At 36.7% G+C, this 144,179-nt stretch overlaps 8 protein-coding genes across 15 annotated transcripts in view; 4 read left to right on the top strand and 4 right to left on the bottom strand.

The window, feature by feature from the left end:
* The window catches only part of pm20d1.1 (peptidase M20 domain containing 1, tandem duplicate 1), a 9,014-nt gene extending 4,730 nt beyond the window's left edge, over positions 1–4,284 (bottom strand). Inside the window, exons 1-6 of one of the 2 annotated variants that reach the window (XM_058764431.1) lie at positions 3,825–4,284; positions 1,415–1,501; positions 1,081–1,316; positions 913–999; positions 695–828; positions 495–614 (exon numbers count right to left, since the gene is read on the bottom strand). In XM_058764431.1, coding sequence (XP_058620414.1) covers positions 495–614; positions 695–828; positions 913–999; positions 1,081–1,316; positions 1,415–1,501; positions 3,825–4,038 — 878 coding nt within the window. In that variant the 5' untranslated portion in view covers positions 4,039–4,284. The remainder of the gene's footprint in view (positions 1–494; positions 615–694; positions 829–912; positions 1,000–1,080; positions 1,317–1,414; positions 1,502–3,824) is intronic. The other variant, XM_058764432.1, reaches the window with a different exon arrangement.
* A 264-nt stretch (positions 4,285–4,548) lies between these two features.
* lemd1 (LEM domain containing 1) lies at positions 4,549–12,314 on the bottom strand. Its single transcript, XM_058764433.1, has 10 exons — positions 11,870–12,314; positions 10,164–10,269; positions 9,908–10,063; positions 9,492–9,553; positions 8,131–8,199; positions 7,757–7,864; positions 7,533–7,628; positions 7,368–7,454; positions 5,399–5,463; positions 4,549–5,270 (listed from the first exon to the last, which is right to left on the bottom strand). Exons 1-10 carry the CDS (start codon positions 12,059–12,061, stop codon positions 5,000–5,002), a joined length of 1,212 nt encoding a protein of 403 aa, XP_058620416.1. The 5' UTR covers positions 12,062–12,314; the 3' UTR covers positions 4,549–4,999.
* A 20,866-nt stretch (positions 12,315–33,180) lies between these two features.
* Positions 33,181–40,296, top strand: mfsd4ab (major facilitator superfamily domain containing 4Ab). The gene is made up of 10 exons (XM_058764225.1): positions 33,181–33,498; positions 35,600–35,798; positions 36,374–36,607; positions 36,687–36,840; positions 37,573–37,703; positions 37,789–37,962; positions 38,158–38,305; positions 39,271–39,341; positions 39,421–39,538; positions 39,640–40,296. Exons 1-10 carry the CDS (start codon positions 33,269–33,271, stop codon positions 39,765–39,767), a joined length of 1,587 nt encoding a protein of 528 aa, XP_058620208.1. The 5' UTR covers positions 33,181–33,268; the 3' UTR covers positions 39,768–40,296.
* A 1,402-nt stretch (positions 40,297–41,698) lies between these two features.
* On the bottom strand, positions 41,699–48,506 carry nucks1b (nuclear casein kinase and cyclin-dependent kinase substrate 1b). Its single transcript, XM_058764226.1, has 8 exons — positions 48,043–48,506; positions 46,423–46,472; positions 46,074–46,128; positions 45,749–45,777; positions 45,481–45,612; positions 43,504–43,677; positions 43,279–43,419; positions 41,699–43,132 (listed from the first exon to the last, which is right to left on the bottom strand). The coding sequence occupies exons 1-8, from the start codon at positions 48,057–48,059 to the stop codon at positions 42,828–42,830; spliced, it is 903 nt and encodes a 300-aa protein (XP_058620209.1). The 5' UTR covers positions 48,060–48,506; the 3' UTR covers positions 41,699–42,827.
* A 1,872-nt stretch (positions 48,507–50,378) lies between these two features.
* Positions 50,379–56,563, top strand: LOC131532426 (NEDD8-activating enzyme E1 catalytic subunit-like). Of its 3 annotated transcripts, none has more exons than XM_058764072.1 (18): positions 50,379–50,457; positions 50,570–50,608; positions 51,370–51,484; positions 51,597–51,677; positions 51,769–51,851; positions 51,937–52,017; positions 52,133–52,176; positions 52,274–52,338; positions 52,928–53,083; positions 53,221–53,323; positions 53,428–53,541; positions 53,630–53,683; positions 54,427–54,463; positions 54,700–54,781; positions 54,909–55,009; positions 55,082–55,145; positions 55,248–55,302; positions 55,439–56,563. In XM_058764072.1, exons 1-18 carry the CDS (start codon positions 50,438–50,440, stop codon positions 55,555–55,557), a joined length of 1,413 nt encoding a protein of 470 aa, XP_058620055.1. In that variant the 5' UTR covers positions 50,379–50,437; the 3' UTR covers positions 55,558–56,563. The 3 variants fall into 3 exon arrangements, with proteins under 3 accessions (XP_058620055.1, XP_058620056.1, XP_058620057.1); XM_058764073.1 differs by having other exon boundaries at positions 50,391–50,457; positions 50,570–50,640; XM_058764074.1 differs by lacking the exon at positions 50,379–50,457 and having other exon boundaries at positions 50,468–50,640.
* A 150-nt stretch (positions 56,564–56,713) lies between these two features.
* On the top strand, positions 56,714–59,265 carry LOC131532427 (protein FAM13A-like). Its single transcript, XM_058764075.1, has 8 exons — positions 56,714–57,076; positions 57,395–57,512; positions 57,596–57,802; positions 57,908–58,085; positions 58,310–58,436; positions 58,635–58,693; positions 58,828–58,914; positions 59,131–59,265. The coding sequence occupies exons 1-8, from the start codon at positions 57,041–57,043 to the stop codon at positions 59,141–59,143; spliced, it is 825 nt and encodes a 274-aa protein (XP_058620058.1). The 5' UTR covers positions 56,714–57,040; the 3' UTR covers positions 59,144–59,265.
* A 1,530-nt stretch (positions 59,266–60,795) lies between these two features.
* LOC131532428 (chemokine-like protein TAFA-4) lies at positions 60,796–68,893 on the top strand. Of its 3 annotated transcripts, none has more exons than XM_058764076.1 (6): positions 60,796–60,890; positions 61,965–62,080; positions 62,319–62,475; positions 63,018–63,173; positions 67,304–67,428; positions 67,666–68,893. In XM_058764076.1, exons 3-6 carry the CDS (start codon positions 62,331–62,333, stop codon positions 67,675–67,677), a joined length of 438 nt encoding a protein of 145 aa, XP_058620059.1. In that variant the 5' UTR covers positions 60,796–60,890; positions 61,965–62,080; positions 62,319–62,330; the 3' UTR covers positions 67,678–68,893. The 3 variants fall into 3 exon arrangements, with proteins under 3 accessions (XP_058620059.1, XP_058620060.1, XP_058620061.1); XM_058764077.1 differs by having other exon boundaries at positions 62,305–62,475; XM_058764078.1 differs by lacking the exon at positions 60,796–60,890 and having other exon boundaries at positions 61,377–62,080.
* A 5,498-nt stretch (positions 68,894–74,391) lies between these two features.
* On the bottom strand, positions 74,392–123,989 carry tafa1a (TAFA chemokine like family member 1a). Of its 3 annotated transcripts, XM_058763857.1 has the most exons (6): positions 123,760–123,989; positions 122,713–122,842; positions 80,459–80,599; positions 76,388–76,512; positions 75,543–75,615; positions 74,392–75,292 (listed from the first exon to the last, which is right to left on the bottom strand). In XM_058763857.1, exons 1-5 carry the CDS (start codon positions 123,766–123,768, stop codon positions 75,589–75,591), a joined length of 432 nt encoding a protein of 143 aa, XP_058619840.1. In that variant the 5' UTR covers positions 123,769–123,989; the 3' UTR covers positions 74,392–75,292; positions 75,543–75,588. The 3 variants fall into 3 exon arrangements, with proteins under 3 accessions (XP_058619840.1, XP_058619839.1, XP_058619841.1); XM_058763856.1 differs by lacking the exon at positions 75,543–75,615; XM_058763858.1 differs by lacking the exon at positions 75,543–75,615 and having other exon boundaries at positions 80,459–80,596.
* Positions 123,990–144,179: the final 20,190 nt, after the last annotated feature.

Raw genomic sequence — 144,179 nt, 5'->3', positions numbered from 1 at the left:
GTTAAAAGTAGATCCCAGCTGCAGAGCATCGTTAATTTAGGGTCAAAGTTTACAGGCTCTGTACAGCTGGGTTTGTCTGCTCCGTGTGAGAGGAATGTTCTTAGGAAGTCTTTGACTATCTTGGATGATACATCTCACATTTTGTATTTAGAATTTGAACTGCTTCCCTCAGGCAGGCGATATAGAGCGCCCAAGTGGAGGATTGTTAAAGCTTCTAGGTCTTTTGTTTCAAATGCAGTTATGAGTGTAAATGCTTATTTGAAACAAAGGATAAAAGTGTACCGTGAATTTAAATAGTACATGAAGATTATTGTAGATGCCCGGGGTTTGTGATGTTTTTGTTTTTACGATGTTGTATGTTTTGTGAGGTTTTGAAGCTGCTTAAATTGCCCTGTAAAGGGACAAATAAAGATACTACTAAAAAAAATATTTAAAATTAAGATCAACATGTTCACTGTTTTCATATTACAGTAGATATAAAAAAATTGTCTTGCCTTGCAACTGCTGAAGCCAAGATGCCAATGCCGCTCTCTCTGGGAGGCATGGATGAATGTCCTGGAGGAGTGCTGACACTCAGCTTTACTGTGGCCTGACCTTTCTCACTGATACCTATTCTACAAAAGCACAAGACATAAATTACACACCATTTCAATATCTAAATGATCATATTAATGCAGGAAAACGAAGGTCTCACAGGGCACCAGGTCCGATCAGGCCATCTACCACTCCATCCATGATCGTGAGACCTTCATCTAAAACATACAGGAGCTTCACCCCACGACTCTTCAGGAGCTTCACGATATTCACAGCACCTTGTTGGCCATTGATCTGAGAAAACCAAATTAACAGCTGCATTAACAAGCTTTTTGCTGGGATTTTAGCAGATAAACTATGATTAGCATTGAGACGGACCTCCTCATCGTGACCCAAGCCAATGTAGAAGGTTCTGCGAGGAGTGTAACCTCGTTCCAGCAGGTACTCCAACGCCTGAAGGATCCCCTTTAAAACACAGATCATTACAGTGAGCATCAGGCTGGACTGAACAGATGTGAAAAACGATGCAGTGCTGATTCACTGTACCATCACAGACTGTTTATTGTCGATGGTTCCTCGTCCATAAATGAAGCCATTGATCTCTTGAGCAGAGAAAGGAGGAGCATCCCACCCATCCGCCTCATCGGCCGGCACTACATCAATGTGTGCCAGCAGCATGTACGGCTCCAGATCAGGATCGCTTCCTGGTACTGTGAACAGGTGGCTGTAGTTTCCCACCATCTCATGTTGGACCAGACTGGATGAGAAGATCTTTGGGAAGACTGAGAAAGGAACAATTCATCATTAACCTGATCTTTAATGACACTATATTTTACAAATATAGCATGCAAAAATAATCCTTAAATCATCACTTTCTCACCCCTCCTCAGTAGCAGGTCAAACTCTTGCAGGGCACTTGTGTTCTGTTCTGACTCTGAAAATGACACTGTGGGAATCTGAACTGACACTGTGGGAGATAAAATAAAATAAAAAAAGAATAAAAGAAATAAACCAAGAAAATCCGACCATGTTTATACGTACATCATTTTCTGATTAAGGTCAATATTCTGATTAAGCCTTTATTCTGAAATGAGATTTTTAGGCCCTGTATTCCCATTTATTTTATTCAGACAAAAGCACAATAATTAGCAGAAAACAGTATTTAACTTAGCCTGCTGTATCATTTGTTTACAATCTACTATAGTTTATACTTTATTAGCAAGTAAAAAATAATGTAAAAATGTCCACCTTCAGGTCATGCTGATTTTTTTATTATTTTATAGTAAACATAAAAATAACTTTTAAATTGTTAGTAATATTTCAAGATGAACACTTGCCGTACTGACACAATTTGGGTTGTGTCTATCAATCTCTCTCTATATACACAGAACAAAATTATAAACGCAACACTTTTGTTTTTGCCCCCATTTTTCATGAGTGGAACTCAAAGATCTAAGACTTTTTCTACATACACAAAAGGCCTGTTTCTCTCAAATATTGTTCACAAATCTGTCTAAATCTGTGTTAGTGAGCGCTTCTCCTTTGCCGAGATACTCCATCCACCTCACAGGTGTGGCATATCAAGATGCTGATTAGACAAAATGATTATTGCACAGGTGTGCGTTAGGCTGGCCACAATAAAAGGCCACTCTAAAATGTACAGGGGGGAGGTCCGAAAACCAGTCAGTATCTGGTGTGACCACCATTTGCCTCACGCAGTGCAACACATCTCCTTCACATAGAGTTGATCAGGTTGTTGATTGTGGCCTGTGGAATGTTGGTCCACTCCTCTTCAATGGCTGTGCGAAGTTGCTGGATATTGGCAGGAACTGGAACACGCTGTCGTATACGCCGATCCAGAGCATCCCAAACATGCTCAATGGGTGACATGTCCGGTGAGTATGCTGGCCATGCAAGAACTGGGATGTTTTCAGCTTCCAGGATTGTGTACAGATCTTACAACATGGGGCCGTGCATTATTATTATCATGCTGTAACATGTGGTGATGGTCGTGGATGAATGGCACCACAATGGGCCTCAGGATCTCGTCACGGTATCTCTGTGCGTTCAAAATGCCATCAATAAAATGCACCGGTGTTCGTTGTCCATAACATATGCCTGCCCATACCATAACCCCACCGTCACCATGGGCCTCTCGATTCACAACGTTGACATCAGCAAACCGCTCACCCACACGACGCCATACACGCTGTCTGCCATCTGCCCTGTACAGTGAAAACCGGGATTCATCCGTGAAGAGAACACCTCTCCAAAGTGCCAGACGCCATCGAATGTGAGCATTTGCCCACTCAAGTCGGTTACGACGACGAACTGCAGTCAGGTCGAGACCCCGATGAGGACGATGAACATGCAGATGAGCTTCCCTGAGACGGTTTCTGACAGTTTGTGCAGAAATTCTTTATGCAAACCGATTGTTGCAGCAGCTGTCCGGGTGGCTGGAGGTGAAGATGCTGGATGTGGAGGTCCTGGGCTGGTGTGGTTACACGTGGTCTGCGGTTGTGAGGCCGATTGGATGTACTGCCAAATTCTCTGAAACGCCTTTGGAGACGGCTTATGGTAGAGAAATGAACATTCAATTCATGGGCAACAGCTCTGGTGGACATTCCTGCAGTCAGCATGCCAATTGCACGCTCCCTCAAAACTTGTGACATCTGTGGCATTGTGTTGTGTGATAAAACTGCACATTTTAGAGTGGCCTTTTATTGTGGCCAGCCTAAGGCACACCTGTGCAATAATCATGCTGTCTAATCAGCATCTTGATATGCTACACCTGTGAGGTCGATGGATTTAGACAGATTTGTGAACAATATTTGAGAGAAATAGGCCTTTTGTGTACATAGAAAAAGTCTTGAATCTTTGAGTTCAGCTCATGAAAAATGGGGGCAAAAACAAAAGTGTTGCATTTATAATTTTGTATATTAGAAAAAAAATCATGTTAAAATGTATGAAATATGATAGTTCAGTGTTTTAAGGAACATTCATTTGATCCCTCAATTATCGTTCTATTGCATTATGTTCCTCCCCAACAATAAAAACCAGGCTGTACAGGGTTTATACAGGCATGCAAGCTGTTTTACTCTGATTTCTTATAATCTGAATATTGACCCAAATAAGTTATGTCAATCAGGGCATTTAATTTAATATTTTAATTTTGCATTGTCTGAAAATAACCAAATTCCAATTCTTTACCATTACTTTCTCCATCCAATTTATGAAGCATTTAAAATTTCTAAACAAGTATAATTTTGATATAATTAGGCTTTTCTTACCTTTAAAATTTTCCAGCAGCAGCTTTTTCTGTTCTGGACTTAAACTGGGATAAATTGTTGTTGCATTTTCCCATTGTCCAAGTTCTGTGTTCACTTTAAATGTAAATGTCCTACCGATCACAACAGCAAATAAAATTAAAACCGAAAGTACAAGGATTAACAGCAGTATTCCAGAAAACTTCAAAATTGTCTTCTTAGTGATTTTGGTCTTCATCTTTCAGAAGTTCAGGAGGAATGATCAGGGTTCACATTTTTTTTATTTCCTTATTGACAACTGGTGATGTAACATAAGGGGCCTGGGCTGGTGTGGTGTGGAGCCAATCACAAATGTAAAAAGCTGTTGAGATTTTTTTTTTTTTTTTAAACCACCTGCTGGGATTAGAGTAATCAGCAACACAGATATTGAACAATATTATCAATCATTAAATATTGAATAAATGAACAATCTGAAGTACTCTGCAGAATATTGAGCAGCATTACACCACATATTTGTAAGGCCATATTTCATAGAGAAAAAAAAAGCTGTAATTCAAACGAAACAAATCACCATTTTCTGATATTGATTCTTTTTAAACGTTCACAAAGTACAGCTATTAATAAGCTAATGTAATAATTTCCCCATTTTGGGTGTCTGAATTAAGGGCCATTGGTCCCATTTGCACAAATTTGGCATCTAGAGACCCTCCTGGTGTTAATATAAATTAATTTACATGTGTAACTTTATTAAGACACAGAGAACAATCTTAGGAGAACAAATTTATTTACTTTAAATAAAACAAACAAAAGGTACACATTAAAAACCGCAAGATATCATATGACTCATTAGTCCAGCTGTTTAAGACTGTAAGAGAAGAATGTGATTGTTTCTGTGGGAGTTCAAATCTCAAACTGTATAAAATACACATCTATGGTAAAAGATCAATCAGAGAAAGCACACCATTGCACAGGATTAGCCAACTACATCCTATATGGTCTTTGAAAGCAAGTGAATGCAGGTGTTCTGATGTAGCTCTCTTTGAGTTTCATTCAGTACAAATCACATGGTTTCAACTCTGATACCAGTTTAAAAAGATAATCATCTGAAGGACACTTGGCTGACTAGAGCCTGAGGTAAATTTGAATGAACCTTCTTTGGCATCCGTGTTGCACACCTATGCTGTAGCGTCAGTGGTGGATTAGTCCTCTGGGGTGTATATGAGAGCAGCGTCTTGCAGACCTTCAAGCAGAGCAGTGAAAGGATTGGAGAGCGGCTCCTCCATGGATGCATAGATGAGGTACAGCAGGCAGACCACCAGGAGGAAGACCACGATCTGAACCCACAGAGGAACCAGACGCTGCTGAATCTCCTGCCTCTCCAGTGTAGTGGGACTCAGTAGCGGCATTTCAGGGTATTTAAATTGCACAGGGCGGCCTGCAGCTCCCTTTATAGGCCGTCTCTTTGTAGCACTGCAGGCAGAACAAAAAGACCTTAGAACTAATTTACAATGGTGAATTGAAATATAGGCATGCAAGTCCATAGTTTGTGAACAATGGTAGTATTTTGTTATGAGAAAAGTATCACAGATGGTACTCACTAGATTCCAGTGGGGGTTTTGGCAGTGTCAGGAAACAGCTCTGAAAGAACATCCGTCACAGGTTCCTAATGGCCAGAAGAAACAAAACAAAACAGACTGAATAAGACTAAGCATTTAGAGTGAAACAGACATCACACACACAAAAAAAGCAAACACAAAACATGAGGGAGGATGGAGTGACAAAGAATAGAGAAATACCAGCCAAGACTCATGAAAAGCAGATCTGAAAGTCATGTGGAAAACACAAATCACAGTGCAAGAGTGAATTTCAAAGCTGAATTCTCAGCAGCTATTTGTAACGATTCATCGATATGGATCGATACATCAATACGATGTCTGACGATACAATGCATCGATGCCACGCATAAAATATAGAAATCTGTAGTATAAATAGGCACCTTTATTTTGGCACTGTCCACATTATGTCCGACTACGCATTACCACAAACTCATGCATTCTCATTCAAACTCACATATCAGGACTCGATATAAGGACTGCCCGAAGGCACAAATCGAGCATAAAAGACGCTCGGGATTGTTTGCAGAACAGTCGAGAGCTGTGTGAAGTTTTCTGCACACATCTGAAGCGCACGCACACAGACAGCCGCGTCTACACCGCTCAAGTACTAAATTGAGCCCTCTTCTTTTTTGTGCATGGATGAATAAATACAGACAAAATTACATCTAAATGCCCGTTTTGGCGAATATCCTAGTAAACACAGTCGGTTAGGCATGCATCTTAAAATAAACAGTTGAGAAAGAAAAGGCATGTGTATCAGTATATTAAATCCGTGCTTTCGTTCTTAAAGGGAAAGCAAACTAATAATAAATCTAATGGCGTCAAAGCATTTTTGTTGTGAATGTCCCAATTCAGATAAATGTTCATGTTATATATTTTGGTTGCCTTTGTGAGTTAATAAAAATGTAGATGGTTGTTTAAAATAGGTATATAATATCAATATATCGATCGATATACTCCTGAATCAAATCGTATCGTAGAATTTTTTGAGGTATCGTCAAATATCGTATTGCTGGGTATGAGAATCGATATCGTATCGTGACGAACCATCCGATTTACACCCCTACTATTTTTCCAGTCTGAAGTGTCACATGGTCCTTCTGAAATCATTTTAAATATTGAAACCATGATACTTTTAAGAATTTTTTGATTAGTTGAAAGTTCAAAATAACAGCTTTTATTTTAAATAGAAATCTTCTGTAAATGTCTTTACTGTCATTTCTGATCAATTTAATGTATCCTGAATAAAGGTTAATTTCTTCCAAAAACTAAGTCTTACTGACCCTAAACATTTGATTTGAATGATGTATACCAATAGAATGATTTTCATGACAAGTAAGACTATTTTCCTCAGATTCTCCAAAAATAAATTAATAAATGACAACAATTGGTACATTTGTTAAGTAACTTTTTCCTACTGCTTCTGGATTGAAATTAGTACAAGATGAAGAGTGTAACAGCGCACCTCAGCCGTACAGGGCTTAAGTATCATGTGATCTGCATTCATGTGCACAGCATTAACATCTAGACACGAGTCAGAAAGAAGCAATCCAGGCCTTTGACAGAACTTATAAGCTCTTTTCTCGGTCTCATCTACCAAACATCAATGCTGTGATTAAACTTTACCCTACCTTTCTACTTTTAAAATAAGGAAGAGGAATAAAAATACACCTTCTCTCTAAAATTAAAAAGATGCATTTTCCTGGCGTTTTCCTTAGTACATTTCACAGGGGTTAGAGCTCTCACATCTGGAAAGCCAGTGCAATAAAGGGAGAAACTAAAGAGAACTCAGAAGAATTTCCCAAAGGACAGAGGGAGTGTGAAAGCCCATTAGATGTCTGGCAATGCAGCATATCTGCTGAATTAAACATCCACTGAAAGAGTGAGGACAAACGAAGAGGCAGACCCTGAGGAGAGAAGTGGAAGGCTGAGGGGGGAAAAAAGCAGTTACTGTGACAGTTTGTTTCTGATGGGATGATGGAGATGTTAAACAAAGAGATCTGCCAGTCATGGTGTCTTTATCCAGTCTCATGAAGTACTGATGAGAAAACCAGAGCTTTTGTTAGATTTGTTGAGTGATGCTGTTAAAGCAAACATATTATCTGTAGCCACAAACCCGCAGGGCCCTGCTGTCCACCGTCTGCTCGTTTCTCTGACCAGATCGCCTCTCAATCTCTGTTTGTTTTGATTGAGGACTGAATCGGTTCTCAATCTGTTGACAAAAATACAATCCCACAGCAAAAATAAACCCCCAAGACTCCCATAACTACAGACCAAAACAAAACCACTGACAATCATCCCAAAATTATTGAGATTCTCAGTATAAACACACACACACACACTCCCCTCTTCCACCATCTGAGTGATGCTGAAGGATCTGTATGGGGACCCGCTTTGACTCAAAGACCCATTCTGGGTGGTGTCTGAAGACTTGTGCTGAATCTTTCCCTGCAAGAGAACTAAACTGCATAAGCAGAACTGAAAAGCACTATGACATCTGGAACGGTCAATCAGTTGCTGCACCAAAAGCCCACAATCCTTCAGTGCAATGGAATCCAATGTTTTCTAAAAACCAAAAAGTGCAAGGCGCAAATTTTTCAAAATTGTTCACACCACAAAACAATCTGTGGAAGAAACAGAATTATAGTGCTTTCAACTCATTTATCCCCTGCAGAAAAGCATCCCTGTGCCAAAAGGAAATGTTCATACTTTACATTTATGAATCCAGCTGAGGGCACAAAGCAGCGTGGGTAAAAATCTCTGCTCTGACTGAAAGTCCCTGTCTGTAGATGTAAAAATTGCAGTATGACATACATTGCAATTTAATGCCATACCAACTTTAACCACAGAGTGGTACCATTGTTCACACTACTGAAAACCATGAGACATTAAACTGCAAAGTCAATTTTTATGTGTTAAATACTTTCTCCTGCCCAGCTTAATAAGCAGAAACAACTTCTAGTAGGTTGTCTCTGTAGGTTGAAACAATGAGGCTCTGCGGTGCTAAACACTGTTCTGTTTGCCTCTCTTTGGAGTGTGGGTGCAATTAGTTTAGATGCAAGCTGCAGAAATTGAATAAAGCTCATTCAACATAGCTGCAAAGAGGAAATCGAAGGAAAAAGGCTCAAAATTGACATTTATTCAGCTAAAGCTACTTTCTTAACAATAAAGACAAAAATACCAATATATGCCTTTTCTACTTAGGTGGCTATAGATGCACAGCACCAACTGCTCAGTTTGATTAAAGGCTATCTGCAGGGTTTGTCAAATCAAGACAAACCTTTTGAGATCTGCACAAATAACAATACTACTGTCCATTCAGAACAAATTAATATAACCTCAAAACAAATCATTAAGAAACTGTTGGAATGTTAGAATCTTTTGCTTAATTAAACAGGCTGCGGCACACATTTTATAAGGACTTCATACTGCTAATCAGCAAAACAGGGTAACTTCAAATTTAAAATACTCAAGATATGTTTTATTCAATATGCATTGAAAATGGTTTATGTTAATATATTACCGTAATACATAAAATCACCAAAATGTGCATGGATGAGTTATCCACGACATGCATTTATAAAATAGATATTTTGATTTTCAACTTCATGCAACTAAGACTTATGACCTCACATTTTATAGAACGGAATTTAAGATTAGGAACCTTGATGTATCCTGAGCAGGCAAACACAGCAGCATTGGCTCTTTAGGGCAGGATTATCTTGTTTGTCATTATTTATCACAGCATTTTGTGATGCTAGAGGCACTGAAATTACACACTTCAGCTTTAAACTCATGCCACCAAATCAGCTTGAGTTACCATCAAATGCTTCTATGATGCATCAAAAGTGTCCGTCTCACATACATAATTTAAGACGTTACACAACAAAACTGACAGACAGCTGGTTGTTTGACCTCTTTACACAGCAAGATTCAAGCAACAACTCCTGCCCATGTTAATGATCAACATACACTCATAACAGAACATGAACAGGCAGTGGAGATAATGGATGAATCATGTTTAAGTCTCAGGGGGAAACAAAGGACGGACTGAGGTGCATGTAAAGCCACTTACTCTGCTTGCTGTTTTGCTGGTCTCTGTCCGGGCCATCGTTTCAGACCAAAGCTGCTCTGACTCTAAAAAAACATATAAAACACATGTATAACCAGCAAGAACAGTAATATAGACACAGCCTTTATATGAAATAGTCAATAAAATGACTATTACTTAGTGATGGGCCACAAGACATCCAGTCTTTAGAAGCTAGTTTAGATCGTTTTAGAGCCACTTCTTTAGTTAACACGCAAACAGCATTTTGTGCCCTTCCACTGTGCTGCTTTTGAACAAGTACACATCCTACATGAGGTTGTAAACACCTCTAATTGGGGTCAGGTGAACCCAAACAAGCCTAATCATTAATGCTTTTGTTATTAATCGCAGAGTCATTTAGGCAACCCAAAGACTATTCAAGAGTCAATGCTGCTCCTTACCGGAGTCCTTGTCCTCGTCTTTCTCCCTCCCATCCTCTTCCTCACTGTCCGAGTAGAGGCCTGCATCCCTTGTGTCATTGACCCTGTGCTGTGATGCCTGTGCTGAAGAATCTAGCAGCCTTTTCAGCTTCTTTTCATATAAAGCTCTAGTGGAAGCTGCTCAAAACATACACACAGACACCATAAGAGCATGCTGAATTTATTGCATTTTCAGTTTTGAAAGGAAAGGACTGGACTGTGACACAAACAGACTAACCTACAATGGGTCCAGCTTTGACTCCATACTGGAGCAGTTTGGCTTTTAGCTGATCATCAGTCAGTAAGCCTAGGTCTACCATTTCTCCTGCCTCTTCCTTCTCGGCCTGCACAGTGAAATACACACACAACAAACTATTTAATAAAAAAATCCTGTCGAGGCAGTGAAATTACAGCGATTCATCATGGTGGAATGAGGAATCAGCACATTTTAGCATAATCTAATAAACATACGCTGACACTAGCTTGCCAAAGGGTGAACCTCGGCTCACACAATCCTCAACAGACTCTTGTTTTGAGGCTTTCTCGCCTTTGCATCTTGCACTGACACGTTCTGAAAAGGGGTCACATCCAATATTAGCTGCTGTTGCAGTTTCCCGACCATCCTCAGGCTGAAGAAACAACTTCTTTTTAGCAGAATTGAGCAAAAATACTTTGCACAAAATAAAAAGACAGTGATTAAATAAAGTGTGAGTCCAGATGGAAAGTCAACACATTCCTGACAAATTGAGAAAAAGTATAGAACAACTGAACAAAAATGATGCTGGACAAATATTTGAGGTTTGCATTATGTAAAAATGCACAGCAGTGCTAATGGCTCAGAACAGATAGCATTTATCTGAGCCATTTCATTGAAGCATTTAGTCAAAAATCCCTTTAGCACTTTGTTCCTCAAACTTACAGGCAGCAGACCACTCCAGCCATAATTCAAATGTCATTTGCTAATAGACTAGAAGTTTTCATCTAATATTTATACTTTAATAAATGGAAATCCTGTTAACAGGTTTAGTTAGGCTATCAATACTAGATATATTCTCAAACAGCTTGGATTTAATTTCCTATAGCAATCAGTGTGTACATGCACTGTCAATCCACAAAATCATAATCACTTTAAACAATATGCATGTTGTGATAAATCTTCTCAAATCTTAAATACACCGACTGCTGGTTTTTCTACTATTGCTCACCCTTCAAAAAGTTCCTAACATTCACTTATAACCAACTACGGTAAATTTGCACCAGTAACAGACAGATTCAAAAGTACTATCTTTAATGCAAAATATAAAATAGAAATGGCCAACTCAAAAATCTGGAAAAGACATGCTACTTTCTAGGGCAACACCACTTCGGTCATCGCACATTAAACACTTCTAATCATAAACTGAGAATTTGACACCCAAGTCTAAGATGGCTCTGACCCAGATTCCCCAGCCCCCATTGAGGACCCCGACACACACACACACACCTGCAGTGGTCTTACACACTGCCAGAGAGTGTGTGTGAGACAGCTGGAGCTCTATTTTACAACTCTAAGGAATCATGTTTCACTCTCAAGGAAGAAGAAGAAAAAAAAAAAAAATCCCATTTTGGCAGAGCAGTCTTTGATGTTTTGAGAAGCATGCATGCTTTATCTGTATTTCACTGCAGTTGGGAGCTGACAGGCAATGACCTACAAACCTCTCAACAGCTTGAAAGCAAAGAACATATGGGTATGAATATTCACAGCACAAATCAAATCTTTTTCAATCACGCCACCTTGTGTCAAACTGTTGGACAGACAAGTGTGGACACGGAAAGAGTTTTGGAGAATCCTTCAAAATCATTCTGCAAAATGTAAAAAACCCTGTCAATCGCAGAAAGACCGTTTCCAGGACTGAAGTTTATAACGTGACCACCACAGCTGCTAAACCGGCGTCTTTAACTCACGCTGCCAGTGAGATGATCCTCCTCTTCATCGCTAGAGAAATCTGTGCTGTTCGTCCTCACATGTTTGAGATAAAGCTCCACATAAGCGTGTTTCTTGCTCTCCGGTGGGGGTAGATCCACATTATGCGCTATGAGCTCCGACTTTAGCCTCTCTTTGGAGAGGAGAGCAGGGTCTTCCACAAACACCGGCATGCCAGCTGTGGAAAGCTAATGCATTTGAAAACACAGGCCCTGAGGAAATGATTTCCGATGTTCGGTGAACGAAACGTCGGCTTTGTTTTCCAGAAAACTGTTTAAGTAGTAAGCTCACTAGGTTTTGAGTGTCCCACAGCCGTGTCACCAACAGCTGTTCACAGGGGTCTCCCTGCATGCTCACAGAAACGCCTTTCGATTCATTCATTAGGCCGTGAAAAATACCACAGACAGAGAAGACACGGTAAACTATATACACGGATATTAATTCATATTTAAGGTGAATATTAACGTAAGTTAGGCTCTATATGTTAAATAGAAATCTTGTGTGTTTGGTCATGTAATGTTTCAGCGTGCAAATAAGTGGCTTAATTCATGAATAAAGCCGATTATACTTACAAACTCACCTTGTTAGAAGCTGTTGTGCGATTTACATGGGACAGAGTACAAAATAGTGCTTTAAACAAGCCTTAATGAGGCCGCTTTACCTGAATAGTATTTCAATGTCCGCGCGCTTGACGCGACGTCCTACTGACAACGTCACAGGTTGGATGTTTTCCCGCCATTTCTTCAATGACATGTGAACTGCAAAATTATTAATTTTTTTTATCGTCAATGGTTATGTATTTTAACCATAAAAATGATTTAAATTTGATTTGTAAAGTGATAATGACCTGCTGAGTGCACATCATCTTTCTTTTCACTGGACTGCATAGCCTACTTACCCCAAAAAATAAACAGGCTACATGAAATTAAAATACTGATTTGAAATTATATATATATATATATATATATATATATATATATTAAAACTTTAAATTAGCCTAAGAGTACATTAGATTGGCATAAAGCTCAATAATAATAATAATAAAAAAGTCCATTGTCTAAGCTTGTGTTAATGAAATAAAATCTAACATTCTTATTTTTTATGGAATATTGCAGCGTTTTTCATTCATGTGCACTCATAATCTTTTAACATAAACAAAAACCTGTGGCTCACATGAGATCACAGAGTGCTGCAGGGATATTTTGAAGATAATTTATAGGCCAAAACCTGAAACAAGCATTTTAACACTTCGGGTTCCATCGCGCTGAAGCCAGGGTTTGAATGTTTTTTTTTGTTTACACAAGCTCACTATATTTTCACGGTTTATACTTTAGCATAAAATACATAAGTGATACCACTTTTTTTTAAAGCTTTTATTTGTCTTGTTGTCAATTGTCAGTTGTCAGAAGATTAATGATGGTGGCTTTGAAGTCATGTGACCTTAGTGTAGCTTGTTTGAAATCATAAAAGTATTGTTAATTTGGGAAGATTATCATGATGAACAAAACATGTAAGAATCATAAGCTTTTGTTCGTCACAGAGCTTATTTTCTGCAGTAATCCAAAAGCCAATGGAAAAATTCTGTTGCGTTTTTGTCACAGAAACCAGGGTGATGCTAACTTCTGGGTTGGCTGCCTCCAAACGACAATGATCCAATCATGAAAAATCAATGATCTGATGGACAAAATCAACTCACGTCCAACATTTGTGTTTGTTCAAGTAGCTGTTTCACTCAAATATATGTCATAGGGAAGAAAAAAAATGATCACAATCCATTTCATGTCAATTTAAATTTGAAAAGAACCTCTGGTATGTTGCCATGGTGAAATACCCAGTTTATCGGCCACAAAATTATATAACCATTCACTGCTACGATAAGAATTCCAGAGATCCACATAATAATAAAGTTCAAAAAGCACTATACATTCATGTAATGGCATCTTAGAGTTTCTCCTAATGGCAAGGCAAAATTTTGAATAATAGAATATGTATTTTACAGATAAAAGGCCAAGGCCTGCATCAAAACAGCCTCTCAACAAACTGCAAATAATTTTCTTATTCTTCACACACTGTCAGTTTTCAATTCCATGCTGGCTATAGACTGCATTTTGGTTATTCACCAGACTTATATCTGCCTGATACATTACTCCGTAGGGCTTCTAGCAAAAGGATTATCGTGTACTACAAGCCACTTTAATAAGCTTCAAGAGTCCAGAAGGATCTGCCAACAGTAAACGTGCCGTGCATCACAACTGCGCTCTGTCTCCCTCATGTCACTGGCAGGCGCAGGCACAGATGCTGTGTGTTTCACCACTAAGGTGCATCTCTAGTGGATGAACTCCGATTCACTCCACTTCTCTATTCTGGAAATGCAATGCTTTGCCTGTTGCCCAGATTAGTGGCATTCATTCGCTCATCAACATGCATAACCCACATCCCTCCCCCCACCCTGTCTCTCTGTGTTTCTCGTTCTCATCTTTTTTGTTTAATTTTTTTCTCCTTTCATTCTCAAATGAATGCATCTCTTCTCCCAGGAAACCATGATGCAAGGGAGGGCAAATGTGAATATACCATCACCCCAATACTCACCCAGACAGCCGGAGACTGGAGCAGCAAATTGCATGTTTAACATTCAAAACTGGCACTCTGTTAAACAATAACACTGCTATCTATTTAGGCATTATTATGTTGCTGTGTATTTCTCGTAAATGAAACATCTCAGCTCTCCTGTCCTGTTTTATAGCCATGTTAGTTCAACAGAAAATTGTGCCTGAACTACAACAAATGTGTAGTAGCAAATGCTCTGGATATATACTGGATTGATTATATCCACTGCTGATAAGCCACTCTGTACCTAATGGCTTTGAACCCTACATGAGACACCATATCAAAATCACATAGGAATAGAAAGCCATAAAGCACAGTAGTGTTTTGAGTTGAATCAGGATGTACTCGTGTTTAGTTCTGAGGTGAAACCACCATGAGACTTGCTGTGTTTCCGTACTTTTATTACGTGAGTGTTTTTTTTTTTCACAGCTAAACAGATTCTATTTAAAACACTTGAGCCAAGTTGCAGGCTGCAGAGAAGATTAAAGAGGGGGAAAAAAATAATAACTCACATCATCATGAATAATTAAACAAAAGAAAGACTATTATTCAGTTTTTCTGGCCTGGGAGGATTAAAGTGTTTGTATCTCATTGTTCTTTTTAAAGTTTCTCCTTGGGGGAAATTCTGGGATTTCTCTTGATTTATGTATGGTTTTACTTTTTTATTTCTTGCACTAAGCCTTCTATGAGCTCCTCATCACACTTCAGTGTTTTTGTGTTTTTGTCCATCAGTCTCCAAGAACATTCCAAACAGTCTTTGATGAGACATTGTAACGATGCCAAGAAATAAAAAGGTACAGCGCTAATCAAAAGGCTTTTGTGATTTCCACAGTGGCCCTGGTGAATGCTGAGAGGATTATGTAAACATTCAATTTACAATTAGACTCCAGAAGTCTGACTTTCTGCCTCAGACAAAAGACATTTTTTTTTACATCACAGCTCAAGGGAGTTTAGAAGATCTGATTAATGAACACAATCTACGCATAAACAGTTAAGCAAACTTGCCGTTCCAACACTAATGAAATGGCTGATGAAAATAGCACATTATAATCTGATTTTTGTTTTGAGCTCTGTGCTTGGTGCTGTAATTTATTCACACAACTAAATGGGTGTTTTGAGAATCCCAAAAGAAACACAAAAAAATTATTGCTAATGGTAATGTCTCCTCATATTAGATTGTACGCTTTAAATTATTATCATAAAAAACTGAATTAAAATGATTGGCTAAGCTTCCAGATAGGCTGTGTATTAGTAGGCTAGTGTGTGTATTTTACAGTTGCTCTTTCTGCACGTTATATCATTACGCCTACTGGCGACAATTCTACAAGTGACTCAATATAAGTGAGTCATTCCATCACATACAATTGATTTGTTTAAAACACAGATTCATTCAGGAACGAAGCAAGTGACTCTTTATTGTGAGTCATTAAATCATTCACTCAACTGATTCTTTCAATTCATTCAGGAATGAAACAAGAGACTTTTAATGAGTGAGTCATTGAATCATTCGCTCACATGATTGGTTCAAAAACACTGATTCATTCAGCAACGTCTCAACTGTGTGATTATGGGAGATGTACATAATGATTTTTTTGGAGCTATTTTGGCGAAAGCAAAAGACAGACAAACTAACCTAACCAGTGTCTAAAATGTAAGTTATTTAAAACTTTCTTATTGTTTATTGGACTGCTAAAGGCAATGTCAGACTCGCATTCGTGCTGAAGGGTCTGAAAATCAGCACGGTTGTCAATATCTGCGACAATTGAGTTAGTTCTGGAAAAGACTAAAGATGCTGACAAATCAAATGTAGACCTATATGAATGCTAGCATCATATTTTTATTAGTTCAGAATAATACAGTTGCTTATTTTCTGTGAGTCTCATATTCTGTGTTGCAGATTGTCAGTTTTGATGGTTGCATCTCTCTCTGCCTCTCTCTCTGGCAATAATTATACATTGGTCGTCTCTGCCCATTCATCCTCATAAATATCTGGCAAAGAGCTGATTATAGAGAGAGAGTCTACACATGTCATCAATTCCGCTGTGTATCAGAGCTGATTAATATTTGATTAACATTTATATTCATAGTCTAATGTATTCTGACAACACAGTGCGATCAGAATGGGAAAAAGACACCTGTGTGTGTCATGACAACACATCACAAACAATATTCACATACTGCTATTGCATATCTTCCTACCTCATTATCTGCGAATAGAAATCTCTCTCTGGATGTGATGAGCATGTCTCTCCAAATAGACTAGAACAGATTGATAACTGGAGGAACATAAGCTAGCAATTGCGAATTTTAGCTTCAGAAATCCCCTAATTTTCTTTGTATTATGAACAGCGTATTATATGGAGCATATGAGCTATAAATTGCTTTTGCAGAAAATACGGTTTAATAATATTGGGTGAAGAGGGAATGTGTAAACTCAGCCATGTAAATTCCCACAGAAAATTGGGAATTTGCATAATATTAGCAGTTTTTGGTGGCATTTGAATGAATGTATTTACTGCATGTATGTTGATGGTAGCATATCTGTGAAAATACCTATAAATGATTCAGAAAGTTGTTATTTTTAACTAAAACTATTAAAATAATTTTCATTAATGGGCTGTATGCTGAAATAAAGTAACCTAAATATTAGATGAAAAACATCAAAATCTTACATGAATATTAGAAATGTGAAGCTGGCAACACTGAAATAAAATAAGTTTAAGTTAAGGTACTAAAATCACTTAAAAATCTATCTATCTATCATAATAAGAAACAAGACCAGAAACAAGGTTATTAAAGCTAAATGAGAACCTAAAAAGTTGTGGTTCTCAGTCATTAGGGTGGTGGTATGATTATATTTTGAATATCGAGCACATAATCTATACCTACACTGATATGAGCAACAATGTGCATGTGTGAGCTCATTAAGTCTCTGGCAGTCGAGGCTGTCGCCCCCTTTCTGATGCTTATTCAAGGACACTAATTCAAATAGAATAGCTAATGGCAACAGTAACAACTGCAGTAACAGTACCATGGCTCTGCTTTTATATCTTGTATGTGACAGCTTTAATCAAGCAGCAAACCTAGCCAATTAAAATGTTGTCAAGTAAAACCTGTGTGACAGAAATATAAATACAAATGTAATCTGACAGGCTTGTTTCACATGCATTATAATTCAGCCTCAGGAAAGGGATAAGGAAAGATTTGTGTCTTACTCAGGCCAGTGAGACAACACAGAGTTAAATGAAGTGTTTCAGGTTTATGCATTAGACGTAACTCTAATTACTCACATTATAACAGACGCATGCACTAATGATCATTATGCCAAGCCAGTGCAACACAGCAAAACAGTCCGTTTAGAGGCTCTTACGATCTCTCTGATTGGCTGTTAACTTTGACTTGCTGCCAAATCACTATCGAAGTCACATCCCATGAAAGCTAATTAGACAAAAACATTACAGTGCTTGGTCAAATGGAATTGTTAATGTGATATTCACTCATTATATATACACTCATTGTTTGTGTATGTATTAAAAAGATATAATGAAGGATGCTTAAGACATTAAACGTATTAAACAAATGAGTAGCTCACCAGACTGAGGACGAGGGAATGGGCAACTGCTTAAAGAAGCGAGAAAAATGGGACCAAGAGAGCCTGAAAAATCAAACTGGTTTAAGTCCGGTCACAATGTTTTTGTGACATGAAAGGAAACAAGAAAGAAATTCAAACTTTTTTAAATGGCACAATAAGATATGAAACAAAAGTGAGAACGGGCTCCATCTTTAACCAAGCCTCTTTCTTACTTTCTTCAATGAGTCCTTGTGCTTCAGTTTTGGCACTGAGCCGTTGCCTCTTAGATGGAGAGCATGCAGAGGGAGGGGGAGAGCTATTGTATGTGTCCCCCTCTTCTCAACACTACAACTGCTATTTGAGTTACACAGACACCGGATGCTGCGCTCTTCATACTCCACCGGTTTGATCTGCTCGAGAAAGGAGCACCAGAAACCCTATTTAGGCAAATTCTCTCATCTGAACATAAATGCGTTTATCAGCATTCAGACAGAGGGTTCCCACCGGAGCCATTCGGGGTTAAGTGGCCTGTTCAAGGGCACAGCATCTATGTCTAGGGGTGGGACGTAAAAGCAAGACTGATCGGGTGGCATTTCATTGGGGGGGATGTGGGGCAGATTCTCCATCGTTCTCCCAACTGTTGAGAACAAGGCATAGTGAACTCCACATTTTAATAACATCAGCATTTAAATTTTTATATGCCTTTGGAAGACTGTAATACAGTACACAAGTCATATGAACCACTTTTATGGTGCTTTTTTTTTGTCACATTCGCTTTTATTACAGGTATATTAAAAAGAGAGAACATTTTACAATAATTCACTTTTTGGGTTCCACAAAAGGAAAGATGAAAGTGATATGACATTTATTCACATTAAAGTCGCAATGTAATAACAGATCTATTTTTCCTGTATTGTGACATACAACCAATTTACATGGATTATTGAAAAAGAATTTTTTTTTTTATTATAAATAAAATGTATAATAAATAAGTAATAAATATTTGAAATACTACGCATATTATGCCATATGTAATATATGCAATGCTATATTATAGTATATTTAAATTGTGTGCGTATATAACATATTAAAATAACAGCTAATGAATATTAATACTCAATATAAAAATGTAGTAAATAATACTTTCTACTATATTTACATTTTAAAAAGTTTGACCAAATGCTAAGAAAAAGCCATTGCAATCTTGCCACACATTTTAATGGCATCGGTATTAATTAACTATATATGTAGATGCATTATATTAATATAATATACAGTATCTATCTATATATATATATATATATATATATATATAGTTTAAATTAAGAAATTTCTAAAATGTAATTCTTACCAAATTTGATGTTTTCTTCCATAGTCTTTTCTTTTCTGGTGCCCCTTTAGGTTGGTAGAGGAACACAGAGCAGTGAGGGTCTCCGTGAAGGTGCTCTGCCTTCCTGAGGTGAATTCATTCTGTTTTTTCTATCTTTCTTCAAACTAGAATCTCTGAAATGTCTCTTTTTACAGAAATCCAGCACATCTTCGCTGAGAAACTGGTGGAAAAGCGGCAGAAAAAAATGGAAATCACAAAGAATTCAGTAGTACATCTTCACAACTCTTCTCCTCTCAGTGCTGCATTTCACAGAAACCTGGCAGACCCCTGTCAAGAAACTGAAGGGAAAGAGGACAAAAAAATGAGATTACATAAGAATTCAGTAGTACATCTTCAGAACTCCTTTCCCTCTGTCAGGGAAAAGCAGAAGTGAGAGGGGAGGAGTGGAGGAATGGGAAGGCTGTCTCCATTCTCCTCTGCATCCCTCTGTATTCTCACAGCTCTCCCTGCAACACACACACACACTGCACAGCCCCCACCTCTCCCCCCTTCTTCTGCTCTGTCAAATAGACACACAAGCTTAGTTCATTACTATTCACCGGGTCTTCCTAAGACGCGCAACGCTACTCTACTAAGAGAGGAAGCCAGCGAGGGGAAAACAGGCTTGTTGCATCTAATGTGAAATGGATTGTCTCATGCTGCGTCCATTCTGAAATATCAAAAGCCTTCCACCTCCCCTCGTCCAAAAAACTGTGACGCAATAAGCAGCAATGTAATATATTCCTTTGTCTGTCCTTTTTGTTGCTCATGATACACGATACAGGTATGTGCTGAATTTGTCTCGAGTCTTATCTCAAAGTTCCTCTCCCACCATCTTAAAACGCCGTCTTCTCCCATTCATCGAATCCCTCTTGTGTTACCCCCGATCTTTGTTTTTCTCCCATTTTCCCTCTACTAGCGTTTGCTGGGAGTGATCTGTCTCGCTTGGCTAGAGAGCTGGCAGCAGGACTGAGGTGAGGAGAGAGAGCGAATACACTGAGGTTAGCCATGTGAGTCCTCCAGCACTCTCAACTTCACCAGCCGCTTCCCCCGAGGAGCCGCGTGCCTCTGGGCTCTGCACTCGGTTCGATCAAGTTCAACAACTTTTTTTGATGTGAAGCTCTGAGTTTTGATGACATTTGACAGGTTGAGTGTAATGCATGGAAAAAAACTACTTGACAAACGTGACAGAGTGCCATTGAATGCCTGTTCTGGCAGCTTTTGATTTCTGTGCGACGATGCAGAAAAAAGTGGACATTTTTGTTCGCAAATTCTTGGAGGTAATTCTTTGTTCGTGTGTGCCAAATTCCTGGCAAGGATGATCTTGAGAGTTACCTTTCCTGCATTTTTTCCTCCTCTCTCGCTGCCCTGCCTCACGTTGTTGACTGAGGAGTGAAATGAGAGAGGAAATCCTTTTACACATGATCTGGTCCGTTAGGCTTGGTTGGTGGTGCCTTCCTGCTGTAGTTTTGTCCTTGGTTACTTGTCATTTTTGGTCTACGTTAGGTCTCTTACAATAAACTAACTGTAAAATCTCTGAACAGAAATGACTTGCTTGCTTGGGGTTGAATGACTTTTCAAACTTGCATGTGTTGGTATGAGCGGCCTAATTTAGGTTACCACTAAAAAGTCTCCATGAAATGGAAATTCATCTTATGTGTTTTTGATAACACTTTAGTATAGGGACCAATTCTCACAATTAACTAGTTGCTTATTAACATGCCTATTATTAACATATTGGGTGGTTATTATATATAAACATAATATATTTGGGTGTTTATTATATATTATTATATATAAAAAATATGTACATTTATTATAAAGCACATATCCTGCACGATCATATTATACATCCCTAATTCTAATACCTAAACCCAAACTTGCTAAATATTAATAAGCAGCAAATTAGGAGTTTATTGAGGGAAAAAATAGTTGGACCTCAAAATGAAGTGTGACAATGTTTTCTTAATGATCTTATTGTGAATGATTCATCCATGCTCATATTTCATTTTTTGGCCTTGGAATTTTTAATCAAAATTTCATAAGTGATTCAATCCACTTCTCCAATAATTTAGTCCACTTAAATCCTGTCCACAAGCTCAACAACCACATCCCACCCTTCATTTTTTCTTTTTTAATTATCCTTTTCACTCAGTTATATGTCACAATACGGAAAAAAAGATCTGTCGCTTCTTTCGTTTAATGTGCATAAATGTCATTAATTACTCACTTTCATGTTTTCTTTTATAGAACCCATAAAGTGATTTTTTAAAAAATGTTATGGCATGTTATATTTGTTTAAATATACCTGTAATAAACGTGAGTGAGAAAAAAGCACCATAAACGTGGTTCAAATGACTTGTGTACTGTATTACAGTCTTCTAAAGGGATATAAAAATGATTGTGTGAGGAAAAGATGAAAATTTAAGTAATTATTCATGGAAAAATATTGACATCTGCCTTGGCTCTGCTTGAAGAGTTCATAAAAGTTTACGAAAGCTTTAGCGATTTATGATTGAATCATTCTTGTGAGTCAGATTTCTTGCCTCAAAAGAATTAAGGAAGTTTGGAACAAATGAGTGTGAGTAAATGATGACATTTATTGCAAGGACGTTTTGGTGGTAATTTAATGAAAAATGAATGATATCACTTTATAACCTCTTTATTATAACATCTATGTAATAATTAAACCACCAAATAATTTAATAATTAAACCTAAAAACTAAAAGTGTAAACAACAACAAAAACTTTAATGGAATAGTTAACCCAAAAATGGAAACTGTCTTCATTTACTCACCCTCCACGTGTTCTAAATCTGTTTGAATTTCCTTCTTAATTGAACAGAAAATAAGATATTTTGAAGAATGCTTGTAGCCAAACAGCTGCTGGTAGCCATTGACTTCCATAGTATTTTTTTCATACATATTACCATCATTCTTTAAAATATCTTCTGTGCTTTAAAACTTGACAAGCACTGTTTGAGCACACAAAATTGCAGGTTTGAAACCTAATCGTGATCATTAAAAAAGTACTATATAGTATAAATATCAGTAGTATAAATGAAATTCGCACTATATCCACCTTGTTGCAACTTTCACATGACTGCCATTCACGAATCCTCTCCCGTGGCCTCATGGGATGGTAAAACATTCATCAGATGCGTACTTCAGAATCTTGCTTCATTTAAGTCATTCAACTGTGTTTAATGTACTGTTTTATGAATATGAATTCTATCTCTTTGCATATATTGTTTTTCACATACTATATAGAAGCAAAGTAAGCATATTCAGACGCTTGGATGAACTATTATTTATACTTTCAAGTGCTAGTCAAAAGCAGGTATTATGATTGGACATTCTCATTCTAGAGTGCATTTGATTGGATGAAGAATTTTCATAATAATAAAAAAAAAACTTTATACTTCTGCTAAAAGTGAATTTCATAAAAATAAGGCCCGCTCACACCAAGGTGTCACAGGTTGCTGGAGCAAGAAGCTCAAAGGAGCGCGAAGGAGACAGATCGAACAAAGTCTTTAATAAATCCACATGGGAAAATAAGGAAACACAACCACTTAAAACAACATGAGACAGGACAAAGGAACAGGGGAAAGGCAGGGTTATAAATACTGAACCAAATGAGGGACTAATGAGTAAATTAACAAGGAACAGGTGATCAGAATGATAATCAAACTAAACAAGGACAGGAAAATTACCAAATAAGGAAAACCAGGAAGAGCAACGGGGCAAATGAGAACCAAAAGTCTGACACAAGGATGATAATGCTAAAAATATAGTTACATTTAATTTTTTTTTATTAAAAGAATAGCTAAGTCCACACCACAACTATAATGAAAAATGATATGGTTGGAATCACTTTCAAAACAGATTTTCTCCAGCTGATGGATGACAAAAACATTGGCAGCCAATCAATATCCACCAATTTTAAAGAGCTCAAGCAATTAAAATATATAACAATAGCTAATATGGACGCTAATGTAGTCATTGTTATAGTCAGTGGCGTGCACAGACCTCCAGAGGGGCAGGGGCAGGGGCAGGGGCAGGGGCAAGGGGGGCGGGGGGGATGGGGGTTGTATGGGTTTGGTCCCCCTCAGCTAGGGGTGGGTGATATGGCAAAAATACCACTATTTTTTTTTTTAGAAATATCACGATTCACAATACTATCACAATTCTTTGTCATGTTGGATTTTCTATTTTGCAAGCTGTTTGAGCAGTACAGCCAAACTAATTTCCCTATTATAAAGACAAAGCCTTTCAAGGTAACAAAATATTAAAAAGTATGGCGGATATTTAGGCCAAAGTGGGTGAAGATAAAAATCGTTGTCATTATTTTATCTTTGTTATTAAAAAATGAGAGCAAAGATACACATTACAAATACACATAATATACAAATAAAATAAACAGTGTTTTATTTTCAGGTAGTCTACAATAATGAACAAATATAAAAATAAAACACTGTATAGATTGATTACTATTAAAGCAACTGTATTAAAGTTTTTCATTCAAGAGTAGTGAGTGATTTTTCTCTTTGTGTTTGGTGTTTTATTAACATTAAAGGAATAATTAACCCCAAAATTAAAATAGGCTAGTGTTTGATATTTATACCTTCATTTACTCACTCAAAAGTTGTTTTAAACCTGAACGAGTTTCTTCTGCTGAAAATAAATGCTATTTTGAAGAATGTGGAAAACGGGCTTTTTAGAGCACGCGCTTTGGGTGTATGTGCTCAGAAAAGGCGCTCGTCAGAACAGCACACTGAGTGAAAGGTTTAACCAGTAAGTCTTTGAAGCAGATGCAGATAATGTACTTTTGGTGACTGCGAATAAGTGCAGTGTCCCGTGAGAGTAACTCTACCGCTGAGTTAACACTGATGTGAATGTATGTGGCGTTGTACAGTATATAGAGACGGAGGCGCCAGAACTGCAGCTGATAGAATGCGCGCTGAAGTACGATAATATGATATTTCTTCAAAAAAGCAAATCGTGGAGACATTTTTATAGTCCACGAAAATCGTGTTCAAAAATCGTCATATCGTCTCGGCAGAAATCGCAGACTGGGGGCACCGGACCGCAAGGGCACTTTACCGTCGGACCTCAAAGGGGCAGGGGCTCGAGCCCCTGTGCACGCCACTGGTTATAGTTATCTTTATAGTTATCATTCTTGGTGTGAACGCTAGCATAGATGACCTCAAAGCCATGCAACTTAAAGTACAGAAGGATGTGTGATGCTTTGTGCACTTATCTAGTGAGAGTTCATTTATCTTCTCTCTCCCTCTCTTCTCCTACTCTCCCTCTTTCTCAGCTGTCAGTCTGGTCAGGTCCAGTCTGTTTGTAGCTCTATTTTAAGCGAGGACACAGCCGGGGGGAGGGGAGGAGGAGCAGGGGAGGATGAAGGCTCCAGGGGCGAGAGGGTGTCGTAATGAAAGACTTATCAGCAGGCCAGAACACCCGTCCAGACAGTCTATGAGATCAAGCAGCATGTAGATTTTCATATTCGTCCATTGACACTCACCTCACATATCATAACGTCAATAATTAACTAGGCCTGGAGCTATAATTATTCATTATCCATCAGAGGTGCTGATAATCTGGTCATGGCTTTACGATAGACTTGCTGCTCAAGGTTATTTGGAAATGACGATCATTAAAGTGACCCTGCTTGCATATAAAAAGCATTGTGCAGCATTTCTGGATGCTTTAGATCTGTTACCAAAGGCTTGCTTGATTGAGCTAGTATGAGCAAGTATGGTTTTGTGGGGCATTTTGGCAGGAGATGTTCTGTGGGACTGTGTTTTTCATGTGGTCCTAAAAGGCAAGGCTCAGAACAAATTGTGGCTGTTGTGGATGCCAAAAACGAGAGGCGTCTCATCAGAATTATGGCTATCTTATCTTCTCTCAGCCAGACGGCTGTGTGCGAGCACAGTCTAAACCTCTCAGAAACCTTCAGAGCATCTTTCTCTTAATCTGCATATTCAGATGGTATTCATCGTTGTGATCATCACACATGCCTGCTCTTGTGTGCAAGGAAGCCTGCTTTTGTCTCAGATCTCCACAGACGGTTTCCATCAGTCTGAACAGCTGGCTTAACAGCAAAGATGATTTACCTTTATTTTTTTTATCCCTAGCATGCCTTTCATGATTTTTTTACATATCAAATACAAACATTAAACTGACACACTTTCATAACTGCCCCAAAGCATAGGATGAATACTAAATCGTGATTCAGTGCAAAAAGTGTGTATACTAAAGCATATTAAAAGCATGTGAATAATAAAGTATAATGTAGTGTTAATGTTTTTCTGTCATGACAACATCTAGAGAGTCAGAAATGTTACTGCCAATACATCCACAGACATGCTGCTGTGAGCATGTAAGAAATACTGCTGCTGCACATATATTATATGAAATAACCCCCATATATAACATTAATTAAATCACCTCATAGCAGATCAATACAGGTGGAGCTGGGGAATGTGGGGGGTTTCTGAGGTGCGCTGAGTATTTGAATGTTGAGCAGCAAGCTCATTGCATGGCTGCTGATATGAAAAGTAACCAATCAGATGTGCAATTTTAATAATGATGTCAGGTCAGACTGAGTTAGAGTCTACTGGACTGTGCCATCTAGAGTTTCATGACAGAACTTACTAACTATACTAAAGTGTGATACAGTGCTAATGGATATGATACTAAAGCATGATACAATGCTAATAGTTTGTATAGGCTACTAAAGTGTGTTGTAATTCTAACACTGTAGTTTTTATACTAAAGCATGATGTATTGTAAATAGTTTGTATACTAAAGCATGATAGTGCTAATAGTTTGAATACTAAAGTGTGATAAAAGGTGCATACTGAAGCATGATATAATACTAGAAGTCTATAATAATAAAGCGTAACACAGGGTGCATACTAAAGTATGATGAAATAGTTTGTGTACTAATGCATAGTTCAAATGGTTCATATGCTAATGAATGATAGTGCTGATAGCATGATAAAGGGTGCATACTGAAGCATGATATAATGCTAATAGTTTGTATACTGAAGAACGATTACGTGTACATACTGAAGCATGATACATTGCTGATAGTTTGTGTACTTAAGCATGATCCAGAGTGCATACTAAGGTATGATACAGCGCTAAGTTTATATGTTAAAGTGCTAGTAGCTTTTATACTAAAGTGATAATGGTTTGATAAGAATTGATTGATAAGAATAATAAGAATTATATAGTGCTAATAGATTGTATGCTAAAACATGATAAAGGATGCATACTAAAGTATGATACAGTGCTAAATGTTTAAAGCATGATACAGCAGCATGCATACTAAAGTATGATGCAGTGCTAATAGTTTGTGTACTAAAACATGATACAGTGCTAATAGTTTACATGCTGAAGCATGATTCAGGATGCATACTGAAGTATTATCCAGTCACAGTGCTAATAGTTTAGGCTACTAAAACATGATACTGAGGCAAAAGGGTGCATGCTAACACATGATAGAGCCATAATAGGGTGTAAAGTGAAAGATGCATTCCTGTTCCAGGACTCTATTCAATTTCAGTCAGATGTACAGAGCAGCAGCACAGTGAAGTCTATAGAGCTCTAATTATGACAGAACAGTCTGCCTGTAACCAACCTGCAAACAGCCCCACTGAAGCCCCATCTCATGCCTCTCATTTATCTTGTTTGGAGGAGGGGAATTGGGTTTCAGATAAAGCATAGGATATGGTCCTGCTCCTGCCTCAAGGCGGTGGGATAGATAGTCTACCTTGGTGTGTCAAGGTGGAATAGATTGATTTGTTGTGGTTGAGGTCTGTGCGGTGCATGTTGGAAAATCTTGTTTCGATTTTATTGCCTTTAAAGCCTTGGGAAGGCTTTTTTATGCCTTGTATTGTACACTGGAGAGCGTTTGGTGAAGATAACTTCGGTTCAGAGTAACATTTCACCAATAGGCATTAATTCTGTTTTTCTTGATTGTTTTTCTTTCATTATCTGATGAAATGACTCTGAAACAGCACTGTTGCTCATGAGTTATTGCTTAAACTGCACTTCAGATTTGGCTGTTTCATTCTTCATGTTGGTTTTTGGTCGCAGTAGAGCACAGATAATATCAAGGTCATGCCAGCAAGCATGAGATACCCTTTGAGTGTTTAGTAACGTCAGCTTGTCCTTTGGGAATTCCCCCAGACTGGGATAATGTCAGGTCCATGCTACCCCTGCTGTAACTATGCAGCTTTAATTACAGTATTTCTGTGTGTGTATGTGCGTATGTGTGTGTGTGTGTGTGAGAGAGAGAGAGAGAGAGAGAGAGATGGAAAGATTCACTGTGTGAGATAATTAAAAATTCACAGTGGAAGAGTTGAACAATTATTCTGTATACAGATTTTTAATTATCCTCAGTTTACGTGTGTGTACACATTAGTGCATTTGCTGGGAGTGAAAGTGTTGCTAAATGTCAGGCAGAGGAGGAGGGTCATGCCAGCTGCACAACACTGACGTGGCACCCATACTAAATATCAGCAGACATGTCTGCATGAACTAAGAGTCTGGGTGTTTGCGAGTTGTGTGTGTGTGTGTATAAATAGTTCTGACTGAGGAATTAGTGAATTATTGTTCAATAACACAACTAAAGTTTGACTTGCTGTCTTTTGTCGGGCTTTTGCATCATCAGTAAAAAATGATTGAAATTCAAAAAAGCCAAAGAGTTATTTCTTGTATCTTTTTTTTTTTTTTTTAAGACTTTTTCCAAATATATTTCTAAAATATATATTTTTACATTATAAAAATAATTTATACATTAAAAAAGCAAAAGAGCTATTTCTTTCTTTAAATATTTCAATATATTATTAAATGTATTTAACCTATTATTTAACTGTATCAAGTTTAACAGATTTTAAAATGTAAAGTGTATATTTATACATTAAATGTAACACACAAGCATGTGTGTATGAATTAAATAATTGCAATGCACATAATATTTGCAATCTTTAGCATTTATAATAAGATAAAACCTAATTAGTACAAATCATGGGTAGTTTCTCAGACCCTAACACGTGATGACTGCAGAGGGCTCAATTATTTAAAATCATTAAAAAAATTGCCAATTTTATTATTATTATTATATTTCTTCTCTATTTTCTGTTTTCTGATTTAAAGTTTAAAAGATTTTTTTAACATTGAAATGCATTTATGAATTTGACAATTATAATATGAAAATAAACATATTAATTAAATATGTGCAATATATTTAATGAAATATGTGCAATAGTTGTGAGTAATTTAATAATAAAATGGCTCCTCAAGTTTCAGTTACTTTCAATTAATTTCTTACCACACATCATTGATTACACATCACATCACTCCATTATGACATCTAGTGGAGACAAGGAGAAATAACAATTATTTTATTCATACAACTAAAATCAAGATGAAGCACAGAAAGCACACATTTATGTATCACATATAACAGGTTTCCCTTTCTCCTCTCAATCTGCAAAATTTTAACATCTCATGACCTTTTGCATTTCACATACCATCCGGTCATTAAAATGCAACAATGGTTAACCAGTGCTCATAGCCAGCTCTCTTGCATATTCACATCATATTCAAGTCTAAATAGTCATGGCCATATGTGGTATTGAATGAATGCCTGAAAAATAATTAACTTGAATGTTGCATGTTTAAGCACGAAAACCAGTTACATCTACTTTTGCTCAAGGGATATTGAAACATTAGTTACTCAATTATCTGTAGATAAATACAAAACAAAAGCTTCTTTAGGAATTGTTTTAAACTATTTTCCACCACTAAATGTGGATAAATAAATTACCCGTTGTGTTTTAGTACAGCAGTTTATGCCAAAACTGCAAGGCAAATGAAATATGTGGTATCTGATTACAACAGGGCGATGCATTAATAATAATTATGGATTTGACAAATTGCAGAGTCTGTTAGACAATCATTTTGCAATCAATTTCATTTGGTCTCTGATGCTTCAGAGCTGCGTCATGCTGATGAGACAAATGAGGCCTCCTACTTCTAATGCTGCCATATGACTGAGACTGAATACTGAGAGATATAAATATAACTGCTTATCCTCAGATCTCTATAATCACAGAGTACATCATGCAATTCACAGAATGATAGCTATGTTGAAAATTAACACGTCCTCATTCAGAATGTCAGACATATTTGAGGTCTTAGTCTGCAATTACCTTCCAATAAGTCACTTTGGGTTAGCTTTGGGAAGTGAGAAAGTGTTTAAATGTGTTAATCAATGTCCATTATAAAAACATACACCTGTCATCAGCTTCCTCTCCTCTAAGATCTAAGACAGCCATTTTATATGCTCCCTAAATCAGATCGCTCTCTGTTTCGTTTCATAGCATTACTGGCTATTGTTATCTAATCAGACTTGATAAAGAAGAAATCAGCATGCATGTGTGCGTGAGCCCAGTGTAAATGTTTGAAAATAGCTGCATCAGTGGATCATGGTTTGGCTGTTGACAGCCACTGAAAGGTTTGTGTTGCTAGGAGAAATATGCACGTCGGGTTCCTGCAAACTCCCAAATGGGTCCCCGAAAGACAACCAGGATATGCAGATTTGAGAACACTTTGTATTGTAATGCTGTTGCTTGATTTGATGCAGAGAATATTCTGTTTTTTGAGTTAAGAACTTGAGGCAGTTTTGCTTTGCAGCAATACAAATGCTTCCTCTTATTCTCACTAGACAATATACAGTGTATTACAATGTAAATCACAAACACAAAACTCAATGCAGTTCAACAATCCTATAAGTTGCAAGTTACAATAAGAGATGAATAATGAAGCATTACTTACAAGAAAAAAATATTCTCTGTTAATAAATACAAGAAATTAAAGTTAAAGTTTTGGACTGTAGGTAATCCAAATATTAATTGTATTTTTACGTAACTAAATGTCCACAGTAACTCTATCTTAACATGTCCACAGTAAATCTATCTTAATCGCATCCAAAATAAAAGTTTTTGTTTATGCAATATATGTGTGTGTACTGTATATATTTATTATGTATATATAAATACACACTGTAAAAAAAGAAATTGTTCCAAAAAGTAGTTTCAACTTAAAATATTTTGTTACCCTGCTGACTTAAAATTTTTCATTTAGTCAACTTGAAATGTTAAGTTACTCAATGTTAATTTAAGGGACAATTGGAATATTTTAAAAAATTAAAAATTTAAAAAAAAATTTTTTTTTTACAGTGCACACACAGTATATATTTAGAAAATATTACATGCATTTACATGTATATATTTATTTATGCCATGGTCTGTCTGAATACTGGATTCTGATTAGCTGGCAGGTGTTGATTAAATTCGTTGAACCGCACAGGTAGTTCCAGGTCAGTTTAATCACGTTCTATATTAATGCGCTTCCTATAAACATTGGTAACCATAGTAACATACAGTTACAGTTGAATAGTAACACAGTAATACAGAAAATAACCGTTATTTTTATCGAAATATTGCAGCGCAAATATTATTAACATCTTTAATATGTGAATGCTGGCAAATGACCATGGCATAAACGGGATAATCAACGGCTAGCTGTGCATTAAACGATTTGAATGCACTTCGCCACGCGTCGGGCGGTTCTTCGCCTCCACGTCGTGCATTCAAATCGTTTAATGCACAGCTAGCCGTTGATTATCCTTACATAATTTATATTATATATAAATATATTTAATATTCAAATATAATATAAGAACCCACGGTGACACAAACCCACTGTTGTCACAAACACCAGATTATCTGGAAAGGTCTTTTTAAAGCATTATCCCTCACTTTCAACTCAGGAAGTCCCTAAGTGACATATAATGAACATTTTTTGTTGCCATGGCAACATTTCCAAAATGGTGTCCTGTCTGGTTAGCACAATGTTGCTGTGTCAGCAATTTTTAAAAACGCTTGTTTTTGTTACAAAAGGTATATTTCAACACTCTCAGAAATAAAGGTACAAAAGCTGTCACTGGGGCGGTACTTTTTCAAAAGGTACATGTTTGTACCTAAAGGGTCCATTTTGGTACCTTAAAGGTACATAGGCTATTAGTACTTAAAGTGTACATATTGTATTTGAACCTAAACAGAAGTGTACCTTTTGAAAAGGTACCGCCCCAGTGACAGCTTTTGTACCTTTATTTCTGAGAGTGAACCCATGCAACAATTCTAATGTTTTAATAACATATCCTAGATTACTATTTAGTACGTTTCTTGAACAAATTGATATAAAACCAGTGACAAAGATATTGTATGTGACGTATTTATCATATTAAGAAAAATGGTACAAATGGTAATGAACTGCTCAATTCATTTAGCTGATTAAATTATTTTAGTGTAATATATATCTGTGAGGTAGTTATTTATTTTCATTCAGTTTGCACATTTTCAAGTTGTGAAAAAAAAAAAAATACAAATTCTAAAAATCTAAAAATTAATTTCTGGTTAAACCATATACCTGAAAAGGCAGAATTTTGATATCTTACAAAAGAGTTGTTGTAAAATTTAATGGTCACAGTTATGTGGTTTTGAAATATGTTGTGGCAAAGCAAATTAAATGCAAAAACTATATTACTTCTGAAAAAGGTTTTTGTTTTATCTTCCCAGAAAAGTAATCATTTTAATATATGTTGTGGATAAGCAAATAAACAGAAAAAAAAAAAAAACTGTTATTTAGCAAAAAAAATTATAAAATGTATTTTTTTTTAATTATAATAGAAATAAACGCCCAATGTAACATACTGTATATGTAACATGAAATATTTATCATAAACGCCCAGTGTCATATATATGTAACATTACAGATCTTTCACAAGGAGGGGTTGTATTTCAAAAACAACTGCAGAAACATGTTATAAGTGGTCCATTTGGTCTGTTTTATATGCCCCATAATTTTCCTATGAGGAGAAATTGGTCCGGGTTCTTGTGGGTTAAATATATACATGCATGTGTGTGTGTTTATATATACATAATACACATACACAGTACACACACATATATTACGTAAACATAAACTTTTATTTTGGATGCGATTAATCGTTTGATAGCACTAGTAAATAGTGAGAGAATTTTCATTATTTATTCATAAAACTTTTTTGTTTTAAAAGGACATACATCTAAACATGCAGGTCTTCACTAGGACCTTATAAGCATATGGGTTTTGACATTTCAGACAAACCCTAGGATGGGTTCATAGGCCATTGTTTAACAAGTACTGTATATAAGTAACACTTTGTAATTTTACAAAGCTAATGATTGTCCCATTGGCTCTCTGAATTATTTTGTAGAATAAACTTCAATCAATGTTATAAACCTTGTAACAATCCATACTGAATTAAAGAGCCAGCAATATAGTGTTTATAACCAACCAGAAATGAGTTGGAATGTTCTTTTAGGAATTCTTTCTTTGTGAGATCATGCAGACATAATGTCCCATAAAATGTGTTGATGTGATATATGTGGTCCAGTTGTGTTCAGATGATCACATTCTGATCCACGACTCTCATTGAGAATCAAAATCATTGACAGTCGAACTGAAAATCATTGACAGTTTCGAAGAGCTCTGTTGAGAGGTGATTTTTAGGCATTAACTTCAGAAGCATTGCACAAAGGTTCATGAAATGGGAGGAGTGAAGGAATATAAAAGCAGGAAATGATCATCTATTCTGTGATCTGTCATCTAAGCAAATAATCTAAAACCCATAGAAAGAATCATTCACACAACTCCAGGACTCCAAGAACTACAGCTGTGAGTGGAATAGGTTGGAGATTTTCACGCTATGTTAATTGACGAGCGTATATTAACACTTTTCAGAAGGAACTGTCAACATACACTGACATACTGGAGTGTGTTCTTCAGCTTTGGACTGAGCATAGCCTTTCTGGGGCCTACGATCCTAGATTTGAAATGCCAGACCGGCTCCACGTTACAGGAGATCACCTGGGTGTTCTTCTCCCAGCAGTTCTGCCTGCTCATCGGCAGCTCGATTGGAGGAGTTTTCACAAAAACGTGAGTAGAGCAGCGAGTCTCTGCTGAGAAACTGTATGAGGAGACCGCTGGAGATGGACATCTGCATCAAGATAAACTCTCCATTACTCCACTGTTTGGGAAACACACTGTCGTTTAGTTTCTCTTTAGATATTCAGTTCATGTCAGACAGTAAAAGGCTGTCAGAGTCGATTACACTCCTGCCTGGAGAGTTTATGCACTTTTTGTCCCTCTTTTCCTTTTTTTCAAGATTAACCTTGTGAATCTCAGATGTTGGTTGACCTTTTTTTATGGCCGCTTTATAGTTTAACACAGATTTATTGCTATGTTTCATGCCAGCTTTCAGCCTGAAACTTCTTGACATCCTCAACAGATGTGATCTGAACACAATGCAATAAAATATGCTTTCACTGTCACCATGTCTCTCAAACAAACCCTTGAGATTTTCCATATGATGAAGCAAAAACCTTCTTGTTTATTTGTGTAACCTGTTTAAAAAAATCGAAAATTAAAAACTGAAGTTATATAAAGTTATACACATTTATAAATCTATTTAAAACTATTTACATATTTGTTATAGTTTTAAAGACATACGTCTACTGTATTTTACGGACACCTTGCAGTACTGGGTGGAAAATCATCACGCTAACCAGAGCTGCACCGTTTGGGGAAATGCAATTAAAATTTTCTGTTAAAAATTTTTTTTTTTTATAATTCATAAAAATTATTATTATTTTTAACAAATAAACATAAAAATGATTAAATAAACAGAATGAATCACTTTTGTAACAAATACTACAAAAAAGTGTATTTTTAAAAAAAATAATTAATTAATTAATTAATTTAAATACTTGTGTAGCACCAGTGGCGAAGCTGGCCCACTCACTTTCAGCCGTGGCCCACCCAATGAGAAGTTGGTACTTTTCCAAATGAATGATATTTATTAAACGATAATAATAATAAACGTATAGTTTCCCTATAACTTCATATATTTACTTTAAAATATATTTAACGTGAGTTTTCTTCCTATAGGTGCATAGCATACCCTTGTCAAAAATGATGATTCGTCAGTGACGATTCAGTTAGTCCCACCCACATTTATGTTTACGACGTAAGAACATAGTAAAATGCGCACGTTTTAAAATAATGTTGAATTTGAAAATAGTGAAACAAACCTCAATCAGTCTTTAAAAATATTGGATATCCCAAATGAAAATGAAGTCTTAGCACTGAATCCAGACCGCCTACAAATGAAACCAGACCACCGGGTGATGGATTTAGATTGGAAACTTATGAGTGTGTTTAAAGCATCATGTTAGCAACGTGTTTAAACCGCTAAATAGATGCGTCCTTTGTAGAAAGAAACACATAAACGTTGTGATACATACTCTTCTCCACAACAAACTGCATATTTGCAGCTGTGCACATTTCTGCGGTATTCGTTTACTCTCCTTTGAACGCGAACTGACGGAGACTGATTATAAGATCATCTGCGAAGCTCCGTCGTCTCAGACTAAGGTAATGCTTTACAATAAACTTAGGTTAGGTAATGCATTAACTAACATTAACAATGATAAATACATTTGTTACAGTATTAATTAATTTTTAAGGTTAGTTCATAAAAATAGGCTACAACTTTTTGTTAGCTCAGGTACGAATGTTAACAGATAAATTTAAATTTTAATAATTATTAGAAAATGTTGAAATTAAAATTAATGTTAATTAATGCTTTAGAAGTGTTGTGCATTGAACATTTGCGCTGTATTTTCTGTTGGCAATTATGCAGTTTTCTTACACGCACCTTGCCCACCCGGTTTTATGTCGGCCCACCCACTTAAACATTTCTGGCCTCGCCCCTGTGTAGCACTACTACTGACTTGCCCGACTAGCTGTCAGACACATGAAAGCACATAGATAAAATACCATTTAAGACTATCCATGAAGTGCAGATGAACATCATGTTGCAGTGGAATAGCAAATGATGGTGTCTTGATAGATCTTACAGATCTTAAACTGTAGCATTTGCAATATTTTGAAACAAAAGTTAAAATCTGAGAAATAAAGAGGGATGATTAACAAGTAACAAGCAATCAAGCATCCAAGCTATTCCTTGTGTTCTCAGGTTGTTCTGGGCCCTCATCGCTCTCTTCCTCTCCTCCCTCATCATCTCTGTGGTTTTTGCTATTATCCCACTTTGCTATAATGTGCTGTTGCTGGCGGTTGCTATGGCAGTGTCAGGCCTGGCGATGGGCATCATCGACACTATTGCAAACATCCAACTGGTGTCCATTTATAAGAAAGACTCTGCTATCTTTCTACAGGTGAGGAAAGATTACTCTTCATATATCTCACTCAGGAGAGGTGCTAGTCCATACATTCAGTTCTTTACTTTTTACTTGTGTCCTCATCCTGTTAATATTTTAATTACAGAACAAACCAGTAAAAAACTTCTCATTACTGTAATGCAAAATAGGTAGTCTTATATAATCATTATAATAAATTATAATCATTATTTATATAAATTGAAAATGTATAAAAAATGTAAAAAATCATTTATTTTAATATTTTACCGTGATGCAGTATAATAAATAACATTATTACAGTAATGGAATTCCCTTAAAAGAACAGAAATACTAAACACTTAATGAAAACTGGGGTGATATGGTTATCTGTCCTGATATTAATGTCACAATGCAAAATAAATTGCCATATTTCCTTTTTTTTATTTTATGCAACATTTTATTCTTTTTTTTTTTTTAAGGAGGGGAATGTGGTTTGTATAGGAGCATAATTAAATGTATTATTTATTTATTGCATAATTCATTTTATTAAATTAACACCTTAGATTGACAGCTCTAATTTGAGTCTCCTGTCTGTGTCTTCACTCTTTTTCCAGGCACTGCACTTCTTCATTGGACTCGGTGCTCTGGTGAGCCCTCTGATTGCAGACCCTTTCATATCAGAGCACTGCCTGGGCAGTAATAGCACAGAAAATGCCACAGAGATAATTCACCACTTCAGATCCAGCTTCAGGTCACCTGTAATCCTCGCTGAGAATTCCCCGCATTCAGAGCCGGTGGAGGAGAAGGCCAACGTGGCGTACGCCTTCTGGATCATGGCTCTCATAAATGTAAGCTGATGCATAGCCCTGTGTGTGGTTCGCAGAAGGTCATGGGTCTCTGTGAGAGCTCAGTGTTTTTCTCTCCTAGTTGCCAGTGCCGATTGTGGTTTTTGTGCTGATGTACCAAGAGAAGCTGCTCCCCTTCTGCCCAAATAGCACACCACGACTGCTGGACAAAGATGAGCTGGCCATGGAGACTAAAGCACCAGAAGGCACAGAAATATCTGAACCACATGATGCAGGTACAAGTGAACAGCAGTCTTAAAGGGATAGTTCACCCAAAAATTATGTCATTAATTACTCATCCTCATGTCATTCCAAACTCGTAAAACCTTCATTCATCTTCGAAACACAAGTTAAGATATTTTTGATAAAATCTGAGAGCTCTGAACCTGCATAGACAGCAATGCAACTGAAATGTTCCCAGGCCCAGAAAGGTAATTAATATCAGAATTCTAATTTAATTTACCACAACACTGAAGGCTTTACATTAAGGCTACATTTATTTGAGCAAAAATACAATAAAAACAGCAATATTGTGAAAGATTTTTATAGTTTAAAATAACCTGTTTTCTATTTAAATATATTTTAAAATGTAATTAATTCCTGTGATAAAAAGCTGAATTTTCAGCATCATTACTCCAGTCTTCAGTGTCACATGATCCTTCAGAAATCAGTCTATTATGCCTAAACATTTCTTATTATAATCAATGTTGAAAACAATCAACGTGGAAACCATAACCTTTTTTTTCAGGATTCTTTGGTGAATAGAGAGTTCAAAAGCAGCATTTATTTGAAATAGAAATCTTTTGTAAACATTAAAAATGTCTTTAATGTCCCTTTGATCAATTAAATGCATTCCTGATTAAATAAAAGAATTAATTTAAACTTTTAAACAGTAGTGTAGGTGCTGGAAACTAACATGTAAAACCATTTATGCAACTTGTTTTACTTTTTAATTATGGTCCCCATAGGTTTTCATCATGGAGGACATGGAAACATCTTCAGCTGCTGTATGAATGGTAGCCTGCGTGGGTTACCGGTCACGTTTTTTGGTATCCACATCTTAGGCGGTTTGGTGTTATTCATGACAGAAGGTATTATGGTGAGTGAGCTCAATGAGACTAATTATTTTTATGAATAGTTTTGAGAACTGCAAGTTAATATTGACCCTTGAACCTCACTTTTAGGGGGTCTATGCCGGATTTGTTTACACGTACGCTGTTTCAGCTCCCATGTCTCTGCATGCTAAAATGGCAGCATACTTGAACTGTATCTTCTGGGCAGCTGTCACTGCTGGACGACTGGTGTCCATCCCGCTGTCATACCGATTCAGATCTGTGCATCTGCTCGTCGTGAACCTGGTAATCTATTATCAAACTCTGTAATACAGTATAGCTCATTATCACTGTTTATAGAGTACACATCCACTCAAGCTACGTTTTTACTATTATGCTGCTCCCCTGTTGCTATCAGCTATTCGAAACACAGCATGTGACTGTTGAGTATGTAATGAATCAATGATTTAGGATTGTTGAATGTGAATCCTCTCTCTTCAGGCTGGTGTGATTGTAACATTGCTGCTGTTACTGATCCTCTACACAAACAGAGTGTTTCTGTTTGTTGGGACGACCTTGCTTGGGCTTTTCATCAGCAGTGTTTTCCCCTGCCTAGTGGCCTACACCGAGGATATCCTAGAGTACCGCGGTAAATTACACACAGACATCATGTTTTATATCATGGTGGAGATCTTTAACTTTCCATTGTTCTTATATTCTACATTCCATAATAATAAGAATTATTATCATTATTACTATTAATAATAATTGTTGTTATTATTCTATACATTCTAAATAATTATATATTATGAATTTATATTACAGACTTTAAATTACAAATATTTGTTATTTTATATTACGAATGTATGAATTTCTTAGTTTTTATTATTATAGAAATTCAAATTTGACAAAAAGTTAGTGAGAAAATATGACAAAACCTCTTGTTGGGGACATCTGATGTTCTTACAGTTTTTTCAACTGCTTACACACTTTTTTAAAACTTTGGCTCTTTTTTTTTCAAAACTTTACTCACGAATCCAAGAACTGTACACACAAAATGCAAAATGCCTCATCTCTTGCAAAATAAAGCACTGAGAAATCTAAATTCTCTCAATCTTGAAAGCAAACATTTGTCTTACGTTGCAATAATATCATGTTTTTGGATATATCACATACACACAGTTATTCAAAACCTAAAGCTCTTCTTTCATGAGCTCCTATGTACATTTCTGTGCAAGATTGAAAGTAATTAGCTGAGAGACCAAACTGAAACCAGACTTTTTTTTTACTGTAAGCATTTGTGGTTGTTAATACAGTATTACACAGTACGAAAGAAAATAAATACATCAACCGTGTGTAGTTGTGTAGATGTGTATTTATAGGTCTATTCTAAAGCCATGATTGGTTGGTGGAAAAAGTGTTTTATGAAATTGAAAACTGAGTCAAAATTCAGAAGTTGTTTCAGAAATTGTGTGACAAGTAAAGATTTTTTTAAATTTGAAACTATTAAATAGAGCTAAATATATTTATTCCACTAGACTTCAGAATCTTCCGATGGTCCCCACAATTATGAACAAATGAAGCCAAACAAACACTTTCTCTTTTTTTCTTCAGGATGTGCAATAACAGTGTTAGTGACAACTGCTGGAATGGGTGAGATGACGTTGCAGGTGTTGGTTGGATCAGTAAGTTCTTTGGCTCCTGTTTTAACATTTGGGAAAGATTTTCTAAGGAAGTAAATAACCCTGAGCAAATTTCTTCTAGCTTATTCAGCAAAAAGGCACTTACAGTTTTTTGGTGTGTGGTTTGGTCATCGGATGCCTCGGCTTCGTCTTCTTTCTCAGCATGATCCTGTGCAACCGCATCCACAGAAATCTCACAGGTAAAACTTACATGATGATAATTGATGTACTGGTGATATTAATACTCTTTGAGTAAAATGGACAACATTTATGACTCTGGTTCAATGTGTTCATCATCCAGGAGCATCTAAAAAAACAGCCATGGTGGAAGCGCCACCAGCACCTGCTTCACTTGCTTCAGAGAAAGCAGCTCCAGAACAGAAAATTGCTGTAATACAAACTGAATCTATTAAATGTGACTCTGGATGAGACCATTCATGGGTCATAACCTGCTGGAAATACTTAACAATGCAACTGTAAACAGTCTAACAGTCTATAGTGTGCTTTTATTATCATATTTGTGTATTTTATGTATTTTTGCTAAGTTTGGTATTGGTATACATGTATTTTTTTTGTTTGTTTATTTGATGTTCAGTTTCTCGCAGATAATCTTGACTGTTAAATTATGAATATTATTGGAACAGAAGACTGTAACAAATGTGAGAAATCTTTAATTACAGGAGGGGAATTAAGTAATTGATGGCATAAAATATAAGTATAAAGTTTTGTACTTTACCCAAGACTGAAAATCATTAACAATTAAATACCAGATTAAGCTTTCATTTAATAATTCACCAACCTGAAGAAGAAATTCCTAGAACTTCCCTAGTCATTCAAAACAGTTTTTTTCCCCCCTTGTTAAACTGGTCTTGGTACTGTATTTACATGAAAATAAACAAACTCATGACTAAGGCAAACAATTATTTGCAATAAAGTATTGTTCACCATGTCACCACCATGCTGTGTAAACTTCATGTGTTCTGCCAAAATAAATACATCATGTGCGCCCTAGACAAATTATGATTGAGTTTGGTTGATCCAAACCTGTATTACTTTTTTTATTCTTTACAACCCAAAACTCAAAAAAATGTAACAATGTTGTTTTTTCTATACAATGAAGGCCACTGGAGTCGAATGTTGTGTTATTGTAGTTAAAACATTTAAAACAAACTTTAAAAGACCTTTTGTGTACTGACATGCAAATATATATATCAAGACCAGAAATTAAGAATTATTTTAGTTCAATTATGGCCATGTTTTAAGAATTATTCCCACAATTTGAACCGTTTCCTCGTTTTAGTAAATCGTGGCCATGTTGTACTAATTTGTTCCCTCACTTTGATTTAAAAACAAGGAACAAATTAGTACACCGTGGTTACAAATGGATTCTTAAATTTCCGGATGACGATTTAACTGAAACAAGGCAACAAATTAAATCATGGGAACGAATTCTTTTTTTTTTTTTCTTCTTCTTCTTCTTCCTCTGCATGTCATGTGAGGGGCTCCATATAGAAGAAAGAAATCACACAGGTTTGGAACGGCATCGAGGGTGAGTAAATGATACAAGTTTCACTTTTGGGTGAACTGTCCCAAAATGGTTGTCATCGTAAAGGTCCAGTCACACTAGCGAATTTTTGGGTAAAATTCAGCAAAATTTCCCATTTTCTAATGTCAGTAGTAGTATAACAATGCATGAAGCACAGCTCACACAGATGGTGAATCTGCATGACCAATTTGAATACAAAATCTGCGTTAATCTTGAGCTCTCATGCAAATTTACAGATCGCATGAATTCCTACTGAACTGTTTTATCCACAAAAATTCACAGAACAATAGTAAATGTGACAACCATTAAGTATTTTATTGTGTACTGCTGAGAAATCCCCTCAAAAATGCTGGAGGTCATTGCCACACTGTTTTCTTTTGAATAAAAGAAAATCTTGCTCAGCTGAACTCTTCCAGAAAGTTCTTTGCATCTTACATGCATGAAAATGGATAAAAGAAAAAGTAGTGTTTCTCTCAAGCTATTGCTTTGATTTCATGTGTGATACTATATTCAGCCATCCTGGGAACCACAGTGTCGGTTATAAAAGAAAGTATATAGCATAGCTTAAGGAACTGTTCAAACATAAAACACAGCTGCACATCAGAGATCAATCTTCTCTGATCTTCTTCAAACCTGTAAGAACTCAGGAAGGAGCTGTGCTTCAACTATATTCATCCAGCACTTGAAGAAAACATCTGGACGTCAGTTTTTAATCTGAAAGAAGCTAGTAAAACATCATGATGCCATTTCTATTACAGTCTAACAAAAGTTTATGCCGTAAAAAAAAGGGAAGAACAGGTCACCAACTACTAGATTTCTTTAAAGATACATTTTATTTTTTCCTTGTAAAACAAATTTTACAAAAATCAGAATAGCGTAATTAAAACAAACATTTATTTTGGATAAATTATGATATAGACTGAAAAGCTACAGATTAGGATGGAGATACAAGCAATAAAAATAGTCATATGCAGCTGAGAAAGCTATGGATGGTGTGCACTGAATTCAGCTCGTTTTTACCATTCTAATGGCTCAACGGAGCGCTCATTTAAAAAGGCATCTATAAGCGTCAAATATTCTTAAAAAAATGCACACATGAAGCATCACAGAGGTCAATAATAAGGTTTTCACTAGCTCACTTCTGACATCACTCATCCTGAAGGTTTACATCGGAGCCCGAGACTCCGCCCACCGATGTACTTCGCACCACGTACATGAAAGCATGCCAACCATGAAAGAGGTTCAATACAACCATAGAAAAAGTCATCTTAGTTCAAATGCTCAGACGGAAAAAAGCTGATTTACTAGACTGAATCAAGAAATAACTGCACGGAAAGTGGGAGAAAGTAGCGTACTAGAGCTATGTAACGTACAGTTGATGTAGCAAGAAAATCACGTGACTGAACTGCAGCCACAACAATCCAGTGCAGTTCATGACGACAAGCGTATATGTTCATTATAAGCCTGTGTTTTTTCACCGGTCAACGCAGCTGGGATGAGATCATGTACATTAAAAGTCACAAAAACGGTTGGTTTGGGAATTAACGAGCAGTTGCGTTCTTTTCAAATGCATTAGGAAAAATTTAAGGTGCCCGAAAGTAAACTACAGAGCCTACAGTATAATCTGTATTTTTGGGGCAAATCATCTTCGTCCTTTGTTATACATTGAAGGTCAACTGTAACAAAACGGTTTCGGCAAAGCTATAATTGAAACATTGATAAATATTCATATGAAAGACCGCATTTCGGGATTAGGCCAAACCGTACAGATTTAGGATAGGTCTGATGATACTTTACAGATTTCGTTTTTGAGATATGGTATTTACAAGCTGAGAGACATAACAAACATCCAAAACACTCTTTGAGTATTGTGGGAATTAAATCCTACTGCTCCTCGTTAAGAAAAACAGATAACAGACACGTTCACCAGCAAGCGAAAGAGCTCAGTCTTCGCCTGATGGAGCTTCCTCCTCAGAAACATCGTCCTTTTCCTCTTTCTCATTCTCATTCTCCTTCTCCTCCTCCTTTTCCCCGTTGTCATTGTTTTCCTCTCCTTCGGCGCCGCTTTCGTCATCCTGCGTCTTCTTGGGGGCGGGCGACTCCTTTCTGTCTCCCTCTTGCGCCTCGTCCTCTTCCTCCTCCTTGTTGCTCTCGATATCTTCATCTTCGGCTTTCGGCGAGGCCTTCTTCACAACTCTCTTCACCTTCGTCTGACGTTTTCCTCTCCTCTTCTTGGGCCCTCGGGTCACTAGGACAAGATAATTGACTTGATTACTGTAACTGTGAAGGTTAAAGGCATCTGGAGGAAGTTCTTAATTAATTTGAGCAGGAAGTGATTAATTAGGAAGGTATTAAAGTAGACCTTTCTGATGGTAGGATTATGGGTGGCTTTACCTGAAGCCTTTATCTTGGGTTTAGGGGATTTCTTGTCTTTGCTTCTCCTGCTCACTTTTGAGTTCTTCCGTTTGGGTCGGCCATAATCACTGTCATCATCGTCATCCTCAACCATGAAGTCTTCATCACTGCCTGAATCCTCTGTGAGCAGAAGAGAGAAGTATGAATGAAATCAACAAGTATCTCACTGTTAGCTAACGTCTATAAGCATAATACTCTACATACCCCCAGTGTAGACGTCACTGTCATCTTCCTCCTCCTCTTCCTCTCCCTCCTCATCCTCACTTCCTCCATCCCCAAGAAGAATCTCCCTCTGTTTGGATGCCGCTTTAGTGGCAGCCTGACGCACCTGCCGGCCCTTCTTCCTCACAACCTTACCATCATCATCACCACTGTCATCTGTGCGTCAAAAGAACAGATGCATGGTTAATTAACACAAGCCGATGGTTTGTTAACTCTGCATTAATATGCAAAAAGCATAAACAAATCACAAACACAGGCATGAAAATGTTACTGCGGTTTTGCCTAAGTGAATAAAAGCAAGTTAATTAGAGTGGCAACATTAGAGACGAGAGCAGGCGGACATTGTAAAAAGGAATAAAAGAACAAAATTGCATTTTAACAGCATAAAGAGTGAATGAAGAAAAGCATGAAATTTAAACTATTATTTACGATAGATATTACATAGAGTTTAATAGATAGATATTAAGCACTGCCTACTAACAGAGTAAAGTTTGTGATGTGGGATGTTTTTATTTAACATTATACAGTACTAGTCAAATCTATTTTTCCCTTATTTGGGATGCTTACATTTTTACTGTTTACTATTTGAATAATTCAAAAACAAAAAACTTCAAACAATATTTACTTAAAAGGATAGTTCACTCAAAAATGAAAATTTGATGTTTATCTGCTTACCCCCAGGGCATCCAAGATGTAGGTGACTTTGTTTCTTCAGTAGAACACAAAAGAAGATTTTTAACTCAAACTGTTGTAGTCTGTCAGTCCTATAATGCAAGTCAATGGGCACAGAATCTTTGAGAGAAAAAAAAACATGCACAGACAAATCCAAATTAAACCCTGTGGCTCGTGACGATACGTCCTAAGACACGAAACGATCGGTTTGTGCGAGAAACTGAACAGTATTTTTTACCTCTGATAAACCTCAATGTCCGACTGTCACAACATCCGGCGCGTTATGCACCAACCTGCTCTGGCACATAGATATATATACATAGATGCCTCATTAGCGACTGTTTCTATGGGCTGCGATAGGTAAGGATCTACGTATATATCTATGTTCCAGAGCCGTTGACGCGTCACGCGCCGGATGTTGTGGATGAGCTCAGGATGGTTTGACATTGCCTGTATCAGAGGTAAAAAATTATATAAATGCTTTTCAGTTTCTCGCACAAACCGATCGTTTTGTGTCTTAGGACATCAATGTACCGTCATGAGCCACAGGGTTTAATTTGGATTTGTCTGTGCATGTTTTTTTTTTCTCTCAAAGATTCTGTGCCCATTGACTGGCATTATAGGACTGACAGACTGCAACGGTTTGAGTGAAAAATCTTCGTTTGTGTTCTACTGAAGAAACATAGTCACCTACATCTTGGATGCCCTGGGGGTAAGCAGATAAACATCAAATTTTCATTTTTGGGTGAACTATCCCTTTAATTGCCACCACTTTTAATATAGTTAACTAAAACCATATAAAAAAAATAAATAAAAGTTTTGTTACTTGAAATGAAAAGCTCTTAACTGAAATACAATATGAAAAAAAATATTTCTGTCAGCTTGTTGTCGAACAAACATTTCTTATTTTCATTTAGTTTAACTTGATGTGCTAAAATGACTAAAACTAAAGCTGAAATAAAAACTACAAGCTATAGATATATATCTATATATATATATATATATATTTATAAAAATAAAAACTAATAAAAATAACAAAAGCACAGCAAAACCTTAATTCAAATTTAAACGAAAACACAAACATCAAAACCAATTTATTTTATTTTATTTTTAACTTATTTAGTTTATATTTTATTTAGAATTTAATGAAGAACCTAAAATATAAGAACATTTACAAGGCTGAATGTCAAACGTGCACAGAAAGTAGCTTACACCATCAATGGTGTCAGAAATGACTGAATGACTGTCATAAATGAAGCAGTCATTCAGTGTTTATATTGGTAATACCTGCAGCCCTTTTCCGTTTAGCTGTTGCCTGTCTCCCCCTGCTGGCCTCTTTAGCATCAAAATCACTGTCACCACCATCATCCTCCTCTTCCTCATCCTCCCCATAGTCATTGTCATCATCACTTAAATCCTCTAGAATATGGGGATAAAAAAGCATTTTGTCAGAATATTCAATAACTAAATAAAAAAGTATTTAAAAACAAAATACTTAAAATGTTAAATCCTAAAATAAAATAATTGCAAAAAAATTATATAAGAATTGACTTACTCTTGTGGTCCTTGTTTCGAGAATCTTCACTACATAAGAAGAAATACAGCATTTATTTTTAAGGGTATTTAAAATAATTCAGAGAAAATACATGAATTTAAATAAAACAGTGTAATGAATATGTATGCAGCTTATAAATAACATTTCAAATGTAGGAGCACTAAAATAAATTCATGCAAATGAGACAACGGTTAAACTGAAACATCACACTTTTACAACCACTATTTACATTTTTTTGCTTTAATAAGATAAGTAATCATTTATTACTAGCTCAGATGCTACATATTAATATTTAAAAATATTTTAATTATTCAAACAGACTGACCTGCGTTTTACAGCGGTCTTCTCAGGCCGATCCGATTCTTTTCCATATTCCTCATCTGTATCAAGTCATTCAGTTGAATCAAGTTAGAAAACAGCACGACTTCAAGGCACATTCAACACATCAACTAAACTATTAATGCAGCACAGTGTCATTATTTAACATTAATTACAGTTCTTTTCATTTTTTCCCATCATTTTTATTTTATTTTAAGCATTTTCATGATTTTTCCAAACCTGGAGGAAAACATTTTTAAAATCTTCCTGATATTTCCTGACTGTGGGAACTCTGTAAAGTGGGACACAATGGTGATGTATGCAACAGGATAAATATTTGCATTAGAGGAGCTTACCTGCATCGTCAGACTCCTGGAATTGTGCATAGTCAACAACCCTTTTATTCCTGTGCACAAAGAACATGATAGGAAAAGTAAATGACCCACAAGATAACAAACACACATGAAATAGAATATGTTTATAAATCATTTATTATCTATGACCTAAAAATTAGTTCACGACAGGGGTCTTCGATCTATATGAATATTTTTATGTCACAATGTATTTACGTGCTTCAGTGCTTACATTCCAATGTCAATAATCACAAAATAATAATGAATCATGGAGAAGCCTATTCTTGTACATTACATTGTAAATGTACTTTTTAATGTGAGAAGAACAATAAAACATTTAGCTCTGGTTGAAGTTGAGTATTTTTATCTTATTTTATTTTTTAATATTTCATTTGTCTGAACTCAAAGAATTTGCAGGTTATTGCAAAAAAAAAAAAAAAAAAAAAAAGTTTAAACAACCTGATCTGAATGCAAAAGAACTTATCTCCAGGCTTAAAAAAAAAAAATTAGTTTACTTGTATGAATCTAAAATAATAATATATATATATTTTCCTTTCATTCATCCTCCATATAGCAACAGAGCTGTCACTCCTCTTATTTAAAGCTGTGTAGCTTGACTGAAGGGGCAGAGGGTGCCATGTTGGAGTAGGTTAATTGCCATGCCAACAGCAGCAGTGCGGGGAGGGACTCTGTGCTCGGATAGGGGCATTGAACTACAGGCCCTGCAGGTCAGATTATATTCACTGCCCACAGGACCTCCTCAATCCATAAATTATACCGAAGAGACCAACATTCCCTCCCAAACTCTCATATTAAATAAAAAATACAGTCTGACAGATGAGAAACAACATGTTGCCAGTGTTAACGTCAGTGGAGCTCGTTGGCTCTTCTCAAGCGCTAATGTTACGAAAACAACACAGGCGCGTTTAAATATATATTTTATCGCGAAACATAAACACGTTTATTGATGTCTATCTACTTAGAGGCCTTAATTTCTGACTGAAACTAGATCCGAACCCAACGTGCATTAATTAAAACCACAAGTTTGCAGGAGAGACGGCTCGAGTCGTGTGTGAAGTAATGGCGCGCATTGCGCTGGAGGAGTTTGACGCTGCGCTGCTGCTCAAACACACGCCGCCGCTAAACTAACACTAATGCTCACGGGGCTAACTGTGGAAAACACGTGAAACTTCCACCGCAATACGTTTGTAGTATACCACATTTTCGCTAAATTACGAGATAATCGTAAAGCGGGTGTTTTTATTTTTTTTTGGCGACGATGGCTAGCTGGTTGTTTTTGTATAACATTAATTAGCCACCAGCGTGAACTATTATCCCGCTTCTTTTTTTATTTGATGCTGGCTGCTCGTGGTTAGCATACGCACGTCTAGGGATGCAGAAACCGATGTAGCCACGTTTTTAATGAAAATAAATCTATACGTGTATAAAGAGATGGAAATCTACGTGTTAACTTGTGGTTTGGGTCGCAATGTTTACACGCGTAAAAATAAATGCTGGTTAGCCACTTAGCATTTAGCAAACATGGAGAGACCCACATTACAGATCGCATCATGTGCGAACCTGCGATTGCTGTAAAGCCAGAGACGAACTAACCGCGCTTACCTTGAAGGTCTCGCCATTCTGCACACAGATTGAGAGACTTGTGCTATCCCAAACTGCAAGTGTATTTGAAAACCAAGGTGCTGGCTTTTTGCAGCTGAAATCCAGGTGTCTCCTGCTGCTGGAAAGCGCTTTCTGTAGCACGGAGCTGAGCGAAACTATCCGAATGCAATGCAAACTGCACTAAAGACGCGCAAATGTGTGCGATCTAGAGCATGTGTTTGCTCGCCGCGTTAGTCTGTGTGGGTAGAAAATGGAGAAATGTTGAAGTATCCACAGGCCGGATTGACCTGGTTAAGCCTGCTGTCGAATAGTAGCTAACTAATTAGCCACTGCCTGGCCTGCCAGCCAGGATTCTTTTATGAGTAAAAGTGGGATGGGAGTCTGAAGAACGCAAGATGCCCGCAAACCAGGATTGGATGACCGCACTCAGCAACAGTCCTTTACTACCCACTCATTCACAACCAGAAAGATGGTTAATCAATTGATTTGATTATTTTATTTGAACTATTTCCAAATCCAGTTTAGTCAGATAACGTTATTACTGTGAGATAGTGAAGCTAGACTCTTTTAATCAGTGTTATAAACATACTGAAGTTTTAGGGGTGTTTCCAATATCACCAGAGTAAAAGACACTTGTGCACATTAATTCTGATTTAAAGGGGGTTACGCAAACTGAGAAATGTGGGTTTCAATTGTAGGAGGCAACAGGTGTGTGTAGGAGTTGTTTCATTTTAAAGACACTTGACTTCATTTTCATTAGCTATGCTATTAAAACACACAAACAGTGTTAACATGGCATAATCTAATTTCTTTCAGGTTTTCTTGTTTGTTAGCACAGTAAGACATGTTTAAACTAGTCTGGGTCAAACGTCAGCCTTGTTGCACAGTGCTGGAAATAGGTTAGGGATGAGAAGAGCTTGTCAGAGGGTCAGGGTACAAAAAGCATTTACTCACAGATAAAGAAAAGCACTTTGAGACAGTGTGAAAATGCTTCTCTTCACTGGAGTCATATTTTGAACCAATGAAGGTTTAGCACTGGTATTTGAAAATCTAGCAAAGGAAAGCGTTAACATATTTGGACATTTTGCAGAAAATAAAAAATCTTTTGATAAAAATGTTTTATGATTATGTAATTAAAATGTAATAAAGTTCTTAACGGTGTTGCACTTATAAAGTTTCAGTTACTTTCCTGGTTATAATTTGTAACAGTTTGAATGGGGTTGTTTTCTGGGTCTAAATTAGCTTTGATATTCTGTCTGAAATAAAATCCATTTTGAAGAAGAATAAATAAAAATGAAGGATAGTTTAACAAATCGGCATTATGATATGATCTCAGATAAACAGAAGCATGTGTAATGTAGACTGTCTTATTGTGTAAGAAATTATGTTATTTTGAATGAATGCTTCTGGGTTTGCAGCTCTTGTAAACATTAATCTCTAATTTAAAATTAAAATCAAACATGATCTTCCATCTAACACATGCAATACAATAACCATAAGATGTAATACATCAGAGTTCAATATTCATCTTGATAAAACTACTTATGTTTGTTTCCATAGGAGTGCTTTATATATATTAATCTCTTCTTTTTTTCTAATGGTCTTTTTGATGGCTTGCCTGAAACAAAAAAAATTGCCTTATTAATCTTAACATGAATATAAAAAATACTGATCATAGAAAGACTGAAAAATCATGCCACATTGGTAACAACAACAGCACATCTGACAGAATAAAACAAATAATTTATTTAGCAGTTATTTTTGCAAAACATTGTTACATATATCCTAGAGCTTATTGTAAAATTTGTTGTGTAATTTGTCATAGTTAAATATTTTTTTGTAAAATATTTTTACAATTAATAATGGCTAATATTTTCACGTTTATCATAGTTTTACAGTTAAACCATTTTATTGACTGTTTTTAGATTTTAAAATTGAAAAATCTGGGCCTATGGCGGGTGGGGGTGGGGGTGGGGGGGATAGGACATAAAATCTATGAATAAAAGAAAATAAACTATTAAAGGCATAGTAAAAAGTCCAGTCATTGTGATTTTCATGGCCAGTGTGTAAAATTAAAGTATAGCTTGATGCTGTACACAAGCACTGATAGTATTTAGTTTTGTGCTGCATACATAATTTATATTCTTACACCTTTTTAGATAACAATGACATTTAATGTCGAACTGTATAAACTTCATCCCTCTAACACATGCTCAAATCTGCAAAGAAAAGAAAAAAAATCAATTTCTGTCAAAGTTAATGGCGTTTGAAGTGGGCTACAGGTCTCCAAGTGGCGATAGTTAGTCATTATAATGGAAAAGGTGAGGATTTCGACTTGAACGATGACAGATTCGCCGCCGCAAAGCATGATGGGTAGGAATGGGACGCTGAAAGTATGGCGGATGGAGAAGAGCCGTAAGTGCCGCAGAGTGAACAATGAGCACAGATGAACTCATTACAACATTACTACACGGATATGCGGTCGTGTGCAAGCTTGTTTGAACCTTCGCTCATTTCTTCTTTTTAGGGAGAAGAAAAGAAGGAGAATAGCGGCGCTGACTGAGAAGTTAGTGATGAAATGCTAAGAGCTGGCTGCAGGTTTGAGGATTGCTCAGCATAGGGACTGTGAAAATTCACCCTGCATTTGACTTGTAAACAAAGCGGAGAAAGTAACAAGAATCTAATGATTAATCGGATTTTATATTGCGAAGGGCAAGATATTAGTAGCACAAATAATATAGAAGTGTTACGCTGCTAGGCTTGTTAATAACATTCAAGGCAGCTAATGAAATTGAACATTACTGTATGTCGTGCAGTATAACGTTAATTAAATCCGATGGTCTTCATTAGGTCTGGTCTGTGTTCAAACAGAACTGTCATTATCACTTTATTAAATCTGAGCTTTAACTATGATTTTCTTAGACATTGTTGGTTGCGTTATTTTTGATATATAACTCTTAAACCATGCCAAGTGTTATTCCAGTATTTTTATATACTGTGCTGCATGGGGTACAAGAAGTAAGAATGCTGTATTGAAAGCACTCAGTAGCTCATTGACAGATAAACCATATTCAGAAACCTCAGCATTTTGAAACATCTGCATCACAATTAAAACAATGCGAGTCAAATATTTGAAGATTCATGATTGGAGTGCAAAAAAGATTTTTAGAGAGAACTTTTATCAAACATTTCATTAAGAAGTCAGAGCCATATATATATTTTTTCCCTTAATTTGGGTTGTTTAGTGTAGGTAATACTATTGTTTTAAATTCTGGTGGTTGTTGCATGCATCTTAAGTATATTTTGGTATTTTCATTTTTTTGCTAGCATGGCAGTTGAAAGTTGCAATATTGGTGACTGGGATGGCCGCTGGAGTCATGTCCGGAAGTTCCTGGAGAGAACTGGGCCCTTCACACACCCAGACTTTGAACCTAGTGAGGAGGTGAGAAAAAATTTGGACAGTTTTGCATACTTTTTAGTACTTCATATTATTTAGTTAGTAATATTTATTTCATTTATTTTTTCTATTTGGGCATTTTTCATCAATTTAAAAGACATTACAGTTTCTGTTGGAAACATGCAAAATCCTGGTCATTGGAGCTGGGGGTCTTGGCTGTGAACTACTGAAAAACCTGGTAAGGTCTCTCTATATATTTTTTTCAGTCCAGTCCCTGATTTTTTTTAACTCAGTGAAAACTTCTTGACAATACTTTTTTTTTTTTTAAGGCTCTGTCAGGTTTTCGTCATATTCATGTTGTGGATATGGACATCATTGATGTCTCCAACCTCAACAGACAGTTTCTCTTTAGGTACGAATGTGTGCATTTTAAAACGGACATCCATGTTTGTTGGCACCTACATTATTTAATTTTGTTTTTGCCTAACTTCTTTAAGGTCCAAAGATGTTGGACGACCTAAAGCAGATGTGGCAGCTGAGTTTATAAACCAGCGTGTTCCTGGTTGTAATGTTGTACCGTATCCTTTAAAATAATGCTATGACTATGACTTTACACTTACTGACGTGCTGAACACGCATGCTTAACATCACTGTAAATGAAACAAATAATGTATTTTCTTAATTTGATTTCAGACATTTTAAAAAAATTCAGGATTTCGATGCTTCATTTTATAGACGTGAGTGCAGATTTTTTCATTATATCTGAAACCATCTCTATGAAGTATTTATAGAGTCTGTGATCTGATCTATGAATATTTCTTCTTTGTCCTGTAGAGTTTCATATTATTGTTTGTGGGCTGGACTCAATCATTGCCAGGCGCTGGATCAATGGGATGCTGGTCAGTTCTGATGCATCAAATGCATTTAACTATGAAAACTCATTTGGATTTTATCAAAAGCCAGTAAACAAATGTTTGCTAAATAATACATTGAAACTACCAGCACTTTAAAACTACACTGCCGCCTTTCTAACCATTGACAGACAATATTGTATTTTGAATTTTTACTCTGAATTTTATTTTATTTAGTTTTTATTTAAAATATCTTAAATACTTAATTTGTGTAATAAGAGTAATGATGTGCGGCCAGCAGGTCTTTATTGCGAAATAAACCCTGAAAGGTTTTTGCGTAATGCTGTAAAAGCACTTATAACAATACTGAAATTATCTGTACAATAGTTTTGCTGTTGTAAAGTAACTTAAACTCAGTAGTTTTTCTTTTACCAATGAAATTTCATTGCAAATCCTTTACTTCTTTGTGCATTTTATTTTACTTAAGCTTACGCTTAGGGCTCATAGCTGACTAATCTGTGGTTGTGAAAAGGTATATGCAGTATTGTAGTAACCATCATAAAATGTCTGCCACAGTAGCTATAAGCCCTGACAGACATGTTTCGATTTAACTGTAGTTGGTGTGGTTTCTCTTCAGTTGTCCCTGCTCTCTTATGAAGATGAAGTTTTGGATCCCAGCTCTATCATTCCTCTGATAGATGGAGGGACAGAGGGCTTTAAAGGGAATGCAAGAGTCATCCTGCCGGGAATGACAGCCTGTGTAGACTGCACACTGGAGCTTTACCCACCACAAGTACTGTAGTCTCACTCTCATATGCTGTTAATTCCATTCATCACTGTAAATGAAGGGTTTGCTGTGACCATACAATTGTACATCACTCATATTGCTGAGATGAAGTGACTGTCTGCTTTTGTCTGTGTTCTCTTCAGATCACTTTCCCAATGTGCACTATTGCTTCAATGCCACGGCTACCAGAGCACTGCATAGAGTATGTGAGAGTGCTGCAGTGGCCCAAAGACAAACCCTTTGGAGGTGTTTAAATTATTTATATTTCTTTTTAGTAGTTCACATGACTGTAATTTTTGATAGTGCATTGAATGGCTCAACATTGATGTGTGATTGTTGTTTGTCTGCAGATGCTGTTGGTCTGGATGGTGATAACCCAGAGCATGTTCAGTGGGTGTTCCAGGAGTCTCTAAAGAGAGCAGCTGAGTTTAATATCACAGGTGTCACCTACAGACTCACTCAAGGTAAAGCCGGCTGGACTGATGCATCTGAGAAACTTTGAGAGTGGTTGTTCATAGACTGTAAATCTAAGATGTTCATGCTTTCTTTCAGGTGTGGTTAAACGAATAATCCCTGCTGTTGCGTCCACAAATGCAGTCATCGCTGGTATGGATCGAACCTGAGAAGAAACAACTATCTTCCTCCCTTAGGCTGGCCGCACACTAGGCGATTTTCAAATCTTAAACTATTTTAAAACCATGGGAGGCCACAGACATGAAGACAGTTCAACTGATTTTTAGCCTTATAATCCTCTGAACGCGCACACTAGATGATTCGACCAGACTGCGAGACCACACACTGGTCGATTGTAAGAACGATTTCACAGAGACTCGCGAGATCAAACATGACTAGAGAAGAAAAACAAACAGAGGACAATCTACGTTGTCAGCTGGTTCTCCTGGCGCGCGTTCTGTTTCACAGTGGAAAACAAAGTATAGAAAAGAATATGGGTGATATTCTCTGCTTTCGTGTCATGTTTGTGGCTGCCAGGTTTCAGCTGCAGAAGCACGCAACATCCGGTAGGTGACATTCTCTCATTGGCTATCGCGGGTATCACGTCAGAGGCAGCGCGATCAAGAGTCCTAAATATCAAACATGTTTGATATTTATGATTTAAGTTCGGGGAAGCGCCGTCTCGATCGGGAGCAGTTAAATAATCGTAACGACATCACACAATAGAGGATTGTTTGCGACAAGCCGTGAATCGGACCACACCCCCCAATCGTTCGGGGGTGCAAATCGGGTTTAAAATCGTCTAGTGTCTGGCCAGCCTTTGTTTTTGTTTTTTTGTTTTTTATTCTTTATTTATGTAGTTGAGTTTTATTTTTTATTTTTTTTTCCATTTTCAGCTGCTTGCGCCACAGAAGTTTTTAAAATTGCTACAAGGTGAATCATCTATACATTTTGATTCCATCTCTGACATTTTGACATTTCAAGTTTCTTGGCCAATTAAAAATATATATATATATATATATATTTTTTTTTTTTGTGTTTAGATCTTACGAACCAAGCCACATTCAGCAAACATTTAACCTTATCTAAAATGTGAAAAATGTATATTTAAAACATTTTACTAGTCACCCAATCTAGACCTTAATTTATGCGTGTCTGTTTTCTTTCAGTGCATATATCCCATTGAATAACTATCTGGTTTTTAATGATGTGGATGGATTGTATACTTATACTTTTGAAGCAGAGCGAAAGGTAATTTTTATCTGTTACACAAGTTACAAACTTTCATTTAAGGCCTCTTTACAAAGATTCAGCTTTTTGAAAGTAAAAGATGTGAAATGATCCCAGCTGTTGTGATATTGCCTGTTATGATTGACAGGAAAACTGTACAGCCTGTAGTCAGGTTCCTCAAAAACTACAATTCCCACCATCTGCTAAACTGCAAGAGGTGCTGGAGTATCTGACTGAGAATGCTTCTCTGTAAGTACACGATTCCCATTAACTCTCTTTCACTGCAAATGATTTATAAATACTGATCTACTTGTTTTTTAGTCAAATGAAGTCCCCAGCTATCACTGCAACACTTGAAGGCAAAAATAAAACACTCTACCTGCAGGTAAGACAGTATCAATATGCTAAGATTCTGAATAAAGTTTATTTTTATTTATTTTTTTTTTATGCACTGCTTAAATATTAAGGTTTTATTTGTGTCCTTCAGACCATTGCCTCAATTGAAGAAAGAACAAGACCCAATCTCTGCAAAACTTTGAAAGGTGAGATCTTTTCCAGCCATGAGAATCACAAAAGCACAGTTGAAACTGAATTTCCAAATGGTCAGAATGTTGACAGCATTATCATTTTTATAAATGCCATGATTTTTAAATACTATGACTTGTGTGTGTGTTGAAGAGTTGGGATTGGCTGATGGACAGGAGTTAGCTGTTGCTGATGTCACCACACCTCAGACTGTCCTCTTCAAGCTAAACTTCACATCAGAAACGTGCAGCATTAAACAAGTACAAAATTAATTTAATGGCAGTTGTTCCTCAAATTCACCTGCAACAGTTTATTTGCAGCATATATCAAATAACCCCCTTTATGTGTAGACTCTGTATTTGCTTTGTACTTCAAACTGAAACATCATGTATTGTTTTCTCATTCATTTGTAACTCATAATTTATTAGGAATGTTGTCATTTTATCAACCAACAATCCAGACAATTTTAGGATTATTATGCAAGGATGAGACCTGTACCACAAAGCAAGTTAAACCAGTTAGAATTGAGTACTACAAAGGTGGATTGGCGTTCATTGGAATAGTAGCAAACACTGCACAACTAACTTACTCCAGTGCAAGTTAGTCGCAATCACAGGTCACAAACGTGTATTTGACCAATCAGCATGTCTCAGATGTGCAATGAAGTCACTCATCCTCTATCTCTCACTCTGTTTATCATGATCTTTTATGCTGTGTAAGCGTTTACATTCATGTTTTTATTTTATTATTTTTATTTTTTATAAATATAATGAACAATGATGAAACCAATCCTGGATTTCTTTAAATAGTTTTGTAGTACAGGCCTCTGGTAATTCTGTGTCAGTTGCAGTTTTTTTAGTAGGTAGCACTTTTCAGTAAGGTCTCATTAGTTAACATCAGCTAATGCATTTACTAACAATGAGCAATACATTCGGTACAGTATTTATTGATCTCCGTTAACCTTAGTTAATACAAATGTTCATTGTTAGTTCACAGACAGCTTGATTTTAATCATGAATGAGTGAATGCTAAAGTGAAACTTAGTGTTTTATTGTTGCGAGTTTGTGAACTGTACTTAACCAATGTTAACAAATGGAACCTTTGTGTAAAGTGTTACCATTATAGTTTTATTTCTCGTTTTGCCTTTGTGTCTTGTAAAATATGTTTTAAGTTAATGTTTGTACATATTGTTTATGCAGATGTTTGTGAGTGAATTTGACCTATAATAAATTCTTTGCTGAAGTTATTAAACATTTATTGGAAAATGAGGAAACTTCAGTATGTAGCTGTATTCACTCTGTTGACACATTTTTATTTATTTGCATCGCAGATTCGCAGTATTATAAAATGTGCTTTAATTTAATTTATTTCGGTGTCTTAAATGTTAATGTATGCACATTTAGTAATGTAATCAAACACAGCTGGACTATATTAAGAATATTCTACATCAGTAGAGCGCAATTATGACGCGAGGAGTGCAGCAGGTATATGAACGTTCTTTTCTAGAATTCTCTGTTGGGAGTTTTGGCGATTTGTGCGGTTGGTGTTTTTGTGCGTTTGGCGAGTTTTTACAGTTTATTTTTCGGTTTTTGACTTGTTTTCGGACTTTGACTATCGGCTTTGGATTCGCTTCGTATTTTGACAATCGGTTTTTGACGGCCTTCTGTTTTTGACGCTCGATTTTGACTCTGGACTCCCGGTTTCGACCCTTTTCTGTTTTTGACCCACGGCTTCGGACTCTCCTCGGATTGGTTGATGGAAATGGCAGCGATTGGTGTTTTATCAGTGTGTGTAAGTATGCGATATGCACACAGCAGATTACTAAAAATGTCCACTAAAGAGCTTCATAAAGTTTCAGAACATTTCAAAATATATTAGCATATTTACTTTAATTTTCAAATAGAGAACTGTAAATTTGTATCAGTGTACATGTAGGAACACTATAATAAATGTTTCCAGGCTATGAACTCTTAGATATTAAAATGTACACCTGTTCCTGTTAGAAATAAAAACCATTCTCATGCATGGTATGCTGTGCAGTACAATTCTAAGCAAGTTAAGATTCCTGTATTTTTATTTTTTTCTCTACTGCTCCTCCGGCTTGTGCAGGTGGAATCACCAAGAGCCGTGTTCGGTGTGCCCCTCATCAGCCTGAGGAAGAGAGGACAGATGAGGCAGGGTCTTCCTCTGGTGCTCACACACATAGTGGAGTTTGTGGACAAGCACGGTGAGTGTTTGACAGTGTTTCTCAGTGTTTGTCACTTCCATGTAGAGGTTGTGTGTATTTGTAAAATGTGTGTTTGTGTTTAGGTCTCAGTGAGACTGGCCTGTTCAGAGTTGGAGGGTCAGTGAAACGCTGCAAGGAACTGAGAAAAAGTTTTGATGAAGGAGGCTTTCCAGAGTTTGACAGTAGGGATGTTCTTACTTCGGCCTCCTTATTGAAAGTTTTCATCAGGGAATTGCCTGGTGGACTTATTCCAGAGCCACACAGGACACAACTGCTGAAGGTGTTCAGGGGTAAGTGAAGTTGATGGTGATGAGTGAACATTTTAAGTACTTGCTGCTCAACAAAACAGATTTATAAGATACGACTCAATCTTACTGAATTTTTGTATCTTTCAGATTCAAAAAAGGAAGAACTGAATCAGGCTGTGAGGACTGTGCTGAACAGTCTTCCAGAGGAACATTTTAATGTCCTCTGCTACCTAATGTTCTTCCTGTCCCGTGTTGCTGCTGAGAGTCATCTGAATCTTATGACATCTGAGAACTTGTCAATAGTTTTTGGACCCAACATCTTTCAGTAAGTGTTTGTATGTGTGTATTCAGCTGATATAGTCTGGTCATCAGAACGCATTACAAAATAACAAAGGACTGAGGTGTCTAGAATTAAATGCACAAGTTATCAGGATATTATAAGACACAGAGACCTGTCTGATGGAGCTGTCAGTCATAAAATGGAGATGTGGGTGTGTGGTGTATTTAGTAAGGTGACATGTATTTGTTATTTGTTATTTGCATGTGCAGCGTTCCTTTCAGCCCCACCATGGTTGAGGAACAGGGGCAGTGTAACACTTTGATTGAGCACCTGCTGGACAACCTGATCCACCTGCTGCCAAACATGTACCCTCATGCATCCAACAGCAACACAGCAGTGAGCTTATACTGCATTATACATTTGTTTCAAATGATGGTTGCATCTTTGTGTGTTTGGGTTGATGAATTAAATCAGGATGTTGTTAACTATTAGTCATTGCTAGTGTGTAAGAGTGAAAATAATAACAGAAAAGTCTTTAGTTTTGTATATACCTGAGAGATTGAAAATGTTTAGAAATGTGTTTGTGTGTTTGAGGAGGAAAGGGACTGGACTAATGAAGAGTGTGTCCAACAACTGCCACTCAAAGAAATAAGGTATATATGCTGAAAACACACACACACACGTGCAGACACTCAGGATGGTGGTCATTATTGGTTTATTATAATTAATTAATTGTAGCGTGCTTGTCAGTCAACATTCATGCTTGTTCTGTGTATGTATGTTCCAGATTAAAGGTTCCCAAAATTGGACGACTTGGGCGATTGAGAAAACGATTAGGATGTTTTTGGAGAAAGTTGTGCTCATGCACTTACAGGTACACAGTAGGATCACAGTAGACAACATTTTTATGTTCGATGATGAAAAAGAGAGAGAAAGAGACTGGTTGTCCTGTGCATGTGTTTATAGAAAGTTAAGAAATTACTATAAATAAGACTAGATGAGAATAAGTTAGCATTAAAATTATATGGGTCATGAATGTTAAGTGAACATACTGTTTTTTTTCTTTCTTTTTCATTCCTTCACTACATAGCAGTGACATATAGAGTGGAGAAGCCTCTGGAGACCCAGATATAGGAGAGTAAAAGACACTGGCTTATGAGGGTCACCACAAAACACTGGACCCAGTAAGGTTCACTGCTAGATAGTGGGGCCGGTGAGGACCACCAGAAGATACTGGGGTCGGTGAGGGTCACTGGAAGACTGTGGGGCCGGTGAGGGCCACCAGAAGATACTGGGGTCAGTGAGGGTCACCGGAAGACAGTGGGGTCAGTGAGGGTCACCGGAAGACAGTGGGGCCAGTGAGGGCCACCAGAAGATACTGGGGTCGGTGAGGGTCACTGCAAGATAATGACGTTGGTGAGGGTCACTGGAAGACACTGGGGTTGATGAGGGTCACCCGGAAGGCACTGGGGCTGATGAGGGTCACCCGGAAGGCACTGGGGCTGATGAGGGTCACCTGGAAGGCAATGTTGGCAGTGAGGGTCACCACAAGACAATAGGGTTGGTGAAGTTCATCGCAAAACCCTGGGGTCGGTGAGGGTCACCGCAAGACACTGGGACTGGTGAGGGTCACCACAAGACATTGGGGGCAAATAAAAGTTACTGTAAAACGATGGGGCCGGCAAGGGTCACAGCAGAATACAGGGTTTGGTAAGGGTCAATGCAAGAAATTAGGGCCAATTAAGGATCACTGCAAAACAGTAGGACAGGTAAGGGTTAAAGCAAAACACTGGGGCTGGTGAGGGTCACCACAAAACATTGGAGCCAAGAAAGGATCACTGCAAAACAGTGGGGCCAGCGAGGGCCACTGCAAAACACTGGAGACACTGAGGCAGGTAAAGGTCACCTGGAAGACACTGGGTTTGGTGAGGATTACCACAAGGTAATGGGGCCAAGTTAGGGGCACTGCAAGACATTGGTGCTGGTGAGGGTCACAGCAAGTCAGTGGGGTTAGTGAGGGTCACCTGTAAGACACTGGGTAGGGTGAGGGTCATGGCGAGACACTGGGGCAGGGTGAGGGTCACCACAAAGGCACTGGGAGGGTCACAGCAGGACACTGGGGCACCTGAGGGTCACTTCAAAGACACTGGGGCCGGTGAGGATCATCACAGAACACAGCACTGGTGCTAGTGAGGGTCACCACTCACCACAAAGACATCGAGTCCGGTGAGGGTCACTGAAAGACAATGGGGCATGAGAAGGGCACTGGAGATGGTGAGAGAAGATGGCAAGTTTGATTATGAAGACACAGACGTGACACATGCTGATGTTGCTGACACAAATAAAGCTTCAATCACTTAGCAACTCTCTTTTCTTTCTTGATTAAGTCTGAACACAGTCTTTAGTTTTTGGTTGTCCAGACAAGTTGCATTATAAAATGTTAAATTTAGCAGAAGCCAAAATTCTGCACTTCAAAGTTAAGCTATTTGCAAATGTATTTACACCAAAATAAACAGTTTTTAAAAAAAATATAATTACAAAACACGCATATTAGAGATTTTGAATATCTAAAATGTCCCTTAATTTGGTGTTCTACTATATGGATGGCGGTATAGAATAAACATAATTGTTTCTTCCTGTCATGAGCTCGTGCTATTAAATATCCCTATCTACCGCGTAACTAACACAAGTAATCGCCTTTAGAGTAGTAATAGAGAAGATCTGAATGAACAGATGGTCTCTTGATTAAGTTTGACACTGACGCATGCAGGAAGCGTCTTCCAGTCAACCAGTGCTGAAGTAGTAGCCTACATGAAGAGGAGGGACACATGTTTTCCTGAGGAAATACAGGTAAGGCAACTTTAAATTTTTCATATTGAAAAGGAGCAGGTTGAATCCTTTGTATTTTCTATTCGTTTGCAAAATTATGCTCAAACACTATGTGTGCATGAAAATAAATTATGAATAACGTAAACGCGGCGTGCGCATTACGTCCGCAATAACTTGCAAAGATCAAAAGTTATCTAACAAATGAAAACTGCGGGCATGTATCGCATTAGCCAGAGCATGTTTCATCTATTGCATTTTTCTTTCGCCATATACAAATCAGTGAAGAGAAATAGTCCTCGAAAACAGCACACTCTTTGACACGAATCAGCTAATATTGTCGCAATTTATGACAATTTTAATTATTTTATGAGTCGGGAAGTGTCTGTAAATTAGTATACCAGTAATTTGAGTAGCAGATTTTATACTGAAAACAACGTATAAAATCTGCTACTCAAATTACTGGTATACTAATTTACAGACATTTGTTTGTATTCGTTTATAATAGCGTTTCTCCCTTAACCTCAGAAATGTTTTTTACTTTAATTTTGCAATAGGCTGGCTCATCAACAAATAAATCGTAAGCTTATTACTTTTGGGGGAATTTAAAACTGAATTAAAACAAAACCTGATTAGTTTATCCTTGAATCTCGGCTTTCTAATATCATATTTTGGTCTATGTATATGTTTTGTATGTTTGTTTTTGTTATATTGATTTACATCCTGTCAGTTGTATGATGAGTTGACAAGCAAGTGGATCTAGACAGGCTTCACAGATTATTGAGAAGTTGAAAAATGTGTGAATATCCTGAACATTAAAAATGTTATCCTGACAACATTTTTGTTATTATCTTTCCTGGGCGAGATGGAACAGCATAGGGATGAGTTTTCCATAGTCAGGTCAGGTACTATATAAAAGCTTGTGTTTAAAGACACTGTCAATAATAGTCAGATGAGAGCAGTCACCTCTGAGCTCACTTGTCATGGCAGGGTTGCGGATCAGATGAAAGATCAGATTAACCCTGGGGACTTGACAGTAATACTGACACTAATCGCTAACAGTATTTTATTTCCATCACAATTTTTGTTTCTTTCTAGGCCTTGCATATGATAAAGATGATAACAAGGATGATGCAACTGAACCTCAGACACTATTTTGAATTTGATGGCTCGCAGATGACAGAACATTAAGTGAAGTGTCATACTAAATTCAGGTATCCTCTTAAGATCTGCCAGTTTGAGGCAGAGCAATTACTATGATTAATAAGATGTATTGAATGTATGTGTCAAAATATTAATATCCCTTGCTATTTTAGCCGTAAGCTTTGGTCATATTCTGTTATTTTTAAATATGCTACAGAAATAGGCTTTTGTAATTACACATGATGCATGCATTATTAAAAATGTATTAAAATAATGATCAAGACAAAATACACAGCTTTTTTCTTACAGGAAAATGCAAGCATGTCTTGCAAAAGAGAAATCCGTGTGGAGTTTATCTACAGGAATAAAGTAAAGCGGAATCCAGGGGCTCTTCTGCTTGTGTGTGTGTGGCTCCTGTGCTCACAGACAGTGTCCAGCAGCAACCAAAGCTCCCGAGGCCAAACCGGTGAGCTAAGCTACTGCAACATCTCTCTCTCTCCCCCTTTTGTCTTTCCCCTCAGGTCTAATTAAACACACTGGACACACAGTAATATGGCTCCTCTGGGAGCACAGTCAGACCACTGCTAATAACAGCTAAAGAACCATTTGCCACCCATTATAACTCATTCAGTCATTTGGCCATGAGGTGTTTGGTAGATTGAAAGTGTTTATTTGCATACTTAAAAAGTCAAATAATATATATATTTATTATATTCCATCACTCTGTGTCAAATTAACCAAAGTTTAGAAACTGTACTAGCTAAAAGTTTTTAATTTTGTTAATTTAAACAAAAATTTCCTCTGCTTTTTGTGAAGTCCACTGGATTAGAGCTCAGCGTAGGTTAATTGTAGTGTTGTGTATGTCCATGTGAGGGCGTCAGAGTACTAGAAATAATGTTGCCTGTGCCTCTGTTTTCACAATTTTATATTTCAAGATGTGTGAGCACACAATATGACAAATATCCTGCATGAAATGTCTCTAACTGTCTTTCTAACTGTCAATCTAAGTTCGGTCTGAAGTTAAGCCGGGAACCTGTGAAGTGGTTGCAGCTCATCGTTGCTGTAATAAGAATAAAATAGAGGAGATATCTCAGACGGTCAAGTGCTCATGTCTCCCCGGACAGGTTGCTGGGACCACCCATGCCCAACCTTCATGTGTAGACGGTATGTCCACTGTCCACGGTCACAGCTTTTTATATTAATTCTCGTGATGCCGCTTCTACCCCAATTGGTATCAATACAGCACATAACTGTCATATTGGTCAAAACAAACAAATAAATTCTTGCATGACAGCATAAGCTGCCGTCAGTGGTTTTTTAGTATCATTGACATTGTTATAGTTTTTGTTAATATTTTCAATTATAATTTTAGAGTTTTCTTTATGTATTTTTTATTTTATTACAATTTTTGGTAACAATTTTTTTTTTATTCTTTTTTTTTTTAAATTTAAATATGTCTTTACCATTTTTATTACATTTTAAAAAAAAATTTAATTTCAAGTAATGGAATGGAATTTTTTATGCATTTAGTTTCAGGTTCAGCTTTAGTTAATATTAATAACCCTGGCTGCGTTTGATGGTTTGCAAAGTCCTGTTGGCTCTATTTTAGTTTCAGAAACAGGTTGGACTTCAGGGCTCCATTTGATTTAAAACTCCAGCAATACAAAACAGTGGCTTTCTCAACCTGTCACTCTACTTAAATTTAGCCCAGGCTTCGAGGTGTGAATCTAATCCTGCTCTGCCAGTTTGCTGACTTTTCAATCAACAGATATTTTGGGGGATTTACTGCCACAGACAGTATCTTACTTTCTTGCTGGAGGTATCTATATTCTGGCTGATACAATAAACTAATAATTAATTAACCAATAAATGGTCAATATTAAAATTCAATTGTATTTTGTCTAAATAAATTACAAATTAAAATTAAACTCAATCATTTTAAATGTCACAAATAAATTTAGGCATCACAACATTATAATGTAAAGTCTGAAAAATGGATATTTGAGTTTTGCTAAAGATTATTTTTAACAATGTTGTTAAATTATTACTTTTTTAAAGATTAACTTTAAGTAGCTATTAGATGATGAGCTTTTACAACTTAATATCAGTATATCTGTAAATGACCAAATTGGCAGACGACTTATTATGGTATTGTTTATTAATAAAATTCATTCATATAAATAATATTCCTCATTAATATACCCTAAATATACCATAATGCCTTTTTTTTTTTTTTGCACACAGGCAACTTGAGCTTACATTCACTTGTGCTATCAGTGACGATTCTCTAGTACTTGGATTTAGATCGGGAAAATGATGATTCAGAATCATGCAGAATTTGATTCAAAATCTTTATAATTCATTCTTAGATAAAATGTCAAGAAAAAAGTTTTGAAAGAAAAATCCAGATGTAATACCACATTCACTTTCATACATTTTCTCATATCTTCAATAGCATTACTATATTCTGGTGCCTGGGGTGCACGTGTATTGTGTTAAGCAGGATATTACCATTTTACAAAAGAAGCTGCTGACTGTATATGGATCAGTCTCTGAATATCCTGCAAAAAAGACTAGCATGATTTTTCTGACCAGCACCATCTTTATAATGAAGCTGAATGATCAGCACAAGTCTTGAAGGTTAAGGGACCCATGCTGTGACTGTGTCCAAAACCCAACATATGCTGTTCTGTCATGCGGTTTTGTCAGCATGGAGCATTAATCAGCCATAGCTCGTGTGTTTTTGTGTAATTTAGCATGCACATTCTTCTTTCTGTGTGGGCTTGAGTGTGGGTTTATGTGCATCCAAGAGGTGGGCAGTGAGTTTATGTGGGTGTGATGATATGGTCATTTTTTTGTATGCCTCTGAGCAGGTGAAAACTTGAGAAAATTTAACAGAACTCAATATTTCACAATGTGTTTTCAGTCCAATTTAGTTATTCGTGATTTTATACATTCTTCGTAAACTGATCTCTGGAATACTGAATTTCTGATTGTTTTTTTGTGGAAAACATATGTAAAACATTGTTTTATATATTGACTGCTAAACTCTAGACTGTTGTCTCTGGCAAACAGCATGCTAGTTTTATGTCTCTTGTATCACCCTGCTTTCTCTTTCTTTTCACATAAGTAAATAATTTGAACTAAATGAGTATTTTATATCATTGTTGTATTTATTCATTTTGTAATTTGCAATATATTAAGCAGAATGATAGGGCCAGTCATTGTTGCTGTTACTTATTTTAATTTAATGCATCTTTGCTGAATAAAATAATTTTTTTAAAGTACTTTAAAAATTGTACTTTCAAAAGTTTATATTTTTTAAAAGAAAATAGGTTTATTCAGCAAGGAAGCATTAAATTGATCAAAAGTGACAGTTATAAAAACACTTATAATGTTACAAAAGAGTTCCATTTCAAATAAATGTTGTTCTTTTGAACTTTATGAAAGTATCCTAAAAAATGTATAATGCCCCCCCCCCCCCCATATTAAGCAACACAAGAGTTTTCAGCATTGATAATAATATAAAATGTTGCTTGAGAACCAAATCAATGTATTAAAATGATTTCTGAAGGATCATGTGACACTGAAGACTGGAGTAATGATGCTTACAATTCAGCTTTGCATCACATGAATAAATGACATTTTAAAATTTATTCAAATTGAAAACAGTTTTATTTGACTATGTTACTGTATATATTATTCATATTCATATTCATTTTGTGTGTATGCCTTTGGTTATATATATATATGTTTGTTTTTTTTACAATGGAAAGAACCAAAGGCATACACACAAAATATATATGAATATGAATATTATATACACACACACACACACACACACACACACACAGTGGGGAAAATAATTATTTGATCCCCTGCTGATTTTGTAAGTTTGCCCACTTAAAAAACAAATAAGGGTTTATCATTTTAACGATAGGTTTAATTTTACTAATAGAGACAGAATATCCATTCCAACCTCTCCACTACCATGGGCAAGACCAAAGAGCTGTCAAAGGACATCAAGGACAAGATTTTAGACCTGCACAAGGCTGGAGTGGGCTAAAAGACCATCAGCAAGAAGCTTGGTGAAAAGGAGACAACTGTTGGTGCGATTTATTCGGAAAAGGAAGAAATACAAAATAACCATCAATCACCCTCGGTCTGGAGCTCCGTGTAAGATCTGGCCTCATGGGGTAAGGATGATCATGAGAAAAGTGAGGGATCAGCCCAGAACTACACGGAAGGAGCTTGCTAATGATCTCAAGGCAGTTGGGACCATAGTGACCAAGCAGACCATTGGTAACACACTACGCTGTGAAGGACTGAAATCCTGCAGCGCCCGCATGGTCCCCCCGCTCAAGAAAGCACACATATAGGCCTGTCTGAAGTTTGCCAATGAACATCTAAATGATTCAGAGAAGGCTTGGGAGAATGTGTTGTGGTCAGATGAGACCAAAATTGAGCTCTTTGGCATCAACTCAACTCCGTGTTTGGAGGAAGGGAAATGCTGACTATGACCCCAAGATCACCATCCCTACAGTCAAGCACAGAGGTGGAAACATTATGCTTTGGGGCTGTTTCTCTGCTAAGGGTACAGGACGGCTTCACCGCATTGAGGGACCAATGGACGGGGCCATGTACTGTAAAACCTTGGATGAGAACCTCAGCCAGAACACTGAAAATAGGTCGTGGATGGGTCCTCCAGCTTGACAATGACCCAAAACATACTGCCAAGGCAACAAAGGAGTGGCTCAAGAAGAAGCACATTAAGGTCCTGGAGTGTCCTAGCAAGTCTCCAGATCTTAATCCTATAGAAAATCTGTGGAGGGAGCTGAAACTTCGAGTTTCCAAGAGACAGCCAAGAAACCTTAATGATTTAGAGAGGATCTGTAGAAGAGTGAACCAAAATCCCTCCTGAGATGTGTGCAAACCTGGTGACCAACTACAAGAAATGTCTTACATCTGTGCTTGCCAACAAGGTTTCTGCACCAAGTACTAAGTCATGTTTTGCGAAGGGGTCAAATACTTATTTGACTTACTAAAATGTAAATCTTTTTTTAAAATTTGTATGCTGCTTTTTTCTGGATTTTTCTCTATCAGTTAAATAAACCTACCATACAAATGATAAACCCTTCTCTTTTTTTTAAGTGCCAAAATCAGCAGGGGATCAAGTAATTACTTTCCCCACTGTATACACATACACGTGTATGTATGTATATAAGTAATGAAGAATTTTTTGACGGTACTATGTTGTTCGTCTTTAACTTAGTTTTCTTTTCATTCCCTTTCAGCGTCTATCGTGCGGATGAAGTGGTGGTGTCAAATGGAGCCATGCTTAAATGGTGAAGAGTGTAAAGTGTTGCCTGACCTCACTGGCTGGTCCTGCAGCTCTGGGAACAAAATCAAAACTACCAAGGTGAGTTGTAAGGCCTGGTCTATGGAGACAGTCCACTCTTAGAAATATAGTTAGCGGTCTGACAGAGACCACATGCTGGTCAAAGCTTCATTGCCAGATGTTTTGGGCTGAATGTCCCAGCAGTGATGCTTGTTTGGACTGTAAATGCATCAGTTTTCATCTATTTATTCATTGCTAACTCTACCTGTCATATGGAATATCATCTAAAGTGCATCTCGGCTCTTCTTCCCCGCTTAGGTCACACGGTAAAGCAACACTTCTGTGGACATGTGATGACAACTCGTAATTTCACACTAGCATATTTTAAAATCAGACCTGCAAATGTCAACAAAAATGTGCGCGCGAGCAGAAACATGCAAACTGTGAACTAAGACTGTGAAAAGAGTTTGTGAAAAGGCTTCGCAAAATATTTCAAGTTCAAATAAATGCTGTTTTTCTGAAAAAATTCTGAATTCTGAAAAAGTATCACAGTTTCCACAAAAATATTAAGCAGCAACTGTTTTTAACATTGAAAATAATAAGAAATGTTTCTTGAGCAGCAAGTCAGCATATTAGAATGATTTCTGAAGGATCATGTGACACAAGTCTGGAAATTTAGCTTTGCATCACAGGAATAAATTACACTTTAATATATATCCAGATAGAAAACAGTTAAATTGTATAAATTGTAATAATATTTCACAATAATACTGTTTTTACAGTTGTATTTTTAGGTGAGCATAAGACTTTTTTCAAAAACAATGCTACTTACCCCAAACATTTGAACAGTAATATAGTATATTTTCCAAAATATCATCTTTTGTGCTTCACAGAAGAAGAAAAAAAAAAGTCATACAGGTGTTGAAGGACACAAGAGTGAGAAATTGTTGATTTTTGAGAGAACTTTGCCTTTTTAAATATCTTTGGAAATCACAGGTATGTTTTGTTTGTATTGATTAAACCATGTTGCATCATAATTTGAAAATCTGTTGTTCTCCAAATTGTAACCAAGTTAACTCTGATGTTGTTTTTGCACAGCAAAACTTCTTCTAGGCTTCTGATTTAGACAAATATTAAGATAAAGCTCCTACCAACACGCACACACAAACACACTGCCTGTCTCTTCATTTTCATCTGACTGACTCGACACACCACCTGCAAGTGGAGGCAAGTAAACATGGAAGTTTGGAGCAAAACAAGCCCTGTTTGATATGGAAATAGAACAGAGGAGTGTGAGAGTGTGTGTGTTTATCTGGATGTGTGAGAAAGACAGATGGAGAACCAGACTATGCTGGAGCCCATGTGCTCCTGAGTTGTAGGTCATTATCATATTAGAGTTTATTCAAATTTTGATTCCTTTTTTTCCAGGTTTGGGGAAGTAGGGGGCTCAGCTTCAAATTATGACTGTAAAAACAGTGAAATTATGTATTAGTTTGCTTACACACACACACACGTTGGGGATCACGGCAGGTTCCAGTCTGTTATTAATTCACACCAGGGTCACCGCTGACTGTTTTGAATGATTTATCATGAGGCTCATTAAGACGCATGACAATTTGCGGAATTAATTTAGTGGCTCCAAATGTAAAACTCTGAGATTTTTTCAAGTGTTAATGAATAAACATTCATTATTGAGGTGCCTCTCTGTATTGTTATTTAACCATGAGGAATGTGGGTGATTTTTCACCTTTTTTGCGCTGCAGTGCCCATAAAATTATACCTGACAGTTTAAGTGGCAAGAGGGAAGATGAATTTGAATGTATTTCAAAATAAACACATTTCAATTTTAATGACACAGACTCTCCTGGAGAGAGTAATTGTTCTGTGTGGAGATTCAGAAAACAGGGTATTACTTATGCATGCAGTGCCTGGCATCAGTCCCCTAGGGAGGGCCAGCTTCCTCCTGTAGTGTTGTAGAAGAACCGAGGACAGTGGATGTAAGTATACCTGCTTGAATTTAAACGATGTTGACGTCCATAATGAACTTAATGGTGGGGTGCTTGAGTTTTACATTCACTCTCTTGTTTGCATGGCATTGTTAATAATAAGAGTGCAGCTGAATAACTCGATGTGCCATTGTTCGCATACTTTAAAATAAGGAAATGAGGAGCTCATGCCAACACGCCATGCCAGCATCTTATTACATCCAGCAGTGAGCGGAGGAAGACAGAGAAAATTGTTTGGCTCTGTGGGAAATAAAAAATTCAAATTATGAACTATTTTAGACCAGCAATCTACCATTACCAGGCTCAGGTGGATCCGTCTTTTTGGAGGAGAAAATTAGAGTGGATGTGGGGGCAAAACATATCCAAAATGTGTGTTCATTGGTCAGATAATAACCAAAAATCCTTACTTGCATCATACTCACAGTGGGACAGAGGAAAGGAGGGAAAGGAACACATCTTGTCATGTCACATCTGTGTGCTATTTTAAAGAGATAGTTCACCTATAAATCAAGATTATGTCACTGTTTATTCATCCTCATTCCCAACATGTGTGACTTACTTTCTACCATCAAACAACAAAAGGAGATCCAAGCTGCTCTTTTCCATACAATCAAAGTGCACTGACTTTCGCTGAATGGCAAAGAGTTGGTTAGAATGAACAAATGATGACAGAATTTTCATTTTTGGGTGAATTTCAGACAATTGCATGTTATTTACAATTAAATGAAATTAGATTACAGTATTGATTTAGAGAATTTGGCGAAAGTTGAGAATGCAGTCAGTGGAAATGAGTTAACTGTACAGGTGCTTGGCATAAGGAATTGAGTAATGATGTGCTCCATCTGTTTTGGGATTTGTCTTTGTGCGTGATTTAGAAAAATGTATCTGAGTTTCCATACAGGGATTGAATCAAAGTCCAGAAATGCATTCTATTTTGTATGTTTTTACATGCACATTAATCATAAAACTCAGTCTTATTGATGTGTAGAGCAACACAGACAAAACTGATTGGTGGATCATTTTTTATTAAACTCTTGTTTTGGTTTACATCTGCTGGGATGTTCTTGTTGTGAAGGAATGTGCTTTTGCATGTGACTTTGAATAGGCTTGGGAAATTCTTATTATTTTAACATGGTACATTTTTTTTTACAGCCCTATAGATATTTTCATTTGTGATTAATTTTTATTGACTAAAAATGTTTACAACTGCACAGTTGGTTACTTGTCCCAATAATTACAACACTAAACTGAGTCCCATGCCATGCTCAAGAAATGATAAATAAAAAATAAAAAAATTTATTGAAAAAGGCTTGGGGTGTTCTAACCTCATTAAACATATTTGTTTATTTATTTAATTCACTATTACCTTAAAATTGTGGACGCTAACTAGTTTTGTGTTTCATAAAGAACTCTATAATGAGCTGTCTAGGATGCTTTTGGGTGATTTCCTTTTTTATCTGCCCCTTCTGATCAAGTGTTTTGGTGTGTGTTTGCAGTTGAGAGATACCTGTCTTGTTTGTGTAACTGGGTGTGAGAGGAGGCTGTGAATTAAGTGACGCGAGAAGGTGAAAATGAAAGGTGAAAGCGAATCTTGGGTTCGCATAGTCTATCACCACAGCCTGTGCTGTTCTGATCTTCAGATACCACGATTAAAAAAGAATAATGATGGCTGGCATTTTAAAAACCAACTCAGACAACTGAGATTTGAACAGGTTGGTTGGTTTAGCATTATTCAGTGTTACCCATTACTCGATTTGGAAAGTCTCAGAGGTAGTGATTCTGGGGAAATTTTAATGCTGTATTGCATGCACATTTCCAAACAGCACACACGTTGACAGCTCCTGACTCTCTGCTGGTCATTAATAATTGTGATTGAGAGCAGGGTTGTGTAAGAAGCTCCTGATGTCAGGTTAAATTAGAGTCAAAAAGAGGGGCTTTACCAACAAAAACAAGGGAGCTCACGTTGTGATCAGCACTAATGCTGCAGTTAAACACAACAAGAAAGCAGACATTGTTACATTGATGACCCTGTTAAATAAAAAAAGAAAAAAGAATAGTTCACACAAAAATGAAAATGTGAAAATTTACTCACCCTCAGGCCATCCAAGATGATGAGTTTGTTTCTTAATCTGAACAGATTTGGAGAAATTTAGCATTACATCACCAATGTATCCTCTGCAGTGAATGGGTGCCGTCAGAACAAGAGCTGATAAAAACATCACAATAATCCACAAATAATCCATACGACTCCAGTCCATCAATTAACATCTTGTGAAGTGAAAATACACATTTCTAATAAACAAATTTATCATTAGGATGTTTTTAACTTCAAACCATTGTTTCTGGCAAACTATTCATAATATTGTTTTCTCTACTGGCAAACTATCCTTTCTTAGATCAATTATTTAATTTCATACATGAGAATTTCGGTTAGTGTTTTCTGTATTTCTTTTGAATCTTTCAGAGAAAAAATACCAGCTAGTTATTTTCAAAAGGATCCAATTTGCAATCTCATTTGCCGTCCTTTTAAAGTGTTATATAAATGACTTTTTGTAATGACATTGAGACTTGCAGAGCAGACAGAGAGCCTCACAGGAGCGTTTCAGACTTTCCAGACCTAGAATTGTCTCTCTGAGCAAATATCAGTGCAGTTAACTCTGTGGCAGTGAGGAGGACATCGCTGCTTTTATCCTTCAAAGCTCCAGCGGTTTCATTGTATCAGAAACTGCTTTGAATTCTTAATAGCCTCATTTGCTGGACCTCAAAGAGCTCAACAAGCAACCATCAGCATGTGTGATATGTTTTTTTCCACTCACAGTGCATATGAATACCTTTGCCTTTCCAAAAAAAAAAAAAAAAAAGAAAACACTGGAGGTTGGAAGTGGTAAAAGGACATGGTAGAAATCCTGGGAAATATGTGTATGGTTGACATGAAACACTACAGGAAAGTCAATGGCCTGTGGTGTGACATGCTACACTTTCCCACTGTTTAACTGCTTTTTTCTGTTGTAATTATTTTTTTCTTTTCTGTTATAATTATTATGCATGCTGTTTTTGTGAGCTCATATTACTGACAGACTGTTTCAACTGTATTTAACATGCACTAATAGAGGCAAAAATGCGATTAAAACTAAAAAAAAATATTTATTTATTTATTTATTTATTTATTGTGACCCAGATATACGCTTCCTCATAAAATTATGACACTGATTCAAAAGATCCATGGGCATGTTGTTAACTACCCATATACATGTGCTTAAATTACAGAAGGAATTGCTTGTTTGAGAGTTTTGATGATTTTAATGACTAACTTATGTGGCAAAATGTCCAGTTTCAGTAGATAGAAATCTGAAAAATTGGTAGATGTTTTATAGTAAAGCAATATCACACAGGCAGAAGGGCTGTGATTCATCCATATGCACGAGGCTGCAATGGGAGATATTGCTTTTATACAGTTCAGTAAACAAGAAATATTAGACACAGTATTGTCAGTTACTTGCGAACTACGAAAATCAATCAAAGCAGAATCATTTCCTAGCAATGGTGAGTGCTTTTGAATGAATCAGTTGAGTAAACGATACAGTGACCCACTCATTAAATCAGGCACTTGTTTAGCTCCTAAATGAATCATTGTTTTTAAACAAATTGGTTAAAATAATGGTTAAATGATTCACAAATAAAGACAGTGGCTATATATAAATATACATACATCCCTACAATATAGTAGGCAAAAAAAAAAAAAACCTCACTATTGCTAATAAATTTCTGAAGTTTGCATCTGGTGAACGCTTTACTATCCCATGAGGCCATGGGAGAGGAGTTGTGAATGGCAGTAATGCAATGCAAACTATGCTAGTAGGTCTCATGGCAATGAGAGAACTTATTCTAAAGAAGCAGCTGCTCACTAGGGTATGCAAATTCAGACACAACCATTTCCTGAATGAATCAGTTCTTTTGATCAAACTTGTTGAATAAAATGATTTAATGAGTCACTTGTTTTTAATGAGTCAGTTGAAATAATGACTTAGTGATTGACTTATAAAGTCACTTGTTACGTCTCTGAATGAATCCATTTTTAACAAATTGGTTGAATGAATCATTCAGTGACCTGCCCTCTCTCGCAATGATGCAAACTGTGGAAAGTAACACTATTAATGCACAGACAGTTTTGAACATGCAAACACAGACAAGTGGAGCGATACAAACAGTGAAAAGTCCCAGTGCTGCTGGACTGTATCAGCACTCTTGGAACACTGCTCAGCCAATCAGATCTGAGGACTGAAACTATTGTATAACGATGATGTTGAAGACTTCCATTTATGTTCTTAAAAATAATAGCCTACTGTGATTCCTCCTCATCTTTTCAAAAACACAAAATAACTTTTTCAATTTAGCAAAAACCATACTAGCAAAAGCTCAGCCGGCCAGAGATAATGCTGATATTTGCTTAAGATTTCCTTGTATTCATTTTCCACTCTGATATTCTGCAGTCAACTGTTTGAAATTCCACTAAAGCTCCGCTGAAGGTGAGGGCTAAAGTTCATCCTCTGCTGTCCCATGCGGAGGACTGTAAATGTAGTGATCTGTATTCACTCAGCCTGTAGTTAGAACCTTCTTTCTGCATGCCGACAGCAACACGGAGGCTCTTATGTTCACGACTCCCTGCTTAAGATGCTGGAGCTACATATTCAGAGTGAGTGCGTGCTCTGGCCCTCAGCTGCTTCGAGCGGAGAGGACTATTTCTGAATGTAAACGACAGGTAAATGTCCCAGCGGGTGTCAGAATTTCCACAGTGTCCTTAAGCGTGGACTGCCTGCCTACACATTCAAAGACCCTCCACCTGCTTTCCTGGGGTCCATTCAAACGACCAGATCCCCCAATATTGTACCAGGCGTATGAAGGCATATTTGAACAACGGAAAATGCATTTGATTCAGAATATTTAAATGTCACGGTATTTTATATGTGCATGCACCAGCATATTTCAATCAGGCTTCATTAACTTCAGTAATAAATCCACAACTTTTATATATTGCCGCAGCCAAAGTGACGGTCTATTAGTTTTTCATTAAACATGTAAATTCTCAGAACACTTCAGTTAAGCCTTGATGACTCAATTTGTCAAAATATTACAGAAGCCCAAAAATAAAAATAAAAACAGCATCTTTAACCAATCAACAGAACAGCGGACAAGAATATGTAAACAAGACTGTTCCTTTGCACTTTCCCACCCATTACGTTCACATTAAATTATTGTTTATTTTAAGTCAAATACATTTTTAACATCATTCTCACCTGTTTTGAATTCATTTTATTTATGTAAAACATTTCCTTCACTTATTTTTACAGATTTACAGAAATCATGCTGAAGACTTATCACCACCAGAATTAATTCTGAATCTGATATAACGTTCCAGGAAACGGAGAAACATTTCCGGACTGGATCGGTCATTCCATGTACATGTGCTCCTCAGCATTTTACTCACAGTCGAAGCACAAAGTGTCTTAATTAAACTTGCTTGATGAGGATCAATCCCCTTCTGAAAATCCACATGAACAGGAAGCCAGTTTCACTACATACAGTAGGAGAATTAATATGTTCTTCCGGAGACATAGGAACATCCAAGAATATTACAGTTGAAGATTATTTCAGGCAAGGTATAGCTGGTTTGAGTGCACTCCACACAAACGGATACAAGTTTAATTATCCAGGACTCATCGAGAGGAAACAAATATTTGACAAATGTCAAACAAAAACAAAACAACGAAAGAACCAGCAGTGTTCAACGGCCACAAAGATTTTCTTAGAAAGTCTGGTGTCCGTGTTAGTCAGAGACAGATGGATTTATGAGCAGAAGACTCCATTTCAAGTCATTAAACACATGTCTGTTGGTTTAGAGTTGAGAAAACTTAATTCAGCTTGTCGTCTTGGATGTTTCCCTGAAAAAGTACAGTAAATAAAAGCTGGATGAGTAATACGAAAACAATCTGAGAATGAATTTATGTTTGAATAATTTGCAGCAACATATCAAACAGGCTAACTAAATGTGATTGGAATTATCAGAATTTATTATGAGTTCACAAATGGACCATATGCCTTTGAAATCCATAATTTGTCTGTTTTCTATCAGTCATTTTATGCCTTGACTGAATCACAATTGTGACAGAAAGAAGGAATAATATCAAAAACCTTTGTAAAGTTCCTCCGTTACGAGCTTGCAGTAACATTACATCTGCTACAAGGATGTGTAAGGGTGGGTATTCTGTAAAAAAAAAAAAAAAAAAGAAAATAAAGGAAAAAAAAGAATGTAAGAAAAAAATTCACATCTACTTTTATAGAAATGACCTTATTGGTTACCTGAAGAAACACTCTGATAGGCTACTTTTATTTAAAACAGTTATTTGAGTGTCATTTTCTGCTTGAGGGAAGTTACATGACCGAATCGCTGCTATTTTAATAAATATTGGATTTCTAGCGAGATCCAGCAGTGTGGAGCTCTTCTATGTTTATAATACTTTCAGCATCCAACACACCTGCCTGCAGCCATTCAGGTGTAGGAGGGTTGTTTATTTATTGTTCTGTATTCTGTTTTTTATTAATAAAAAAAAAGAAAAAAAAAAATGGATGGGACACACACACACGTTCGTTTTTGTGAAAAGTGGGGACATCCCATAGACGTAATGATTTTTATACTGTACAAACTGTATGTGCTATTGCCCTACACCAACCCTACACCTAAACCTACCCCTTACAGGAAGCTGTGCTGTTTCAGATTTTCAATACACTCCATTCTTTGTGATTTATAAGCGTTTTGAAAAGTGGGGACATGGGGTAATATCCTGAAAAGTCACCTTCTCCTTGTAATACCTGTCATACCCTTGTCATTATACAAATCTATGTCCTGATTTGTCACAAAAACGCGCGCACACACACACACACACATTAACATCATGCAATCACACGCTGCACCACCAAGAGTCTTGTATTGTTAAATAGCTAAAATAAAACATGCTTTTGGCTGCTCTAAATCTCACCCTGGTGGTTTTGATTTTGTTTCCGGAGTAGCACATCCAGCCGGAGTTATCTGGTAGAGTCTTGCATTCCTCTCCCTCCAGACACGGCTCCATCTCACACCACCACTTCCCAATCACTATGGAGGCTGTGAGCAGATCACAATTGGGTTAGACTCTCACTGGCATCTGACTTAAAACAGATTAATGTTCCATTCTCCATGATCGACTGCTCCTTGACCATCTGACATATAATATTTATATGTCAGAGGATGCTTCATTAACTGACTGCATTACTCCAAGTGTTTTAGGATAGATTATTATGCATATATACGATTCAATTCAAACGTTATCTAAATGATCTATCTAAATTTAATTCAATGTCATTTTTAAATAAAATTTGTGTCATAACTTTCTTCTGTGGAACATGAAAGAAGACACTTTGACAAATGTTTGGTTTTGTCTATACAGTATAAGTCAATGGTGAGTAGATTTATTGAATGAACACATTAAAGCATATACAAAGCACACATTATTACATATAACATGTAACAATGATATTTGTCATGTGTATTTATTGTAATATGTGCTTTGTCAGAGTAGGATGGCTTTTTCTAGCAGGGTCTGGTTCCTCTCAAGGAAGCTTTTCGCTTAACATTATATGGATTTTTGTTCTTGCCACAGTCGCCTTTGGCTTTTTCAATGGGGCTTTAAGGTACAATTTTCTATAAAGCTACTTTGAAACAGTATGTTGTGAAACACGCTATACAAATAAAATTGACTTGAATCTAATGTGCTTGAATAGCCTCAGTGGATGTCTGCGGTCAGTAGGAGCACAGCCATTTCACAGAGTGGCACTTTATGAAATGTATTATTCTGAAATGAAATCTCATGCCGATTCAGTCACTTAAATCACTTCACCTTGCAGTCTTAGGAAATCTTATGAAGAATTACATGGTATATATTATATATATATATATATATATATATATATATATATATATATATATATAAAATGAAGGTCAATTTACTGCCATTACAATGGAAAGTTTTACATCAGTTCAGTTGCTTGAAACAGAAGCATCCTTGTAAAACTATCACTTTTCCCACTTGGTGAAATTTATGATCATTACCAGATGGAGAAAGCATAGAGACCATTAAGGAAGCAGGTGCTCAGGGGTTTGAGAACATCTTATCTTTGCATCAGAATGAATATGTTAGAATATGATACAATAATGCATCTCGGTAATGCTATCTAACATCGCACACCCAACGTTTAAGGAGAGAGTGTTACATGAAAATATAATATAATGCACTTTTATGTTATTAATATTCTGACAAGTACATGACAAGTTTGTCACTACTCCTTGTCCGTGATAATGGGTGAACTTAAGTCACATACATTAATATTGTAAAACCCAAAAGCACTCAACCAGTAGTTGTCTCTTTGCAAACAGGACATTAAAATTAGATTTGCCTGTGCTTAACACTTTCTCCATGGATATTTTTAAAGGATGAACAAATGTTCATGCTTTATAGACTTTGCACGCATTAGGCGAACCTAACACTGTTCTTCCCGTTTTTGCCAGTTTTGCCAGCATGGCCAAGGACACAGAGCAATAAAAAAATCCATGGAAAACATAACCTCAGGCAAGAGCTCTGTTTTTTTTTTTGATAAAAATTCACTTTACTGAGGTCTCTTATCCTCCAAAAAGTAAACAAAGTGTCTCATACATAACATGTAGCCTTCAATGTCATGTACTCCTTTGACAGAGAGAGGGAGAGTTAGCCTTCAGCCTCATATCCTAGAATATCAATGTGAATAAGAGGAGCGAGACCAGTTTTAATGGCCATCATCTCAGTGACACTTCAGTAAATGTGTCATCTCGGTTTAACTAGGAAACAGAGATCAAAAAAATGCAACAAAATTTTGCATTTTTAATCCTAATTACTGCTAAAATATGATATAGCTACTTCGGTTAATGTTACTGCTGCAAAACCTAAATACACTGATTATGATTACTTTCAAATCTTAAATAAAAATAAAATAAAATATGGGAACTTCTTCAAAAATGTGGTTAAAGCTTCCAGAATCTTTCTGCCATTGTTTTTAAATCACTTTTTTTGCAGAATCTGTGTAGATATAAAATATTAGCCTATCGTTACTTGTAGTTACTGCTGGAAGATGAAAATGAACTAATAAAAATATCAATTTAATTAATGTATCAGTTAATTACTTCAGTTAAAATAACTGTTTCAAATCATAAAAACATTATATGGGATACCTTTAAAAATGAAGAATCTTTTTGTCATTGTTTTTTAATTACTTTTTTGGCAGAAATTTTATTTTTTTAAACGGTAAACCAGCAACAACATAAAGTTCCAAGTAACTTAAGGCATCTTTGGACCAAACGCATTTGCTTTTTCCCCTGCTGCTTTAAATAAATCAAGACTTTTTCAGAGCACAGACCATCGTTGTGTATTTTTCTTTTTTTTTCTTTCTTTTTTTTTTTTTTTTGGTAAAATATCAACTACAGAAATCACACACACATACACACACACACACACACACACACACACACACAAATATCAGGAAAAAGTCCCATCCACACACACTTCTGCCTCTGAACTCTATTAGACAACATACTGCAGCCTGTAAAGATGAAACAGCAGCTGCCTATATATTTATGTCTTGCAAAGTTTGAACAGAATTTTTTATTAATCATGATGCTAACCCTTGATTTAGCCCTTGCTATTTAATCAAATACAGCCTCAGTCACCGTTTATCTTTTTTCCATACAATGACAGTGAAAGGTGACTGATGCCGTCATTCTGTTTTACATCTCCTTTCCACAGAATAAAGAAAGTCACAGTTTTGGAAAGGCATGACGATGAGTAAATGATGCTAGAATCTCTTCAAGTTGAGCCTTTAGGTGTTTTAATATCCAAAAAACGACACACTTCACCTTTAGGAATAGAATATCCTAACGAGCTTGACATGGGGAAAAGGTTGGATGCTCCTCCGCGAGATTCAGTCAAAGTTAATGTTCTTTGATTATCTCTGGGTGTGTTGCGAGTGAGATGTTCTCCCAGAAGTGTTAGTTTACAGCAGCTCGTTTGTCATAAGGACAGAGCATTAATAATGAAAAGCCCTGAGGATCTGAGCTTTTCTAGGGCAGGGACACTGCAAGAGCGACCCTGAACAGAGTTTCTTCAAACACACCACACCTTAAAAAGCTCCACAGTCTTTTGGAGCACTTTGCAGCTTTACACCGCTGCACAGAGTGTGTTTTAGCACAGCTGCACTGTGCAAGCCTGTTCACACACTGCAAAGCTGTATTGAGATGGTTCAAAACAGTCAAGCATCTGTTAAATTTCTTAATCGGAACAGATTTGGTGAATGGGTGCCATCAGAATGAGAGTCCAAACAGCTGATAAAAACATCAAAATAATCTACATGACCATCAATTAACATATTGTGAAGGGAAAAGCTGCATTTTTAAAAAAATAAACAAATCCATCATTAAGGCATTTCAACTTTAAACCATCACTTCTGGCTAAAACACAAGTTCATAATCCATAATAATGCTTCCTCTTGTCCTCACATCAAAATCCACCAACATACATACTTGTTTAGACCTGTTTTGGACTGTTTTTACTTGTAAACTGTGCTTGATCTGTGCATATATCTCTCCTGATTCAGACAAGATTGCTTTTTCACTGGAAAAAGCAATTTTAAGGATAGTGGACTTGAAAAACCTCCTAATGATGGACTTGTTTATCACAAACGTAGCTTTTTGCTTCACAAGATGTTAATTTATGGACTGGAGTTGTGTGGATTACTTGTGGATTATCGTGATGTTTTTATCAGCTGTTTGGACTCTCATTCTGACGGCACCCATTCACTGCATCTATTGGATCTATTGGTGAGCAGCTGATATGCTACATTTCTACACATCTGCTCCAAGTAAGAAACAAATCTTCACCTACATCTTGGATGACTTGGATGTGAGTAAATTTTTAGCTAATGTTAATTTTGGTGTGAATTATTCCTTTATTTAGGACTTCATCCATGGTTGCTGTCTCTTCACTTACCGTCAACACAGGAGGGTTTATTCCTGGTGGTTCCTGCCACTTTCCCTGGTAAACAGGAGCACTTCACTGTCTGAGATCTCTCTTCAATCTTGTTTTTGTTACAGCACCTGTGTGCTGCAATCACCTCGCATGTCCCTCCTTCTGTCGAAAGACAAAGCCATTAGTAAACAAACAAAAACTCCTGACTCGCCACGTGGATCTACATTTGCAATCATTATCTCATGCATGTCATCTTTCATGGTCCTCTTATATTGCCACATAATTCATCATGCGTTTCAATGTAGACACCGCAGACACTCCTTAGGGAGGATGAGGTAGTGCTTTAGAAGCAGAAGAGAAAAGAGAAGTGGAGAGGGAGTGAGATATATATGAGAGATGAGACACATATTTTGTACAGGTATATATACCATATTTTAGATCCAAATTTTATTATTTGATTTTAATATATTTTGTCTCTTTTTTCCCCTACATTGTTTTTACAGTATATTAACCTTATTTTTTTCTGTTATTTTATTCCTTGTCCCTTTCCTTTATTTTTCCATTCAGTTCTTTTGATTTAGTTTATTTGTTCCTTTGTTTTATTTTCCCATTGAAGTATTCTTTACTTCATTTATTATTTTATATTTCTTCTTTGTCCATTTATAAAAGTTCTCCTTCATTATTTCTTATTTACATACCATTATTATTTTTTATTTATTTATGCCTTGTCTCTTCCTTTTATTTTCATTATATTTGTCCTACATTAAGTTTATTTTTTTCTCTTTTTGCTTTTATTTTCCACTTCTCTCTCTCTTTTATATTCCCATTATTTGTCCTTTCATTTATGTTCCCATTAAAATCTAATATTCCTTTATTTACTTGCTAATTTGTTATTACCTTGACTATTTCTTTTTATGTTTTCCTTTTATGCATCCCTTGTCTCTTTCTTTATTTCACCTTATTTATTTTCTGAATGGTCTATTTCAGTACAGCAGTATGCTCTGCCAATACTATAAATTCAAACAATCATGCTAATAAAGCTTTGCTGACTCTAATAGAAGAGAAAAGGCTCTGTAGGATCAGGACAAAGGGAATGATGGGTAACTGCTGCAATTTGTCTTAAGAGCACTTTAACAATGAATGATCTAAAATAAACCGAAGTCCTTTAAGAATGACAGCCTTTAAGTTCCTGTATTCATAGTGCGATATTACAAAACACTCGGCTAATCCAGCCTTTAGAGACAGATATATCAGATAGAGATGGAAAATCCTCAGTTCATGAGCAGATTGGACCTATTGTTCACTGAACTGAGCACCATTCTGCAGTGCTCTCTGAATTCAAGGTTATATGAATAGATTGTTATTTTAACAAATATATTCAGTAAATACACTGAAAAGCAAAGGGATGACTTGCTATTTTAAAGCATATAGGCCACTGTACATTTGTGTCAAAAACAGATTTGTGCGAACAGGTGAATCAAATGAAAAAAACACATCAGCCCACTGGAGAAATGAACTACTCAATATAAAACTGATAAAACAGTTCAAGTACTGTTTATATCAGTGCAAAACACCCACAGAGACCAATTATTAAAGGGATAGTTAATCCAAAATGGAAAATTGTCATATTAACATACTCTTATTTTGTTCCAAACCAGTATGGCTTCTGTTCATTTTGAAGATTATCCTGATCAATCTGTTTTTAATATAATAGAAGTGAATTGTGAGGGGGGTTGTCAAGAAAGCAGCTCTAGTTCATACCCAACAAACAGAGCCTTCCCCTAATACTCCCATGTGGTTCCCTTTTTTAAATGTATTTATTTATTTGGAACAAAATAAGAACGTTCTTGGAATGTTGCCTTTAAGTTCTTTGTTAATAACCTAAAGAGAATCTTCCCACAACGTTCCCTGCAGGTTATTTTTTGGTTTAATTTTGTAACCTAAAGATAACCTTGCCAGAACGTTGCCTGCAGATTATTTTAGGACGGTCATCTGAAGAGAACCTTTCCTGAACGTCACCTGAAGGCTATTTTTAGTTTTATAGGAAAATAGGTTTATTTTCATAAAGATGTAAACTAATTAAAACTTTGCATATGTTTCTGAGTGATGCCCAACATTAATAAGTGTATTTTTTTTAATAAAGAAACTATTTGCAAAATAGTTTGCAGATGTCTAAAATAAGCTTTTAATAAAGTATAAATTAAAGCAGTCAAATCGCATTATAATGATCAGATAAATCTAATCATATAGCTAAAATATTAATCCAAGTTTATGCGAAGTCTGCAAAAAAAAAAAAAAAAAAAAAGCATAAACACCTGGGTTTGTTTGTAGCCCATCTTCTTTCTATCTGCATGCGTATCTCCAGCACGCGCTTTCTCCTGTCTTCCACAGAAAGCGCCGGCGCAGTCACGTAACTTAACGATCATTTCGTTTTACTGACCTGACCTGAGCACTATATTTTAAGTCTGATTAAGAAACATAAGATGTATGTGAGAAAAGACTGAAATTAAAGTTGTTATTCACAAAATGTTTGAAAATCTCATACATTCCTGTGACAAGGAAGCAGTGTCGTCTGATTTGTGAATGAATCGTTCTTTTGAGTCGGAAATTTTCATTGAATCGGTTGATTCAGCTCACAAAGCCAGTCTAAATGATTCATTCGCTGATTTGGTTCCCGAGTTCATTTCACTCGCTCAAAGATCCGGGAACAGAAAAATAACATCAACAACAACTTGCATTTCGGTCTGTTTCTCGCACAAAGCTATCGTATGACTTTATAAGACCAGCACACAATTAAAATAGACCACTTTTATGGTGTTTTGTGTTATTTTTAAAGCCTACTGTAAAAGCCCGCTGACCGTTTATCGTATGGAAAACGGCAAATATGGAAAAGTTTGACTAAACCAAAAATGTTTGGTTTAAGAAAGAAAGTCCTGTTCATTGAGAATAACATGATGGTGAGTAAATGATCATTTTCATGATTTTTATACAGTGGCCGAGAGAGCTCAACGCGCTGAAAATAGAAAAAAAACAACAACTGCAAATTAAGAAAACAACTTCATCAATTTGACAACACACGTGCTGCAAATGCTCACAACACAACTAAATAAAGAAACGAACTGCAAATACTCACAACACAACCAAAGAAACGTGCTGCAAATAAAATTATTTATTTGGTTGTGTTGTGCGCATTTGCAGCACCTGCTGTCAAATTGATGAAGATGTTTTCTTCATTTGCTGGTTCTTTTTCTATTTGCATGTGTTTTCTGAAGTTGCAGCGCATTGAGCTCTCTCGGCCACCGTTTCCCCTTCTGGAACTCAAGCTACATCGGAAAACGCTAGGGGAACGCCTTCAGCGAGATCATGCTCTGAATCATATGTGTAATCAGTCCAATCGATGGGCGAGACGTCACGGGCAGGTCAATCAGCTCAATCAGAGCAGATGGCGCTTTGGCATCGAGATGTCGTTCTCGCTCATATGAAAGAGTTCTAAACGCCAAGAAAAGTGTACTTTCTCCATTACAGAAGACTACTTATCTGGGCGTGGTGTGGGATTCGACCACGATGCAGGCACGTCTGTCTCCTGCTCGGATCGAGTCGATCCTCACTGCAGTCGCGAGAGTCAGAGAAGGCCGGTGACTCACTGTCAAGCAGTTTCAAAAACTGCTGGGTCTGACGGCTGCTGTGTCCAACATGATACCTTTTGGCCTGCTGTACGTGAGGCCCCTATAGTGGTGGCTCAAGACCAAGGGGTTCTCCCAGAGGGGAAACCCGCTTTGCATGATCAAGGTAGGCAATGCCTACGTGCCTTAGACATGTGGAGGAAACCTTGGTTCTTGTCTCAGGGCCCAGTGCTGGGAGCTCCTTGTCGCCGTGTAACGCTGAGTGGCCACCCTGCCTGCGGTCTGTGGAGTGGGCGCCATCTCACGTGGCACATCAACTGCCTGGAGATGCTGGCCGTGTTTTGAGCATTGAAACACTTCCTTCCGGACCTAAGAGATCGCCATGTGTTGGTGCGCACCGACAACACAGCGGTGGTCTTTTATATCAACCACCAGGGAGGTCTGCGTTCGCGCCCCTTATACAAGTTGGCACACCAGATCCTTGTGTGGTCCCAGGACAAGCTCCTCTTGCTGAAAGCAGTGCACATTCCTGGGCATCTCAGTATGGGAGCAGACATCCTGTCGAGGCAGGGGCCGAGGCCTGGGGAATGGATGCTTCACCCCGAGGTGGTGAAGCAGATATGGAGAGTTTTTGGCCAGGCTCAGGTGGATTTGTTTGCAACTCATCAGACATCGCACTGTCCCCTCTGGTTCTCTCTGACTCATCCACCTCCACTGGGGCTGGATGCTATGGCACAGACTTGGCCGAGGCTTCGTCTGTACGCCTTTCCCGTCTGTACGAGTTCTAGAGAGAATGCGCCGGGATGGGGTCCGTCTATTGCTAGTAGCCCCATTCTGGCTGGGCTGAGTATGGTTCTCGGACCTGATTTCTCTCCTCGACGGCTCTCCATAGGAGATTCCCATCAGGAGAGCTCTCCTCTCACAGGCGGAGCGCATTATTCTTCACCCCCACCCAGAGTTGTGGAATCTGTGGGTGTGGCCCCCTGTGGGGGCACAACTCATAGCCTCTGGTCTCTCAACCGAGGTTGTTGAGACCATCCTCCAATCTAAAACTCCCTCAATGAGGAAACTGTACGCCCTGAAGTGGACACTCGTCACTTCATGGTGCGGAGACCACCGGCTTGACCCAGTTAACTGCCCGATTGGTACAGTGCTGGCCTTGCAGTCCCGTTTCTTCGCAGGGTTAACCCACTCCACCCTGAAGGCTGAAGGACCTATAGCGGTCTACCACGGCCCTCTTGGTGGTCAGTCAGTGGGCAAGGACCCCCTGGTTACAAGTTTCCTCCGCGGTGTGATGAGGCTGAGGCCTCAGGTACGATCTCGTGTCCCTCCTTGGGACCTCGCTGTGGTGCTGGAAGCTCTCTGTAGGCCTCCCTTTGAACCTAGTTTGGTTCCAAAACACAATAAACGCCATTTAAAAAAAAAAATGTAGTTAACACCAAAATCAGTATTGTATCTGGTCGGTATTGAAAAGTCAATTTTTAATTTTTTAATTTGAAAAGTCTCCCTTCTCTGCAGAACGCGATATATCCGCTCAACCAATCACAGCGCACCATTCCACGCGCTGTAGATATCCGAGTTTTCCTCATCTACTTTGTACTTTGTGATCAACAACAACAACAAAAAAAAAGGGCTGCACGATAAATCGCATGTGATTGTCATGCGCATCTCGTCAGTAAAGCCGGTTTTATGATAGCAAATCTCCATCACGTGCTTTCAGATGGAGCAGCATTTAATACACAGAGCTGTAGATCACTGACAAGCTACGCAATATCGCGTTCATTATCGCAGATGAATCGCATTCGATTATGAACGTAGCTTCATTATATATTGCGTAGCTTGTCAGTGTAAGTGTTTTTATTAATGCCATTAATGTTTTTTGTTAATACAGCGTATAGCACTAGTCAACTAAATGAATGTAACATTGGCAAAGATGAATGCACTTTTGGAAGTTGAATGTAAGGGAAATGTTATTTTGGAATTTCTGTGGTCTAATGTGATGTTGTTCATGATGAAATTTTATTTTATTGTTGTAATTCATTTATATAATTAACAAGATGACCCGCTGAATTCATTTTGGGAGCGATGACTGGTTGAATGTAGGCTATTTTTAGTCCAGTGCCTGTATATAAGATTCAGAAGCTGTCATGTGGATTAACTTGCTTTGTTGTGTATTTTCAACAGTTTCAATATGAAAAATAACCTTTATATTGATTCAATGGATTGCATTTAAAAAAAAAAAAAAAACGTGTCATGGATTTATTGCATTTTGGGGGAAAAATGATCTCTTTTTATAATAATACTTTGAAAATCAAAATCTGGATTTGAATTTTTAATGTTATTATAACCTAAAGATGGTATGTGAAAGTTTGAAACAGAAATTAGTGGTTTTCGTCTTGCCACTTTCTTGGTAAAGAAAACACATTTTTACTCAAATTAATCAAAATGGATTTATAGCGTTTTGGAACCAAACTCTTCAGATTGTCTTCTTACATTAAAAACTATATTTCTCTTAGCAATATCTTCTCTAAAGAGAGTTGGGGATCTGCAGGCCCTTTCTGTGGCCCCTTCCTATCTCGACTTTGCGCCCGGTCTGGCTAAAGCTTTTCTGTACCCTCGTGCAGGGTATGTCCCTAAGGTCCCCTCCTCTACACCACGGCCTGTCGTACTTCAGGCATTTTGTCCTCCTCCCTTCAAGGAGCCCAACCAGTAGAAGCTTAATTGTATGTGTCCAGTGCGAGCAGATTTGCCAGTCTGGCGGCGTGGACATCTCGTTCCCCTAGCGTTTTCCGACGGAGCTTGAGTTCCCTCGGGGAACCATGGTTGCATATGTAACCTGGGACGATTTTTTTGCTTAATTTTTTTAAACTTTAGCACCAGCAAGCTAGTCATCAGGGACTATATAACATACAGCGGAAAGATGTGGCACATAATGAATTTGCTTGATAAAATATTGATATAGGTTTTTTAAACAAATAAAATGACATTCAATTTAAGTATTTTTATGTAGCAACATCTAGCACGACATACCAAATTGTGTAATTTTATAGGCTACAAAAATGTAAAAATAATACAAGAAATAATACAAACATTAACCTTCATCTTCAGTCCAGAAAACAAAAAGGTTTTCCATATAGTCCTCTTACAGTCCTAAGGTGTCAGAAATGATTCAGATCCAGTAAGGAAAATGGCATACAATGTGTGCACCTGCTAACACAGTTCCAGTCATGGCCGTACTGTATTGTAACTAGAAGGTTTGGCTTCGAGGAGTCAAACAGACAAATAGCATTGTGGAAATCAGGAAACAATAATGCTCCACTGAGAACTATTGTGGATTGTTGAGTAGGCCTTGTTTGTGCCTCTTTAATTATGAAAAATACTCCATTTCCCGGTGGGGCTTCAGTCAGAATTCACAGGGGTTTGTTTTCTTTAAAGCCTAGTCTTAATTACATAAGACAGACCCAGTCTCCGCTTTGATCTATCAAGAGAGGGAGAAAATGCAGGAGCTCCTGACTAAAATATCTTCACTCCTCGATGAGCGTAAACAGAGCAGTGGGCCTCTCATTTGGGGATTTGAAAAGAGTTGAGGAAAGGGGAGAAAAAAATTTTAAATGCACTTTCAAAAATCAATAAAAATGTAAATAGCTTCTCTGTCTCCAGCTTCTTAGGCTCTCATTACCTCTAGATTGAAGTTAGTCAAAACAGGAGGGGAGAGACACACAAAGAAAGACAGGAACAGAGTGCTGCCTGTCGACTGTTTTAACAGCACATCAGAATATTTTAGAGTGCTTCTGAATGTTTAAGCAGGTGACAGTGGACAGCTCAGATCCATGCAGGGAAGTGATTGCTTTTTGTATTCTGTCACTTCGTGCGACTCGCTAAAATTGATTGCTGAACCTCAGGGGCTTAACGTTATCTCGTATAGGCCTCCGTGTGGCTCCTTCCTACTCAACATATCAAAAAGAGGGTCAGAGGACTTTTAAAGCTGTGGTAAAGCACTGTCAAGCAGCTTTCATTAACTGGACCTTATGTCAGTGTGTGTGCGCGCACATACTGTATACTGGAACCAAAAGTCTGAGACCACTAGTGAAAATGATGCTGTTTTGCTTTTTTTTTCATTACAAATTGAGTGAAAAGTTGAACTGATAAATTACATTAATTTGTTGTAGAATTTGTTCTCTTTTTGCTTTAATGACAGCAGCTCTTGAGCTGCATGAACTCCATAAGACTGTGTAAAACCTGGTATTCTCCAGCATGATTTGAGATGATCCTAAGAGCATCTTGAGCTTCAGTGGAAGCAAGAACATCTGACCATCTGTACAAATAGTCACATGTTTACTTACTTGATTAGTGACCTAGAAATAGTGCAAAATCTTAAATAGGACTATGTCTTAATCATTTTACGTCATAACGTAGGGCTGCACGTTTTGTGGGAAAAATCTAATTGTTATATTTCTTATACATATTATTGTCACACAGTTTGTAGATACGGGAAGAAGGAGGCGGGAACCAGCGACCATTCAAAGACTTTAATAATAAAATAAACAAACAATAAAATGAAAGTAAGCGCACACAAAACACAAAATAAAAGTCCAGGCCTGGTCCTCTCTCGTCTACCACTGTCGCAAAGAGTAGTTCTTTGACTTTCATCACTCCTCCTTTTATCCTTCCGGAGCTCCTCCGTGGGACTCGAGACCGGTGAATAGCGCATTATCATTAAACTCCACCGGCCTTGCACCGGTCCCAATCATCACAATAAGAATTGAGATTATATATCAACATGACTATAAAAAATTATTATTAATAATAATAATAATAATAATAACAATAACTATTGTTAAATATTAAACAAAACTGCTGTAAAATAATTTTTTTTAATTAAAAATATAATAATTTTATATTACAGTATTTTATACAGTAAATTATAATAAATTTATTATTATCTATAAAATCTGTCTTAATTAATTTGCAAACTGATGGGAAGCTAGTTGGTGCATGTTGCATTACTAAAAAGCATATGTAGAGAGGCTTTTGTGTAGAATTTTCTAGAGCTGCTTTGTGGCGCTGAAAACTCTGTATCATTAGCTGCTTGCGCGTAAAAGAACACAGTGCTGCGCTTCACTCTGAAACATGCAGCGCAAATATTTGACTAAATTGCACCCTTTGCGATTTGATAATCACACTAAGCGAAATCAAGATTTCTATTTTATTTTTATTAATCGTGCATCATAGCATTTATTTGTCCTAAAATGTTTTATGATCAGATTTAAATTAGATTCCCAAAAGCTCAGAGTTTGGACCTCACTTTGTACCATCAACCAGACTACAATACTGCATTTTCCTATTCCTTTTTTAAAACCTTATCCCATTTTTAGCATTTTTCTGGTTCCTTTCATCAAATTTATATCTGAAATTAGATCCGGTATCCGTTTAAATGGAAGAAGCCAAAAGCAGTCTAGCACTTTGCTGCCATAATGTTCACTAACCTTTGCTGGAATGTCTCAAAAATATCCCGAAAATTCAATTTAAAAGTCTTGCTTATAATTCCATAAAATGTTAACGACTAAGCAAACTTAGAAAACCTACAGAGTATCATTGAATGGTGCTGAGTATCATATTTTTAAAAGACATAACATAAGGTCACCCTGAGGGAGTGTGGGCTACACCGCTGATTGATCAAGCGGATGCGCTGATAGCTGCTGTGGTAGGGAATCCTGCATCATACTGCTTACTACAAGGGCTATTTCAGGCACTTATTCAGTTTAATGGATATGAGACCAGGCCATCGGGGACCAATAAAAGCTCATTTTCCTGCAGCAGCCAGGGTGGGGAGAGAGAAAAATAGACAGCGTATTACACACGGGCTATAACTTTGACTCTTCTGCTGTCTAATTAGCCAGCTGGAATGTGTGTGTGCGTCGTGTCTGTCTGTCTAGAGAAGGCGTAGTGTGCGCATTCAGCCTCAATTGTTCCATTCATCCGCAGCCATCTGCGGGAGAGTTTCCCCTGACAGGCAGGTTATATCACAACCTCTCAACAGCAAACAAACACGCTTTCAGAGGACAAACAAACAGCGACAGATGAGCAGGCACAATGCGGCTCTGACTATAAACATATGAGCCTGGACAGGAAAGATTTCAGTCACATGCTGCAAAATAGCTAGAAGCGAAATGGGACAATGAAAAGAGGAGTCAGTCTGGGTGAGGAGACAGAAATGCTGCACACTGAAAGCAAAATCCTGACAGGATCTGTTCCCGTATAGCTATGCTCCTTATGACGAATTTACAGTGTGTGTAATTAAAGTGTGTAATTTTTTTCAACGTTCGATGTCTCCTATCAGAATTTAATTTACAGAACCATCTGTAATTAAGCCACCTTTCTTACAGAAGTGTAAAAACTCTGTGGCACTTTGTGTGAATGAATAGTTCAACGTCAAAATCTGGCTCAACCAATGGTGTAAGGTTTTGGGCAGGTATAACTGTTGACATATTGATAAGCGGGGCAAAGGGGTGTTTACAATTTCTTGGGAAAACCTGTTTGGAAACAGTAAGTGCTTGCAAGGCAGCAATTTATAAAAAATTTTGTTGAAGTGTCTATGTATACTAAAGTGCAAATAGCCTGTCTATACTTACTCCGCCCACCATTGTCTGGTTGAGTCAGACAAAATTACATCCAGAACAGAAGCACTGGCATGGAGAGTAATGGTAAATGTAGATTTTGATGTGAGTTTGGACTTGAGTTCCTTCCCATTCTTCTCCCTTTTCCGATTACATATCAGCTCAGAGAGGCATTTATTTTAAATAAAAATGCAAATAAAGTGCCTAATGGGTATTAATAAGCCTAATTGAAATTGGATGTAGTTGTGTTTATGAGACGAGCTGCACATCGGACATGATGTGTGCAGTTCATGTTGTTACCATCTTACTGGACCTTTGAGGACAGTGAGCAGATGGATGAATATGGTTATGGTAGAGGTGTAGGAGTGGGTTAGAGTTAGGCATAGAAAAAAGTAAGATAGCAAAAATGTAATAAATAAAAACATATGTATTATTGTTAATATTTTTTGTTGTTATTATTGCATGCTGTTTTGTAATGTAGTACAATGCACTGAGGTGGAAATATTATTTGCCAGTTTTTGCAAGTAAAAATAGCATCTACCACTTTTTATACAAAGAAATGCTGTTATTTTCACTTAGTGTAAATAGCATCGATCGCTATTAGTGTTAATAACACTTAACACTGTTTGCTTTTAGTGCAAATAACTTTGTTTTCTCCACAGTATTTTGCAATTAATTCAGCTTGCTTAATGTGCAGACTCTATTTTTGGTAAATAATTTTAGCCTTAGGTGTACTATTTATTTATTTATTTTACAAACATTATATTTTACTATTTATACACTCTTAAAAACACTGGGTTAAAACAACCCAACTTTATTTTTTACAATAATAATAATAGCTTTTTTCATGAATTACTTACAGACTAATTAATGTAATTTTTCCTTTAAAGTAAAAAGAAAACAATTTGTTTGAATATTTCTCTTTTTAGGGTCTCCTTCCTTTTTTTAAAGTCATCTACCAAACACAGAGACTGCTTCCTTACAGTTATTTTCTGTCACTACTTCTTTATTATTCATCCTATCCCCCTAAACCAGGTCTGTTTAAATCGAGCCAGCAAACAAGAATGTCTCAAAGCCCGAAACCAGAAGGTTTCTTAAGGTGACCTTGGCAGAATACAGGTTTTAGACATACACTCTGACAGTGCTGTCAACAGCAGTTGATGAGAGAGCAGACTGATGACACGCAGAAAAATCACAACCTCCACCGCTATTACACACTGGCCAGGGGTGTTTATTCCTGTGGGTGTTACATCACAGAATGCTGTCACTCTTCTGGGAAAAGCTGAAATTGGTGAGTACTGTTTACTGATGAATTGCTTTATCCTCGCAACCCTCAAAACAAATTTGTCACCGATAGAAAAAAACCTGTTTCTCACAAGCAAGCTGCTACCACCAGGGCAAAGAATGAACTCTGAGGCAACGAACAGAGGTTATCTATTCCAGTGCACATGAAACGCATCCCTAGCAGTGTATTTTTACCCAGTGGAATAAAGGATAACAGGGGTTTACTGCTACAGAAAAACATCCACCAACAGAGCAGAATTATTACCCTGTGAAGGAAAAAACCCCCAAAAAAATCAGTATCTGTACACAAATGTTTGGGGTCGATGAGATTTTTTTTGAAAGTTTTTCTCTTATGCTCACCAAGGCTGCAATTATTTGATCAAAATGACAGTGAAAACAGTAATATTATGAAATAATATTGCATTTTAAAATAACTATTTTCTATTGTAATAGATTTTAAAATGTATTTATTTATTTACATTTATTTTTGTGATGACAAAGCTGAATTTTCAGCAGTTTTCACGTGATCCATCAGAAATCATTCTAATGTACTGAGTTGCTGCTCAAGAAACATTCCTTATTACTGTATGTTGAAACCAGTTGTAATGCTAAATATTTTTGCAGAAACTTTGATGAGTAGAAAGTTTAAAAGAATAACATTTTTTGACATAGAATTTTTATTGTAACAATGTCTTTACTCTCACTTTTAATCAATTCAACGCATCTTTGTATTACATTTTACATAAAAGTATAAAAGAATCTGACCCCAGACTTTATATTTTTTGTTATACAATTTTTCTTCCCAAATATTATTCTTTAAGCATGTTTAGATAGTCACTATTATATTAAGTATATCATTTTTGCAGCAACAATAAACTGCGAAGGCCTTTTTCTACTAAGTCATGTGAGAATTATCTTTGTACAGAATTCATTCTCATTCTCTGTTGAGGTCTGGGCTCTGACTGAACGACTCCAGGACATTACACACTTTGGTTTTAAGTCACTTCAGTGACTTTTGTTGTAAGTTCTTTCTGTAGGAAGATGAATCATCTTCCGCGTCCCAGAGCTCCTTACTGCGCCACCAGGATTTTTCTACTTTGCTTTCGATTTTGTTCTCTATCCATTTTCCTTTCGCTTTTTTATGAGTTTTCTGGTCCGTGCCGCAAAGAATCGTGCCTCAAGCGTGATGCTGCTTCACAGTAGGGATGCTGTGCTCGTTGTGATGTGCTGTGTTAGGTTTGTTCTAATATAGCACTTTGTATTAAGGGCTGAAAGTTGGAATCTGGTCTAACTACAGAATCCTCTTCCAAATTGTGAGTCTCTCCTACACGCCTTTGGGCAAAACTCCTGCTGAGATGTGATGTGCGTGCGTGTGTGTTTTCTCCCAACAAAGTCGTTTTGGTTGTGCAGGCAGATTTCTGAACTGTGTTTGCTATTGTTGTCTCACATACACAGTCTTCCGTGTTTATCACAGAGGACTGTAACTCTGTTAGTGTTGCTGTGTTAGTGTTTCTGTTAATGACCTCTGCTTCTGTTTCTCCTCTCACCCAGACACTGTTTTGGAGAACAGCCAGTTATGGACAGATTCTCAGTTGTTGCTCGTGTCCAAACCATTTCAGTGATGGAAGTCTCTCTGCTCTGAGGTACATTAAGTTCTTTGGGTTGCCTTCCACTGACTGATATTTTTCAAGAACCTTGTCTCATAATTACTTTTAGTGTTCCTTGGTGTTTCTTTGGAAATACAATATCTCAGTACAGCTTGAAACGCACTCAAATGGATTCCTGTCAAGTGATTGTGTAACTTGGCAAAGGGTAATTAACTCTTATAAAAGTCATTTGTCAAGAAAAGGGGTGTATAGTACTAAATTATTTTCTTTTTAATTTATTTTAAAATTAATTAATATAATAGCAATTTTTTTCCCATTATAGTGCAGTGGGTTTAACTAGTTTTGCTTTAGAAGTTTACTTTGGATATCAATTAGAAACCCAGCAGAGAACCAAAATAGTTTTCTTGGAAACCAAAATCCATGTTCATTCACATTAGAATCTATATTTAATGTAGTCTGCGTCATATTTTCTTGTCATTAATATATAGCTTTATGGGTTTTGAGAATATAAGCATGCAACCTCTTTTTGCCTGAAGTCATGAATGTGCACCACCACCATATCTTTGGGTTTGATTCTACCATAGCTTTTGTGCAATCCATGCACGATTAGATGTTTAGTTGCATTTTATTATGTGCGTTTACCTGCTTGCAATTTGTGACCCATTTGTGGGTCAGGTTATAAGTTCATGCGGAAAGCCTTAGTGCTGAATTCTGATTTATTGCTCAAATCCAATTTTTTTTTCTTGGCTTGTACATTATTTTTTAAAATGATTTGTGTGTGAACTGATCATGGTCCTGAACCGACTCGCATGCGCAAAAGAACTATAACAAAGACGGCAAGCAGGGCTCTGTCATGTGGAAGGCCATTGAAGTCAGTGTTTACGCATGCATTTATAAGGTGATATACCGTGGAAACCTACGAATTTGTGCACAGGCTATAAGGAGAACAAAGACAGGATCGAGGAGATAATAATTAAATATTTACGATATGACTGAGTTTTGCTGGTATAGAGCTGTCACTGTAATACTTATGAGTTCTAACACCTGACTGTCGCTCCGCTGTCTACTTCAGCAACTGTCTTCCATATTCACCAGTGACCAAAAAACTACGCTATATAAAATCTTTGGAGTGATTTTGGATTTTGGAGATTGCAATGCAAAACATGTACCTGTACCTGATTTAGGAGCACATTTGGAAATGGACCATATCAGAATCGAACAGATTTCATGTGATTTGTGCTGTTCATATTGTCACAAAAAAAAAACAAAAAAAAAACTGATTTTAATCACATTTGAGCACAAAATTGGATTGGCCACTTTTTCCTGCATTCTGAATGTAGTTTTTTTTTTTTTTTTTTTTTCTAATATATATATCAGAATAAGAATCAGAATTAGCTTTATTCACCAGGTGTGCGCAGACACACAAAGAATTTGTTGTGGGTTTTTTTTAAGGTGCTCCTGGTACATACATACATACACATCTGACATGAGAACATAAAAAAAAACAATAAAAAAAAGCATTTAAATAGTAAGACTTAACAATAGATGATAATAATAATAATAATAATGTGTATGAATCTGGAACAGTAGATTTATGTACAGATTTGTGCATTATTTACTTTATATACAGCTGTATAAATAAACAGATATGTATATGTATTTACATAATACTTGAGAAAGAGGCAATAATTAAAGATGGAGAATGAATTACAGAACACAGGTAATGACAGTGTTGGGCAAGCTACTTGGAAAATGTAGTGAGTTAAGCTAACAGTTACTCTTCATTAAATGAAGCTTAACTACACTAAAGCTACAGCCCTGGGAAATGTAGCAAGCTAAGTTACAGCAACATGGCAAAAGTAGTTTACTACATCCAAGCTATTAAAAAAACAATAATAATAATTCTATTCAACCAACGTCATACCAAGTCAATGCTCTCTCAGTGATCAATAAAACTGTCAGTCAAGCAGATAGACAGGCATCAGGTTAATTGTTTATTCAACAGCTGTTCCAAACCAATTTGGCAACAAAATCAGTATCAAATACAGGGCCGGATTGACCTCAAATTGTGACATAGGCTAAATAAATTTTTGCTGTCAGCCGGAAACTATTGGTATTGTGGCTTTATTGTACAGTATACAGATACATTTATATAAATGGTAACACTTCACAATAAGGTTCAGTAGTTAACATTAGATAACTAGTGTAGTTAACATGAACTAAGAATGAACAATATTTCTGCAGCATTTATCTTAACGTTAATTTCAACATTTACTAATGCATTATTAAAATCAAAAGTTGTTTGTTAACATTTGTTAATGCACTGTGAACTAACATGAACTACCAATGAACGACTGTATTTTCATTAACTAACATTAACAAAGATTAATAAATACTGTAACAAATGTATTTTAATGTAATACTGTAATCTATTTTGTACATTGTATGCTCATGTTAGATAGGGCCTAATACATTAGCTAACATTAATGAAATCGTATTGTATAGTGTTACCATATAGATGTTTAGGCCTACAGATAGGCTATGTTTATTTGCATCGTTGCATGTGTCATTATATTAATATAAACATTTCACCAAAATCAAGTTCAAATACGAAGCTTTTGACCAGCGAATGTTTTTGTTTGTTTGTTTGTTTTCTGACTCGTGTACCGTTTTCCCCAGTTTTCTGTCATTATGTGAGCGTTCAGTTTTTTCTGTTGTTTGTCCAAAGTATCATATTATAAAGGATTAAGCGCTTCGCACGAGCTATTTGGCTGTGACTCGACAACAAATGCTATAGACTACGAAACTCTTCTCCGCTCCTCAATACAAAAAACAAACAAACAAACAAAAAAAAAACATTAGCCTTTATAAATAGTGGTTTTTGAGTTTCAATCAACAGTTCTTTATTTACCGTCAGACTGCAAACAAGCTGAGATGCTCCAAAATGCGCGCCGCACTTCATTGACTAATAGAGGCGGGAGGAATAATGAGGTTTGACTGACAGTTTGAGGAGCCAATGGCGTTACGAGCTTTAGTGGCGGTGGCGTCACTTACTGATCCAGGATCAGTGATCCGTAGCTGTTATATTTCTGATTTGAGCTCGAGTTTCAGAATGCTTTCTTTGGATAATGTAACGTTAGCTTTTGTTGACGCTACCGCACTACTTGATCAAAAAAAGAGCTTAACTACCGAAAAGCTATTTGATTCAGAAAGCAGCGACGCTACCGCCACGCTACTGAGAAATGTAGTTAAACTAGTAGCGTCACTACTTGTAGCCACGCTACTGCCCATCACTGGGTAATGATCCATGTGTTAACTATTTAAGCTGGAGATGGCATGGGGGAAAAAAACTGTTTTTATGCCTAGATGTTCTAGTGCACAGAGATCTGTAGCGTCTGGCTGACTTTCAATATATAAGTTGAAAGTCAAAAAATGTGTAATACTGAAGAAGACTATTTCCATCTCAAACTAAAAACAGAAAAGGTAATTGTGGACTTAGGTTTAAAATAAGTAATAAAGACACACTGGGAGATAGTCGCAGTTATCATACATTTTTTCCATCTACGTAATATCTCGCGTATTCGATCCTCTCTCAGTCAGCAAGATGTTGAAACTGTTATACATGCCTTTGTTACATCCCAATTAGATTATTGTAATTCACTTTTTTGTGGCATCTCAGCTAATAATATCAAACGACTACAGTATGTTCAAAACTCTGCTGCTCGCTTGATTACTCACACTAGAAAGAACGATCACATTACCCCTATCCTTTATCATCTTCATTGGCTCCCGGTTTCCTTGCGTATAAACTTCAAAATACTAATTCTCACTTATAAAGCCCACCATAACATTGCTCCTCCTTATTTATCTGATTTACTTCTGCCATATGTTCCTGCCCGTTCATTAAGATCTTCTAGTGAGGGATTGTTAGTCACCCCTAAATTTCATCTGGTGACAATGGGAGCTAGGGCCTTCAGTGTTGTTGCTCCCAGATTGTGGAATGCTCTTCCCCAAACCATCCGTCAGGCATCCTCCCTTCTCTCCTTTAAAAACCTCTTAAAAAAACATTTTTTTTCTGACTATTACTCTTCAAGTCATTGACTGTGAACTGTACCCTGTTATGGATGTTTCTCATCATTCTTTCTGTTTGTAATCTAATCTTGTAAGTGGTTTCTGTATATTACTCAGGGTTTTTTTTTTTTTTTTTTGGTGTATTGATGTCTATTGTCTCTGTTCCTTAAGCCTGATTTGTAAAGTGACCTTGAGTGCTAGAAAGGCGCTATATAAATAAAAATTATTATTAAATTATTATACATACATATACAGGTGCATCTCAATGTCGTGGAAAAGTTCATTTATTTCAGTAATTCAACTCAAATTGTGAAACTCGTATATATTAAATAAATTCAATGCACACAGACTGAAGTAGTTTAAGTCTTTGGTTCTTTTGTTATCAACATTTTTATTTATTTTTTCCAAACATTACATCCAAAAAAAAACAAAAAAAAAAAACACAACAGACACATACTCAATATCTCAAAGTCCTGTCTTTGGTTCTTTTAATTGTGATGATTTATGCTCACATTTAACAAAAACCCACCAATTCACTATCTCAACAAATTAGAATACTTCATCAGACCAATAAAAAAAACATTTTTAGTGAATTGTTGGCCTTCTGGAAAGTATGTTCATTTACTGTATATGTGCTCAATACTTGGTAGGGGCTCCTTTTGCTTTAATTACTGCCTCAATTCGGCGTGGCATGGAGGTGATCAGTTTGTGGCACTGCTGAGGTGGTATGGAAGCCCAGGTTTCTTTGACAGTGGCCTTCAGCTCATCTGCATTGTTGGATCTGGTGTCTCTCATCTTCCTCTTGACAATACCCCATAGATTCTCTATGGGGTTCAGGTCAGGCGAGTTTGCAGGCCAATCAAGCACAGTAACACTATGGTCATTGAACCAGCTTTTGGTACCTTTGGCAGTGTGGGCAGTTGCCAAGTCCTGCTGGAAAATGAAAACAGCATCTCCATAAAGCTTGTCAACAGAAGGAAGCATGAAGTGCTCTAAAATTTCCTGGTAGATGGCTGCGTTGACTGTGGACATCAGAAAACACAGTGGACCAACACCAGCAGATGACATGGCAGCCCAAATCATCACTGACTGTGGAAACTTCACACTGGACTTCAAGCAACATGGATTCTGTGCCTCTCCACTCTTCCTCCAGACTCTGGGACCTTGATTTCCAAATGAAATGCAAAATTTACTTTCATCTGAAAAGAGGACTTTGGACCACTGAGCAACAGTCAGTTATTTTTCTCCACAGCCCAGGTAAGACGCTTCTGATGTTGTCTCTGGTTCAGAAGTGGCTTGGTAGCCCTTTTCCTGAAGACGTCTGAGCGTGGTGACTCTTGATGCACTGACTCCAGCTTCAGTTCTCTCCTTGTGAAGCTCTCCCAAGTGTTTGAATCAGCTTTGCTTGACAGCATTCTCAAGCTTGCGGTCATCCATGTTGCTTGTGCACCTTTTCCTACCCAAATTCTTCCTTCCAGTCAACTTTGCATTTAATATGCTTTGATACAGCACTCTGTAAACAGCCACACCTTTCAGTAATGACCCTCTGTGACTTACCCTCTTCATGGAGGGTGTCAATGTTCGTCTTCTGGATCATTGCCAAGTCAGCAGTCTTCCCCATTATTGTGGTTTCAAAGAACAAGAGATACCCGGAATTTATACTGTAGGGATGGTCATTTATTCAAACTCAAATTTAAATATTCTAATATTTTGAGATACTGATTTTTGACTTTCATGAGCTGTAAGCTCTAATCCTCAAAATTAAAACAATTAAAAAAAAATGTTTTACTTTACGTGTAATGAATCTAAAATATATGAAAGTTTCACTTTTTGAAATAAGTTACAAGAAAAAATGAACTTTTTCACGACATTCTAATTTATTGAGATGCACCTGTATACATAAAGTCACATTGCAAGATATAAAGTCAAGGTTGAGAAATACACTACTGTTTAAAAGTAGTAAGATTAGTAAAACTGTAAGATTTAATTAATTAACAAATTTATTTAGTTTTTGCTTTTATTCAGCAAGAATGCATTAAAATGATCATAGGTGACAGTTTTCTATTTTACTTTAGTTTTCTTATTTTACTTTCTATTCATCGGAATCCTGAAAAAATGTATCAGTTTCCACAAAAATATTATGCATAAACGTTTCTTGACGTCAAATCAGAAGGATTTCTGAAGGATCGTGTGACACTGACGATTGGAGTAATGGTTGCTGAAAATTTACAGCAGTTATTTATATTAATATTTCACAGTATTACTGTTTTTGCTGTATTTTTAATTAAATACATGCAGCCTTAGTAAGCATAAGAGACTCCGTTCAAAAACATAAAAACTGCTACTGAACCCGAACAAAAATTAAAGATACACAATTGCAAACTTCTTTTCTCTATATAATTGTCAGGTGGAAACTTTATATAATATTGTTATATTATATATCGCTGGAGATTAATTACTTTTTACAGACTCTGAAAACAATATACACTTCCATAAAATGCCAGCACTAGCTGAGAACAAGCATTTGGAAAAAACTTTTAAATGTTCAATCTCTCTGCTGCTGCTGCTGCTGCTGGCATGATGTCAGTCTGATGGAGTCATGCTGTTCAGAGCTTTGAGATGAAGCTGATTCACAACGAGAGATTTCACATGAAGGGCAAACAGAGAGAGACGCCCCAGTGCACACCCCTTTAAAATGCACGGAACCACGTCTTAAACAAAATAGGAATAAAAAGAAAGATGGTATTGAAAGGTATACTCTGAACTAATATTTGTTCTCCAGTAAACAACTGCAAGATGTATTCTGTCGAGGCATCTCTTCACCTCTGCCCTGAGTGTGGTTCAGCACCCAGGCAGAGCAAAGCTGTTTTCTGACCCTGACCACTAAAGAATAAGATATTTGAACTGACTAGCAGCTAATGCATTTTTTGCCATATCTCTGTAAGCAACTCACGTGTGAACATACAGTTTTTTTTTTTTTTCACTCGTTCCAGTGGCCGTTGGGCATGGTTATATATCACGGCTAAAATTATGCAAAAACTCTGAATGGGCACATATTCCATTTATTATCTCTGTCGTAGATTCATTTTCCCGAAACAATGCCCTTTCAAATGGCGGGTAGGTTTTTTCACACTACGATTTTTACAACACGTGTATTTTACACATGGGTGAAGCAAATATCAATAGCGGGACTGAAAGCACGAGTCACAGAAGACAAATGAAAGCTGGTGGTTTATAAAACTACACATGCCTCCGAGCACCACTATCCAAGCGCTGAGTGAAAAACAGCCTGCCAAGGGAGGCCTGTATAAAACCGCCAATGTTTTATTAAAATGCCGTGCAACTACAAAAGGCAAGAGCTGGTGTTGTTTTTAGATGAATAAGAATGGCATGAAAGGGGGTAAAGAGAGAGGGGACTGAAGAAGAGAGAGGGAGGAGAAGGAGAGGGGAAGAAAGGATAGAGGACAGGGAAGAGAGAGAGAGAGAATCTATCCACATCAGTATGCGTTTCCTCAAAGGCCGTCAGCGGGCTGTCACATTCAGAGGGGGCTGAAGCTTCAGACAGTGGAACTGATCTGGGGCATGAAATCATATTCTGAATCTCCTAAAGGACCTTAAGAGAAGCCGGTCGACTTATATATATACACAAATATAAAAAAAAACAAATGAATACTAATCTGTATCAATAAATCCATAATTTTTCACAAAAAAATCAAACAAACAAACAAACAAAAAATATATAGATAAATATGGCATCTACCAGACTAAGAGTTGATACGGTAAATATATTACTATTGATAATAAATAATTAATATATTAGAATAATTAATATATTGATAATCTATCTATCTATCTATCTATCTATCTATTTTATTATATATTTAATTACACAATTAGTTATATTAATATTTGTATGTGGTTTTATATATATATATAGTTTAAAAAAAAATAAAACCAGGCAAGCAATCTCATTTTATTTATGTATATTTATCGATTTATGTAAACATTCACAGATTTGCATATAGAAATGTAATTTTAATAAACCCAACAAAATTGCAACTTGATGTCTAGTGATCACTTTACTTTCCATTGTATGGAAAAGAGTGGCTTTCGACAACTTTTGTAGTTTTCCGATAGAATAAAATAATATGAGTTTGTTGTATTGACATGAGAGTGGGTAGATGACTGATTATTCAGTTTAAAGCAGATGCACAAGGCATGAGTCAACTGGCCTGATGAACTTTAGACATGTGGATGTGTAATTTCAGTGTATTTAGACAAACACATTTTACATTAATTAGAATTATTTTCGAAGTTCCATTTGTAATCAACTTACTCAAAAGCAAGTGCCCTGTCAGGTTTGAAACGCATGATGCTTATGTGCTTGTTGAAGATTTTAATTTCAACACCACGAGTATTAATAGAGAGTGGATCCTCCATTTGCTTCTATAATAGCTTCCACTCTTCTAGGAAAGCTTTCCACTGGATCACAGCTGTGTGGATTTGCTCCCTTTCAGTCACGGCCATCACTGAGGTCAAGTGCTTTAGATTCTGTCCAGTGGAGTTCAGGTCTGTGCAAAGCAGTCGAGTTCTTACACAACCCAGACACCATAAACCATTTCTTATGGACCTCACTGTGGGTGCCATGTCGAATTTCGTCCCTGTAAATCTCTGTCTAGGGAAATTGCGTCTGTCTGTAATGGGTGCAGCAGAAATAGTCAGGTCTATCTGGTTGATCAGTATGTGATCTGTGTGCGAGCGATTCCCTGTCCTCCTTCTAATCTCTTCCTCTCCAGCGTCCTCCAGTCTCCACAACAGAGCTCATCTCATCTCCAGAAGAGGCTGGCGTGTGTGTGGAACATTTGGACCTGGCTGCTCTTCACACAGCTGTCTCATGCTCAAACGTAATCACCACCAACATGACAGACCTAGACAGGCAGCCTTGTAGCCCGAGTAATTCTGCCATTAATGTCGCGAAGAAGTGTTTCAGACAAACACAATTAAGTGACGAGATTGTCTGCCCACATGCATGAATAACCAGGAGATGAGAGCTTGAACTGGTAGAACCGAATTAAGCTGCTCTCGGTTATGCTGCTCTGGATGCATTCAAGCACATAAGTATTATCTACTCTTTTTCTAAAAATACACAGCCGCTGAACCCTGTTGAATACCTGTCTTCATGGACAGAGCAATCTGTTTTCAGTACTGCCACACTGATCAAAGCGGCCCACTCGCGCCGTATAAATGCGACGGGCTCAAATTGTCCAATGCTAACACTATCTAACACACGCGCTCTGCTTTTCCTCCTTACTCCATTCACACCTCGAACAACCTCTGTCTAATCCCTTCATCCTCTCATAATGAGAGAAATGAGCTCGGGCTGCAATAACGGCCTCGTAACTCCATGAAGGTGAACGCCAGAATGTGTGGGTGCTAAAATACACACGAGGAACTGAATAAAGAACAACGGCCCTAATCACGTACCAAGCCCCAGATCGGGTTGCTCATTATCTTGCTAATTTATGAAGTTTCCCTCCCTTTTGGGCTCAATTTGCAACTCAAGATGCTTTCTTCGGAAATAATAAGGTAATTAAATATATATGAAATAATGGTAATTAATTTTGCAGTGTAGTCCTGAAGAAGTCTTATTGGAAGAATGCAGATTCAGTGAAAATGCGTCTCATTGAAATTTATCTGCAGTTTCCCAGTGGACTTGAATGGAAAATAACAGCATATCTCAACAAAACATAATGCGTATCGTTTTTATGGCTATGACACGGTTTACCACACATTTTGTTTTAAAATCCCAGGATATTCAGCTTTAATGAGTCCTATGGCCAATGTGGGTACAAATAAAAAGGGTGAAAAGAAAATAAATAATATGAATATAACAGTCTAAATATTTTGCATCGTGATTATGGACACAGGATATTTGTGAGAGTGTCCAGTTTCATTATTCCACAAAAGGGATCATGCATCTTGTCTGTAAACTATCATTACTGTGTATTACTAACAAGCTAATTTCTAATTTCGCATCAGAGAAGCACTAACAGCATTCTGGCTGTGATTTAGGTAGTGCTAATCTTGCTGTTTTGCTTGCAGGGCATACAAAACGCAACTCACAGTGGGCCTTTTAAACTCTCATTACAAATATTCACATGGCCTGAGGGAAGAACACAACTGATGTGTTAATTCAAACACACTGATTTCACATCCTATCATCTCTCGCTTTTTGCACATTTAGTGGGGAATTGACTTGCATTTTCTGGTCATTTCCTGGTGTGATGAGTTTTTCCCTCACTGTGGAAATATGTTCCAAATCTTTGCAAATTATACCAGTGGCGTACCATCCTTGCTGAATAAAAAGTGTATGTTTTTTTTAAAAGAAATCTTACTGACATCAAACTTTTGAATGGTAGTGTATATGAGCATCAGGATTTCTACTACAGTAAAACGTAAGATAAATATAGTTTTTTCGGGATAAACAAAATAAAACAAAGCTTCCTCGAACTGCATATACTGTAGACCATTTATCAGAACAATGCTTTGGCAAGTTGACATGGAAATAAATGTGATATTACAAAAATCCCCTGACTATATATCATTGTTCACAGTAACACTTACAAAATTTTAGCATGTTATATTTAGTTTTATGATGTTTACAGTGAAATAAGGGATTGTAATTAAAGGTTAAACATTAACTTGCTTTACTTGTCTTCAAAATCGCAGGTAATTCTTAATTTATCTATTATAGGGAGAGTTTATTCTCTCTCAAACATTATGCATATGAATTTGCTGGGTTTTTTTCACTCCACAGCTAGAACACATTAATGACACACTAACCTTCTGTTCATTTCCACTGTATGCTGTAGAATGCATTAGCTCGCACTGAATTCTTGAAAGTGGCGTCCAGTCAGGAGAAAAGTCCTGTCCTTGCTGAAGTGTGTCATTATGTGTATAAATGAGTTCAGAATTGCCCTCAAGCCCATAAGTACTAAAGCACTCTGCTCTATTCGTCTGAAGAGCCCTCAGTGTGTTCAGATGTGTGCTTAGGGCTGTGCGATATGGTTAAAAAAATATGATCCCTATTTTTTTAATCTGTATTTTGATTTTGATTTTAATCATGATTTTGACACAGTATTTTATTACATGCACACTTTTACATTTACAGATGCATTTTGGTGTTTTTTGAAGTTCAGAGGGAATCCAATTAGAGCTTTATTAAAAAGTTTGGTCACACTTTATTTTAGGTGGCCTTAACTACTATGTACTTACATCAAAAAATAAGTACAATGTACTTATTGTGGTCATATTCTATCGCAAAACACTATTGCTGCTATTGAGGTGGGATACGGGTAAGGTTAGGGACAGGTTTGGTGATATGGGTCAATTTAAGGGTGGGTTAAGGTGTAAGGGATGGGTCAACAGTGTAATTATAAATGTAATTACAGAAATTAATTACAGATGTAATTACATATAGGTATTTTAAAAATATAAGTACAATGTAAAAACATGTACGTATACAATAAGTGCATTGTATCAAATGATTCATTTAAATGTAAGTACACAGTAGTTAAGGCCACCTAATATAAAGTGGGACCAAACGTTCTAATAACACGTCTCTAGAACAGACATATTAAAAAATAATAAACACATTTTGAAATCATCATTAATAAAATGCATCATAAAACCTAAGTAAGGCTCTGATGTTTTGCTTCACCACATATCTGAAATAGTTGCGGCTTTATTGACAATATTTGTGTGCACCATATTTGTGCATAAATGATACGTGATGCCATTGGTTATTTCTTGGCCTTTTTTGAGCTACTTTATTATGGTGTGCATGTTATAAAACGCTTAAAGTGGCTTAATGTCCTGAAACAGAAACCAGGGACAACCAGTTTTCTCACACATTTCACATTATAATGGCACCATAATCCAAATGGAAAGACAATACTAAATGTTTTCTCATCCACAGAAAACTGTTGCAGCGAAAACACTTAATGTGGCTTAAGACAATGATATTAAAGGACTAAATTTGATACACACCTTATTAATAAAACATGCTATCTACAGGAGAAAAGATAAGCCCAGAACTTCAACAAAACATGCAAAGTTTTGTGTTAAGTGTTTTCCTCCCATAGAAAACCATTTTAAAGTGGCTTAATGTGTCATAACAGGAACGTCTTGGAATGTCTAATCGATTCTCAGATGTTACACTAGAAATTCTGATTCATTTTAGTGAATGATTTCATCCTAGTCTTCTCTCTTATAACATATTTTAAAATATGATTCATTTTAGTGAATTGGTTCATCCAGATCTCTGAAAGGGAAACCGTGGACATTTACTAGTTTAGTGGTCTAAAAAATTTAAATCTCATTTTTTATTATCCATAGTATGAATTATAAAAGTGGGACAATACATTTGAATGAGTTTCTCTTTTGTTGTGGGTTCCTTATGTACTTGTTTTGTAATTAATAATTATCAAACTACCCCTAACTGACTTAAATGCAATTGATCAAAAATCACTCACGCATTGTAAATAGCAAATCGTTTAAAACAGTATTGTAAAAAAATTACAAAATAGCACACATTACAAAACTGAAACAAACAAGAAAAGAGTAGAAAAATGGAATATAATATTTTACATTTTTAAAAAATGAACATGTCTTCTCTCTCGTATATAACATATTGGAGAGTCAACAGGTTCGTCCTAAACAATCTTCTCTCTATTATGTGACATTAGAAATTCTGATTAATAGAATTTAATGAGTTCATCTTGAACAGTTGCTCTGTTTTATATAATGTTGGAATGGTTGATTTATTTTAGTGAATTGGTTCACTGAATACCTATATCAGACCAATGAAAACTTGAGCTGCGTTACACTACAAGCGATGTTGAACAGCTTAAAATTCATTGCGAGAGATTTTGCTTCCTCTCAATGTGGTTTTCATTTTCCTGCCTGCACGATGGTTTTTGATTGATTACTTTTCTGCATGGCTGATGGCTGCAACTTTCGCATGCAAAACAGTTAAATTGCCTTGCCACCTCTACTGCTGCAGGTAGGAAGAGGAATTGTATGAGAGAGAGTAGGTGTGAGAGTGGATGCAAAAGAGGAAGCGAGAAAGAGTAAATGAGAGAGACATAGAGAGAGAGATGGCATGTTTATTATTGCATGGGGATCCACTTATTGGGTCTTTGTGGCTGTGAGCGACATGTGAGGACAAAGTGTGGTGTAATTAATTAAGCTGTAGGCGACCGAAATCCATTTTTCTCAACCACCGCCTGTACACTTTCAATTACTCCTGCTGTTTAAACAATTACACACAAACGCATTCTTGATACACCCTCTGAATTATTCATCAACTCCAAAAGCGATTTTTGACTGCAAGCCACAAACTCAAACTGGTAACTGCTATAGAAGACTCTGAGAAGTGGAGATGCTTTTTTGTGATCAATGTTGGGAAGTAACTGAAAGTAGAAATCATCACCTAACTAATATTCCTTTTGAAAGTCTGGTCCATTCAAGTGAAATGAAAGGTTCTGAATGGTCTTCTCTCTCAAGTATGTCACAATGGAAATTCAGTTTCATTTTAATGCTTTAGTTTCTTCTCATCTTGTGCACCTTGTGATTTATTCAAGTGAAATTTATTCATTTATATATTTTGAAACAAAATATAGTTAAATGGGTGATTGTCAGGACATTTTTTCCAGATTGCAGTAAAGAAAAAATAATATTATAAGCCTGAAATTGTAAATTAAAATTGCAGATTATTTTCATTTCTTTAATATACATTTAGTGAAGGAGTTTGTTTAAAAAAAAAAAAAAAAAAAAAACTGTATGAGTGTGTATCTAGGTCATATGTTTTTTTAAATATTATATATTTTGACCTTTTTTATGAAAAGACAAGGTTAGTTCAGGTCAAATAGATTAACCCCAAGAAATTGAGTACTAAATGAGTACAATTAACTGTATTCAATTTGTAAGGAAAGTATTTCATTACATTTAATTTGACCTGTCATTTAAATCAGTTAATTTTCCTATTGAAAATAGTGTTTGATGGATGAATTAAACCAACATGAATAATAGAGATTACATTTCTAAGAACTTGGTACTTGCGCTGGATTTTTGAATTATGTCTCCATTTTGTCTCTGACATATTTGTCACCATTCAAATAAGAATGTCAGAGAAATTTTAAATAATATGTGTTTTAAATGATTTTAAATGTAATTTAAATATATTTCAATCAGAGCCAGTATAGGCTCTGTACAACAATCCCATAGGATGAGAGGAAATAGGGGATGCCCAGGGAACTCCATAGGCCTTGAGAGCAGAACATAACTGAAAAAAGACAAAATATGATGATGCAGGTAAACAAAACTTAGTTCTTATTTCTTGAAGTGAGTCCCTGGTTATCATACAAGTCACCGCATGTGTTTCTGCCCAATGTAGACCAAGAGGGCTGGACAAATGGCCGATTTCAAGATAAAAAAATTAAAGTTATTAAACTTTAAATTAAAGCCATAAGGGTGTGTTGTTACAAAATTTGAAAGGTCCTCCCATCAGATGTTCCACCCTTTTTAGAAAAAAAAGTGAAGTCCTTAGATGTAGTATTCTGGATTCTCCAAAGATCGATTACATTAAGTTCAGTGATAAATTTATTCAATAACTTAGAGGATGGGTTAGCTGTAGTATCAGGGTGAGATTTATTCAGTGCAAGATTTAAAACAGCATTAAAATCACCACCCATCACTAAAGGACAATCCATCTGCTCAAGTAATATATTGGAAATATTTGTGAAAAATGCACTGTCTGCCTCATTCGGGCAGTAAATGGAGACCAGTGCTAACCTGTCATTATGTATTTTACAGCGTATAAAAACAAATCTACCTTCATCATTGAAAAAACTGCTTTCTACTCGTTTAACTCAGGTTCGGATTCATTGAATGGCTACAGGATGTCCGGTCAGAACATTAGGTCTCACACCAGGAATGTACTTCAGGGTGATTTATTGTGCAAAGATGGGTGTGGGTCTGTAAATATAAAACAGTATACAAATATAAATAAATTAATAAATATACATTAACAGATCTTTGCAGCAGTACTTAAATACTCATAAGTAACAGCATTGTAAATGATATATTTACAATGCTTTCCTGTAGCTCAAATAGTAGAGCATGGCGCTAGCAATGCCAAGATCATGGGTTCGATTCCCAGGGAAAGCAAGAGCTGATAAAATGTAAAAAAAACTGTAACTTGAATGCAATGTAAGTCGCTTTGGATAAAAGCGTCTGCTAAATGCATAAATGTAAATATTATTGAACTTAACATGAAGTAAACAATATAAATGTAATATAGATACAAATACAAATCGAAGTTCTTTAAAATGATTGCACTACTGCAGTGGGTGTCTAGCTCACGTGACTAACTCGTCAGGTGAACAAGCCCGAACATGTTCCCTGAGATGCGTTGAGTCTATGCATTATAGCTTAATATGCAATACAACATTAACTACTCTAACAGACAAATAACACAGGAGAATTATAACGTTTGTCAACAGGATAATGTGCAAATATAATTAACAATGTAAACATTTAGGCGGAATGCAGCTATAGCGGTCATTAATCTCTCTTGTGAATTTATCATCCAATAAATTATGTAAATATATTTAGGATTAGTTGTATGCACACATATATCCACACAATCCTTAAAGGGGGCACTTCTAACTAATTTATCTTGAACTATTGACTATAAACATCTACACATCCAGCCTCAATACGGTCTTGTTTTTTACTCCGCGTAAAGTTTTTTGGAACAGTCCAAATCACGAACACAAGCGGGAGGGTTTGGACGAGTTCACTTTCGAGGGAGGGGTGGCCTTTCTTACAATCATCATTCCCGGTATGTTCAATAGTTAAATGCAATTCCTATCGACTAAAGCTCGGCTCACACTGTGCGATTTTGGCCACGATTTGGTCATCTGGGACAAATTTTGAAAATCCTAAAAGATTCCTGTAACCCTAGGCTAAAATCCGTTCTGGCAGTGTCAGAAGATTTGGAGCACAGTCCTGCAGTGTGGCTACCCCTACGACGAATGTCAAACTGTCTCCGTTTTTCAAGGCAAGCTATGAGTAGAATTAATGCTAGAGAATTATTCTATCAGCCATAAATTCTGGCGCTCCCGTCCTCCACTCATGGAATTAATCTGATATGTTTCTTTTTTATATAAACACTGGTTGTGCCGCTGTTTTCATGTGGGTGTGTATGAATACATACACTATTCTTCTTAAATACGCCGGTATTGCCGCCGTTCGTATACTTTTTATGACAGCCAGCATTTCAGTCCCGCGTGCAATGCAGTTCGCAGTCACTGGATGTGTATGTGATAATAGGATAATAGGATAAAAATCAAAGCAGACCGCACATTACCGAGAGTGTATGTCTGCATAAACAACAGAAACAAATGTTGATGCGTGACCAGTCCACTTCAACGCAAGACATGTCCCCAAAAGGCCCACTGAGCCAAAAGCGTAATGATTGAACCTGCTCTCCATCAGCCCGAATAATAATAATAACAATAAAGAAAAATAAAGAAAATAAATCATTATTATTTACCAATCAGCGGACGAACGTACAGGGCAGGGACAAGATTCCAGAAAGAAATTAACAGGTGTCCATGGCCACCTTGTTATTGTCCTCTTCAGGGCAGTTAGGATCACCACAGACCTCATCGTTAATTTTCCCTCGTTGAGCTGAGAGGATGGAGACGGTAGCTTTGTAGTGCTGCAGAATACGTCTTCAGTGAAAGTGAAGTAACAAAATCCTCCGCCTTTTGAGGAGAGTCGAACATCATCTGCTCACCTTTGTGCCGTAGTTTAATTAACGCCAGATAGGTGAGGAAGGGCTGGAGACCGAGTGCTGTCATCTTCTTCAAGGCTGGATTAAAGCTCTTTCTCCTGGTAGCTGTGGCTGGACTAAAGTCGGGAAAAAATAGTAGCGTGAGTATATTTCACCGGATATGCCTGCCGAGCAGCCTTCAGGATCGCTGATCTGTCATGCCATCTTAGTCCACAAAAGATGAGAGTACGATCTGAGTTTTTCCTTCCGTCACACACGCGATGGGCCCGGTCAATCTTGATGTCACAGCCTCTCAGGGAAGGGATCCACTTGGAAAGATTAGCTCTGAGGAAACCAGCTGCATCGGAGCCATCCGCCCCCTCCGGCAACCCCACCAGTCGTACCTTATTTCTCCTGCTCCTATCTTCAATGTACGTCATTTTTTCGGCGAGTTGCTCCAGCTGGTTTCTTAAGTTTGTGACTGTCCTCCTATCCTCACGTTCAGCTGCTTGAACGGAATTGACCCGGTCACGTGTCTGTTTCGCCGCGATGGCTAGCTTTTCAACTTCTGCTTTTAGCTCTTTTACAGAATCGTTGGTTGTTTGTATATCCAAATGTAGATCATGGAGTGCTGGGGTCAGTACAGAGTCTATCGCTTCTCTTACAGTCGAAACCACTACCGAATAGAGAGTACTTTGTTGCTCTTTAAGCGCTACCTTGATACCGTTAGCTATAGCAGCGTCGAGATCCTCTCTGGAGATGGTGGAATCTTAGAATTTTTTCTTTATTGGCCATTGTTCACTCTCTCTTTTCCGGCTGTCCTTGACTGCTGGGGTACTCATAGTGAGCTAAATAAAGCGTGGTTCAAAATTTACTGACAGGATATATACAGTTTCTGACAAAGTGAGCAGAGCGAAGGACTATGCGTGCATCGCTGCCGAAGGGTCACGTCATCTCTCAATTTTAGGTTACTTTTGACCTAACTCATTTTATTTAAATAGGATAATCTTGTAACATATTGATGTAAAAATACAAAATGAAAGAAAATATATGGCATTCATTTTTATTAACAACATGAAGTGCATTAAACATGACATTACGTCAAGTTTTCCCAAACTGGGATTTGTGTAACTGCAGGGGGTTCATGAATTAAATGAAAAGCCAAAAATTAGTTAATTATTAAAAATGTGAAATTAAAATAAATAATTTGAAAATAACATGAATCAAAATAAAACACTTAGTAAAAAAAAGAAAGAAAGTAAAATAAATAAATATTTCAACTAAAGTCAGAGAACCCTGAGCATGCAAATGTGATAATTAATAAAATATTTCTTTTAAAATCTCTGGTACTTGAAGTAAATATATTAGGTGAAAGAGGTTCAGATAACAAAAAAAGTTTGGGAATCCCTGCATTATATGTAAATAAGAAATAACATGAATTTTTGCATTTTAATGTGTTTGAAAGCCTTCCAAAGACATGGTAATACATGATTAAACAACCCACTGAATGATAATAAAAATAAAAATGAATGTCTTCATCAGTAGTTAATGCCGGTGTTGAAACACTTGATTTATGCAAATGACTTACTTAGTGCATATATTAAAAAGGAACATTTAAAAGATGAAAAAGAAGAATTAATTTATTGGTATTGTGTGAACAATATGTAATCATGCAATCAATGTAATCATATATAATCAAACATATATATTATTATTTTTCATTTTTATTTTTCTAATTCATCCCACAACAGTGGTTTACACATCTGCCCAGTTACACAAAGCAGCACTAATATTCTGTCCACATCATCTGGCCATGTTGGACTCATATATTGATTCTCATCAGCTATTCCCTGAATATGATTCACAAATCACGGATGGGTTGTTTCCTTACACACAAATTATGCAGAAAATTTCCATGGCAGGAAAGTTGAATTGTAAGCGAGACAGCACCACACTGTCCTCCACACTTGAGTCTGTTGCTCTGTCTATATTTGTTCTAATTCTGGAGCTGTCAGGTTTTGTTTCACAGAAACAAATTTAAATCTACAACAAAAAAACAATAAGGGCAATGTTTGGCTATGCATCAGCAGCTCAGTTTCTGTTCCTCCCTGCTGAATATCTGAACATCAGCCTGAACTCATCTGCAATATAGATTTCTCACTTGCACACTGGAAACTGTTTGTTTTGAAACTGATGGCACAAACAAGCCTATTAAACTTCTGCCGTTTGCGAGATATGAAATCAATTAGAGGAGATTAATGGATAGAGCAGATCAGTGTTTTACTGTGCTGTGAAGACTTTGATTACCCCAGCAAATCCCCCTTGAAACCACAAATCATCAAACAGAGAACGCAGCTTCGTATCATCAGTATAGTGTAGCCATGACAACATCAGCAATATGTCACTTTAAGTTCTATGCTTATTGCATCATGGGAGATCTGGAGAGCATTAACACATTGAACCAGAACGACATGACAAAAGATGTAACGACGCAACATACAGATGTAAAGCGGAAATCCTCAAATTATATCAGTTCTGAGGTTTTCTTTGTGAAATTTAACATATATATATATATATATACTGTATATATATATATATATATATATGTATACACACACACACACACATATATATATACTGTATGTTAAATTTCACAAAATTTTAAATTGTATATTATAAAGTTTTGATGCCTGAATTCACTTGTAACATTTAAAATTGTAACATAAAAATTTCAATTTTTATTTTATTTTTATAGAACTGACTCAAATCTGCAAGACACCTGCACATTGAGAGAAGAAGACCTCAATCATAAAAGGACAATGCTAAGGTCCTGGATTGGTCCACATTGCAATCCAATTGAGAATTTTTGAGTGGTTTGAAAAAGGCTCCACTCACAATCTCCATGCAGCCTGTCTTGAGCAGTTGTTCAGAGAACAATGGGGAAAACTGCAGTGGCCAGATCTAAATCCACATAGACTCAAGATTAGAACTGCTGCCAAAGATGGATAAACTAAATACTTGATTTGAAGGGCTTGAATTTATTTATTTTTTTTGCATATGATTATTTTTGACCAATTTGTAGAAATTCTTACTTTGACATACAGTATAAGAAAAAAGCTTGTTTAGAAGTTTGTCATAAAAGCCAAAACAAATCTTCTGTTGTTCAATGTTGTAAAAAATGAAACATGAAAACTGAATATATATTTTGTGTTCAATGATTATATTTGACCAATTTGTTTCTAAGGGGGCGAATACTTCTTTCATAGGCACCATCGGTGTTGGCGAAAGTCACTATTAAAAGTAAATGCATTATAATATTGCCTTACTCCATAAAAAAGTAACTAATTGCATTACGTAGTTATTTTTTTATGATAAGAAATGCATTTTGCATTACTTTTTGTCACACATCAACAAAAAAACCCGAGTTATATTTTTGGCAACTGTAAAAGGCCCTTTCACACCAAAAGTGAAATCAGTAAGCCTCAGGCTGAAGTCTGCACCTCACTCCCAATTTTTCTAAACACAGGGTCAGGAGAGATGTCAGTGAATAAATGGGAAAACAGAGTAACTTGCATAACTTAGTTAAAAAAGTAACTCACTAGTTACTTAAAAAGTAATCTGATTATGTAACTTTGCCAACACTGGGCACCATATTGTTGATACTGAAGATGAAATGTTACTTGTAGTAAATATATGTTTGGCTTTGACTATGCATGTTTATCAACTTGAAATGATAAAAGAGCCAATAATGTGTAGAAGTTTTGTGTTTTAAAGAAAAGAAAAAGAAGTATCTTGGTTCAGGTAGCTCAATAGATGTCACATGTCTAGTAAAACTCATAAGGCTGATGCAATAAAGTTGATATAGGACTTCCTCCGTGCTCTGGTAAGGGTAGAATTCGGAGGTAATATGTGGTTGTATGTGTCTGGTGGCTTCAGGTATTGTGAGGTCAGATTGGCATTCATAGAAGCGCTGTCTGGAGCAGAGAGAGAGAGAGATGGAGGGAGCGAGCGGAAGTGTGACAGAGAGCAGATGGAGGACAGCCCAGGGGCTGAGACTGTACGACTCTCCCATTGTTCCTACAGGCGAGCTGGCACTGTCAGGAAGATTGGATGGAAGCGGGAGAGATGGACGGAACGTCTCTGCTAAAATAATGTGCCTTTAGGAACTGTATTATATAAGGCTATTAAACTGTCAGCGTGTGCTGCCGTACATGCAGGAAAATAACCTTTGTTTTGCAGCAGATGAAAAACACATTCCATGTTTGTTTTGATGTAGCTACATCCATGGCCTGCATCCGTCGGTGCGTGTGGGGGGAATTATCACAGATGACTGTCTTCTCTCTTATGCCGCCGAGATATATTTAATACAAAGAAGGACAAGCAGGATGCCGTGCCGCAGTCGAGCCCTGATTCTGTCAGAGGCACTTTGTAGGAAAGTCTTCGGGCGGCTTCGGCAGCCTAGAGCTGCAGATGGAGAACCGGCATCCAACGTCACCTCTGTTATTGAGCTTTATTGAGCCCTCCTGGAGATTTCCTCCAGAGAATCTCTAATGGCAGAGCGGAAACCAGATGACGCTTTGATTCAAAGAGATCCGGGCATGTCTTTATTTTAGCCTGGGAAAGATGTGAAATATTGCCAGATCTCCCGCAATGAGTGCATTAAACTGTTAACAAAGTTAAAACAGCGTGAGTTAAGGGTTAGACTGTTTGTTTGTTCAATTGTTGGCAAATAAACAGGTTTATGTGATACCTGGAGAGAGCTATCCGTTAGAATTCCCATTTATCTCAGCGGCAGTTGCTCGGCTGGCATCGGGCCAGGCCTGGAAGTACGTGACCTGGAGGCTGCCATCTTCATGGGTGCTCAGTTCTGCTGCCAGGTTGTTTTGAGCCAATTAACTGAACTTAAATGGCATGTGACTAATGACTGTAGAGCCGAGAGGAAAATGATGTCATGATCACACTGATTAGCTGATGGCAACACAAAAATGCATGCATATTCTTTGTCGTGAGCTGGGAATTTGGAGCAAAAAACATATTTCTGTGTCTGTTTTAGGAGCCGCTTAAAAAGAATCAGGCTCTGGTGAAGCATCTACAGTAATAAATTAAGTATTTGTGGTTGCTTGTAAAATGTTTTATTACACACTCCAGCTCTAAATTCTTTATGAATGTCTGCAGATCTCCGTTTTTCATGCTTCTTTCATACTGAAAGAAACCTTGTTAATATTATATCGATTCCATTTAACTGAATTCTATGAACAATATAGTTAAACATGATTCACATATAAAACAGACAAATGCATTTGTCTTTTTTCCCATACTTTTGTTTTTAGGATTAAGATTTTCATCTTTAAATAAGAAGCGTCTATCCAGCTGCATTAGTTTTGTTAATTCCAATTTATTATCAGTGTCATCTCGCTTTTATGCCAGCAAAGTGAACCAGAAAATATCCAATGTATGAACCAACCTGCACTGTACAGATGAATTATCCCATATACTGCTTTACACCACATGCTCAGTCAAGCAGCAGTAATAAGACATTTAATATTAATTTCAACAGAGATTTTAGTTAGATTTTAGATTTGAGATATTTACCTGTGAGGATATCTGTACTGGCAGGAGATGCTTTTAACAAAGAGCACACTCTATAAGAAGAGTACAAGACAAATACAGCAGTTGACTACACTGACAAAAAAAAAAACATTTTCTTAATCAGTGTTTTTCAGTGTTCTAATCAAAAAAAATATCTGAATGTTCCTAAAACAAGATGCATTTACAAAAATTTATATCAAGAATTGTAATATTAATAATTTTGTTAGATTTGTATTTAATTTACCAGTGACGTAAGAAAAAAAGTTGTTGTTTTTTTTTAACATGAGAATACCAACCATTATCCAACCATTACTAAGACTAGTTAAAGAAGTGCATTCCCTTTAAAGACATTGATCTGATATATATGGGCCTATATTGTATCATCAATTGTTCAAGCCTCAGCTTACACAGATAAATGGAGATGTATGTGTGATGTATATCTGATGCCTTATATGACCATGTCTGGATGTATGTTGATGCATATTGCAACGTGTCATACATTTTCACAGCTTCATGTCCAGGAAGAGCTACATTGATCAAGAACCTAACAAGTAAAGTGAATCTGACAGACAATCTATATTTCCCAGAAACTCCACAAGATTGATATGATATCTGCCCTCTAAGACCACAGCAAGAAGCTCATAAGTCACAGTTGTGTTGCTGTTAAAGTAAAGAGGCAGCCGAACCGCAGTTATCAGATTAGCCTGCTGTTATTTTCAACGTAATACAGTTAGCCGCCTGTCTACTATTAACACTTGCACTTTAAATCTCTGATCTACCCAGGTCGATTCCGGTGTGGTTGGTTTTATAATAGCCTACTTGTCCTTGGACTTAGTGATGGTTTCCCAGGGGCCCGAGAAACTGTGTCTGTGTTTGTTTGTAAAGGCTTGGTTCAGGTCTCGGTTTGTTAAAGATGGGTTATTTTCTACATCTGGAGAGTTCAGACTCATAACACTAAAACATGGCAGCTATGCATGCATGACAAACACAATTTGCTTAGTGCTGTTGCAGCTGTCAGAGCTGAATAAAGACCTGGTCTCATGAATCACCCATCCTCATCTGTCTGTCTGAGCCGGAGAGCAAGAACAGCCGGCAGCACATCTGTGAGAAGCACACATTCCTCTCTCTGTCTGTCGCTCCGTCTGTCTTTCGCTCTGTGCTTTTCACTCTCTCTGTCCCTCGCTTCTTACCCATCTCTACATTTAAAACACATATAATCATCGATTCGCATCGCATTGCAGCTGCAAGTAAATCAAGACCTATGAGCCCACAGAGCAGCCGATGCATACACATCATGTAACAAAATGTAAAAACTGTAGGCACTATGCTGTTTCAATGCATATAGCTATAATAATTCAGATTCCTCAGTGTGTTTTGCAAAAATGCTTATCATGTAGAATTTTTATAATTGTTTTACCGTTAACTGCACTTTATTTTTTAGTTTTTTTTTAACCTATAGCAGGTGATGAATTGGAAGTATTGCACATTCACAGAAAATAGTTTACTTCTGCTTTGCAAAATAAGGTGCATAGAACAGATAGTTCCAGTCCTGGCTCCAGATTGGTCAATACATTGTTCCACTACCAAGGAGGGTGCCCTCAAACCCTTCAGCGCCAAAAAAGCTCTATACTGTTTTCTGTCTAAATTAAAACTTAAACTAAAATTTTGAAACATTCTGTAAGTCTTTCACTCTGTGCTTTTCACTCTCTCTATCCCTCACTTCTCACCCATCTCTACATTTGAAATACATATAATCATCGATTCGCATCTCAGCAGCAAGTAAATCAGGATCCTTGAGCCCACAGAGCAGCCGATATACACACATCATGTAGAAAAATTAAAACAGATGCAATCCCTTCCCTAATGGGCATGGCATTTCAATGCATATAGCTGCAATATTTCAGATTCCCTGATGTGTTGTCAAAAGATTTTTAATTGCTAGATAGATATGTAGTAATCTATATTCAGCCTTTAAATGATTGCTTTTGATTACAGTGCACTATGATAAAAAACACAAATGCTTAATACACAGTATTAAATATTTTGTTTTTATTTAGAATATATATCATATTTAATATTTATAATATAATAGTTTATATAATTATAATAGATATCTAAATACATATTTATTTCCAATTATGTAAATGAGTATAATATTATTTTTAGCATTATAGAAAATATAGTTCCAATCCTGGCTCCTGATTGGTCAATACATTGTTCTAGTTCCAAAGAGTGGGCACTCAAACACCTACCCCACATTAAGGTGATGATCCCAGTTGTGTTGACCAATCACAATATAGTAACAGCTTTGACCTGTTCATCACGTCACTCCACAACTCCCATAGTGGATTATTATTTTTATCGCATATCAGTGTTCCGTTATTTCAGGCGGTTCATCTACTAGTAAGGATGCTCCAATATCAAAATTCTGGCTGATATCGATAATTATTTTCTTGTAATGGCAGATAACCGATTAATGATATTGAAGTTCTATACTATTTTGTTTAAATTCATTTTAATGCTGCAAGTTTCTTTAGAAATCATAACATTATAATGTACATTATGAAAATGCATATTATTCTGAGATTTGCTAAAGATTGCATTTATCAGTGTAATTCAATTATTAGTTTTTATGCGTGAACATTACATGAGTGTTAGATGAGGGCAAAGCTTATCTAAAAATAATAAAAACAGAATAAAAGAATGAACAATTAAATATTCGGCACTCTTACAATATATATCCAAAATTGACTGATACCAACCAATTATCTCTCACTTAAGCTAGTGACCATATAATGGCCATTCCTATCTTTTAGTGTAATAATTCCCTTATTGAATTTGCTTTATAAAATAATGTTTAAATCAAAACTTGTGTCCTTTATATTTTTGTTGTGGTTGGTAGCTGATTTTGAAATCTATTCTGTGTCTACCAGCACCTTTTAGTTATGACTGTATTTGCTATGTTGCACAAATTTTGTTCATTTTTCTAACAATAGGCTGTTTGCAGTTGCCAAGCGACATTTTTTTTTTTTTTAGCACATTAATATGTGCAGTTTATACTGCATAATAGTCAATACTGCATAAATCAAACATATGCTCTCATAAACCTTGACCTCCAGGGAAATTCAAATACTAAATTAAAATACGCAGTATTAAAAAACAAAATTTTTGCAATGGGTGTAGCTTAATTCATCAGTTTCTGAACAACACCTTTTTGCATTTTGCTGCAGTGATCTTGGTCACTAGTCACATTGATGGTTTTAATGAAGGCAACGGTACCGCAACAATTCATGACCTGTCAACCCTGATACTCAGGACAATCTACCAGCCTCAAAGCACTCAATACTTAAATATCTCTTTGTAACACAACACACACATACACACTCCATCCTCACCAAAGCCACAGTCACACCCTGACTGGAAAAAAAATAAAAATTTACAGCTAGAGCACGAACTTGTCATAACATCAAAAATGTCGACATGATCACACAAGGTTTGAAAGCAGAGCAGATGTTGTCAGTTTGGCTGACCTTTAAACATTTTTTTCTTATATGATTGGCAGTTTGAGAAAATGTTTGCTGAGCTTGACGTTTTTACAACATGCAAATGCATCCTGGAGCTGCTAGCTGTTTGTGTTTTTCATACAAGACAAGTGGTAAAAGGAAATGGCTGTGAAGATGTGGTTTCAGAAAACATTGGTATCGCAAATTCCTTGCTTTGTAAATGAAGTAGTGCAGAAAATATGACCATAAATTGACATCTTTTGGAGAAATCATCTCTTTGGAGCAGAATGGGGACTTAAATATGAATTATTCAGTGCCTCTTTTTATACTCGGTCAAGAAACATGTAAATGCCTCAGTATTGTTCATCTTTTGAGAGAACATATGGACACTTAAACATAATCTCTGTCCATTCATTCCATCCAGCACCAAATGTGAATTTTATGCAACGTCACCAAAGCTCATAAAAGCCCAATCTGTGCAGTTTGTTATCTGCTTTGATATTCATATTTAGGGTAGTGGAATCCCAGAGTGCTCAGTACTGTTGAGCCAATATATAGACCTCCATTTAGGATGAACATGTGATTGTTAAGAAATACTACTGTGCTCTGATAAGTCTCTCAGCTGGAGCTCAATTGTTTAATCAGGGCTAGCAGGGTTTAATCTATCTACATTCTGAATTACACTGAAGCCAAATCTAAATAGTCAAAGCATTTGATGTCAAAGAGGCAAAACTCCACAGACTTTCTGCTTTGAATCAAGAATAGCATGTACCTCTATAATTGTTCTATAGTCTGTACAATAAAATCAATTCCAATTCAGGATCCAATCCCACTAAAGTGCCTCTAGCAAGATTAGTTAAGGTAAGTGGTACGGTCTCAAATTGCTTTTAGCCCTCTCATTTGAAGGTGTGAGGTTACAAGAAACATTTGTGCTCTTTTTCAATTGAGGCGAACCTTAAATCCACCCCAGAACGCTGAGATATTAGACAAACAGGATTTTCTAATAGATTTACATTCTGATAAAAATGTCTAATATCCTCTTGACCTGATGTGTGGAAGAGAAACTGTAATTTTCTACTGTGATGGGCACAGGGTGCACAACCTCTCTCATTCTGTTATTCATTCCTCATTCCTCTATGTGCATTATAGTTCATTTGAGAGAAAATTTCATTTGTAGTCATCACTTTAGTTTTTTTTTTTAATTCCTTAATTTAAAGTGTTAACACAACCTGAATACACTATTGTTGAGGATGCAGTGTATTGAAATATTGAAAATTCCTCTCACACCCCAGGTGCTTGTAAACTAACCATGAAGTCAGAAAGCAGTTCTCTGCTGGTGTTTTACATGTTCTGATAGGGATATAAAAAAATTAAAAAAAATAAAAACTAAAAAGTCTTTGTTAAATGGAAATAAAAAAATACAACTAACCATATAATTGTGCTTAGTTAGCATAGTAATGTATGAACTTGGAAGGAAAAATTGCTGAAGTCAAAAGACATGACCCTAATGCAAATTTATCATCCATTTACAGATGGTAAAAGCTAGCCAAATTAGGCAGAGTTACTTGACATGCCCTTGATGTCAAGTGCTTGACTTCTTGAAAAGCATAAAAAACCTCTGCAAACCCCAACACCATTAAATACAGACCAAAATGTGTTGTGTGCAGTGAATTACTGGGTACCGAGAGCTTGAAACCATCAAAACAATTCTGCTACTGTGTTGGGTTGCCACTTGATAAATGTCCAAATCTGGGTCCTGCTGCAATGCCATGTTGAGAACCACTGTGCTAGAAATCCATCCCCTGTGTGTCTACTTTCCTGAATCAGAATTGCACCAATGAGAATTCAATTAAGAAAAGGATTTGTTAAAGTTGTGTGCACTGCTTAATAATACACTGCCTAAAAAAAACAGTGATTAAAACCTTCACCTGCAATTCATTTTGATTGTCCGCCGTGGTGGATTAACCAATGGAAGTAAACAGCAGCAAATAGCCCCTCAAATATACTCTGACACCATCTTCCATTTTCGAGTGTAATATAGAAAAGGATATCAAAAATAGCTTATATATTATATTATATTATTTCCATTTTACTGTATACTTAAAATATCTATATACTGTATATACTCTCATATTGTTATTTTGTATATGTTTATCTTTCTTTAAATATTCTTTGTTGAATTATTATCATAAATTCTTCAGATTAGCTGCTCTCTTAAAGGGATAGTTCACCCAAAAATGAAAATTCTGTCATTAATTATTCACCCTCATGTCGTTCCAAACCAAGACCTTAAGACCTTTGTTCATCTTCAGAATACAAATTTTTTATGAAATCTGAGAGCTTTCTGCTTCTTCATAGACAGCAACGCAACAGACACCTTCAAGGCCCAGAAAGGTAGTAAGGACATTGTTAAAATAGTCCATGTGACATCAGTGGTCCAACCATAATTTTATGAAGCTACGAGAATACTTTTTGTGTGCAAAGAACAGCTGTTTATGCAGGGTCAGAAAGCTCTTGGATTTCATCAAAAATATCTTAATTTTTGTTCCGAAGATGAACAAAGGTCTTACAGGTTTGGAACGACATGAGGGTGAGTAATTAATGACAGAATTTTCATCTTTGGGTGAACTATCCCTTTAATTTCTTTATAGGAATTTGAAATTGAAAACAAAAAGTTTATCTTTCGTCATCATTTTAAGCTTTTATTCATATAGAAGCACTGGGCAAAGCACATATATAAAGCACATCAAATATGGTAAACAGAAACTCGAACATACTTGCTTGAACTGTGAGACCCAATGAGGTTTGTTCTTGCATGTCACACAAGCATGTCCGAGCTTCCATTTACCATATTTGATGTGGTACATCAATGTGCTCTACTGTATGTATGTGCATCAATCAATGTTGTTTATATGTGAATAAAAGCCTAAATTAAAACTCTTCATCATATAAAGTGATTGTTTCTCTTTTAGAAAGATTTGTATTAAACCGCTCAATTTATATACTTTTACAATCTTTTTTTGTTTTGTTTTTTTTGATGCATGAAATCTTTGGTTGTGTGGACTCAGATTGAGACTGAGAGATCATGCTGATATCAGAGTGAATGAGGAGGCAGGAGATGAAGAGAAGGAAGGACTCACCGAGGATCTGTATGTTGGCTCCGGGCGGGGCCAGGTGCTGCTGGATGGTCTCATAGAAAGTGGCCTCGCACATCAGATGGACTGTCACACTGACCCACATCCACACCAGCCACGACATCCCAACACTCCTCTGAAGATACACAGAGAGAGAGAGAGAGGTCAGTAACTCACACACTCACTTTCATCTCTCACTTCCATTCATTCCATTCAGTAAGTGCTGTGAATGCCTTGAGGTTCATTCAAACCTGGTATTTCTAATTAAATCTGAAAAAAATAAATATTATCGTTTATGCGAGTCTGACAGAACTTCCTCAAACTATAAAAAATTATTAGGAATTTGTAAATAAAGCTATCATTTGAGTATGCTTTACAGGTAATTACTATATCAATTTTTATACTTTAGTATTTCACATTTAATTCAGTGTTGCTTTCCATTTCTTTGTAATTGTTTGTGAAATGCACTACCAATTTCTGTGTGAGAAACTGATTGTACACCAAATTTTTTTCAATGCAGAGAAAATCTCTTAGATTCAATCTCCATGTAGACTGACTTGCTTTTAGCCTCTTAGTGTGTCTATTAGGCCACATTTAGAGATGAAAGTGCCAATCGGTTTCTTTTCCTCAGCCACCTGACAGTCTGCCTCCATCCTTGAGTCTCCAATTGCCTATTCATATTCATAAATTAAGAGTTATGACTAGGCAGTCACATTTTCTTCAGTTATCCACATAGCATGTACTGAAATTGAATGTCAGACTATAAAACTATAAAAACGTCTGGAGAACTTATGAAAAGAGCCAGCCATTCAGTCTCACAGCATATGCTTCATAATGTAGGCTATAATAATCACTGAATGCGAGATCAGATAAAGGTATTCATGCTGATCTTTCAGTGCACTCCTTTTTCACAGAAAAAACAACCATTTTCCTTGCATCAAGGTAAAAACATGTTATATATTTGTTTTCTGACCATTTCTGTTGCATCAGCTGCATGCTGGATACTTGGTAAAGAGCAAAAAAAAAAAAAAAAACCTGAAACAACAACTGTACCTGTATCATTCAGGGACAGCCGTAGGAGAACTCAACACTTTGTCCTCAATCCATCCATTGTGAGGTGTCCAGATATCCCTGCGTCCAGGTATTGTCGTCTTGTAGAAACTCTCAGTTCTTCTCACTTTGAAGCCTGAAGCTGAAATCAGGGACACTGTAGGACAAACAAAGAGCGAAAGAGAGAGAGCGCAATGATTCAAGCACGGCAAACCCGCTCATCTAACACTGGAATCGCCTCTTCACTCCCCTGAGCCACAGAGATGATTTTCCGCTTCACATTTAAACACAACTGAAGGGCGGTACTCTCTCTCTTCCTCCCTCCCTCTTTCTTGCTCTCTCTCTCGCTTCACTCTCCCATTTCATCTCTTTCTCTCTCACACACTTTCTCTCTGTCTCTTTCTCTTAGTCCCTCACTCCATCTTTCTCTTCCTCCCTCCTATTGCACGTAATAATTTTTCCCGATACACGAGAGCTCCTAGCTTCAAGCTATACATGATGTCTCATCTAAAACCTGCCTTCATCTAGCAGTCATTGGAAACTGGGAAATGATGCCGGGCATTTGTATCTTAATATATCGTTCCAATGGGTTATGGTGAACTGACATTTTTCAGAAACTTTTTTTTTCTTTTCTAGCGCAACACGAATCTCCCCTTGAGCAATATTTTTCACTCAGCACACAAACAGATTGTGGTTGTGATCTCAGTAACTCTCAGGATTTTAAGCCCCCTCTATCCTCAGCATGTAATTGAGCCCAGACCTTGACAGACCTGGAGTCACTTGCTTGTCACCAACAAATTGCTTAAGCTCCAGTGTTTTGCACAACAAAACTCTATTTTTTTTTTTTTCTTTAAACCAAACCAGGCAACAGACAATAGACTTGTGACACAATCAGCAGATCCTAATAACAATCAATTAGCTCTTTTAAAAGGGACAAGCATTAAGTGCAGAAACTAGCGCAGAATGTCTCATTTCAATTTGAACTTTGAGATTAGAAAAAGGAGTTGTTTTGGAAGTATGCTAATTCATTTGAAAGACAATAAATCTTGAATTAGAGTATATGTAAAGCACACACAAAGTTTGATGGTCCTAACAAACAAGAAAATGCTTGTGGTATATTATAAATGGTAAAATTAAATATTTGGTTATAATTGCAAACAGCAGTACAAATGCATGCACGTTCTGTATATAATTTTTAGGTTTTATGTATAACTTTTTATTATATATATAATTTGAGAATAATTAGGTCAGGATTATTAGCCCCCTTGGTAAATATGAGCAAATAAGGTTGTAAAAATAAATCTGCATTGTTTATCCATTTGATCGGTCATTAAAAAAATTACAAAAATTGAACCTTTCATTGAAGTAAAACAAATGAAAATTGGGGGGAATGGGGAAATAAAGGTTTTTCTCAAATATACGGTAGCCACAATTATTGGCCCCCTTTATTCAATACTTTTTGCAACCTGTTTTTCAAGATAACAGCTCTGAGCTTCTCCTATAATGCCTGATGAGGTTGGAGATCGGAGACCATTCTTCCATGCAGAATCTTTCAAGGTTCTTCAAATGCCGAGGTCAGTGTTGGTGCTTCTCCTCTTCAGTTCACCCCACTCATTTTCTAAATGGTTCAGGTCAGGGGAATAGGGTGGCCATGGCAGAACCTTCACTCCCATTTTTGATGGAAGATCCAACTACGGACCATTATAAGATTCCGTCAGGTTTTGATTTTTTATATGTTGATATTTGATAGAATCCATGATGAACAAGATAACAAGATGTAAAAGAACAAGATGTCCAGGGCCCCGGCAGAAAAATAGGCCCCCAACATTAAAGATCCAGCAGTATATTAAATTGTCGTCATTGGGTGATTTTTTTAAATCTTTGTTTATCCTTTAAACCCATATCGTGTGTGCCAAAAACCTCTTTTTTTATTTTTTATATGACTATAGAACCTAGTCCTGCTTGAAGTTTTAGTACTGAATGTGCTGGAGCAGAGGATTTTTTCTTGAAATCCTCCCAAACAATTTTTGACTGATTTTTGACTTTCATGAGCTGTAAGCTCTAATCATCAAAATTAAAAGAAATAAACATTTGAAATATATCAGTCTGTGTGTAATGAATGAATATAATATACAAGTTTCACTTTTTGAATGGAATTAGTGAAATAAATCAACTTTTTGATGATATTCTAATTATATGACCAGCACCTGTATGTATATATATATATATATATATACACTGAACAAAATTATAAACGCAACACTTTTGTTTTAGCCCCCATTTTTCATGAGATGAACTCAAAGATCTAAGACTTTTTCTATGTACACAAAAGGCCTGTTTCTCTCAAATATTGTTCACAAATCTGTCTAAATCTATGTTAGTGAGCGCTTCTCCTTTGCCGAGATACTCCATCCACCTCACAGGTGTGGCATATCAAGATGCTGATTAGACAGCATGATTATTGCACAGGTGTGCCTTAGGCTGACCACAATAAAAGGCCACTCTAAAATGTGCAGTTTTACTGTATTGGGGGGGTCTGAAAACCAGTCAGTATCTGGTGTGACCACCATTTGCCTCACGCAGTGCAACACATCTCCTTCACATAGAGTTGATCAGGTTGTTGATTGTGGCCTGTGGAATGTTGGTCCACTCCTCTTCAATGGCTGTGCAAAGTTGCTGGATATTGGCAGGAACTGGAACACGCTGTCGTATACGCCGATCCAGAGCATCCCGAACATGCTCAATGGGTGACATGTCCGGTGAGTATGCTGGCCATGCAAGAACTGGGATGTTTTCAGTTTCCAGGAATTGTGTACAGATCCTTGCAACATGGGGCTGTGCATTATCATGCTGCAACATGAGGTGATGGTCGTGGATGAATGGCACCACAATGGGCCTCAGGATCTCGTCACGGTATCTCTGTGCGTTCAAAATGCCATCAATAAAATGCACCTGTGTTCGTTATCCATAACATACGCCTGCCTATACCATAACCCCACCGTCACCATGGGCCACTCGATCCACAACGTTGACATCAGCAAACCGCTCACCCACACAACGCCATACACGCTGTCTGCCATCTGCCCTGTACAGTGAAAACCGGGATTCATCCGTGAAGAGAACACCTCTCCAAAGTGCCAGACGCCATCGAATGTGAGCATTTGCCCACTCAAGTCGGTTACGACGACAAACTGCAGTCAGGTCGAGACCCCGATGAGGACAACGAGCATGCAGATGAGCTTCCCTGAGACGGTTTCTGACAGTTTGTGCAGAAATTCTTTATGCAAACCGATTGTTGCAGCAGCTCTCCAGGTGGCTGGTTATGGTAGAGAAATGAACATTCAATTCACGGGCAACAGCTCTGGTGGACATTCCTGAAGTCAGCGTGCCAATTGCACGCTCCCTCAAAACTTGCGACATCTGTGGCATTGTGCTGTGTGATAAAACTGCACATTTTAGAGTGGCCTTTTATTGTGGCCAGCCTAAGGCACACCTGTGCAATAATCATGCTGTTTAATCAGCATCTTGATATGCTACACCTGTGAGGTGGATGGATTATCTCGGCAAAGGAGAAGTGCTCACTAACACAGATTTAGACAGATTTGTGAACAATATTTGAGAGAAACAGGCCTTTTGTGTACATAGAAAAAGTCTTAGATCTTTGAGTTCAGCTTGTGAAAAATGAGGGCAAAAACAAAAGTGTTGCGTTTATAATTTTGTTCAGTGTATATATATATATATATATATATATATATATATATATATATATATACAGTATATTATATTATATATAAGGGAGTTTTTGAGAGTGCTAAAACTCGTGTCATAGTGTCAGTCATAGTGTTCTTTCACAGTAAATGTTCTTTGCTCGCATTCTCTGTATAGTCTATTCACTGTTTCAATAACTGTGGAAGGTACAGGGAATAAAAAATTAATTCAATACCTCATTCATCAACATCCTGCTCAACATCAACAAGCTTCGCCTTTGTTATTGTTTTGAAAATGTGACCTCTAGTGGCGAAAACTTACAAATTGTGCCTTTAAAGGGGTCATCGGATACGAAATGCACTTTTACAAGCTGTTTGAACATAAATGTGTGTTGGCGGTGTGTACACAACCACCCTATAACGATAAAAATCCACCCAGTGTTTTTTTTTTTAATCTACTAAAATCATTACCCCTTTCTCAAATCAAGCCGTTCTCAGCTTCTTGTCTGTGTGACGCCACACAGACAGGCCCCTCCCACGATTGACAGTAGCGTTTCAGCACAGACTGGACTGGTGTTTTACCTTAGAACCGCCCTGAGTGAGCTGTCATCAGTCCGCCATTGTTTCACCGTCGGAGCAGATGAAAACAAGAATTACTACTAAGCGATTGAGGTGTTGTTGGATGTAATAATGAACATAGCAGTCATCATTTACGCCCTGCATCTGAGCCGCTGAAGACGCAGTGGATTATGTTTGTTTTTGAAGGGAATGCGCTCTCGATCTACCTAAATGTGTTTTATGTTTGCGTGAATCATTCGTGATCCAGCTTCACCTCCAGAAGAAGTGAGTATACGTTTTTTTTTAATGAATCTTTGCAAATCACCTTTCCTTATAACGTGCTAGTTAGCAAGTTTCTCGATGAATGCGGCTAAAATTTACCGTCTCTCAGAGAGCGGCTTGGAAGAGAGGGGAGGGGTGAGCAGAGCTCATTAGCATTTAAAGCGGCATGCAAGAAAACAGCTTGCTGTGAAAAGAGCTGTTTTTGACAGGGTAAAAACGGTGTTGTTTTACACTACCATTGAGAAATTTTAACCAAAGTATGTTATAGACTTTTCATTAAGACCCTAAAGAATCATATCAACTTGTGGAAAATGGGCATCCGATGATCCCTTTAAGGGAATTGGCCTTCATGGGAAAATACTTCAGTTATATTTAATTCAGATGAATTTCTAGAGGTGCTACCAGTTGTGACCAATGTGAATTAGAAAAAAACAATTTATTTCATAATAAGGTTTCACCCCCACTATTCATCATATATGTAATATTGCATGTATATAATTGCACCATTAAAATGTAAAATTATAAATGAACAAAATGACATCCAAATATTATGTTTTATCAACCACAGATCATAGCTGCAAGGTGCTTTAAAAGAGAACTTAAAGAGAACTTACCTCAAGCTGTTCCACCTGTAATGGGATTTGATGCTCCTTTATGAGTTTGTAAAGCAGACCTTCAGACCATGTTTATATGTTGTGAAATTGCTGGAAACCATCACTACCATGGAGAGCTCCCACTCAGCCTGCCTACTGACTCCCTTCCTGGCCAACTCACTTCCACCTGCTGACTGCTGCAAACCTGATATCCCTCCCACTAAAGAATAGTCACTGCAGTGCTGCTCACATGCGGGAGCTGCTTCTGAATAACATGTATCTACAAACAGACACTGTTTCCCTGAGTGGAGTTTGTCTTTTCCAGAGCAACAGCTCTATACAGCCTCTTGCTTTAGAGAGTAGATCTGCCAAACCAGGGCTCCTAAAGCTGTCTGAACTGAGACCTTGAGCCACTCTCTGCCAGCTGGATTTTTCTTCGCTTTTCTTGTAAAGTCTGAGTTAAAATTTTGGACAAGCTAGAAAGTAAAAGCACATTTTGTGCTAAAGTCTTAATGTTACCCACTCCCTTTTAAGTCCATGCACAACTTCACCCAAACCAGACATAATTGTGAAGAGGGTTTTAGAGCTGTCTTTGAAATAGTTCGAGTGCTTACCACCAAGTAATGTTCAGCTCCTGTCAGAATCTGAATAAAAATGTTCTTTTGTCCTGTTCCATTCTTTCTTCCCCGTGACATTTAATTATTTAAAACAGTTCAAACTCTGAAAATTTAAACCAAGAGATGAGAATTTTCCTGTTATGGAAAACTTGCACCAGATTTTTTTTGTTTGTTTGTTTGTTTTGGCCAATATGTCATTGCATTCCCATATGTATCCAGTAGCTTTCAAGCCTGCAATGCTGTTAATTGGTTTAAACTAAACTCATGGACATATTTTTGTACTTTTCTTTGACACCTCTATACCTCTGTTCATTCCATACCTCTTAATATTTTGAGATTTTATCACTGTTCATCTATAATTCACAGAGGTCTCGTCAGATTTTCTTAAGAAGTCTGAAACAATTTTAGGGAATGTTTCTTTCTTACAGCGTTTTTTTAAAGATCTTATATACAGTAGCATCGTGTTTCTAGCTCATCATGTTTCTAACTCATTTTTTATTTCGTTTTTGGAGTTTTTTTATTGTGACGTGAAACTCAAGCTGTGTGCTGTAACTTGGGTTTAATATCACACAAAAGGCTTGTGTTTTTGGTTAAGGGTTGTGATCAACACGCTGAGTATGAGGTGTTTATGAGGAAATATGCTTTTCCATACACTAATTAGAAGAAAATTGCAGCTTTTTATGCTGTGAATTTTGTGATGAAATGAAGTGTGATTAAATGACATTTAAAAAACTTCAGTTTAATTAAAAAAACTTTATTAGAATGAACTAATTACCATTAAATATAAAACATATAAAGAATTTAAACTATGCTCTAAAATCTCTAGACTTTTAAACCGCTGGAGAGGTATTTATGAAGCTTTATTCTGAGAGCTGCACTTGAGCAATTTTAGGAAGATAAACCTGGTGAGATAATACAGCATCAGCATCTCTCCTGATTCCCTTGTTACCCTCAATCTATGGGAGGTGTGTTTAGAGAGACAAAGCACCAGGATCTAGTTGAGGGAATACAGGATCAGGATGTAATTCTTTGGGTAACACTGCAATAGAGACATTTCAGCAAAACCAGGGGACCATGTAAGACAAATTCCAGAAGCAAGAGTTTTAAGGAAACTAGAGAACTAGAGGCGTTTGAGGGAGAAAAAAGAAAACACAAAACAGAAATGTGCTTTAGTGCTGATAAAGCAGGATTTTCATAATGAGCTCCGTGAAACTTTTAAATATTTACTCCTTTTGGGGTGTGATTGATGTGGATTTTAACAAAAGGGAAATCAAAGGAAATGCGTATGTCAATACTTCCGCTGCTTGTGGGAGAATTGAATGTCAGTCTTATGAGAATATTTCTGTATGGAATGGAATTAGATTGAAACTCATTATCTCATGAGAACAAATCTCTCTCCTCTGATTCTTTCTAATGGCTGACAGTTACATTTCACAGTGAGCCTGCCAGATACACTATCTCACTTCTAATACGGTCTGTCTCTCAGCCGTTTCTCCCATCAGTGACTTCTCCTACCTGCCCTGAAGAGATTACTAATGACAGCAGAAAAAAAAAAACACAGCTTCTTTCTTCCCTCCAAACATCCTTGCTGTGCATATGCTCAATTAGAGAGTATATTTTTATGCCAGGGATTTGCATCGCATGTGCATTTGTATCTCGTCGGCCACGTCAACGTCATCAATCTGAATCCAGTCCTCTCAATAGATTCACTTTTTTATATTCATTAGGGAAGCCCGTGGACGACAGGTGAATTTAAATGGACAGTTTCTGTGTAGGAGTCTCTGATAGGACATGATGAAAAGTCTGATTAAACATCTCATATCTGCACATCGTGTCTGACTGAGCGTGTTTGGGTCAAGAGGGCACGGTTTAATAATTTAACACGTTTTAATATCTTGTCTGAGAGAAACATGGCTTGTGGGTTTTCAGCCCCATATATTCTCTCCATCTGCTGAACTCGGTGACAAATGATAAATAGTCATTTATCCTGAAGTCGCTCTGGTTTATTCTATACTTTCTGCGGCATAAAATTGCAGTGTTAATGAACTCGGGACCTCTGTCAAGCAGCATTATGAACGACATAAAGCAGCTCTGAGAAGCGCTCACGCCGCATGACGTGTGAGACAAGAATCCTGTAACTGTGCGAGAACGTAGTGCAGTCTGCAGTGTGCAGGTGTTGTCGGCAGTAAGTGAGTTAACCGGATATGTGTGGGCACCGAGGAGCTGAAGGTGAGCTGAAAAGCATGATGTTCTTTTTTATGAGCTCCAGGCATCTGGCACCTGCTCTGATATCTCAATGGAGGGATAGATGCCCTGTGGGCCTCACACACACTTCCACACACTCATCCGACCACATTGCACATCTCACTGACAAGTGGTGTCTGAGAACGGATGAGAGGGACTTGAAGTAAAGAGAGAGGAAGATGGAAGAGGCTTGGGGGGGAACGGGGACTTGAGGAGTAGTGAAGCGCCAAGGGCAAGTATGTGATGGATGATGGATGGGATGAGTTTTTGGAGTGATTGTCAATGGCCATTATAGCCGGAACTGGCTACAGATACTGCTCAGCACCACGGACAGTGGCAGCCTCCGTTCAGCACCGCTGCTGAGTGGACAGCTCGCGCGTATACAACAGCTACTGTAGACCATCAGCTCTAATTGGTTGCTGCTCAATCGAGGAGAGATAGCAAGTGTGAGCACATGCTTTACGTTAATAAGCATTGCACTTTGTGCTTTGCTGGTGTTCCCACAGGTGATGAATAAGAATGTGGTTGCACAGAAGAAATAGAGCACAATGAATCCTACACAATTGGGTCAATGACAAATAGGAGTGGCCACCATAAAGAAAAGAAAATTTCATAGAAATGTACTCTTTGAATTCATTTTGTTTTTGTATGGTTTTGAAAAACATTTTCAAGAAAGGTTGTTTCTCTTTATTTGTGACTGTTTATATTAATGAAAATATTTTTTAATGTAATGTAAGTATTTTATACTCCACATGACATTTTACATCCTGAACTAACTTTGAAAAGTTAAAAAGGTGAATTTATTTGATATTCTTAGATATTTATTGACCTTTACTCAGGGTCTGCAGAGGTCCTCTCTATGATATCATTTCTTGTTTTATGTTTTTTTCTGTTGCACTTTGACTTGAATTTATATTTCAATTTATATTTGAATAAGCAGATCTATGTTTTTTTATAATAATCATAATAATGTTTTTTAATTTATAATCATAATAATCATAAATAACTATGAATTTTGTATTTTTTATTTATTATAATTTCAGGACAGTTGTATCACCCTGACATTTTTTACAATAAAAATAACATTTTGACTTTTCTAAAGAAATTGATACGGATAATTAGCAAGGATGCATTTAATGAATCAAAAGTGACAGTAAATCCATTTATAATGTTACAGAATATTTCGGTTTCAAATAAATGCTGTTATTTAAAATTTTCTATCCATCAAAGAATCCTGAAAACAATATTATGGTTTGCACCAATTTTTTTAAGCTGCATTCAATAGTTGCAAAATGTTTTCAGCAATGAAAATAATAAGAAATGTTGAGCATTAAAATGATTTCTGAAGAATCATGTGACATTAAAGATTGGAGTAATAGCTGCTGAAAATTGAGCTTTGCCATCACAGGAATGAATTACTTTTTAAAATATATTAAGAAACAGTTATTTTAATTTGTAATAATGTTTCAAAATATAACTTTTTGATCATACAGATAAAGCAAATTGTTTAACCATTTAAAAAAAAAATACTACCGACTCCAAACATTTGTTCTGTAGATACGTAACAATAAATATTAATTCAGAAATGAGAACATGTTCATCATAGTAGAGGTGTGTTCAAGTAATGTTATGTATAAACAGATCCTGACAAAAAAATTCCTCACGTCATTTACCCAATCACAGGGTAAAGCGATAGTACCTCAAACCTACTCCACCTCTTGTCCAATCATGCCTTAGAGTCAAAGTCTATCTCATCCTGTCCTGTTACTAAAAGAGTTTTCCAGCTCATATAACATCACACCACATTGCTTCATCCTTGCTATTGAGTCTCTCGATTGCTGTCATTTTTGACTGGCCCAGATAATGTGCTTTAATGGACGGTCCACAATGGATGCCCTTCTTTTAAAGCATTTGAATGCGCAGAGCACTTATTTGGGAATTAATGGACCTAGGTGCTCCATTTCCAGCTGAAAAACAGAAGCAGGCAGATGGAATGGAATATGACTGTAGAGGTTCTGTCCAGAATGCTGATGAACATCTCCAGAGAGAGCATCTGCTCCAGCTTCTGGCCTTCGCTCCACACTAATGAACCTTAAATCAGATGCTCTATCAGGCATTTTTCCGAGGAATATCACCTTTCGGAGAAGGCATACTCTATGTTTATGAATAATTCTCTGTATAATGTTATTCTGGTGCAGGCTAATTGTGAGTATATGTGGACTTTTCTTATGTCACATTGAGGAGAGCTTTGAGAATGTTTGTTCCGCCATGTGGTGTCCTTTGAAGTTGACTCACAGCTTTGCCCTCTCGCTTGGACTCGCATCTAAATGGGTTTTGAGAGGCCTGTGAAAGTGAAAGTCACAAAGTGATTTGAGCGTGTAAGAGGTCTAAGTGACATTTTAAGATCACATGGAGAGGACAGGGACACTCTGACACTGTTTGGCATAGATGTTTCGATGATGTCATGAGATTGGAAGTGAAGCTTTTCCTGAGATTGAAATGCAGTCTCTAGAGTCTTTGTTATTCACGTTAAGGGATTTTTTAAACCTCTGCATGAAAGTGCATTTAAGATGTTCAATAATAATAGAATGCACTCGGGAAAATGATTGTGTGCTGAAGTAAAAACAGCAGACAAGATTTGGTACTTTCTACAGTGAATATATTTGTTCACATTTGTACTCAATTCAAGTCTGTAGAAATGAAAACTCAAACTTTTTTGCATTGTTATTGTTGATGTTATTGTTAAGTTTAGTGGTTTGTTTTGTGAAGCATTGAGCTTGTCTACTCAAAATGATTCATTCATGCTGAAAGTGAAGATCTGAGTGTGTGTGCGTAGGTAGGTGGGTGTCTTATTTCTTAAACCTACTCTACCGTTCAAAAGTTTGGGTTAGTAAAAATGTTTTTAAAAAAAGGCTCCTATGCATTTATTTATTTATTTGATTAAAAATGTTGATGCATTTATTTATTTGATGGAAAATACAACTTAAAAGAATGGTTTTCTCTTTGAATATATTTAAAGTGTAATTTATTCTTGTGATGGCAAAGCTAAATTTTCAGCGTCATTACTCCTGTCTTTAGTCAGTGTCACATGGTCCTTCAGAAATCATTCTAATATGTTGATTTGGTGCTGTTGTTCTGCAGATGTGCTGCTTAATATTTGTGTGGTAACTGATGCATTTTTCCCATAATTCTTTGATGAAATATAAAATTATAAATGTCTTCACTGTCACTTATAATCAATTTAATGCATCCTTGCTGAATTGAAAAATTGAAAAATGTTTTTAAAAAGGCTCCTATGCATTTATTTATTTATTTGATTAAAAATGTTGATGCATTTATTTATTTGATGGAAAATACAACTTAAAAGAATGGTTTTCTCTTTGAATATATTTAAAGTGTAATTTATTCTTGTGATGGCAAAGCTAAATTTTCAGCGTCATTACTCCTGTCTTTAGTCGGTGTCACATGGTCCTTCAGAAATCATTCTAATATGTTGATTTGGTGCTGTTGTTCTGCAGATGTGCTGCTTAATATTTGTGTGGTAACTGATGCATTTTTCCCATAATTCTTTGATGAAATATAAAATTATAAATGTCTTCACTGTCACTTATAATCAATTTAATGCATCCTTGCTGAATTGAAAAATTGAAAAATGTTTTTAAAATCTTGCTGACCTTTTAAATGGTACTGTATTTTAAGGTCATGTTGTATCAGTTTAAACAGCATGCATTCAGCTCTTCACATCACTGGGCAGCTTGAACAGAGATTTAAAGAAAATCTTATCTTTTACAGTAATTGAGTGTTATACTATATCTTTCTTTTAAATGCTATTTTAGGTTTGAAGTGCCATTACATCACAATGCAATTTACATTGAAATCCATTAACTGTAAGGTTCTAGTTTGATTTATTTCATATTTTTAAATATTTTTAAATTTTTATTGAAATATGCTCAGATTATGTGCAAAAACTTGTTTTTACTTGAATTTTACTTGTCATTTTATTCAGTTTGCATCTGAGGTACTAGAATTACTTTAAACTCAGCAGTGAGTGTTGTATCAACAGCTTTACCTTTTCAACACTGCATAAGCTCCCAGATACCTGATTAATTCAGATACATCTCTTTCTGTGGCAGCGGCACAACGACATTCTAAGTGAAAATGTCAAGGTCACTGTGCTGCAGAATAAAGCTTCAGTCCGTTTCTTTCGCAAGACTTGTTGAAATGGCTGAGTTCTTTGCTTGGTGTCTGAGGCTTTCATTCCTGACACAAAGCACCTGGTTAGAGCAGACGACACGCTTATTTCTCACATCGGCGAGGTTCTTTAATATCACAAGCGTGCATGGCTGAAACCGTCTCGGTATTTGTTCACGTTCAAGGTTCACTTTGCTGGACATGACACAAATTACATCAGGGTGTTTGCGTCTCATCACTGATGCGGACTTGAACTATCCCTGGTTTTCCTAGTCTAAAACAGATGTATTGGTGTGATTGTGTCTTGTGGAATGAGGGGAGAAGGACACTGTGTGTATTAGCAGGGAAAGAGCAGAGGCACGCGGTGATGGACAGATCTCGCACTGGGCCTGTCAGTGGAACATGCCGGCAGGGACACGCAGATGTAGAATAGCTCCACTCTCTTTTAGCACACACCAATTTGCCAAACTGCATTTTGGGGGGAGACTAGGTGTCATTCTCCTAACACAAACTATAGAGTGACAAAGATTAGACTGGAGAAGATAACTATTTTAGGAGGGCTTGTTGCATCTGGAATGTCAATGAAAAGTCACTTGATGGCTTCCTGACAACATACTTTAGTGGCCAAAAATTTAAATAAGAATGATTGTTTTTAAATGTTTTCAAAGAAGTCTCTTATGATCAAAAACACAAAAACTATTTTCTGTTTTATTGTATTTAAAATATCTTTTAAATGAATTCTTAGCAGCCATTAATAATATGATCCTTCAGAAATCATTTTAATATGTTTATTTGGTGCTTAATTATTATTGATGCTCAATTATTAATAATTACACATTTTTTCAGCATTCTTTGATTAATATAAAGTTTATTGAACATAATTTATTAGATTTTTTTTGTAACATTATAAATGTCTTTACTGTCACCTTTAATGGATCCTTGCTGAATAAAAGTAGTAATATCTCTTTTTTTTAACTTACCCCAATTTTTTTCAATAGTAGTGTATTATGATTTCCATAAAATGATTTTCAACAAAAAAATTGAAAATGTTTGTTGAGCACCTAATCAGCATATTAAAATTATTTCTGAAGGATCATGTGACACTGAAGACTGGAGTAATGATGCTGGAAATTCAGCTCTGCACTACATGAATAATTATATCATCCTTTTCTTTTAAACTGCAATAATATTTGACAATTTTGCTGTCTTTTTTAATCAAACGAATGCATGCTTGTTTATTATAAGCAATGTTTTTATTATAAAAGCGTTCAAAAATCTGAATTATTCCAAACTTTTGGCCACCAGTGAAAATCTGACCAAACTTCAAGAAAGCAGTTTGACATCATGTGGCACTTGAATCAGGATCTAATGAGTATTTTCTCCTAGATCTTGTTTTCATAGTCTGAAATGTTTTCAATTTGGAGTGTCTCATATTTTAACCGAAAAGTGGAGTATTTAGAGTCCAACAAGAGGAGACGGGTCTAGTGTGCCGTTTTTTCACCTCGTGTTATTTTTCAGCTTACATTCCTTCTTCCCTTATGTGAGTTACACAAAATTGGTGGATATGAGCCCTGAAATTGCATTCTCTCCCTGTGATGAAAGGAGATTGCTTGCCTAGCATGCCAGTTGAGGAAAACCAGCATGCACGACAAATGCAGTTGCCAGGGGAACATTTTTCATCCTCAACTAGGGGTGCGTGAGTCAGGTTTATTACTTTTGGGAAACAGGGTCCTGCCTTTATCTTCCTGAAAAGACTCATAATTATTGCCCTGTAAATATACGGCGCATTGCTGCAGAAGGCAGAGTGCCGAGAGGCTGCTGTTCCCCTGCCCCGTAATGCCCCATTGATAGATACGTGCCATCATCATTCAGTTGATAAGTCTGCAATTTTTCAGAGGAACTGTACAGCAGAGGTCTTTTGAGAGACGTTTCTCTCTTTTGTTCTTGGTGTGCGAGTGTGAGTGTGTGTTTGAGAAATGAGTGAGAGCAATTCAGCCTTCAAGTTCAAAGTGAGAGCTGTGTTACTTACTAGAGGTATTCTAAAAGGTCCATTAAACCCCTAGGATGGAGCTGATTCATTTAGTTTGTTCAGAAAACTATTTGCAAAAGCTTCTTCAAAATCAAAATCTCTTTTTTAGACCAAAATCTTAGACTCGTGTTTATTATGCATTATTATCTATTTGGGGCCAATTTACTAGACTCTTTTCCCATTACAACCTATTAAACTCTGTTTAATAGGTTAAACTCTGCCTGCAATAGTTAAACTACATCTATAAATGACTAGTTATTAATTATCCAAGTCTGCTGCTATGTTATGAATACATTTCCCATGTTAAAATGGATGCACATATTCTAAATCTGACTTTGCTTTTACCATGTGACTTTTAAGGTTATTTATATGTTAAAATACATATATTTTATTTCAGCTTAATATGTACTGTCGTATATAAGGTATTCTTAGACTGATGTAATGTGGGTTTTGGGAAAACTATTTGAAAACATTACTGTTGATATCTAAATCATTTTCTTACTTTTTCAAGTCAAGTAACCTTTATTTATATAGTGCTTTACAGTATCTAATACAGATTGTTTCATAGCAGCTTGACAGCAATAACAGGATACTAATAAGAGGAAAATAACAGAATCGATGATACAAACTTTATTAAATATGAGACAAATTCAAATTCTGCTGTTAAGCAGCTCCTAAAAGACAATAGTGTCATTATTCAGCTCACATCAGTTCAGCATTGATTCAGTTCGGTATAATAACTGTAATAACTATAATAACTAAAAGTTTATCAATTAATTTCAGCTATAAGCATCTTCTAAACAGAAGACAAAATACCAATGTTTTCAGCTTAAGTCAGTTCAAATATATATTTATTATTAAAAAATCATTTTTATTTTTACTTCCACTTAATGACACTAATTGCACAGACGTTGCACATTTCATCTTTAAAGGGGTCATCAGGTGCAAAATTCACTTTACAAGTTGTTTGAACATAAATGTGTGTTGTAAGTGTGTGTACACATCCATCTTATAATGATTATCCACCCAGAGGGTTTTTTAAAATCCCCTTTCTCAAATCAGGCTGTTCTGAGATTCCTGTCAGAATGATGTAGTTCTGCGCAGGCTGTTCCCACGATAGTTGATTGACAGGACCGTCTTACCTTAGACCCGCCCTGAGTGAGCTGAGAGCTGTCCGCCATTGTGTCGACTCAGGTGCAGGGAAGACAAGATGTCTCAGATTAAGCGATTGAGGTATTTTGTTGTTGGATGTAATAATGAATATAGCAGTCATCATTTACTCCCGACATCTGAGCCGCTGAAGACACAGAGGATTAATGTTACTTTCGTTTTGAAGTGAATGTGCCGATCCCAATCTGCCTAAATGCATCTATGTTCACGCGAATATTTCGTGATCCCACTTCATCTACAGAAGAAGTGAGTATAAAGTTTTTTTATGAATCTTTGCAAATCGCCTTTCCTAATAATGTGCTCCTCACTCCACAGAAGAGAGGGACGGGGTCAGCAGAGCTCATTAGCATTTAAAGCAACATGGACTAAGAAACAGCTTACTGAAAACAGAGCTGATTTTGACAGGGTAAAAAGCTTCTTTTCTTTTTTTTTACACTACCATTGAGAAATTTTAACCAAAGTTTGTTATAGACTTTTTATTAAGACCCTAAAGAATCATATCAACTTGTGGAAAATGGGCATCCGATGACCCTTTTAAATTATTTAATTGGGGTTTTTCCATTTAGGACCACTTTTATACTGTATGAATTGCACTGACAGTGCCCTGTTAATTTTATAGACAATAATTCATACCTGAATGGGAAATGTGTTCACAGTAAATATTTGTAATGAATATTGTCAGGTAAGCAGACAGAATACAAATGTTTAAAATATGCAACTATAACCATAGCACTCGAACAGTACATGTGCTACATCAATAAATATTAACTCATGCCATGACCAGTTTCACAGGTAAACATGATTTCTTTAAGTGTCTTTGCGGAAGTAGCAGGAAGTAATGCCAGCATCTGTAGAGCTCTGTTCACACAGAGCTGAATTCAGCAAAATATTTGTTGCTTGAGCTGTTAAGTTGCTCCCGGCACTATAGCATCATTCCTGCGTGTTCCCACTGGTAGCAACTTAACACCTCAAGTAACAAACATTTTTTACTGAACAACTCCTGAGCTAAACTATGAGCTTCACTTTCCACATTCCTGCTTGCAAGGTTTCATTATTCAATTCAAATCAAGTTTATTTGTATAGTGCTTTTTAAGATACAAATCGTTGCAAAGCAGCTTTACAGGGAATAAAGTTTCTACAATATATTTATATATTGTAGAAACTTAATATATTTAACTTATGGCAAAATTTGGTAATTATGTATATTGTCTGAGGGTTGGCATCATCTCTTCTCATTAGTGTCTTTGTTGTAAATATGTTTCCTGTTCATTTATTGACGTTATTTCAATGTTTATAATAAGAAATGTTTTTTAGAACAGCATAATAGAATGATTTCTAAAGGATCATGTGACAATGAAGACTGGAATAATGATGAATGTTGAAAATTTAGCTTTACATCACAGGAATAAATGATATTTTAAAATATATTGAAATAGAAAACAGTTATTTAATTTGTAATAATATTTCACAATATTACTTTTCCACTTTTTGTTCCATTTTTGATTAAATAATGCAGCCTTGGTGAGCATAAGAGATTTTCAGAAACACTGAAAAATCTTACCAACCTCAAACTATTGAACTGTAGTTTATGTTGAATAATAGAATAAATATTTTTTTAAATATCTTGCTAGAAGGCATAACAGTGAGCAGGATAGTGATTTCAGTGACTTTCCAGTTATTGGGCCATCTACTCTGAACCAATCCTGCAACCTCTGAAGTCATATCCTACATCCTAAATGTCTGAAATATTAGATTGCCACACCATTTTCAAATTAGTTTTAGACTTTAAAACTATCTTTTTTTTTTTTTTTTTTTGCCTTGAAGGACAATCACAGAAAATCAAAACAGCATAAAGCACATTGGAGGTTGACTTGGACATTTAATTGAACTTTGATTCCAGCCACAGAAAACTGAAGTATTTTGACACAGATTAAGTCCTCCGTTAGTGATACAGGAAAGATGCAGCTACCACACGGCAGGAGTTTTCAAAGAATATTAACAAGAGCAAGATAATGACCTCTCCAAACCGTACTTTGTTTAAGACCATTACAATTACATTAGCGCTGAATAGAAAAATGGGAGCCCTTTATCTTTAATTATCCCTTCAGTTGAGTGGATCTTTCCACCAGCCAGATTGTTCAGGACTCGATTAGGATCTCGGCCAAGACATTAGCTGCAAATATGGACCTGCTTCACCCAGCGACCTGGGTTCATTATCTGATAACTGCAACCCAGTTCCTTTTTCGACATTGTTTTACAAACCAAGGGCATGTTCTTCATCATTCAGACGTCATTAAATTCACTTCTGTCCAGCTTCTATAGTGAACCTGCCTTTCAAAGAGCGAGAGGACAGGCGTTCATTTCATAGTTCAGTGCTCAGTGAGGGGCGATGGCTCTCTGGATGCCTCTGTCTGTCTTCATTCAGTGTTATGTATTCAGAGCAGTCATGTAACGTGGTCTAATGTTCTATTCATACTCTTGAATACAGGATCACGCAGCCTCATCATCTCATAGCCAGCACTGACACAACCCGCATGACAAGCGCTGTTGGTCAGGTGAGTTATTCTCTTAAAGAGAGTGTCCATGAAGTCCATACATCGCATAATGAAGGAGAAGGGAGTCGAAATGCCATCTGTCCAACTAAATCATTCATGTCACGCAGTATTGGTCGCAAATTTGACGTACAAACTTTGCCCTATATTGGCTACCTGTGATCCCATTAGAAACAATGCAACATTGAATGATAAATGAGGTAATTTCAGACTGTGTATGATTTCCAACAAGAAGAGCCAATTTGACAAAGAAGATAGGAGATAGGAGAGCTAATCTGTTCCCTCTCCTCAAAATGATTCATTCACTGAAGAACACTTGAAATGTGTAACAATCATCCTGTTTCCACAGGGCTGGCTGTACAGTTTTGTGTAAATGACTGAATAGTTTCGATTTCAGAAATAGGTTGCATGTAGAAGAACACCTGTTTTGCAATCATAATGTTTTGAGAGCTAATGCATATTAAAATTACAGAAGATCTCAATCTCAAGTTATCGCCCCCTATTTACTCTAACATACTGTATTATATTATTTTGGTTTTATTGTGACAGAGGAGATGCAAAACTAAGCTGTACCTTGAATGGCACTGATACAATTCAAATAAAATCAAAGTTTGTTAGGTAAAATGCATTACACAGGGTTATTAAAGGGTATAATGCATTGTAATTATTCATAAAAATTCTAACCGAATTTAAAATGCATAGTGTAATAATGAATTGATAAGTGTTATAATATATTAACTGTGGTTACAATTATTCACGAGATTATATAATGCGTTATAAGGTGCATTACAAGGCATAATTAATGCATTAAAACTACTTTTATAATGCACAATACATAAAGGCTTTAAGTAAAGTGTTAACAAAACAAAGATTTGTGAAGGTAGAGTTTCTATATAACTGAATTAGAGATGTGCAAATATATGCAATATTTGCTTATTACTAAATTGTCAATAATGTACAGTAAATTATACTGTAAGAATTGTAAAATTAACTTGCGCAAATATGTACAGTTACACCATTTACTATGTAATTATGTTTATCTAAAACAAATTATTTAGATACGTTATACTTTATGAACACTAATAATAATCTACAGGTTCACCAAATGGTTTGTTTATTAAACATTAAGATTATTTTTTATTCATATGTGAACTTATGCATGTGGAAAGTTGAATAATATGAATATGAAACATGCATGGATGAATCTCTCACATTAAGATTATTAAGATGCGTTTAGAACAAAAGAATTGAAATTGAAAAATGAATAAAGTAAAAAGATAAAGGGTGAATTTCCATTTCATGATGAATTTAAATTAAAATGTGTCTAGATAAACATGGTGAAAAATTACTTTGTCATTTTGTGCAAGTCAAATTAAAATATCCCTTATCTGCATTTTTTTTAGATAATTTAGGAGATTTTACTATGAGTAAATCTGACGTTTATCTACTTGCTGTAAATAGTAACGCGCTGTATTCTTCCAGCAGTTGTTTCAGGGCAGTTGAAGTGCGTCTACGTGCGTGTTCGAGTCTGTCACGTTATCTCTAAGTATGCTGATGGCTGTTTTGAGGCTTACTGGTGTGTCCTGTATCAGATTCATCTGACTCAGACTCTTTTGCATAATTGAGCTTCTGTTTGAATAGATTTCAATATATTAAAATTGATTGGACACACAAGTGTTATAAACTAGAGCAAAAGTGTTTTATATTCAGCTGCAGGTTTTCGTGCCGGTCTCTAAGGTGATTATCAATGCCATCCGATATTATGATGAGTTTTGTTTCAGTTGAGATGTGTGGAAAAGACATGCGAACGCAGTTTGAGAGAAAAGGTGTGGCAGACAGATGCATAGATAACTGAATGGATCTCTGAGGGCAATTCAGGTGCAAAAACGAAAGAGTATAAATATGTTGAACTGTGATTCAGGATCACCCCCTTCATCCCCAGATCAGTAATTAATTCATCAGCAATGTGTCTTTGATATGAATCATGTAGACGGGTTTGAAAAATGCCTATGTAAACTGTACTTCATTTATGACATTAGCCTATTCATAATTTACCCTGAACTTTGGGAAGGGGGGTTTTGGTATTCCAGAGGAGCGTTGTGTAACAGACCAGCCGTAATGCATTTAATAGCTACTCTTACAGCCTGAGTTTCTTGCTCTCGAGGGGAAGTTTGAGAGAACTGCACCCTGCTGAAGGAATGGAAAGCGGCTGAGTTTGGCTCTCCTTTGGGCTCTCTACATGAAACTGCTTTGCTAATGAAGTCTCGCTGACTACATCCCAGACTATCACGATGCTTGCATACTGTGGTAATGATGTCTTTGAAATACTAAGCAATTGAAGTTAGGCTGCTATGAATGGATAAAGACAGTTTGTGCTCCATGGCACTGACTCGCAGCTGGAGATGAGTATTTGTAAGCTCTATGATTCGGCTCAAAAGGGTGGAAAACTTCAGCAGTTGCTGAAATTAAAAATGCATTTC

Source organism: Onychostoma macrolepis, chromosome 23 (genome assembly GCF_012432095.1).
Source record: "Onychostoma macrolepis isolate SWU-2019 chromosome 23, ASM1243209v1, whole genome shotgun sequence".
NCBI lineage: Eukaryota > Metazoa > Chordata > Actinopteri > Cypriniformes > Cyprinidae > Onychostoma > Onychostoma macrolepis.
The sequence above is the reverse complement of the archived record's forward strand: the minus strand, read 5'-3'. Positions and strand labels throughout refer to the sequence as shown.

What these genes read in the sequence shown, in the direction of transcription:
- lemd1 (XM_058764433.1), bottom strand. Translation starts at nt 12,061, where the DNA reads ATGCCGGTGTTTGTGGAAGACCCTGCTCTCCTCTCCAAAGAGAGGCTA. An exon ending in CCTCAGCTGGATTCATAAAT is followed by an intron (nt 7,865 to 8,130) that starts GTAAAGTATGAA and finishes GTTCTCTTGCAG; the next exon opens with GGAAAGATTCAGCACAAGTC. An exon ending in TGGACAGCAGGGCCCTGCGG is followed by an intron (nt 7,455 to 7,532) that starts GTTTGTGGCTAC and finishes TTTTCTCATCAG; the next exon opens with TACTTCATGAGACTGGATAA.
- mfsd4ab (XM_058764225.1), top strand. Translation starts at nt 33,269, where the DNA reads ATGTTAATTGACGAGCGTATATTAACACTTTTCAGAAGGAACTGTCAA. An exon ending in ATCTGAACCACATGATGCAG is followed by an intron (nt 36,841 to 37,572) that starts GTACAAGTGAAC and finishes TGGTCCCCATAG; the next exon opens with GTTTTCATCATGGAGGACAT. An exon ending in ATCTGCTCGTCGTGAACCTG is followed by an intron (nt 37,963 to 38,157) that starts GTAATCTATTAT and finishes CTCTCTCTTCAG; the next exon opens with GCTGGTGTGATTGTAACATT.
- nucks1b (XM_058764226.1), bottom strand. An exon ending in AAGACCGCTGTAAAACGCAG is followed by an intron (nt 45,778 to 46,073) that starts GTCAGTCTGTTT and finishes CTTCTTATGTAG; the next exon opens with TGAAGATTCTCGAAACAAGG. An exon ending in CAGTGACGTCTACACTGGGG is followed by an intron (nt 43,420 to 43,503) that starts GTATGTAGAGTA and finishes TTCTGCTCACAG; the next exon opens with AGGATTCAGGCAGTGATGAA.
- LOC131532426 (XM_058764072.1), top strand. Translation starts at nt 50,438, where the DNA reads ATGGCGGATGGAGAAGAGCC. An exon ending in CCTGGTTGTAATGTTGTACC is followed by an intron (nt 52,018 to 52,132) that starts GTATCCTTTAAA and finishes ATTTGATTTCAG; the next exon opens with ACATTTTAAAAAAATTCAGG. An exon ending in GTTTTTAAAATTGCTACAAG is followed by an intron (nt 54,464 to 54,699) that starts GTGAATCATCTA and finishes GTTTTCTTTCAG; the next exon opens with TGCATATATCCCATTGAATA.
- LOC131532427 (XM_058764075.1), top strand. Translation starts at nt 57,041, where the DNA reads ATGGAAATGGCAGCGATTGGTGTTTTATCAGTGTGT. An exon ending in CATCCAACAGCAACACAGCA is followed by an intron (nt 58,437 to 58,634) that starts GTGAGCTTATAC and finishes TGTGTGTTTGAG; the next exon opens with GAGGAAAGGGACTGGACTAA. An exon ending in CTGCCACTCAAAGAAATAAG is followed by an intron (nt 58,694 to 58,827) that starts GTATATATGCTG and finishes TGTATGTTCCAG; the next exon opens with ATTAAAGGTTCCCAAAATTG.
- LOC131532428 (XM_058764076.1), top strand. Translation starts at nt 62,331, where the DNA reads ATGTCTTGCAAAAGAGAAATCCGTGTGGAGTTTATCTACAGGAATAAA. An exon ending in AAGCTCCCGAGGCCAAACCG is followed by an intron (nt 62,476 to 63,017) that starts GTGAGCTAAGCT and finishes TGTCAATCTAAG; the next exon opens with TTCGGTCTGAAGTTAAGCCG. An exon ending in CCAACCTTCATGTGTAGACG is followed by an intron (nt 63,174 to 67,303) that starts GTATGTCCACTG and finishes ATTCCCTTTCAG; the next exon opens with CGTCTATCGTGCGGATGAAG.
- tafa1a (XM_058763856.1), bottom strand. An exon ending in AGCCAACATACAGATCCTCG is followed by an intron (nt 80,600 to 122,712) that starts GTGAGTCCTTCC and finishes GTCTTTCGACAG; the next exon opens with AAGGAGGGACATGCGAGGTG. An exon ending in TAAACCCTCCTGTGTTGACG is followed by an intron (nt 76,513 to 80,458) that starts GTAAGTGAAGAG and finishes ATCTGCTCACAG; the next exon opens with CCTCCATAGTGATTGGGAAG.